The sequence below is a fragment of the Fundulus heteroclitus genome, chromosome 16 (genome assembly GCF_011125445.2).
Source record: "Fundulus heteroclitus isolate FHET01 chromosome 16, MU-UCD_Fhet_4.1, whole genome shotgun sequence".
NCBI lineage: Eukaryota > Metazoa > Chordata > Actinopteri > Cyprinodontiformes > Fundulidae > Fundulus > Fundulus heteroclitus.
In genome coordinates this window covers 18,286,893-18,431,071 of record NC_046376.1, presented here as the reverse complement: position 1 = coordinate 18,431,071, position 144,179 = coordinate 18,286,893, and the positions used below count along the sequence as shown (strand labels likewise).

The following is a 144,179-nucleotide window of genomic DNA, read 5'->3' as shown; positions in this document are numbered from 1 at the left end:
CTCCACATCCTGATTGGCTGAAATACTCAATCCTGAAAACAAAGGTGTATTTATTTTTTTTTACTTAGGAGAAGGATTACAAGCGCAGCATCATTCTGGATGCATTTTGTATCTCATCCTAATTTCCAGCAGATACTTTAGTAAAAATATAAGCCATATTTACTACAATATCCAAAACTGTCCTATTGCTACAGCTCATACAGATTTGTTATTTACACTTGTTAAATGTTTTGAGATGATGGGGCTCATATTTTTAATCTTCTTAAATAATTTAAACATGGTAAGCATTGTTTTCCATGAAGATTACTTTTAGTTTGCAGTGGCCTTTCAAGGTCCATGAGGTTGGTCCACATGCCCTATGATATATCTTCTGTCCAAGTAAATTATCCAGTCGAGTTTCAACTAAACGTTCGACAATGAATCAAAAAAGTGCATAAAGAATTTGTTTAAAATAGCACAGTTTAACTGTTGGAAGGAAAATATTAAGACAAGATTAAAGAATCTGGTGCAGAAGAATACCATTTTAGCAAATAAGATTTTATTGGGAATCAGTCTGTTTAAAAATATGTTGAAAAAGATAGGAAATGTTAAGAAATATGGCATGTGAAGGTCCTGAAGTAGCCCGAAGAGATATTTCAAAATCATGATTCTGGCATCATGCCAGAGACCTATTTGGACCTCATCCTTCTGGAAGGCGCTATCAAGTAATTAAATGTGGGACATCACACCACAATAAAAGCTTCTTTCCTCAAGTTGTGATGATTTTAAACAATAAGACTATACGATGACTGTTAAAAGCACTTTTGGCTTTATGTTTTATTTTATTTATTTAGGTTTTAGTATAAGTTTTAATTTTTTCCTTTTATGTGCTCCTTCCACCATGTTAGATTGAATTTTCATCCCTTTGTCTGTGTAAATCTCAAATAGTGCACTTGAGCTACTTGCATCTGTTTTCCAATATGATTTTTATACTGGAAATGGCAAATAAACTGAATCTGAATGTGGTGGGGGGGTGGCGTCATGCTGTAGGGATACTTCTTTTTTTTTAGCAGGGACAGTAAAGCAGGTCAGAGCGGATGGGAAGATGTTTTGTTCTGGACCTTAATTTATATTCAGACCTTTCCTCCCCCAGTATGTCTCGCAATGCCCATGGCTGTATGCTAGCATTTAATTTAATTTATTACATAAGTACATAAACTGTGAAATAATTAACTTTATTGGAAAAAAAGATTATACATTAACCCCTCCCAGGTACACCCACTGGTTGAATCTTCTCATCTTTCTTCTCAACTTTTACCTCCATGTTTGTCCTTCAAAAACAGCTGGGAGATCCAAGCTTGTCCAGTTTATACAGAAAGTCTTCCTAAATTCCAGTAAAAAGTAAAACCTTTTTTTTTAGATCCCCCTCTTAATTTTTAGTGGTCTGTGATAGTATAAGCTTCTTCTATAGTCCTTTGTTAAAAAAAAATAAAAAAATCTCACAGGTCAATTATGTGCAGTTTGGTGACATCTAGTGGTTTAAATTGCTAGTTATGAGCTTCACCTTGAATATTTGGATATGAGAGACTCATGTCTAGAAGGAGGTAATTTCATAATTGTACACAGTCTAATGTTGTTTCCTATTAGTTTACATTTATGCAAAAATATAAGACGTTACACGCGATAAGTAGGGACTTTTATGCCTTCTTGATAGAAGAGTTCATAAGGAGAAATCTTATTTGTGTTAAAATAAAAAAGACGGACTAGGTTAATTTTGGAAAGCAGATTGTTTTGTTTCCCTTTGTGATCTTTGGGTGTTTTTGCCTCTTTTTTTTTCTTTTTTTGCAATCATAAAATTATATATTAAGACTACTTCCAATTTCAAATTGTAGACAGAATTATTGGGAAGTGGTTATTAACCAATTGCAAGCCATCCATTACCTTTGCCTTGTTTTCTGAAATATAGCTCTTCCACAAATTTCATGAAATCAATTTAGAATCTGTTTTGCATGCAAAAGCAATGGTGCACAAAAACGAAAACAAATTTGCACCCATCTTACCATTCACTTACTCAAATGCTCTACTTGCAACCAATTTATTGTTGCCTACCTAATCTACATGTAGATACTCTGGCTGCTGGGGTGTGTCAGGTTTTGTGAATGCAGACACATAGCCTGTAACTGAACTGTGTCTGCCTCTGGTATAAATTAGGTGCCACAGAAATATCCTTCAACCTTTCTCTTAATCCCGTTACAACGCTAATCCCCCTCAGTCTTCCCCTCCGCCCCTTCCTGTTCAGTCGCATGCTGTAATTCCCTGAGTGGCGAAATGCAAATCTGCACTGTAGGGCCTACTAAGCAGCTTTCAGTACCTTGTGCCTTACAAAACACGGAACTGCAACAAGGCCAGTTGAAAATTAAAGATTCTTGTCCTGTTTAATGAAGACTTAGTGGCAGTTTGCTGAACTGTTACCCTGTTAGTTCTGTTTTTTGTTTGTTTTTTGTTTGTTTTTTTGGCATAATTTTATTCAGAAGCATAATAATGCCGGTGCAAGACGAATTGTCTACAAATTCCCTTCGGTGCATTTGTATTATTGGGCAAGTTTGCAAATCCAAAAGTGAAACTGTTTCTTGTAACATCCATAAAGGTTGAAGTTTTAATTGAATCCCAAAGGCTTGAAAGCTGCAACAGAAAAAAATACAGTTGTTGCCTTTTCTTTTCACATTAGAAAAAGTAGACCACTTTGTGCAGGGTAGAAACCCAATCAGGTTCTATGCCCAGTAACACCTAGATCATATTGTAATCACTGTTTTTTGACACAACAGCAGTCTTTAAGTTATTAAGTTCAATAACTTTACATGGCGTGCCTTGAGACGACATGTGAATTGGCACTATGTACCGTAAATAAACTGAACTGAATTGGTTTTAAAGAAGCGTGTGACTTCAAGGCTCAGAGCCTATGGTAGTAAGTGACACCCCTGCTGCTCAGATCAGTCTTTGAGTCGTTTGCACACCGCTTAATCTTCAAGGGACACACAGTGAAAATGACAAAGCCCATTACCACAGTGACCTCTACAATATGGCTACCAACACTCTGGATCCAACACATACAAAATACTAAGTTAGCTTTGTGCTAGCAAACGAAGTTGCTTTGGCGTTTGACAGCTGCAATTACAAAGGATCTTTTAGCTAACTGAGCATAAAACTGTACTCAATAAGACACTTGAACTTGCTTAATATAGGGGTCAACAAATAGGCTACATTTGTGCAACAGCAGAAATAAACCAGAACATATTAACGCTTTGAAAACGGTTTACATAATTTCACAAAGTTTGAGCTAGCCAATCTTTCTTGATCATCTAAGAATTTCAAAACACTATTCTTGGATTATTTTTGTACAACAGGCAGTATTTTTTAACTGTGCCTGGACAATTACAGCAATAGCCATGTTGGAATTATCTTCCACATTATTATTATTATTATTATTACAAACAAACATTTAACTTTTAACTTATTATCATTTTCACTGTCGACTAATCGACTCATTCCTTGTCAAACTTAATTTTTCTAACTTTTCTAAATTTGCCACCATTGAGTTGAGTTTAATTTCTGGTTCTGCATGATTTATTACTGAGACATCTAGCATTACATAAAATTTAGTCATGGCTCAATGAAAGCAACAGGTTTTTCTTGACTTCGTTCAGTAGTTGATTACCTTGCTTGACGGAAACAAATCTTTTATTAGCAGCCTGAAAGACGACTTGTGGATGACTCTCCTCCAAATCAAAGAGCTCATCTTTTCCGGGCTTCGAGCATCGGCCAGAGCGCAGGGTTCCTGTGGGGCCCACCGGCGCAAGATATTTCCCATCGCAGTCCTTAAAGGCCAGCTTCCCGGACTTCAGTTCTAGCGTGAAGCTGGTTGTGTTAGAGTTCTCCTTCACAAGTTTGCCGTCATTGCTGAGAAAGCGGCTATCGCAGGTCTTCAGACTGTATTTTCCATCCAAGTATACCAAAGTAACCAGGGAGTCCACCCCCCAGGGGATATTGCTATCTACTGAGATCTCTCCATCAGAGGCAGACAGATGGGCATAACGCTTCCGTGCCACACTGAGCAGGCTCGCCTGTGGGTGTAAAGCCAGATGAACAGCCCATAGCTCTTGTTCCCCAATGGCTTGGGCAAAGCACGATAGATAGTCCGCTGACCCTCCAAAGTAACGTTGGTAAGGTTCTGATTGCAGTGCCCAGCGACCATCAGACTGGGGCACAACAAGGAAACGACACTCGGGGTCAGGCTTCTCTGCCCCGCATATGATCTTTCCAGCTTTGTCCGAAGCAAGGTAGCGTCCTAAGTGGCTTCGGAGGAACACAACCTGACCATCTTGCTCATCCTGTTCTAAAGTCCAAATTTGTTTCTTCTTCAGGCTGATGCCAGAGGCGTTCACCTTGAAGCCAAATGCTTCAGCGGTCAGGTAGCGGTTCTCATGGTTAATTAGACCAAACTGCAGCTTTAGAGCCTTGTTAATCCCGTTGGTGGGCATGCTTCGACAGGCCACACGTTAACAGCGCAAGCAGAGAGCTTTACGACAAACACGAGAAATGTCGACGAATGAACGTAGTCATGAGACTGAAAATCAAAGTGCTTGATTTCTTCCTTCTTCTGTTTCTCGGGCTGTGCAGTAACTCCACTTTTCTCCCTCTGAAGACTTAATCAGAAGTCCTTCCTTTTCAAGTCACTTTCTCCGTTTTCCCCTGAGAGCTTGCTCGGGTACTTGCTCTCAGTTCCTTAATGAGTTAGGATTAAAATCAGCAGGACACAGAACCTCAATCCAACAAGCTGCTGACGTCACATTCCAGTGCACCAACCAACGACCTCCCGTCTCACTCTCCTTCACTATGCAAACGGTACAGCTTCCTTCTGTCCCTACTTTTACATCTTTCCCTGTTTGTCACCTCTTTGGTTTTTCCTTCCACTCCTCCCCCTCTTTTAGCTGTCTGACACACTCATTGTTCAACTGGTATTCAGTGGAGTCTTGCCAATAGTGAGGTCGACATCCTAGCGGCCAGGCTATCCAGAGCAAGGATAATCCTCGCTTTGATCTGCTGGTGCACCGCAGTTTTAATGGAAAATGTCTCCTGAGCAAAGGTGCTTGTTCTTGCACCCTACATGATTTTCATTTTTCAACATACTCTTCTGTTTACATCGGGGGAAAAGCTGCCAGTTTGAACACATTTAGAGACACATTCTACATGTATATTCTTTCATCTGTGTCTAAGAGCTTGTGTAGAGATTAAAACTGTATCCCTAATATACATCTTTGAAAGAGAACAGAATCTGAATAAGTTTGTGAAAGTTGTTACACAATATTTTTTCTAGTTTACTGGTCCACAGGAGCTCTGGGGCTGGAGTGTGACATTTGCCTCAAGTTCATGGACATATTTGAATGAAATGAGAAAGGCTGTGAGCATATCCAAGAATCATTTGAATAGTACAGATTTGAATGTGCATTCATTTGCATTTTCTTCACTTTTGCCTTGTCTGATTCTCACGTTTGTTCTTTCTACGCTTTCTAAACCCTCAACTTTTATTCTGGTAGTTGGGTAATAAAGGAAGATACGACTCTAATGCCCTACTATGACCTTTGTCACACCGCACGCCATGATCAAGCCTCGTAAGAGCATTACTGTCTGCTTTTACAGCTTCCTAAAGATGGTGAAGCTAAAGCCCAGGAGATCTGTACACTGTAAATACAAGTTGGATAATTGGGGGTAAGATTCCTCTGCAGGATGTCAGGACTTTTTAATATTGGGGGATTATAACAAGACCTTCAATCTAAAGTATAGTTGCAGTAGTCTCTGGGCGAGAGGTAAGGTACACCCTGAACAGGTCACCAGTCCATAAAAGGGCAACATAGACACACACACACACACACACACACACACACACATATCCTCGAGGCCAATTGAGAGAGTCCAATTGATCTAAAAGTCAAGATTTTGGAATGTGGGAAGAAGCCAGAGTACCTGGCCAGAACCAAGGACCTTCTTCCAACAAGTCATTAAAAACTGTGCCCCTGTGTAGCCTCTGTAATAGATTGTAGAAAAGTACAATAGTGTTCCCTCATTTAGAAAAACAATAAATTTAGCAGCTCTGTGGGGAAACATGGCTTTTGCTTTCCTCAATAATATGCAACTTAACATGAATGTGTCCCAAAACCCATTAAACTTTATTCATGGCTAAATTAATTTACAGTTGAAACCATATCTTTACATACACTCTGTAAAATACACATTTCTAATCCTCACTGTCTAACATTAAATGACAATTATAAAAGTACTTCCCTTATTAGATCAGTTAGGATAACAAGAAGTATTTCTATTTGCTAAATGAATTAACAATGAGAATATTATTTTTAGAACATTTTTATAACTTTAAGAGTCAGAGGTTTACATACTTCTTTAATATTTGCTAGTTTTGCCTTTTAAACCACATGACTTTAGTCAAACATTTTGCATACTGTCCACAAGCTTCTCATGAAAAAAACAACAAAAAAATATATATCACCTTCATTAATAACAAAGTGAAACTACATTCAAATTTCTTGTTTCTGTGCACAAACTTGGCAAATAAAGCTGATTTGAATTTCAAAATTTTGCTTGAAAGTCCTTCTTTCTGGACTGGTGCAACTAAGACAGATTTGTAGTCCAACCTGCATGCTCTTACCTTTTCAAATCTGCCCGTAGATTTGCAATGGAATTGAGATTAGGGCTTTTTGAAGGCCACCAAGATAAATGTTGTTGTCCTTCAGTCACCTCGTAAATAATTTGTTTTTTAATCCATTTTTGCCTAAGCTCTACGATCAGCTTAACCATTTTTGACTGATCTTAAGATGTTGGTTCAGTGATTTCACATAATGTTTCTTCGTGATGTTATCTCTATCTAGGGCTGCACCAGTCCCTTCTGCATGGAAATACCCCTACAACATGATGTACTTCCACCCCTGTACTTCACAATTGGGAAGGTGTTCTCAGGCTTGAAAGTTTCCTTCTTTTTATTTTCAGACAGTTTTATTCTTAGTCTTCATTCTGGCTTTTTATGTTGCTTTTGGATTGACGAAGTAATGGCCCCTTCCTCTGAGACAACTTCAGCCAGCATCTTCACAAACACTTTCATTTTTGTTCTGGTTAACCTCTGGGAGACCAGCATTATTTATCCTTGTTTAACTTTAGTAATCCCAAGTGATGTAAAATAGGAAGACATTTGTCTGATTTTTGTGAAAAATCAGGATATAATTAGAAAATACGAAATAAAGCCATTACTGTAGATAAAAACAAAAAGCACAAAAAATAAATGATTAAGTCAGGATAATGTAATGTACACAATCACAATACCAGTTCATAATTTTCACAACTTGAGTTATTGTGCGCCCATGTCAAGTCACTTAATTCAATTCAATTCAGTTTATTTATATTGCACAAATTCATTAAACATGTCATATCAAGGCACTTTACAAAGTCAGATTCAATCATATTATACAGATTGGTAAAAAAAAAAATCCTATATAAGGGAACCAGTTGATTGCATCAAAGTCCCGACAAGCAGCATTCACTTTTGGAGAAGCGTAGAGCTACAGGAAATGTTGTCTGCATTGTCCATGGCTTTGCAGCAATCCCTCATACTGAGCAAGCATGAAGTGACAGCGGAAAGAAAAACTCCCCATTAACGGGAAGGAAAAACCTCCAGCAGAACCAGGCTCAGTATGAACAGTCATCTGCCTCAACCGACTGGGGGTTACAGAAGAGAGAGCAGAGACACAAGACAGACATAAAAGCACAGAAGCACACATTGATCCAGTAATCTGTTCTACATTAGATGGTAATAGCGGGTGATCTGTCTTCCCTGGATGATGTCACAGTTAACAGAACGTTAGACCAGGTGTACCTACTATGAAGAAAAAAGAGAGAGAACAAAAGTTAAAAGCTGAAATGACAACAGTCATTTCAATGTAATGCAATGCAAAACTGGAGAACAGTAGACTGGACAACAGTAGAAATCAGTAGATTGTGAAAAATAGGCCCTGATGTCCTCCAGTAGCCTAAGCCTATAGCAGCATAACTATAAAGGTAGCTCAGGGTAACATGAGCCACTCTAACTATAAGATTTGTCAAAAAGGAAAGTTTTAAGATTAGTCTTAAAAGTAGACAGGGTGTCTGCCTGACAGACCAAAACTGGGAGTTGGTTCCACAGGAGAGGAGCCTGATAGCTAAAGGATCTGCCTCCCATTCTACTTTTAGAGACTCTAGGAACCACCAGCAGACCTGCAGTCTGAGAGTGAAGTGCTCTGTTAGGAACATACGGGGTAATCAGAGCTCTGATATATGATGGACCTTGATTATTAAGGGCTTTATACGTTAGAAGAAGGATTTTAAATTATATTCTTGATTTAACAGGAATCCAATTAGGGGAAGCTAAAATTGGAGAAATATGATCCCTGTTGTTGATTTTCATCAGAACTCTTGCAGCAGCATTTTGGATCAGCTGAAGACTTTGAACTGCATTTTGTGGACTTCCTGATAGTAAAGAATTACAACAGTCCAGCCTTCAAGTAACAAATGCATGGACTGGTTTTTTAGCGTCAATCCTTGACAAAATATATCTAATTTTGGCAATATTCTTGAGGTGAAAAAAGGAAACTCTGGAAATATGTTTAATATGGGATTTAAATGACATGCCTTGGTCGAAAATAACACCAAGACTTTTTACATTATTACCAGAGGCCAAGTTAATGCCATCCATATTAAGTGATTGATTAAGAAGTTTATTTTTTTGAGGACTCTGGTCCAAAGATTACAACTTCTGTCTTGTTAGAATTTAAGTGCAGGAAATTTAAAATCATCCAGCTTTTGATGTCATCAAGACATGACTGCAGTCGAAGTAATTGATTGGATTCATCAGGATTTATGGATAAATATAGCTGAGTGTCATCCGCATAACAGTGGAAATTAATCCCATGCTGTCTGATAATTTTGCCAATTGGAAGCATATATATACAGTAAAGAGAATTGGTCCAAGGACTGAACCCTGTGGTACTCCACAGTGCTACGATGAGCCCTGAAGCCTGACTGAAACTCTTCAAGTAGGTCATTACCTTGTAAATGTTCACAAAGTTGATTAGCAACTACTTTCTCAAGAATTTTAGATAAGAAAAGAAGATTAGATGTAGGTCTGTAATTTACTAACTCGTCTTGATCAAGAGATGGTTTTCCAAATAAAGGTTTAATAACAGCTACTTACCACCTTCTTTTAGTTCACAATTAGTAAAACCTTGTTGTGTCTGCACCAGTCAAAGGTGTTTGACTTCACTGTTGTACCCTTTTTCATCTCTCCCCTTAATGAGCCCCACTACTTTGCAAATTTAATTATCAGGATTTCCTTTGTGTGCGTATGCACAGCTGTAGGTTAATAGTGTGACTTTGAGGTGACCCAATGCTTAGCATGTGAAAGTTGTAGATTCAGGCTCGTTGTGTTCTCCATGTCAGGAGGTTCCACAGACAAGTGGCAGTGTTCAGACCAGGCGGGAAAGCAATTAGTCTGGAGGGAGCTATGGTATTTAAAACCGAGCTAAACATCAATTTATGAGATGGTGGTATAGGTTTATGTATTTTCCAAATATGGATAGTAGTGCAATCCTGGATATAACATCATCCATGGATTGGATGGGTAAATTGTTATATTATTTAAATGGAGGGGGCATTTCCACCCACCATGGTGAGCTAGCCCCTGAGAGACGAAGAGGGAGGGATGACCACCAAAGCCCAGCCTAGTTTAAATGGCCCATGTCGGGTCCAACACATCCCCAGGAACCACAGGCCACCAGACAGGAATCAAACACCCCAGGGCATGGCCTTAACACTCACACAAACAACACTCCACCAAGGGGGGGAGGGGAAGGGGGGGCAATGAATGCAGATGTGTAAAGTTGATTGAAATGTAGGTTGTGGACTGAGGTGTGTGACATCCCACTTCTACCTAAGAGAAGAGTCTCAATCACCCCAACTCCAAAGCCCTAGGTGTCTCTAGTATATTAAAATTTATGTTAAAGATGGGTAAAAATAAGACTAGAAGGGACCAGCTCCCCAACTGGCCCCATCTTGTTCCGCTGGCGCCCACACCAATACAGCACGACCAAGACCTGGGATCCCCCAGAGATTATATTTTATGTTCTAACATTTGATCAATACAATACCAGAGCGCTGTGAGAGCATTAGACATTTTGGAGTAACAATGTTGTTAAAAGAGCAATAAGCGATTTTACACCACTAGGTGAAGCTTGAGCACTGTCTGTAGACCAAAACGTGATGTGTATCAAGCCATGCCTCTCTCTACCTCGCTGCAGTACTCGGCACCCATGGCATTTACCCTTCTCACGCACCGGCTCCTATTAACCTATTTGCACCTACTTTTCGCTAGAGATGTAATCAAAATGCATATAACTGCAGATCTTTTGCTTAAATGTTGTTTTTATATGTACCAGAATCTCGGTGATACTCAGTGACGTAGGTAGGAAACGTCGATTCCTCACGTCTTTCTGAGAAAATCTTCTCTAATAAAGAAACTAATAAAGGAAAGGTTATCAACCTTCCCTGAATGAAAATTCTGAAAATAATATCTATACTTGATCAAAATACATATAAACACAGTTGTTTTGCTTAAATGTTTTCTTTTCCATGGGCAACAGCAGCCATGATGTTTTTTTCACTGGGGAAAACTTGATAGTCACATTACCTGGTTGTTAACATAAATGAATAGGCCAAATAAAATGTAAACCTGACGTGTATCAAAGAGCTAAATTGTGACAATACTACGTTTCCCCCTGTGGACCAACATGGATAGTACACGATTTTCAGTTAGACTGGGTTGGAGTGGCAGCTGTTCACGTGCATGTACGTGCGTGTACGTGCACGTACGGCCAGCCTGGCTATGTAAACAAGAGATTGGAGAACAACACAGGGAGATGGTGTGTGACTTATAACCATAGTTCATCTAAAAAGATACCTTAAGTTCTTCACACAACAGTTTTTAGTTCTATCTAAAAGAATGACATTTTGCTTATTGCTCCTTTAAAGTCTTCATTGTAAAGGACTTTAATCTTAATGTGACAAGTTTTTTTCTACAATGTGCAGTTCATTAGTAGAATTATTTGAAATAAGATATCCTGTTGTCTACAGTCAGCTACCTCTCAAAGTATGTATACAAATCAATGCATGATCATTGCATTTTATGATTAAAGTCTTCTCTGAGGGGTAATTCTAGGGTTTTACTAGTTCAAAATTTCCAAAAAATATTTATCATCATCTTGACACACAGCATTCTTTCAGGAATCTTACATTTAGTTTCAATTGCATTATCTGAATTTCTGATCTTGCAGTTAACAAGCAATAGTACAAACAAAATTATGATGGCTGTGAATTTCCTCTGAAATAAATCTATTCTCTTAACTTGTTGGTGCTTAACTAAAGCAAAGTTTTCATATTTTGTGTGTCTACAGCCCTTTGCTGAATTCACAGTTGCATCACACATTGCAGTGTTTGTCAAGTGTTTTCACCATGTGCTCACTGGGTGGCAGCATTGTTTTGCACTCTACATAACAGTGATTTAAGCAGATAAAAGAATAACAATGAAGATATAAATTTTAAGAAATGATCACTGTTGTGTAAATGATTTTCTTCAATATGAAGGTCAATTTATCTCTTTCTGTCTAGCAAAAGATTATTGATGTAGTCATAGACAGCAAAATCTATATGTAAAATATGCTTAATCAAAAATGTGAAAATTAATCCCACAAAATTACGCATTACATTAACCTTGGGTAAATTAATAGATACTAGTTAGCAGTAAAATAGCATTTTTCAGAATAAACAGATTAATGTTTGTTCCAAATTATGTACATAATCCAAATTATGTACTAAATAAAACACAAGTTATTTATTACCTGCAAATATTGAAGTAAATAAAAATATTGAAATATTTCCTGAAAGAAAAGAACATTTAAGACCCCAAAGAGCACATTTTTTGTTCAAAGATTGTCTCCAATTCGGGAGCAATACTGTGTTTCATTTGAAGGAGAAAATCCATGAGATGTGTTTCAATAACAATAAAAAAAGGTTTGGTGGCTGAAGGAGGTATGAACAGCTTTTAAAGCACTTTCCTAAATGAATGCAAGTTTGTATGAGGATGTAGAAGATAAGGTGTGTAGATAAGATAAAACAAAAACCAAATCTGAAATGCTGACTGATTTGTAACTATCTGGTTTAGATGTTCTTGTGCTCATTTTCTAAAATTGGAGAAAAAAATTGGCTTATTTGAAATTGTTAATTTTTTTCCTCAGGGGTTTCATTTGAAAGATGGGTAAGTGTTTAAAACCAGAAATATTTAGCCTTGACAATTTTTGGACTATGCTATTATATAGCATTATGAGATTTAATTTTGCTGTCTTTATGTACCACTACAAATATTACTGTTGAACTTTTTTATTTGTCTTCTATTCAATGTGTTTTCCAACTAACAAAGTAACTAAGTAACTACATAACTAACTTAATATATAAATCAATAATTGTTTGCTGCCATGACCTCTTGTAATAACAGAGGAAATATAAGTTTTTTTTGTTTTGTTTTTTTAAAGGTCCGCTTTTACAAACATCCTAACATTTCACACATAAGACAAAAAAGATGGCAATGACCTTAATCATCAATTTTAGTCATTTAAATAATCTGGAATAAACTGTATCAGTGTAAGAATTTTAAAATGCTATGAAAAACTGCCTCAAAAAGAGGAATTTTAGATTTTAAATGTAATAAATGTGAGACAAACTTGAATATGTTTTTTTTTTTTTTTTAAACTTGAATATCACCAGTTAAAACATGTTAGTTTGACACATTAAAGGTATTTGTTGTTGCAATGTATGGCCAGCCAGTAGAGTGCAGCATTGTCTGTAAATTGGAACTTCGTAGCGCTTGTTTAAAGATACATGTTTGATTTTGTGGTACTTTGTGATAAAAGCTGCTTGGAAAACGTAGCAAACAGAAGATTAACAAAGAGGAAACAGTTAAATTCTATTCGGTTTTTTTACTTTGACAAATTCCAATAGATGTTCCTGGGCACTTTAAAACGCGCCTTATTCATGTGCAAATATATGAAATCTAATACAGAGTGAAGTGAAGTAAAGTGAACCCTGTTGACCATTGATTGCCTCTTGGATATAAAGAAATAAAGAATTTAAATAACTATACACACACACATATATATATATATATATATATATATATATATATATATATATATATATATATATATATATATATATATATATATAGCTAAAGGTGTAATCTTTCTCAGATGTGGATCTTTATTTCCTATTGCGAAGATATCAAATCAGAGAAGCCCAATGTTGTGAGTGAAATAGCTCAAGCATCTCTTGATGGAAACAACAATTTACCTGTCCTCCACATCACCTTATTTTCATTTGTGTCTGTACTGTCTGGCTTTGCAGGAATCTCATGAGTAAAAGCTGCATGAAATGTTGGTGGTCCAGTCTTTATACCACATTTTGGATGTAGATTTATCCTTCAACTTGTTGCATTTCCAGGTAAACGATGATCAAGGCAGAATCCACAAACACATGTAAAGAGGGCTTTGCACACGTGTACTCACAAGCTCTAGACAGAGATTGAACCGTGAGCTCAGATCCACTCTTAAAGGAAATAAACGTCTATGAATGTTTCTAGCACCATTATTTAATACATTACTGTCCCAGACCTTTTTAGATAAGAACACTTTTTAGGTTGCCATCCATTAGCACCTTTAGACTGCATTTCCCTGCTTGCGCTTCATGTTAAGGGCCGGCACTAGCGCTGTTTAGGCTTCATCATAAAGCACTTTCATTGAGTAGTTAGGGTTGTGTTGTGGCACATTGAGAAGAGCCATCTTCACAAAGTCTGAGTTGATTTTCTTCAAATTGTCAATGAAATTCTGTACATTTTCCTCTCAAGCTGTAGAACAAACAACTGAAGAGTGAAGTGCACACACCTTTTGTGTTTCACATTTTGCTCATTTCTTTTCTCAGAATATATTCAGCATAAACCAGTCATTTCTGTCCAGTTTTGTCCTTGAAGCAGATATGTGTTCATAAAACCAGAATAGCACAACCAACAGTCAATACAAGCATGTCCCACATAAGGGATCCAAAAATGTCCTTTATTTGCTCTTTTGTGCTCCCATTGGACCCTCCAGCGGCCCGCTCTAAAACCGGCAGAGGAAAACGAACAAACCAAAAGACAACCAGTTAAAATGAAATGCTAAATGACTTGGTTGGCTGGGATTCTCCTTTCTCAGCATTCTGGTGCTCACTGACCCCATCAAACCATCTGTTCGTTCAACTACAGTGCGAACACCCCCAAAGGCAGCAAATGACAAACCCTACTGTGTTTCCTCAGCGACAATCCAGTCTACCCACCGATTCCTGGTTTTACAGTATCTTTTGTTCATTTTTTTTATTTTGACACGTTACAAACCACATTACAGAAACAAAGAAGAAGCCCTCAAAACAAGTCATAAAACTGTGGACAAGTTTTTTGGGGGATTTAATTATTATCTGTCCATATCTGGAACGAGTGTGACAAAATGGCTAAGCTCCAAATCAATGATCATCTACCTAATTTTACAGCCTGGGGAAGGAGATCATTACCGGAAGGGGCAGTCAGAAGGCGCAGGGTAACTCAAGAGGGGCTTCAGAGATCGACTATTAGGGTGTCAGAATTTTTTAGACAGGAAAAGTAGAAAAAGTGTATTCTACAAATCTGGTCTTAATGGAAGAAAGCCATTGCTAAAATAAAATGAAAAGTTTGCATTTTACCCCAAACCATGTAGAGCTACATTGCAAACATGTGGAAGAAGATGTCATGGTAAGAGGCCCTAATATGGAAACATGTGGGGGGGAAAGGGTGTGAACACTTTTGTAAGTCACCGTATAGCATAAAGTTGAGTTTGAGAAGATATTTATTAACCTAGCCCCAGTAAAGTTCAGCCTTTTTCAGGGTGGGTTGTGTTTCTGTGTTTGTTTTTAGAGCGACCCAAACTTGTCTCAGAGGAGCAGACACAGAAGGCTGCTCATGCGACAAGAGACAGCGGTGCAACTCAACTCGAGGTTATTGCTGTCGGTGCAATACATTATCGAAAAAGACACGTCATCTTTCAGGCGGAGCATGATGCAAATAGGTAAGCGCAATAAAAACGGTTGAGTTTCTTATTGATGAAGCTGCAGAGTAGCGGATGGAGCTCAGCTGCTCAGGCCGGGCTCTCGCTCCGGCGCAGACAGGGTAAGCTTTGAGGGACAGGATTTCTCACATCAGTGTCATTCTTGGTTCACTGACTCTGACATCAGGTCTAATATGTGGCCTCAGCTGCTGCCACTCTGAAAATTCAATGTGTCTTTCCTATAGAGAGAGCGGTCAAGGGATTTAAAATGGCGCGCTTGCTCTGTGAGACGAGCTGTGTTCGAAACCCTGTGTTTTTTGTTTATTCCGGGGAGCGCATGTACATGCATACATGGTAATTTTTGTGTTTTAGATCACCCACATATAGGTCTGTTTAGTCAGAGGTTTATATACAAGCACGGCCTTTCAAACGAGAAAAACGTGCACCAAACTCCCAATGTGCCCTGCATTCCCACACGCAGAGAGAGAGAGCAAAATATGGCATTCGGAAAACAAGAGAAGAAACACTTTGAGCTGGGAAAAAAGCATCTATGGTACACAGTGCTGACTCAAACGCTTTAGATAGCCCAAGGTTCTTTGGAGGGTCAAATGAGCATGTTTGTTTAGTGTCCCAGCCTTTTCTCTAAAGAGGATTATTTGTGTGCCGTGGCCATAAAAGAAGACAGAACCAAAACAGTCCGAGTGCAGAACTATAGAGATTCTCACTGCTTTTTCCCACTTTCTAGCCCGATATACATGAATATTGCAGGGAGAAAAAAATATGGCGATGAACACAAACAGCTGTTAAACAGGACATCGTTGGATATTAGAATGCTAGAGAGCAGGGAAATTGTAACATATTAACTCTTTTAATACAGCATGACGTTTTATTAAATTTTGTTATATTCCAACCACAAACCTGACAGTATTTGATTTATGCGTTATGTGGGCGATAGTCTCCCTTTTTTAAACGTTTTTTTTTTCTTTCCAATTTTTCAACCTAGATTATCTCCCTCCTCTGACCAACTCACTTTTCCCTGCTGATGAAAATGATCCCAGCAGCTTGATGCTGCCACCACTATGATCTGAGTCTTAGGCCAAAAACCTCAGTTTTGGTCTTGTTCTAACCAGAGTGCCTCCTTCCACTTTGTATGTGGTGTCTCTGTATGACTTGTGGCAAACTGTGAACAGGATTTATTTGTAGCTTTTTATTTAACTTTCTCCCTGCCACCGTTCCATTAAGGCAGCTCAGATGAAATAAGGATATTGAACTCTTTGTTCCAAATGCTAAAAGCTACTCTGTGTGTGTGTGTGTGTGTGTGTGTGTGTGTGTGTGTGTGTGTGTGTGTGTGTGTGTGTGTGTGTGTGTGAATGCGTGCGTGAATACGCGTGCGCGTGTGTGACTGAAAACTAATAATATTGATCATCCTGCCCATGTCATCCCCACATTGAAACCATGTGGTGGTAGCATCACGATGTGGGGTTTCTCTTATTCATTTCTTTCAGATTTTTATCTGTTAAAAAAAGATTAAAACCATGTTATTCTAACCTTGCCTGCAAGCTGATTTGCTGTGGTATTTTTGCGTGCACAAACACACAACAATTCATCTTGTACCGCTCCGGCTTCAGCCGTTTGTGTCAGAATCAAAAAAAGTTTTGGACCAATCACGTTGCAGTATTGTGGCTTAAAGCGGGACATACCTCTGTGACAAAAGCAAGAGCTGCTGAGCCCACAGCTGAACCAACACCAACATGGAAGCACGGTGAGGACGCACGCGTAGCTGCTGCGATCACATCTGTTTTCTAAGAATCTTTGAAAGAACAGTAAGAAGTGCCTCGCCTAGCTTACCTTCTTGTGTTTTCTTGTGACCTCTGCAGCTTACATTTTACTTTGATACCCTATTTGGCTAAAGCTAGACACTAGGTGTCGCTTTGCCCAATCAGCTCGGAGAGTTCTGCTGAATGTCCCTCCTTTCCCCAAACGGATTTGATGGGAGCAGACCCAGATTGACAATGAACAGCAGAACTGAGAATGCTACAGTTTATCAATCTGGCTGCCAGGGTAATGTAATTCATAATTATGCACAATTTTGTGTTGGTCTGTCAGACACTGTTCAAAAGAAACACAATTATATTTGTGGCTGTAGTGTGGGAAAAAAAAACGAGAAGAAGGTTAAAGAGGGTAAAGACTTTTTCAAGGCACTGTATATTCAGATCTCGTTTCTTTATGCTCTAAGCGCTGGCTTTGAGTTCATCTTCAGTAACCAGAGGAATGCCATTTGTCGCGACACACACACTCGCACGCAAACAGTTTACTCAAACAGACTTTTGTAGCTTGTCTGACAAATTGAGCACATTTGTTCACGAGAGAAATTTTCATTGAGCAACTGGGTCTTTTCTGTGTCTCCGGTTGTTTCTCATTGAGAGGTTCCCTCCCCTCCTTCTCGGTCTGTGGGTAGATTGTTTACAGCAGGAAGTGTCTGGCATCCTCTCACTTGGCATTTGGAGACACTGACTTGGCTGGCGCTGGCGCTGGTAGCCCAACATCATTCACAGTTCCCAGCTCCCGCTTCAGTGTAATTCATGTGCTTTTGGGAGACATCCTTACCGGAACAGAAAGCGCTTCTGCTGATTATTCCGTCTGTTTTTGATTACGTCCTGGACGGCCTCTGAGACCTAGTGGACAATTTAGCCATCATTCCTAGATGGGTTAATGGGGCCCGGGCTGTAAGGTTTATGCTGGGGGTTCAAAACAGCTGATTGGCACAGATTTTCAGTTGTTGCAGCAATGATTTCTGCTCATGAGCATTTGTTGCTTTTCTCTCTTGTGTGTGTTAACAATGATACTTTGGTGACAGTGCTATTTTAAGGCTTGGTAGTGATTCAGCTTTAGGTTGGGAAATCTCACCCGTTTTGATCTAAACAGCAATACAAATATCTAATACATCCTCTGAATTCACCTTCTTATGGTGGTAAAAAAAAATGTGGTATTAAAACAATTGGCTACAATAAAAATCTATAATTTCCTTATAGGAAATCATCTTGACCTGCAATAGACTGGCGACCTGTCCAGGGTGTACCCCGCCTCTCTCGCCCACTGACAGCTGGAGATAGGCACCAGCACCCCTCGCAACCCCCCAAGGGATAGACGTGTTAGAGGATGGATCAACATCAACATCAGTCACGAAAATCTCATGATTGCATTTATATGATAGATTTGCACAACATTTTGCACAGATGTTCAGGATATCCCACCATCATACAAGCCTGAACTCCAGACTTTTCTTTAAGCGTCACCATGTTGTTGCTGTGTTTGTGGTTTATTACTTAACACAATCAAAAGTTGAGCTTATCCGTTTTTGTTTCAATGAGACCTCTAAATGTAGAACCATTATTAGACCTGTGTTTTAACACAGTGAGTTGTTTCATTTAAAAGGCGTCTTTGTTAATTCATGTGGAGCTTCAGATGGCATCTGGCTTACTCCAGTAATGGGTTTATTTGTGACTAGTTTGGGAATTGAAAACATAATACCAGAATACCTTGGTCTCCATCTTTTAAGTACACAAAATGGTATTAGCTTTATTTAAAACTATAACTGTACAATTTCCACAACTTCTTGTTTAGATTATCCTCCTTACATTCCCTCACTTTGTTCTTAATCAATTAAAGGGGACATATCATCCTTTTCAATTCTTCCTTTTCACATCAAAATCATTCAGTTGTGGTCTATATAAAGTGAAACAGCAATGCTTTGATCTGAATTTTTAAATAATTTACCCCCATGTTCTCCCTTTTTATCCCTGCTCTGAGGTGCATCTGAAAGCATTGTTGAATGGGGTGCCCATTCCAAGTCAGATGCAAATCAATGACCCACCTGTCAATGCCCTGGGTCGTTAGAAGCTATTGCTTAGTGTGAGTGGAGTACTTGGTCACCTGAATCCTGGTGAGACTACTGAGAAAATCTCTTTGGAATGTGTTGGAGGACCGAGCTGTAAACACTGGGGAGTTGGAAGTGCAATCCTCTCCCTCTGTTTAGTGATGGCTTTTCTCTTTTGACCAATATGGTGTCTTTCACCCCTCTTTCAAACAATCTGTTCTCCCTGTCCAAAATCTGAACATCATTGTCACAAAAAGTGTGTCCTTTGTTGTTGAGGTGCAAGTGGACTGCTGAATCTTTCCCGAGCTGCTGGCCCTCCTGTGCGGTGCCATGCGTTTATGTAGTTGTTGTTTGGTTTCTCTAACGCCGCTCAGCTATAGTTTGGGTGTTCTGTCTTTGGGAAGAACCAATGTTTGTCTGAGAGCGTTCGTATGTTTTTTGTGAAGATTCTCACGAGTTTCACAGAAACTCCTGACACATGGAATGACAATGTTTTTGCATCTCTCTGTCTTCTCCTCTGTTAGACGTGTTGTTGTTTTTTCTGCAATTATTTTCTGCCCAGTTCGGATAACCACAAGCTTGCAAGGATTGCCTGAAGTGCTGGTGTCCAACTGACAGTGTTCACTGCCTCTGATTGCAGGAGAAAAGAGAGGTAATATCAAAAGAAAAAAATGGTTTCCCCTGGTGTTTCCAGTGTTTCCAACCAGCGGAGACCAAATTTTTGCAAGATGTTTTGCAATGTTGTATGTGACAGAGTTAATACTGCTGACAATGGGTCTGAGTGGCACCCCTTCTTTGCATATTTTTGGAAGTCCATACCTGCGGCCTTTCCTGGATACAGTTGATAGTAGAGAGAGTGATTGATCGCTTTCTCTCTTTCCAGTTTTTGTGAAGTCAGTTATTTTCTTTTTGTAGCTATTGATGTCCCTTTTCAGGGTCTTGTAGGTGTGTAAATATCAATAGTGACAGGTAACCTAGATAGTTATCTATGAAATTTTTACTGTATAAAATTACAACATTGTTTGCTTACTTGGAGCTCTATTTAGAGCAGCCAGCACCAGGTCTGATCAAGTTAAAACACTTTTAATAGAGAAAGCAAGGTTGTCTTAAGGCGTGTTCAACAGAGCCAGCTCCCAAAGCTTTATGGTGTTATTTTCTGACATGATAATAGAAATGATGCTTGGGTTACACCATCAAATTCCACTTAATTTAAAGCAGTTTTAGGCACAGCGATAAAATGCATTTTTGAATGCGTCAATGATTTTATTGTTCACATTTTACTGAATTTGTTCTCTGATTTTTGTTCAGAATAAATAATGTCTTCTGTTCAGTTGTGTCATTGAATCAGGTAAGCATTCGTAGAATAATATCAGAGGCTTGTTCTCCACATATACAAGGGGATACATTTCCAACTTTAGCAAGAGATCAAATGAGTATTTCCCCCTACTGTAGTTAAAGAACAATTCTCATTTATGGAGGAATGCAATTTGGTAGTTGCAAATCATTTTGAGGTGTTCATGTATTTTGTTTTTCCCATGCAAAAGGAGGAAGGAGCTATTAGATGACACAGAAAGATACATTCCATCTAGCCTCGTGAGACCATCCTGATCTCGCGAGCTTTCAAGGTTTCACTCGCAGATCAGTCTGGATACTCTCCGTTGAAGAAAATTTGGAGCCGTTCACCAAACGAACGTCCAATCAGCGTTGGCTTTGAGGCGGGTTGAGGTGTGACGCAACGGGAAGCGCGACAGTTCAGTCTAAACAACATGGCGGCTTCAGCCGATGAAACTAGCGTTAGCGTGGCTATCGAGCAAGTTTTATCGGAATTACAGAGTATTTCTTTGCTGAGCTAACGAGCCTTTACCTGCAGCAGCAAGAGTAGCTTGGCTTGTGGTTGTGTTTTCGTCGTCGCTCGTAACAGAGCGACGACGAATCTGATTGGTTTATTTGGCCCGTCTATCACCAACATAGGCCAATCAGCTAACCAGTATTTTCGCCCCTTCCCAAAATTACTTCAACGGAAGGTTTCCAGATGGATATGCGGAGCAAATCTATCTGGCGGAGTCAGGTAACATTCCATCAGCATTCATGTTGATTTTGTATAGAAGATTCTTATATTGAAAATTACTGCATTAGCTTTAACAGCATTCACATTTTCATCAAAGTATTAGTACTAGGCATAATTTGACTCTCTGTGGGCTGCTTGCGTAACTTTGTAATCATGGTCTCATTTTTGCAGATTCAGATTCAACAGAAGTTTGATTCATCTCATGAGTCTTTGACCGGGACAGTGCCCATTGTTCGTCCACCTGCAATGTCAAACACACTCTAGAAAAGAGGATATCATCGTCTTCAAGGCGCAGACAGAATTTGTACCGTTTGACCCTTGAGATGGATGCGGTATTGTTTCTATAGTGCAAGCTTGCGCATAAATACATCAACTTCTCCCTGCTAAAGTGCTAAGTCTGCTGGGGCTGTCTGTTTTAGGCAATCTTGTATTTCCTTGATCATGCACCACCTGTCAGCAAGCAGCAGGGCTGCATGTGGATGTTTTATATGTGTGAGTTTCTATTTAGCGTGTAGAAGGTGGAGAAGTTACATCATGTCTAGGGACACAAGTATCCCCTTGTCTTTTTTGAAGTCTACAAAAGAAATAGGCTTGCATTATCTTATCAACAATCTCTTAGATGTAGTTATACTCCAAAAGAATGATATATTCTTATATTAATACATTAGTGTGCATGTAACCTTCCCAGAGGGCAGTCACCTGATCCAGTTACATCATCTACCACACATCAATGGGTTAAAAGCTGTCTGGCTTTGTAGTCATTAGGGTTTCTCTTTGCCACGGTAAATCACAATGTGTCGACAACAGCTGCCCTGATCATCTATTAAAACTTCTGTAATATTCTGAGTGGAGAGAATGGGGCCTGTAAGCTGACACTGTCTTAAAGACCCTGAGTTAAAACCAGCGAGCCTCTGATCTAGTTCATATGGAATTGCAGCAAAAGTAGAGTTGATGAAGGAAAGAGAAGAAGAAATAGCTTGTAATGAAAGACAACTCACTAAAAACTAATGATAAGGGGAATGAGACTGATATGGCCCATACCATCAAAGCATTTTTTTCTTAAGATGGCATATTATGTAAAGCTCTTAAGGCTAAAACAAATTTGGTTGAAGACTTTAAACTTTAATAAATTCAAAGTAAGAGATTTTGGCCGGTAGATCATTATTATTCAGGAAACTCAGGGAAGAGAATATTATCAAAGAATTACTTGGATTATATTGGAATGGGGCGAAACTGAGTGCCCTACTAATTATTACCGGTAGTTGTACTTTTCTGTGATGTCATCATCTTAGGTTATGTACTTTTTTCATATTTATGCTATTGATTTGAAGGAAATTTCAATGCTTTATTAGTGCCAGTAGAAGCCAATATGTGTAAAGTCTATATAAGACGGGAAATGATGTGTGTATGGGTGTGTGTTTCACCGGAAAAGCCAAATCGGTTTTGACCGCTTAGCTGGGAAACGCTGTCACCACACAGCTGGCCGTTTGTATTATCTTTCCCTTTATAAGAAAGCTAAAGTGGGAATAAATCAGCTTTTAACTGCAAGAACAGCGTCTGGACATTTCCTATTTATCATCTCACCCCGGCAAATACGTGTCAACCATAAGATTCTGGTTTAAAAACACTCCAGTGGCTTTAAGCATCGGCTTAGCCCCTACAGTTCCATTGCAAAGTTCCTTTCAAGCCTAGCTTGGCTGTAGGTTCAGTTATGTATGTTAAAGTGTTAAATTTGAAGGACGGTGATGGGGGAGGACCTATTACCGCTCACATGTTTTTTTTTTTCAAATGCTACACAAACAAAAGGGAGATAGGGAAGACGGCTGTACGAGTGGGATTAACAAAATGCAGGTAAAATATTTAAATCCTAATAATATTTTTGACTAAACCTCACTTCTTAAATACTAACATATCTCTTTAAATGTCTAAGTTCTAAAGAGAAAATACATACATTTCGTGAAATAATCCTGTGCAGTTCATGTTTTTCAGCAGAGGGCTTCACCACTCTTGCACCGATCTCGACTTTAAAACTGTGGAAATCGATAGCAGTACTGGCTCAATGGACTACTGTCAGTCTGTACACTCAGGGGCCCTTTCTCCAAGGAGACACAAACCGGACACAAGACTACCTTCAGGTGAGTTCTCTGTGGGACTCCACCAGCTGAATTGGTCCTTTTAGATTTTCATTTTCTCTCCCGTCTACATCCTTCTTTTCTGTCTACTTCTTTCACTTTCTCTCCCACTGTTCAGCTGCTGAACGCTGGGCTCGACTCTTTCTATCTCTTTCTTTGGTCTGCTCACACCCTGCGTCTCCCCCACCGACAGGTTCCATAGTGAACATTCAACGGAATATATAAGGTAAAATTGGGTCTCTATAACATCTGTCACAGGCAATTCAGGGGACAGACAGTGATTTGCCCCCGCGAAGGCTGCAGACATGTTTGTCAGCTGATCTCATAGTGGGATCCGTACACGCTGTTCTCCTTCTTTTCCTTTCTCTGACAGGATTAGGTTTTCCTTTCTTCCAAATTTAAAAATGCGGATTGTTCTTCAGTATTTCACCCCTGTAACAACACAGCGACTATACATGGCGTTCTCTCTGTTTCTCTCGTCACAAGGTACGTTTTGTGCTTTTGAGTTTGTCTCAAAATTAGCACAGCAACCCCCACTGGATTTGTCTAAAGAAAAAAATGAGAGATGTCTCCAAAACATCTGATCAAAGCCTTGTTTAGTTGCCCAGGGCCTTCAACTCATGCTGATAAGATGCCCACGTGCCAGTCACGGAACGTATGACTGCCTAGTATCTAAGCAAACTGCATATTTTTAAAGTGCAACATATAACTGAGGAGGAGAGCAAAGCAGAGCCATTTGCTCAGAGACTCTGATGTGTTTAAGGACTGTAGCAACCGGCGCTGGAGGCCCGGCAGCTGAGCGAAATTCTTCTATACCCTGCTATTACTAGCATTTTCAAACATATGGAGGTTCATGCTCTGTTTCTCCTCTATATCTGGGATAAACCCTGCTTACATACATGCAAAATACCTTTCCTTTTTGTCTCAGGCAGTTGCGCTTATATGTAAGTTAGATGTTCTCTGTATGTGCTTGCAGAAGTCTAAAGTGCTGCACGACTGGATTCTTTTGGTGCAGAATGTGTATAGTGCATCATTTGCTTGGATCATGTTCATCCCAGGACTAAGACAGATTTCTTCTGTCTTCTTTTATGTCCAATTTTATTTTCAGCAACAGGAAAATAATATTTTTTTTTCTTGGTTGCTATCACCTTCTTCCAATGTGTTGGCCTTATTTTTTTCAATTTCAGTCTGTCTGCTCGTCTGCCCCTGTCTTTTTTGAGTACAATATGTCTGAGTGGTCTGATTGTTGATCACATATATTTGCTTAAATCAGCTGAGATTAGAACCACAAACAGGGGAAATAGGGTGTCTTATAAAATCTTTAGAAAATAATACGGCACAGGGGTATCACAGCAAAACCAATGTTCAGAGGCCTCAGTCTTCAACTCAGCCGTTCCAGATTCGAGTCCCAGCCTGTGGACCTTTGTTGTATATCTTCTCTCAGCCTTATTTACTGTGAAATAAAGGCCTCTAGTGTCACAGTAATAATAATAAATATTGGTGAGTTTTTATGCACTTTTATGTTTTACCCTATGATCCTACCTACATAAAAGGGAAATAATCTGATCGGCTGTTTGAATAAATAAGAGTGAAATGGTTTATTTGCTGGTGCAAAATGGAAGTAAGAACCAATCAAATAATCTTACATTGGCTCAAACACATCTAAATCATTTTCAGCTGTTACTACTGTTGATTTTAACACATACAGATACATCTCAAATTTTTTTATGTAGTGTAAAAGTGTGATATTTGTTTGCCAGTCATCTCAGAAAGTGAAAGTCATATATCAATAGACATAGAGTGATATGTTCCAAGCTTTTTTCTTATTTTGATGATTATAGCTTACCGATAATGAAAACTCAAAAATTCAGTGGCTCACACAATTATAATACTGTGTACTGTGTAAGTATTGGGAACTCGTGATGTCACACCCTAATCACCTAATTAACTCAAAACCGCTGCAAAGGTTTCCTACGCCTTTAAACAGTCATGGGGAAGACTATTGACTTGATAGATGCCTAGAAGACAGTCATCAACACCCTTCACAAGGAAGGTAAGACACAAAAGGTCATTGCTGAAGAAGCTGGTTGTTCACAGAGTTCTGTATCCAAGCATATTTAATAACAGAAAATTGAGTGAAAGGAAGAAGTCTCCAGAAACATTGGGAAACACAGCACTGAGAGGACTGTCAAGCAAAATCCAGTCAAGAATTTGGGGGAGTTTCACGTGGAGTGGACTGAGGCTGGAGTCAGCGCATCAAGAGGTACTACACACAGACGGATCCCACACATGGGCTACAGGTGTCTCTGGGCGAAGAAGCAAAAGAAGTAGATTGTTGCTCAGTAGTCTAAAGTCTTCTTTTTGAATCAAAGAAAATTCTGCATTTCATTTGGAAATCAAGGTTCCAGAGTCTGGAGGAAGAGTGGAGAGGCACAGAATACATGTTGCTTGAGAAGTTTCCAGAGTCAGTGATGGTTTGGGGTGCCATGTGATCTGCTGGTGTTGGTCCACACTGTGTTTTCTGAAATCCGCAGTCAGTACAGATATCCATAAGGAAAATTCTAGAGCTCTTCATACCCTTCATTCCTCTGCTGACAAGCTGTTTCGAGATGCTGATTTTATTTTTCAAGAGGGCACCTGCACACACTGGCAAAAGCATCAAAAAGCTGGTTTAATGACCACAGCGTTCCTGTTCTTGATTGGCCAGAAAACTCCCCTAACCTGAACCCTGTAGAAAATCTGTGGGCCATTGTCAAGAGGAAGATGAGACACGAGACCCAACGAGGTAGATGACCTGAAAGCAGCTATCAAAGCAATCTGAGCTTACATGGTACCTACGCATTGCCAAAGGCTGATCGCCTCCGTGCCACGCCGCATTGATGGAGTAATTCATGCAAGAGGAGGCCCAACCAAGTACTGAGTGTATAGAAATGCACATAATTTTCAGAAGCCCCACCTTTGTGCCTAAAATATCCTTTTTGATATAATATTCTAATTTTCTAAAACAATGCTTTTTTATACATAAGCCATAATCATCAAAAATCATTAGAAATAAAAGCTTGAAATGTTTTTTATTCTATGTGTAAATAATCTCTATAAGATAACAATTTCACTTTCTGAAATGGGCCTAAACTATTGCACTTTTATGCGCTGTTACATTTTTTTTTTTTTTAGATTCACCCATGTTGTTGCACAGCATTGTAACAACCAATGAAGTTTGTTGGGGTGGTAACTAGGAAGGGGCAATTATTGAATTATAATTTATTGTGTTTATGAAAAACAAATGCTGATAGTTATGGTTATTGGATTTACCAGAGAACCATAAACCCTAACTGATTATGTTTTCTAGCCTCAGAAAAAAAACAAACAAAAAAAACAACAGTGTAATATAGGAATAATGTTAAACGTGAGCATCATTAAATTTCAGTATAATCAAAATTCAGAACCCTAAACAATTTGGGGTTCTGAATGAGTCAATTGATAATGGTTAAGTTTTTGTTGTTGTTTTTTTAAGCGACATTACTGTTTGTGGTGCTTTGACTGCTTGTAGTGACAGATTAATTGCCAGAAAAACCAGGATGCATTTTAAGATACTTGGTCAAGTTAATCTTCATGACAATAGCAACATAAAACTTTAAGTCCATATCATCATGTCAGATAAAATCGTACATGTTCTTTTTATGCTGGAAAATTTCTAAATAATCTAAACAGGATTTCTGTTAATGAAAGAATAAATACTAAAAATGTTATTGTATTGTACATCCAGTAAAACCTGTACAGCATTTCTGTATATTGCATCACAGTAACTTGAATATTTATGGGTTTATTTTTAAAAAGTTGCTCAAAAGTGAACAAAGTTAATTTATCTTGAATATTTATTAAAACATCTTACACTTTTTTTCTGATAGTGTTAGTATTTTTGCTATTCGGAAAACCTTTAATTTGACTTTTTAGGACGTTCCAAGACAAACACAGAAGCGCGCGCACGCAAACACACACACACACACACACACACACACACACACACACACACACACACACACACACACACACACACACCTACTCCTGCTCACATTTTACCATTCGTACACATGTGCAAAAACATTGCTGTATTGACCGAGGCAGGTTTGTATTTCACATGCTGGAGGCAGCAGCTATTGTGTTGTGATAAATGGACTGTCTCCTGTCCCAGCAGCCAGAGGGCTCCACGGCACTCCGAAGGGAGCCTGCAGATGCTTGGTGGCCTCTGTCCTAGGCTTCCTGTCTCCTGATTCAGCACCAGCTGTGCAAACCAGCAGGGGAAAAAAAAGAAATTGTGAAAGGTAATATATATATATATATATATATATATATATATATATATATATATATATATATACTAGAGACCTATGGACATATGGAAGAATGACCTCATATAGACATTAGTGTACATTTCACGTCACAGCAATCTAGGAGAAGTATTGAAAGGGAAGGAAAACCACAGATTATATAATTCTGGAGCAGGACAGCATTTCCTTGATTATCTGGATATGATTGTTGCTTATTTAAACTTGAATGAGCCCCATACAGAGCCAGTTGATCAGAGGCTGAACTTGGCAAATTTGCCCTGTGGTTCGAGGACAATCCCTGACAGTTTCCATGGTTGACTCTACCCAGAAGCCACTCTGGCACTGACAGAGGCTGGGCTTTATGGCAACAATGGCAGGCGTGCCAGGGGAGCCACGGCAGCGACCGTGGTGGGCTGTCAGAGAGCTGTGTGGCAACGCTGCTCGGCTGAAGCGCCTGCTCGCTCCATAATGGAACAGCTGTTTGGAGCATGGTGCGCCAGGGCACTGGAGCACAGAGTAAACAGAGGAGAAGAGCAGTGTAAACAGAACGAGATGGGGGGGGCTGGATCTGCTGCCGGTAGCGGGGATAAACACCCCAGAGAACTAAATGGAGGGGTTGTCAACACAGGAATGCACAAACACCACTACATAGGCAGCTTTGGGAAGAAACGAGGAGGGCCCATTGTGAAAGCACCATTACAATAATTCACAACAGTTCACATACAAATGTTGCTTTTTCTGACTGGATACCCAATTACAAGCTTAGATCTCACTTTCACATTGTTTTATTTTGCATACAAATGATTACTTAAGCTTGCACATTCTATAATGATTTAGAAGGCAAAAATAAGTTATAATTTAATCACTAATATCTAATGTTGTTTATGACACGTAGAGTTTTCCAGCTGCCTTGTGATTACAAGTAGATACTATAAGAAGGAACCTTTTATAATGGGCATACATTTTCTCACTGTTGTCATCTCTAAGTTCTGCAGACTGCAGCTGTTACAACCGCATCGCCCTGTAATGTGACAAAAGAAGCATTTGGTGTGGAGGCACAAAATTTGGGAGTGACAGCCAGTGCACTATAAATTAGGAAAATATCAGTTTTTCTGCAGGCTGCTTACAATAAAAAAGTCCTACATTTAGCAGTTCTAATTATAGGCTTTAAAAGGTAGTAAAAAGTAGCAAAAAATTTTTATTTTCAATACTTGGATTGTGATTTAGTCTTGTGTATACAGTCCTATTCAACAAAGCAGAATATGCATTTTATAAGAGGTGTGGTTGTCAGATTAAAAAAAATATCATCAAGCAGGTATTAAAAATACTTTTTATTAAGCCTCGACTTCTGCGTGACATTTTCTATTATTTTTTTTTGGTCTGATGCATATTCTCGTAACTGACAGAAATTTAGGCTTTAAAAGTTTAACGATGTGTGTTAATCTATATAATGTGTTTCCCTTAGTGAACTGAGTTACTGAAATAAATGAACTTTTCAATAATATTCAAATTTATTGAATACGACTGTATGTTAATTTATTGCTTGTTCCATCATTCTGGGTTTCCCTATCTGTGGTTCTGTCTGGCGGAGAAATCCAGGCATTATTATGCTGTGAAAAGCGCAAACTACAAACAGCATGATACAGGCAAGAAATAACCCCTGAAAAAAAGCTTTTAAAACAGCAGAAATGTTTCTGTCATACCGTTGTTACTGTGTAAATTCTTATTACTGAACGGCTAGAGAGGGTACAGTTTTCATTAAAGGGACAGTGTGTAACTAATTTGGCTTTTAATTAGCAAAAATCAAGTATTGCTTTTATAAATAAATTTTCTGGCAAAGTCCAGTAACATCAGATCAAAAATTAATTCATTTTCATAACTTCATTAGTAGTTTATAAATACTGGGAGGTGCCATGTTGCGCCTCTATTTCTGATATCAGAATACTAAAGGAGCCAAACTTGTCAGCTATACGCGTTTCCCCCCCACCTGTCTTCTTTATGAAGAAATGCTGTCGGTGGAGGGGTATAAAACAAGCAAAGATGACAGTAGATCATTCTACTCGCCATTTGCTGTTGAAATGGAGGACCATCCATACTCTTTGCCCAGTGAGAGGGAAGAGAAAGTAATTAAAAAAAGCAAAAGAAGTAATAACCAGGAGAAAATTAGTCTATATCGGCGTAGCTATTATTACCAAGTGGAGACGATTCATGAGGGAGTGCCCACTCAAAACTGATACGGAGGTTGCAGGCCTTCATCTGGATAGCAGGTAAGTTAATTGAATTTAACAGTAAAGTTTATTTTTGGCATTATGTTAGAAACAGGGTAATGTAGTCCAGCAACTATTCTGTCCTCCTGGCAGAGTCAGCTTGTTTGTTCTTCTCCCTCTCCCTCTCCCTCTCCCTCTCCCTCTAGTATGTGTGAACGAGGAGGGGCAGAAGAATATCAACCGGCCTGTTCACTGACTGTTCACTGACGGGGTCTCCTTACTCGTGTTTATAGTCACTTATTTTAGAGCCCAAATAAGTGACTGCATGTTCAGAAACGAGCCCAAAAATGACTCACGTAATTTACAAGCGACTTCAGAAAAAGCAAGCGGACTTGGCAACAGTGCAAATAAACATTTAATGCCATGATCGTAGCTATTAGCTATTAGCAGTAGCTAATACATGGAGGACCTGTTTACATTGTCACATTTATCATACATTCTTAGTAGTTATTACATGCTTAAAGGCAAGGTCCTTTATAATTAATTTATTATACCACTAGATGGTGCACCAGTGTGAAAATTTTACACACTGTGGCTTTAAATAAGCAATTGGACTGGTGGGAGCTAACACCTAATCAGACATTCTCCTTCTTTAAATACTTTAAAATACTTCTGTTAGTCTATAAATCCCTAAATGGCTTAGCACCTAAATACATCACAGACCTGTTATCAGTGTATAAACCATCCAGACCATTAAGGTCTTCTGGCTCCAGCCTTCTCTGCATACCTAGAACCAGAACTAAACAAGGAAAAGCAGCATTTAGTTCCTATGCTCCGCTTATCTGGAACAAACTTCCAGAAAATTGTAAAGGTGCGGAAAGCCTGAGTTCCTTTAAATCAAGATTAAAAACGCATTTGTTTAGGATTGCCTTCAACTGTTCTAGTTAACTGAATCACAACTTTTTTATTCTTTTTTTCTATCTACATTTTATTCCTACTTGCTTTTATTCTGTTTTATTTTGCTATATTTTAATCATGTAAAGCACTTTGCATTGTCTTTGTACTGAATTGTGCTATATAAATGAATTTGCCTTGCCTTGCCTTGCCTTGTCTATATTAGCTGACTTTAGCAGTTTAAACCATTTTAAAATTCACCTGTTCATATTAGTGGGATACAGCACTATTATCTATCTATGTATCTTCAATTGAATAAAAACAACATTGAAGTAATAACTTTTGAACTAATAGACAAGTGATCAAAATTTAGCACACAGCTTCAGTTGCATCAGCTAGTAATAGCTGATGAACCCTCAAATCTGGGTGTAGTAATGGATTCAGACCTGAACCTCCAAAAGCATCTAAATACAATTACAGACAGTTACAACTTTTATTCTGTTTCTATTTTCCTATGTTTTAATCATATAAAGCACTTTGTGCTGTCCTTGTACTTAAATGTGCTATACAAATAAACTGCCCTTGCCTACTACATTGTGGCTATTACGAGACTTACATTATTATTATAAATAATGTAAGTCTTAAAAAGGTCTTAAAAAGTTACAACTTTTACTTGCTTTTGAAGGAAACTGGTTGCACCAGAACATTTTAGGGGCTTCATAGCAAAGAGAGTAGATGCATATGCACATCCCAATTTTCATAAGGCACTGGAAATGCTGGATACTCTTTTCATTTTACAGAACTTTGTAATGAAAGTAAACTAAGAATGGCAAACTTTAAAACATTAAAATTTTAAAGATCTTATTTAAAACTGCAATCATATCAAAGTTTAACCTTAAATTTTTTACACTTAGTTCATTTTCAACTTATTTTTTTACCACACAAATTGGCTGAATCATTTTATTTGGATGTAGCTTTGTTAATTTAAACATGGAAATACCACTTTTATGTCCTGGCAGAAGGAAAAACGAAAAGACACAAACTCCAACCCCGAAAAAAAAAAAATTGACACTAGCATGAGAACAAGTCATGCTGTTAATTGTATTGTTTTTGCCATTTCAACAAGCTTGCAACATTACTCGACATGTGTAGTGAGGAATAACTTTAATCCCGTGTAACACAGAGAAAAGCTCTGTTAGCATAGCTAATAAAGAATCTGCACAAGCCAGTTACAACAGGAAACAGGATCAGTTGTGGCATGTCTAAACAGCGGCCAGTACAACAACTGTTACTTCACTTATTTTCAAGAAGCAAGATAATATCATACAGATATTTAAAGTGGTTCTGCTTATTCGTTCTTCAAGGTTTTCTCCAGGTCATTTGGAGTTTTTCTTTTAACAAATATCCAGTCATTGTACTTGACCGCAGCAGCATGCAGTGTATGCTTCAAACATGTGGAAAAGGAAAAGGTTCCTGATTAAAAAACAGAGGTTCAGAAACCTAAACGGTCTGTCTCCAGGAAATATGCAGTAATTGGAAGTAAGGTCTGAGATAATTAAAAACATGTATTATGCATTTGGATTCAGTCCCCCCGTGTCAATGCTTTGAAAAACTCTACTTTTGCTCCAAATAGAACTGTGAATACTTTTCGTGGTGGTGTTTTTACTGGCTTTGCATATGTAGACACTAAAACTGTTGCTCGTTTTTCTTTGCAAAGTAGGGCAAGCTCAGTAAGATTGATCGTAGCACATCTATTCTGTGAACATAAACCTTCGGGCGTCTCAATTAGGTTTAGGTCTCGACTTTGACTGGACCATTCTAACATATGAATCTCCTTTAATCTAACCCATTCCATCTTCTTACAGTTGTTATCCTGCTGGAGGTTGGACCTCCACCACAATCTTGGGTTGTTAGCATCTATTAGCACGTTTTCTTAAAGAATTACCCTGTTTTAAGTCTCAACCATCTTTATACCAAGTCTTACCTGTCCCCACCATCCCTACTGAAGAGAAGCATTCCCAAAGCTTAGTGCTGCTGCCACCATTTCCCAGAAAATATAATATATTGTTTATATGTTGAAATGTTTATATATATATATATATATATATATATATATATATATATATATATATATATATATATATATATATATAAACATTTCAGGTTATTGTGCAGTGTGATTTTTTTTTCTATTTTCTTTTCATTTTCTAATCACAGACTCTTTTACAATTAGGGTGAAAATTTCATTGTTGGCGCCCTCTGACCAGATCACCTTAATCCACTTGATTGAATTGAATTGATTGCCTTTGTCCCTTAAAAGGGATGATTTTCTTTCACATGGTTTTCTTCTTGTCACTCTTTAATAAGGGCCAGATTTGCAGAATGCACGAGTAATGGCAGTCCTGTCAACAGATTCCCCCAACTGAGCCGACAGGCTCTGCAGCTCCTCCAGATTTACCATGGAAAATGCTAAGGAGTATGAATATTTTTGCACGACACAGTATTACAAATTCCCTAAAGACCTGACATGTTGCTGGTGAAGAACACCACCTAAAAAGATTAAAGAAAGGTTTTACATAAAGTGAAGGCTTTTTGCACTGTGCTATATATATATATATATATATATATATATATATATATATATATATATATATATATATATATATATACACTTCCCTTCTTTACAGGTTCACAGAGGGGACCTTTGTCTGTGCGTCTAACCCATCCGTTAGGGAGCAGTATGCTGCCGACACGAAGTGATGCAGGGGGAGCAATCTGTTGGGGCCTCTCCAAGATCCAAATACCAGGCTCTCTAACCACTAGGTCACCACTCCCATCACATTAGTGGTGCAAAGAAGCAGCGTTCCATCATTCATTTCCCCTTAAATATTTGTGCATTCCCTCATTTAATCTCTCATTGTCCATCTAAACATGCATATCAAAGACACATTCCAAAATAAGACTGCACTTTACATAACGCAAGAACAACATGACATACCTGACTCGTTTAAATATACATTTTGAGTTAACCTTTTTCTAAAGCCACAGGCACGATTAAAATTAATGATAAAACCATGAATTGTCTTTAAAAAGAGGCAGCGTGTGTCTTAGCAATCTGCTTTTTTTCTGCTCTCTTTCTCCCAGCACCTTGTTAAGACCCAAGACCTCACCTCAACCCTTCTGCTTCTCACACAGACACACAAAGCCACACACACACACACACACACACACACACACACACACACACACACACACACACACACACACACACACAGGGCTGTTGGTCTCCTCCTCAACCCACTCACATTCAGAGGCCAGACAGGGTCAAGCAAAGGGTGAGACATTTATGAGGTGCAGATATTTGTGCAGGAAAGCATACCTCCTGTTGACACCGAGGAACACAATCTGGATGCTGACCAAGGGCAGTGAAACGTGAGGCAGGCAGACATGTCTGTCAAGTGATACATAACGGATCCCGCATTAGATATTTTTAAAAAGGTGCACCGAATGAGTAAAGTCTAAACGCGATCACTTGGTGACCTTATCCTCCTCAGTGTTGGTACCATGGGCCAGAATGTACCTGATCAGATTCCTGATAATTTTTTTTTTTTTTTTTCAGTGTTAAAGGTAACGAACCAGAACTATTTCAAAACACATTAACCCTAAGACTCAGACACTTTAACCTTTCCCTCAACTCAAACACTGCGGAGAGTGCCTCTTGCCCCCATGCTGCTGATGCAGGAAGGGCCGCGGCTCAGACGCAGGGCAGCGGCCACGATCCATGCAAAAGGTTGTGGTGGTAAACAGAACTGTTTGTGTTCGCTGGACCGCTGCCGGAGATGACTGATGTGCCCATTAGCCCTGCTTGGGCATGTGGGGGATGAGTGGTCGTGGTGGTGCTCTGGCTGCATGTGGGACAAAAACGACCCCTGGGTCTGGAGAGAAAGGTCAGCGACCCGTATTGTCTCCTCGCCTCCAGGCATAGCCGGTGGTTATTTTGCTGATTCAGGTTAGAGAAATTGGCTTTGTCAAAGCTGATGAGCATGTATGCAAACGGACAGATGCTGTAGGCTATGTCCAGTGTGGGTGGATAGAGGAATATACCTGCAGCTCCAGGCCGGGAAGGGAGAAGGGCACATGTTGCTCATAGCGTTTTGTGCTCTAATAAAAAAAAAAAAAAAAAAAACATGCAAGTAGGCTAAAAAAAAAATTATTTTAATTCGAGGAAGAAAAGGTATTTTACATAATGTAGTTTACATGAAGCCTGCTTTATTTTCCACTAGAGAGCACCCTGCTTTGCTTTTAGCAATTTGCATTTAGTTAAAAATTCCGCATTTAAATTCCATCATCTGATTGAAAAAATATTTGATCTGATAAAAAATAAGCGTGTTGCTGTAGTAATTTAGATGTGATCAGACGAAAAAAACCTAATCTTTTATTTTTGTGCATTTTTTTCTAAAAATGCTTCACATATTCATGATTTAGACATTTCCAAGTCTATAAACACTGAATCTATTTAATGTAATCTCATTTATATGGCAAAAGAACACTTGTATTTCTTTAGGCCTATCGGTACTCTTTCACCTCCAATGAAACATCAGTGAAGAAATAAGTCATTTTATTTGCGAAAATAAGCAGATATATTTACTGTGAGTCACTCATCCATCTTCGCATCAATCACCTCCATATTTATGGAGTGCAGCACAAAAACCCAGGAGGCTTTATGTGACGCTTGCAACAAATCTGTCTCTATTTACAGCGGAGTATGAAGCTCAAATAGAGTGGTTTGCTTAGATGTTGATACCCCTTACACCTTTTTACAATTTGTCACATTACAAAGACAAATTTCAGTGTATTTTACTGGTATTTTATGTGATATGGTAACACTAAGTGTTGAATAAGGTTGAAGTAGAAGGGATACATGGCTTTCAAAATTTTTTCCACACAATCTTAAAAAAAACCAATAGTAACCAGTTGCCTTTGAGAGCCACAGAATTAGTAAATTGAGCCCACTTGTATTAAATAAAATAAAAAGACTTGTAGTCCAAAAGCCAAAAAACAAAAAAGACAGCGGTCATAACTGCAGAAAAAAGATGCTTTGATTGACTTACAAAAATCTGCAACACTTTTCAGACATTTATTAGTAATAAAAAGAGAAAAAAATTGTCTTCCGATTCAAAACTATCAGGTACTTTGTGTTGTTCCATCAAATCAAATCCATTTAATATTAATGTGAACTTCAATTTTTTTTTGTCTGTAACTTGACAAAATGTTAAAAAGGTTCCAGGAGTGTGAGCACCTTTGATAGGCAATGAAAATTGTATTGATTTGCAGACACTTAAAAAAAATCTGAATCAACAAGTGAAACAATTTGGCATAAAGTAGTAGGCTTTGTGTGAAATGAAGAGTGTACCATTTAGAAATAGAGCCATTTCTACAATGGTCTTCACTTGGACCAGTATTAACTTAATCACGTACTCTCTATGTTGTTTTAGTGAAGCTAAGGGACCATTTGAAAAAAAAAAAAAACTAATAAATAATAATAATAATAATAATAAGTCCTTCTTTTAAATTCTATTATTAACATTATTATTATTATTTCTATAATTATAATAATTATTCTTATTATTATTGTTATTATTATTATCTGATCTGATTAGACTGTTAGGTTAATTGGTCTCTCTAAAATTCTCCTTAGGTGTGAGTGTGTGTGTGAATGGTTGTTTGTCCTGTCTGTCTATGTTTTGCCCTGTGACAGACTGGCGACCTGTCCAGGGTGTACCCCGCCTCTCGCCCAGTGAACGCTGGAGATAGGCACCAGCACCTCTCGTGACCCCATAAGGGATAAAGTGAGTAAGAAAATGGATGGATGGATAATATCTGATGCCTTATTTTAGACTGAAAGTACAGCTACAGTATAACAGCAACATATTTACCATGTCGGGACCTTTGGCATAAAAATTGGTGTTTAAATTGTTAGATTCTTTTTTTAAAAATAATCACGATTGCAACGCTTTGCCCACATTACTGTTAGCATCCCAATAATATTCCATTCTCCTTTAATCACAACTATAAGACATTGGTTTCTGCTCACTTACTAAACAAAAAAAAACAACAAAAAAAAAACAGCAAAGACAAATTTATGGAAACAGAACTCGGTGTAACCACAATGTGGTGATATAAAATGACAGTAGCAATGGTCAGATGAGAGATTTACTAACAAATAAAGCGAAAGAAAAAGAAAGGAAAGAAAGCATATACAGTTTGATACAGACTGTTTTTGTGGATTAGAAGAATCCAGTGTTGCTTTATTTCTTTTCACTAGATAGCCTCTATAGGACCAGAATGCAAATGCGACAGCACACCAAAAAGAAATACAAAATAAAAATAAAAACAACAAAAGAAAACATTACATTCTTATAAAGCTCTCTTGGCATGAACAAACAGCAAAATTGACAATAAATAAAATGTTGGCAAACAAAATAAAACTTTCAACAACAAAAAATACTCAAGCTTGCATATCAAGACAAAAACAAAGACACAAACAGAAAAAAAAAAAAAAACGATACTTGGCACAAATTAAATAAACTTTTCAGATTGAGTAAATCTACTTCGTCCATTGCTTTGTGAATCTGATTGTCCTTCACAGTTAGCGCTGAGTTTGTGTATGGACTGTACAAAATAGACACAGATGGCGAATGAAAATAAAATAATTAATTTCAAACCAACTTTCAACATCCACCTTTGCCAGCACGTTGACCTTCATTGTCAAATCCCTGGAGGTGACATCTTTGTGCATATTCTTGCACTTAACAAATCTGCAAACCATTGTCGCAATGCAGAGTCAATACACTGCTCAAAAAAATTAAAGGAACACTTTTTAACAAGAACATAATGTCAAGCCAGTTAAACATGGGGGGGAAATGATCTGGTCAGTTCAGTAGGAGAGGAAGTCTTTAATCGGTGACAGCTGTTTTGGTGTTTATGAAATTAACAACAAGGGCACTAAAGGGACGACGATGAAATGACCCCAAAAAAACAGGAATGGTCTTGCAGGTGGAGGCCAGATAATTCTTTCCCCTCCTCATTTTTTTCAAGGCTTTTCCGTGGTTTTGCACCTGACCGGGGTCAGTGTCACTACTGGTAGTATGAGGTGATACAGGGACCCTCGGAGGTTTCACGGGCAGTTCAACTCCACCAAGATGGCACATCAATGCTTGCCAGAAGGTTTGCTTTGCCTCCCAGAATAGTCTCAAGAGTATGGAGGAGATTCAAGGAGACATGTAGTTACTCTAGGAGACTTGGACAGGGCGGTCAGAGGTCCTCAACCCATCAGCAGGAGGGAAAAGGACGAGCACTGCCAGAGCCCTACAAAGTGACCTCCAGCAGGCTGCTGGCATGAACGTCGCTGACCATTAGAAACTGACTTCATGAAGGTGGCCCGAGCGCCCGGCGTCCTCTGTGACAAACATGACAAATGTGAAACGGTCCGGAAAAGCTGCAGTGAACATTATGATGCCTGCAACATTGCTCAGCATGATCGGTTTGGTGGTGGGTCAGTGTTGGTCTGGGGAGGTGTATCCATGGAGGGACAAGATAATCAATGGCACGCTGACTGCCATTAGTTACCAAGATAAAGTCCTTGGACCTATTGTTAGCCCCTTCACTGGTGCAGTGAGTTCTAGGTTTCTCCTGGTGCACGATAATGCCCAGACTCATGTGGCATAAATATGCAGGCAGGTCCAGAAAGATGAAGGAATTGACACTATTGACTGACCTCCATGCTCCTCTGACCTAAATCCAATAGAACATCTCTAGTCCATCCAAAACCACCAGTTTCCACCTCAGACCGTCTAGAAGCTCGGTGATGTCCTGATCACGATCTGGGAGGAGATACACCTGGAAACCATCCGTTAAATTGTCAGGCTTGCCTACAAGTATGTGAGGCCCATACAAACTACTAAGCCCCATTTAGAATCGCTGCAGTGACATTTGAGCAAATTTGACTTGCCTGCCGCATTGTTCTTTCAGTTTAATTTTCTCTCTGACTTTTGGACTAGGCCCTCTGTGGATTGATAGTTTTCATTTTCATCAAAAGTTGTGATGTGATTTTCCAGTTGGGATCTCAAGTGTTTTCAAAGTGTTCCTTAACTTTTTTTTTTTTTGAGCAGCATATTTGCACACAGTGGAGGACAAGCATTTTTAAAAGTTACCAGTGATCTCTGATCTTAATTTTGCACAGGTGCTTCAGTAGAAATTTAAATAAAGGAAATAAAATTTCTAAAGACACTTTGGTATTTCGTAGGCCATAACGTGCTAAACTACGCACTGATGTGTACAACACCCAATAAACACATTTTCATTGAAAGACCCAGTTATTATTATTATTTTTTATTTATTTGTGTGGACATGATTATAGTGATGCCAGGACACTTATCGCACACAAATATAGTCAGGGTACGCAATGGTACACTCATTTTTGACCCGCGGCGGCAATCTGACGGGATCTGCCTTGTGATGGTTGATACATGATATATAAATAAAAAAAAAAGATTTTTGTAAAAACAAAATAACACTTGAAAGGAAAACACTTTTTTTTAACAGGACGATTACTTTCTTTGAGAAAGCGAGTCTTCTCCTGTTACAGATTAAATCCTTCTGTCTCCACCTGTGCTCTCTCTTTCTCGCTCTGTCTCAGCAGGGTATATGCAGTGCAACACTAATCTCTCCAATCTCGGTTCCCCAAAGCAAAGGGAGAAAAAAAATAATAACACAATACAATGTAGTCTACACCCATATAAAAATAAATCAATTGCAAACATGGAAAGATACATCTCATATATACAATAAACTCCTATATAAAATAGCTTTTATGTACATATAGACAGGAGACAACAATACAATAACTGAACTGTACAATGTACACCTGAACAGTTAGGACAGGTGAGAGGTACTGAAGTGTATGGCTTGATTGGGGAAGATTTCAAAAATATTTACAGACATTTTCAACTTTACACTCTAATTACCTTTACATGTTTTCAGCTTCCCTGGAATGAAAAGGCATGAAGACTCCCCCACACATGCCTTAAGGTTTCCTTCCCATCACTCAGACAAGGCCAGCCTTTTTGAAACTCAGCCAACAGTGACAATTTGGGCCTTGTGTTAATTTGCACAATCCAGTGCAATCATAGCTCTCTTTCCGTAACAACGGATAAGAGCCAAAAGTAGAAGTCTTAAAACCTATTTTCAGTCACGAAAGATCTTTTTTTTTCTTTCTTTAAATAGATTCATTGTGGAATTGAAACACCACTTGTTCAAGTTTGTGATCCCCAGGAAGACCTGGACTTTCATAGATGCCAGCATACTCCAGTGTGTAATCGCAGACGGCCCTGCTTTGACGACTGACATTCAGTTAGTGGACCCTTTAGGCTCACCCGTGGTATTGTTTTCTATTCACAAGTCTTCCTCCTAAGAAGTCCTTCAGTAGTGTCCTTATGGCAGCTCAGCACATGATAGAAACCCCTTCTACGGTGACCAGCTGACCGGTGGTGGGGTCGTACGTCCCAGCCAGGTAGTAGAGGTCAGGATAAGTACTGTTCGGCTTCTGATTGCGAGTCAGACACTCGTACTCCTCCCTGCTCACAACCCGGCACTTATGAGAGATTGTCTGAACATCATTCTCGTCCTCGTGACACGACTGGTAAAGGGCGTACTATGTAGGAAACACACAAAAAGCATTGTAATATTGACCAATTATGCCAATAATATCAAGTGTATCATCCTATAGATGTCTTTTTTTTTTTAGAAACTAAGAAACAAGCATAGCAACATACCTTGCCATCCCGATGCCTCTTGCCTAGTTTGGTCTCCTCAGGGTGGTAAAACCATTTGACTTTGACAACCATTCTTGAGGTCCAGGATTCCCAGAAATTCTCGATTTGACCCACATATGGGAGGTTAGGACGTCCAGCCGAGAGGAATACGGCACAATCACCAACTCTCACAATATCTCTTCCTCGCACAATTGCCTTGTAGAAAAGCTTTCGGGCCTTGCCCTTTAATCCTCGTCTCTGGAAAGTTAGAAAAAACATTATTGATGGCATATTCTTCTTTACCTCACATATTTGCTATAAAGCAAGCACGGTGAATGCAGTAAAAATGTTGATAACTGTTCTTACCTGTGTGGGGTTTCCGGACCACCTCCACATCTGCCGGCCAGCCAGGAATGCAGATACCTTGGGCCTGGGAATAAATGACGTGTCATCTGGAAGCATTCGCGGTTTCTTCATGCATTCCTTTGTTGGTTTAGAGACTGCTGTCATGCATTCTTTCCTCTTTAATGACTTGCTGTTGGACAACTGTTCAGAGGGGCCTCCTTTGGCACTGGGAACAGCCACAGCTTTGGCGACAAAGGAGTGCTGTCGGGGCCTTGTAGAAGTAGAGGGTTCCGATGATGGCAGCAGCCCCTGGTGAGACGACAGGCAACTCTGCAGCATCAGCGCTGAACTGTCCTCGTCGTCTGAGCTGTAGGATGAATCATTGTCAGATGAACACAAGCTGGAACTGGAGAGGGAGCCTGAAGAGGAAGAACTTGAGGAACCAGAAGAGGAGGAGGAGACAGAGAGGCGAGAAAGAAAACGGCCTGGCATCCCGAGTCTTCCTGTGGCTGCAGCCAGTGCAGCCCGGCTCCTGTCCTCCTCTTCCTCATCATCGTCCAGATCAGAGTAGGAAGGGTGACACTCTCTGTGAGAACTGAAGCCCTGATTGCCATATTTCTCTTGACGCAGCGAAGGAGAGGGCTTTCTTTGAGGATTGGCTCCTTTCAGGAGGAGTTCCACTCTGGAGGCACCACCTTTCTTGTTGTCTTTAACCAACAGAACTGGGTGAGAGTACGCCTCGGTTTTAGGCATACCACTCCCGCTTGAATATTCGCTTCGCAACAGCAGTGCCTTGCTGTTCTTCGTCTTGGGAGACGTCACTCCTTCATGGTCCAGTTTGATGAGGAACTCCTGTCCGGACTTTCTGTTTCTCGGTGCAACAATTTCATCTTGCCTACGCTTCTCGCTGTACATGCCAGTCCTGGGGACCAGCGATAAACCCGGGCCTGTCCCTGCAGACTGAGTACAGAAGGAGGAATAGCCGTTTGCAATGCTTCTGAAAGAATCCACCTCAAAGGAGCTGCTACTAAAAAGGCCTTTGGCTGGTTGGGAGACCAGGGGCTGAGTCTGCGCTGAAGAAAACAAAGCATCCTCCTTCCCTCTTAAGGCCTTCCTGGATGTCCCGTTGAACTGAAACAGGCTGTCAGCAGGTCTCTTCCGAGTGTTAGCCACCATACCCCAGCCCAGGAAAGCTGAAGCATTTTTGTTGCCGTTTTCTGCCTGTTGCTGCTTTTGTTTCTTCCCTGAGCCCTTTGGTCGTCCTAGAATACATAATGAAATGTTACAAACATTACGTTTAAACAATATTTTACGAATCACGACACTACTGCATTCACTAAGGGATAATAACCTAATTAATTAAAAACCTTACACAGTCAGCAGGTAACTGTTTATTCTGTCTTAGTGCTGCAGCGGAGCTAGATACTACAGGAAGTTGGAAAAGTTGCAGTTTTAAAACAAGCAACTGCTTCAATAGTAAATTATTTTCAATGAATACTATTGCTGTTTTTTTTTTTTTACCAAGTGGCATCCACTTAGGCAGGTAATTCTGCTAGTACATACATGCCATAGTGTATGATATGCTTTAACTCTGCCGAGTAGTTAGCCAACATTGCAACAACTGCAATATTAATGCTGTCAGTCTTTGTGTAAGGGTTGGTGTGTGATAAGCCAAAGCAACACCACACTAATACTTCCTGACAGTATTTAATTCTAAGCAAAATATACAGAATTTGCCAGGAGTTCCACCATGGAAAAGCTGTGTTCCTGCTAGGCTCCTCAGTTTGTGTTGATACTGTGTCATCTGTCGTTAATCATATCTAAAGTAGTTGTATTCCCAGGTATGTTGCTAAAACTGCATAAAAGACCCATGCAACAAGATTTTTGAGCCCATCATCAATAAAAATGATTTCAACTTTGCTTTACAGCAGTTGAGAATTATATAATCAAATCTCACCAGGTCTTCTTTTGATAACAACTGGGCTCTGGGTGTTTGGCATAGAACTGGTGGAGCTGAGTCTGTCAGAAGGCCTGTCACTGATTGGAGCCTGCTCCAGACTGGAACTTCTCTTTGTTGATGAACCACTTGGCACCAGCAGGGCAGGAGACGACTCCCCACCTTGACAAGGGAATGTAAAGAGCTATTAGCTTTCATTAAAAAAATGCATTGCAGGTATAATTATGGTAAAGCAAAATACATCACTTTTAAATTATATATATATATATATATATATATATATATATATATATATATATATATATATATATATATATATTAAGGAGAACTGGAAATACAAAATATCCCTTTTTGACACTATGTTTTCTGTGGTTTTGTATGCTTGAGGTTTGAAATCAATAAAAACACTTGCGGCCTCATATAGAAAGGGTGCATGTGCATAGAATAAAAACACAAAATGCATCATGTGTAAAATAATCATAAATTGTTTTACCAATATAAATTAACTCTCAACCAATTGCTAAAAATACCATCAGAACAGAAATTTGTTTATTAACAAAATCCATTATTATTATTATAGCAATGTGCAGATTGTATGTGATGGGGAAAGACAATTAGGCAATATGTTTTAGAGGTGGCCATTCATGATTATTTATTCTAATGAACAGTTTGGTTGGAACAGACTGTAAACTTAAACAATTTGGAATAGGAGTGTTCTTGGTGGGCAAATTCATGTTATTGTCCCAGTTTTAATGACCCTGATGTACGTCAAGCCTGTACGCCCCTAAACGTCATTGCTAGTTACAGTTTTCAATGAGAGACTTGTGCTTTTTTGCTGATTAAAATACAATTTCAGAGGATTCTACCCAGCCTCTGAATTACTGTGTTTATGATAATTATATGGATAAAAACAAGTGTAAAGTCTGACATGCCCCTGCCTTTTTGTTGGCATACTTCTACCTTTATTTACAATAACAGCGTGTAAAGAAGTAATAGATGGCGCTCAGATTTTGCATATAAATATAACTACTTGTCGAGTCTATTTCTATGCACCTCTAATTCATTTAGGGACATCTTGGGCTCACATTCTATAAAGACTCTCTTATTTCTACACGTGACAGTTTTTGATCATGGCAGAGAGAAGAATCCCACGTTCCGGGCACCTTTGTGTTTCAAAACAGATGTCTTTTCCCTGCCTTTTTTCCAGGTTGATTTGGATTTTGCAGAGGAAATGGCTTTTGATTCATATGCATGCTCCATTTCATACTACTGAATATATTTTGGTTTATGCCCTTTTCTCTATTTAAGCCTACGCCATGTTTCAGTAGGAAATCCACACAAGTCTTTGAGCAAGAAGCACCAGGATTATTTCTGTTAAATATACTAGAATTGTCAAAGGGTGTACTTTCTTTTTAGAACGACTGTACGAGCTTTAATTACACAAAAAAGGCCACCCACATTGAATCTGATATCCTGGAGGAAGAAGTCGGATGTTGGGGAGAGAAATCTTCCCCCGATCTCCATCATCAAACTCAACCATCACTCCTGGTTTCCCCTCATCAACTGAACCACCTGCAAGAGACAAAGCTGCCATTTTACTGCCAAATAATAACTACGTGAATGCAGTGAAATGTGTATTTGATGTCTCACCTCTGCGAACGTAGCCGGGGTACAGACAGCGTGAGCGTTCGCTCCAATAAGCACACACCCTGGTCCCGTCACCGAGCACAGCCTCGGACTCTGGACGTATATCCAAGACCTGGGAAGCAGACCAAAAGCATGATTAAGATTCATTACAGATTGCAGACAATGTGCTCTAACAAAGATGAGAACACATACACACACTCACGCATACAAACAGTGTGAGAGCAAATGAGTATTGTGAATGGACAGCCACTGTGCCACGTTTCCAAGCGGTCCTTATCTCATGCCAACGTGCCAGTCAGAGCTGAAAAGGAGCGGAAGCCATGATGCAGTAAATCCTGACTTGCTGAGTAATACTAAAGAGGGTCTGAATAGAGGGCTTGTGATTGCAGGTTGCCAGATCCTCCCTCCAACAATGCAGCCAGTCTCAGCATCCGCCGCTCACTGGGGGCCCTTTCAGGTTGCTTTCATTTACTGTTGCCATGGCGAGGGACCTTTTGACTGATGAGGTGTGGATGTTAGAATGTGTATAGGAGGGAGAGGGGCGGCGGGGGATCAGTGAAAATTGCGGTATTGGTGTCAGAGTCAAATAAATGGCTTTTGGACACATTTAAAGTGGAAGTATGGCGTAATTAGAAGCAGCTGCTGTGTGTTGAGTGTTTAGATAAGAGAACGGTTGCAAGAGAAGCTTGGTGCTAAAATGTCAGGAGAGTTAAAAGTGAAAGGGAGAGAAAAAAATACTTTGACCATTCATACAAGTTGAGGTTGGTAAGGAAACTGAAAGAGAATTATTGTCCATGTGGGAGGTGGGATTGTCTATTACATTTGGAAATTCTGATCTTGCACCCATTAAAAGCAGTGGATAAAAAGAAACTGAATGCCAAAAGGTTAACATGTATACTATAACTGGTACGTTACGATAGATAGATAGATAGATAGATAGATAGATAGATAGATAGATAGATAGATAGATAGATAGATAGATAGATAGATAGATAGATAGATAGATAGATAGATAGATAGATAGATAGATAGATAGATAGATAGATAGATAGATAGATAGACCCTAATTGTCAAAAATACTATGAAAAAATAGATACAATAATAAAACCAAGCAACAGTTTTTCTTTTATTAATTACAAGAAGATGGGTATATGTTGTTTTAATTAAAAGCCATTTTTAAATGGCTACTGCTGCGGCCATAGGCACAACTCTTTGAGATGCTATGAGCAAATATCGCAGAATCAAAAAATCCCATTGCAGAATTGAAGAATCTGATAAACTATTTATCTAAGCGTTTCAGTGAAATACTATAGCAACAGAGGACAAGAGTAAAGCTATTTGTAAATGGCTGCTTTCAAATTACATGTTAGAATAAAAGCAAGCACAAGTGCACTTCTAATGAAATCATCTATGCATCCAAAAATGTGATTAAATATCTGTAATGTAAAGAATATCAAAGATCAAATAATAATATCAAAAAAACATTTTATGTCTAAGTTGAGGGGGGATCCTGTTCCCTGGTGTGATTGATCAAAATTCAAAGTCATTCTTGAATTGTCTTATTACTGAAAAGTGCTTTATAAATAAACTTGAGAAAAATGTGAAAAAGGTAGAGGACCCATCTGGTTGTCTTAGTAGAAACCAACATTAATGGTTGTTGGTGTACATGCTTGGACAACCTAAACGTACACCACCATTCCGACTATGAAAACGTTGTTTTATAGTCATTTTAAAATAAGCAGGAAGTTTAAACAAAGTACATTTACAACTTTATAAAAACTAAGATGCTTTGTTTCAGTAAAGTAACCACCTATTAACCAGAGAAGTTGGCACATGATTGATCCTGATAATGAACTCCTAAAAAGTGGGATTTGTTATTTCTTAACATTGAAATACATATTTAAAAAAAATAGGGAAAAAAACAATTTCCCTAAGTAATATATAATCTGTAAATTTACGACGGAAATTTATTTTTTATTACAGAAGTTTTTTTTTTACAAACTTCTACTTTTTAACACTGAGTATAAAATCTTAGAAGACATCAAATAAACTTTATTTTTAAAGCATTTTTCATGTTTAACGAGTGCCACACAAAGTGCTTTACATAAGGAAAACAAAGAAACTAAAGGCAAAGTTAAACATCAAGACGAACAGAAACGTAAAGCAATGTGTACTTCACAGCGATGATGATGGTTTGAACAGAGGAGAGAATGCAACCGCTTTAATGATTGAAGGGGCACTAAAGATAAACATAAACTGTTAAAGAAAGAGTATTAAACTAAGATCATAAAGACATTAAAGGTAAAATATATATAGAATAAATAAACGTAAAATATTAGTCATTCAAACAACAGTTCAGCATTCACAGCCAAGTATTCATATAAAAAACTATAGTAAATCAATTATTATTATTATTATTATTATTATTATTAATAATAATAATAATAATAATAATAATAATCATAATAATCATAATAATAACATAAATTGCATACATTTAATTTAATAGGACTTTCAGTTAGTATGCTGATAAAATATGTAATATAAAATAAGCTAAATAATCTTGATCGCTAAAAGTCAGCTGAAAGCCTTGTTTTAAAAACAAACAAAAACAGAGTGAGCTTCACCTTTTAAAGCTCAATAACCGTACAAAAAGTTGTACATTTCGCAACCTTAATTAAAAAATAACATGAATACAACAGATAAAACAATGAAACCTAGGAAAAGCTTTTCGTTTCAAGAATTTATAGCAGTGAACATCTCTTAGATAATTATATCGCTGGATGCAACTTTAAAAAAAAAAAATGGCATGAGCAGCCCTGCAGAGCTAGAATAACCTTTAAGCAGTTTCCTCTACTACAGCAAAAACAAGTGACTAAAGCGACAGCATGCAGTTTAAACTCTACCCTACCTCCTGTTTGGATACTCTATTGTAGAACAAACCTAACGCCCCTTGTCCTGTTTGGCAACGCTGAAAATGTATCACCAGTAGGAGATATTGCCACTGCGTTTGTTGGCCAAGCGCAAACCGTCCACCATTGTCTCATTAAACATTAGCTGCAAACTGCATTTGAAATAAAACAGTTCAAAAAGGCAAGCTCATTTATTTAAAGAGATGTGATGTTAACATCATCTCTCATTTCAGCTTGAAAACAGGGATAAACCCAGGTGTCGGGGGGGGGGGGGGTATTATCCCACCCACAGCCCGGTTTAACGGACACTCGCAGTCTCACTCGCACGCATAAATCCTGGCCATCTGTCCGCGTCCGTTTATACGTTTATACGGCTTCAGTGACTCACAGAGACAGAACGGGGGGAAGCGACGAGAGTAGTAGTAGAGCAAAGAAAGAAAAAAAAAAGCCAGAATTTGTTAAGCGAAATTAATCTGAAATGACCAAACAGGAGATGACTTTGTGTTGTGTTTTTGTGCAGTGAGGTAAACTTACGGCTTCCTTCAGCAGCTGCTCCAGTGAATAGATTCTTGGTCGGTTTCCCCTTTCGCCGTCGATAACAATGCTAAAGCTAAATGAAAAACAGCACAGCACAAGAGAGAAAAATGGATATGGTTATTTTCAGAGGCTTGTATTATGTTTGCCCGGCTCCCATGTCATATGTTACTCCCACTCCGCTGTTGTTATAGCATCTATTTGCTGCCTGAGCCAAAGGAGGGATATTGATATTTAGAGCTTGGTGGGAGATTATGTTTTCTTTAAGAAGGAAAAAAAAAAAAGACACAGATGGGGATAAAAAAAAAAAACTACCACTTGTCCTCTAATGCAAAATTACTGTCTTGTGCAACTGGCCTTAAGAAAGTTTGTTTGCATGATTGATATTTGAGAGGGTGCACAAGCCTAGTCAGCATAGCTGGATTTTTCTTTTTCATCTACTTAAACACCTTCAGTTACTGGAAAAACTGGTAGAGTGTTTGGTAGAGTGACGTTATGGCTTTCTGCTTACATATCTGGGATCTCCAGAGTGTGGACCCGGGCGGCATATAGGAGCTCATCCTCCTTGGAGATCAGCACCTTCAGTCCATCACACAGGTGTTCTTTGGTCAGGATGCAGTTAGGGACTGTACAGGTGAGAGCAAATTTCAAAATTAAATCCTAAACATCGACAAAAGCGCTGCTTCAAAATTAAACTGAAACCAGATATTTACCTGTGCTGTAGTCACATAACATATATTCTCTCAATACCTGAAATTAATTCAGATGACCATAACCAAATGCACTTCTATTTAATAAATGCCAGAATATTTATGGAGTGTTTTTTGTTATTTTTGTTTAATCACTTTCTTAAAATTCAAAGCCTTACATATAGTAAGATTACTACACCTTTAAAGCAATTTAGAAAAGCCAAAATTATGATATCAGGGCTTTTTTTCCAATACACCACAAGTAAAATGCAAACACACCTGTGGATGTACTATATTTTAAGGCAACACCTCAAACACCATCTTCATGTGAAATCATGGAAAATTAAAAAAAGAAATGAGACCATATGTCGGGAAGAGCATCTTGGAACGCTCCATATCTGCTTCATCCTCGGGTACAATTACATCCAAACAGACCCAAGACCGGAAATGTTTAGCCCGGTTTACAGTCAGAGAGGGAGAGAAAAAGATATGCGTCTTTATCTACAGCGTATGCAAATATCTGGTTTCAGCTATATGCCGTTTTGTCATTAAATCTTCTTACTTTTCAGGCTTCTCTTGTTTGAAAGACTGCGGTCCTCCTCCTCCTCTGAGAAGCTGCTGCCATCTATCTGAAAGCCCTCGTCGGCAACAAAGCTCTCCAGAAGACGACTCACAGCTCGTCCCTTTGACTGGGGAAAAAAAAGGGAGGGAATTTAAGTTTGATCACAAATAAGATGCAAGAAGAATTGAGACACCTTTTATGTGCTAAAAAAAGCTTCTTAAGGGTAACACTTCCTAACCGTTAAGACTTAAAACGCACTATATCCAAACTTTAAATAGGAACGTTACCTGTTGTTCAATGCTTTTTTGCCCTCTGCTTCCATCATCGTTCTGCATCGACGATGCTCCGACTGACCAGCAGCTTCTCCTCTGATAAAATCGATACAAGAACAGACATGTTTTGTTTTTTTCCTTGTATAATTTTCCTGAACTAAAGACTATCTTGCCTGATTTATTTCTGAGGGAAAGCTTACTAACACTCTTTGCTATGAGGGTAGCTACTTTAAGGTTGGCTAAACATATGTGCGTGGTGCAAATGTTTCCCATATTCCACCTGCTAATCGCTATTGAATCCTCATTTGATGTCCTCAAAGTCCAACTTGTATCAAAGGTAAAATAATAACAGCAGCTGTAATACCTTACTGATTGCTCCTCTCAGCATTGTGCTCTTTCGTGTTGCCCTCTTCAGCCTCTCGCTGGTTGTCGGGAAGGTGGCCATTCCGAAGGTCTTCCTGTAGCGGTTGCCTCTCGTCCCGAGGCTTCCCCACCTGGATTCCTTCGACCTGGGTCCACACGATCTCCTACCCCCCTCAGGCCGCTGGTGTTGGTGGTTTTTCACAGCAGGGAGGATTCCTAGCCTATTATTAGGCTTCTTCTTTACTTTGACTTCACCCTCAGCTACTGACAGAATTTGGGAGCCTATGTGGTACAATTAGAAACGCCCATTAAGACCAAACTTGCCAGAAATAAAAAAGAAACGCTGAATGGATGCTACAAATAAAGATCTGGGACAACTTTGTCGACTCAGTGTCTTGCAAAAAAATACTCATACCCCTTGAACTTTTTGTATATTTTTAAAGTTACAAACACAAACTTCGATTTATTTTACTGGAAGTCATATAACAGACTAATGTTGTTTGCCAGAAGGACAATCACTCTGAACAGCTACCTCTGCTAAATAAACAGAATTCCCACGTTTCACAGTGGGGTAACATGTTCAGGTTGATGGACAACATTTGCATGGCATTTTGCATGCAAGTCTAAATGTTTTATTTTGGCCCTGGTGTGATGAAAGTCTTTGTCTTCTATAAGATTGGTGGCAAACTGCAAGTCTGACTTTCTCTCGGTTTTCTTTCTATGGCTTTCTTCAGTTCCCTCCTACCATAAATGCCAGAAGTACGGTGTGCCCAACTAATAGCTGTCCTTTCCACAGAGCCTCGCATCTGAGGTGTTGATTTCCACAGCTCCTCCAGGGATATCAAGGGTCTTCTTTGCTGCTTCTCTGATTTAAGTTCTAATCCAGCGAAGTTTGACGTTGACTTAATGTGAAAAAGATCAAGGGGTGTAAATACTTTTTGCGAGGTGCAGCGGCGTTCACAAAGCAGACTCACCATACAGCTCCTGCCTCTGTTTTTTGTTCCTGGCTTTCTGGTTGGCTTCGAGCTTCACGATGGACGAAGGACTGGGGCCCATCATGGAGGAGCTCGAGGTGATGTCTCTTGGAGGTTGGCTTCTGAAGTCTTGACCTTCATCTGTTTCATAACTGCCCTCCTCTTCTTCATCTTCTAGGAGGTCAAAGCACAGAATGTGTCAGTTTTTTTATTTTTAAACCTGCGTCTTAAATTTTTTTTTATCATGCTCAATTATACCAAAAAAATAAGTCTCCTTTTATTTAGTGTACGGTCAGTCATTTCACAGACACTCCATTAGTACTTTGGTACAGAGTTTAACAGGTTATAGAAATGATGTATGAAGTGCTTTGCTTCAGTGGCATTTCCTGCTGCGGACCAACACACTGGGCTTGTGTGTGTGTGTGTGTGTGTGTGTGGGTTTTTGTCATGACAGCTCTGCAAGTCTCCGGGGCTGTCAGAGTCTCTCAGAGCCAAGTGTCCACAGCTGTGGCGGCACGTCTAACCCAGAGCAGCGAACAAAGCCAATCACAGAGGCGTTGGGTATCCATGAACAGTCCGGCCTGTTGCGACATTCATCGACACTTTTCATACACTCACCCGCCACTGTTGGTTTTAAAGCGATTAACTAACAGAGAAAATGAGTTCTGGGTTTTGAGATCCACTGTGCAGAGTTGATACTTGATACTCCACATTACTCCAGACTTTTTGAATTAAAAAAGCTTCCTGGAGAGGAAGCGAAGCGTCTTCAACTTCGGATAACAAGTCCAGTTGTTTTGTTTTTTTACTTTTTTTGGTATGACCATGACCTGGATGACTGAGAATCTTCACCAGCACTGTGCAGAGTACACCAAAACACGCTCCCTGTCATATGCAAAAGTTTTTAGGTTTTTTTCTTGGGTAATTCACTGGAAAGTTGCATAATGCGCTCCACACACTGCCGTACCCTTTAACGATCTGGCACATTTTTTGATAAAATTATCAACAACAAAAGAGTTCTCAGCAGAGGTGTGCTCTACCATAGAGGTTATACCTTACTGGTATTTTATCTCTAAATTACATTTGCCAAACAGTGAATGAGGATCCAGGTATGGAGAAACACAAAACTGTAGTCCGGGCTTTTTGTTTACATCCTTGGCATGAAAAGCTGAAATAAAAGTAAAAACATTTACGGAGACGATTAACCATAACAATCAAAATGTGTCCAGTTTAATTATCTGCCATCTTAAGAAGGGCTGTTCTGTCATGATCCAAGATACTGGCTCAAATCTCTAAATAAGGCATATTTAAGTCATAATGAAACTCAATTGATCCAATCTTACTGGTTTACTTCATGTCGGCCGCATCACCGGTCTGCCACTGTTTTGTGTGGCCAATTTTTTTTTTTTTAAATCACAGCATATTTTCATGAGTTTTGCAAAACTGTATTTTAGGCAGTGGGCTTCAACTTGTTAATCTAATAAAGCTTGATTTTCCTTTATACAAGTCATTTTCATAATGTCAGGACACATAACTGGTACCACACTGAAATATGTCACAAGCTGTACTATAAACAAGTTGAACCAAAACGGAAAGTAAATATACCACAGCACACCGACTTTAGTTATAAAATGCTTTAAAAAAACCACAAGTAAAAACAAAGTGTGGAATATAGCTGCAAACTATAAACAGAAATTAAAAGAACAAGAATATTTAAATAAGCAAAGAGACAGTAAAAGATTGAACACGATAAAACCAATTAAAACAAACAAGGTCAAACTAAGTCTCACTAATTTTTGAAAGCCAAAGAATGAAAAAGGGGTTTTAAGCCGAGTTTTAAGAGTAAACGGTGAAGGATCCTCTGTAATATGCAGTGGTGTGTTATTCTATAAGTGATGAGTAACAGCAGAGAAAGCCCTTTCCCCTCTGAGGTTCCTCTTAGGCCTAGGTACCTGCAGGAGCTGCCGTTCAGCTGGCCAGAGGGGCCGAGAAAGTAAGGAAGGAAGAAACCTTACTGGTATTTTATCAGGGCAAGGTCATTAAAAGCACCTATAAACAAAAATGAGAATTTTAAAATGAACTCTAAAATGCACAGGCAACCAGTGAAGTGAGGCTAGACCTGGGGTGATGTGCTCTGTTGTGGGACTCCCAGTAAAAGACCGCAGAGGGCAAGTCGGCTGAGCATCTTCGCAAATCGCATGCAAACGTTGTCAGCAGAAGGTGTGGCGGTTAGGAAAACTGAACGCTTCAGCTGCTAACTTTTCAATCACGCACTTAACCAAATGGCAATTCATAAATGACCTAATTATTGGGGACAACCAATCCTGACTAGGACAATCGTCCTTCTGAGTGTTCTCACCTTGGTCAGAGGAGTCACTCTCTGCTGAGGAGCTTTCTTCCTCCTTTGCGGCTTCCTTCCTCTGACCACGTGGGATCTTTGATTGGTTCTGGTTGAAATAGGAGGAACCTCGCGCCTGCGTGGACCCTTTCTTACTTCCATGTCGGGCCTGTCCCGACCAGCTTTCTTGGGTAGTACTGTCCCCGCTGGCTGCTGTGCAACATTTCACAAAAAAAGAAATGTTGGCATTTTTGACAAACCAACAATGTACCAGCAGGAAAAAAAAAAGGGGCTATATAAAATAAACTGAAGCAGGTACCTGTATCACTTTGTCCTCCTGACTCTCGCCTGGATTCACATTTGATTCCACCCTGACTCCTTTGTGCATGCTTGAGGTTCGAGCTGCAGGGTGAAACTTCCTTGTCCCTGGAGCCTGTTCCTGAGAGATTTCTTTTAGCCTGGGCCTTCTGTTTGAGCTGAGCCACATCACCGGCCAGCTTGGAGCTGAGCACGCTGTGCACACCGCTTTTTCTGCTGCCCTGTGCTTTTATCTGCTACAACAGAGAGACGCGAGATAGAGAGAAAGAGAGAGAGAGAAAGCCAGTTACACTCGTGGTTACAGCAGCCACAAACGCTTCTGAATGTCCGGGCCTCTCATTTGCACATACGCCGAGAAGAAAACAGAACAGCAAAAGCCTCCGTGAAACAGACATTAATATGGAGAGCAGCCGATTTGACTCTTGAGGGTAGTTCCTAATTAGAAATAGTGCGCAACAAAGGGATATATCAAACGCAAAGTAACAAAGAAAGCGGGCCCTTTTCATTTCTGGTTGCACACAGGACAAAAGGGAACGGGACAAGAGGACCCTGACCTGTGCACTGCTGAGTCGCTCGAAGCCTTGACCGGACAGCCTCTTCTTCCGTCTCTGGGTCTCCCCGCCCCCTCCTAGGTCCTCGGGCGACGAGCTGAGCCCCACCCCCGCTGACCTGCCAGTCATAACATGAGAGAGACATTTATCGGAGGAAAATGGTGTTGGCTTGAAAGGAAAAAAAATAGGACGGTAGGACATTACAGATAAAAACACAGTCTGAGTCACCCCTCTGTGGGATGTAATAACAGTCCTTTCTGTGTCTGGTTTACCGAGTGACAAAAAAAAAAAAGAAAAAAAAAAGCAAAGGACAAGGAGGGCTCAGTGTCTGAGGCACACTTAAAAAAACTGAGGCTCCGGCAAGGATTGTTGGAGGGCAGCGTGGTATAGGAGGCATTAATGATTATCAGCTGGAAAGCCTTTTTGGACTTCCAGACACTGCATCGCTTTGAATGATGCTGGGAATATTTTTAAACTAACATGTATTCAGCTGCTGGGTTTTCTTTCTAAGGAGACGTTTCATGGCCCGCAGCCACGCCGAGCAGCTCCACAGGCACACCTTTACAAACCAGGAATGCATGGGCTGGTCACCAGCATCGAGGCGTTGTAGTATTTTTCAAAAGTAATCGCTTCAAAAGCACTAAAATGTTCTCAAATCTGCAAAGGTTTTTTTTTTTGTTTTGTTTTTTTGTGGCCCATTTTGCCTAAAGTGCTTCTAAGGACGCAGCGGAAAGATGAGTTTTCCTTAGATGCAACAAAGTACACTGCAAAAACAGAACTAGGAATAAGTAAAATGTTCTTAAAATTTGTATATTTGTCCTTGATTCGAGCAGGTAAATGAGACTATTTGCCAATGGAATAAGACTTTTGCACTTAAAATAGGAAAAATTCATCTCCATCATCTTATTTCAAGTGCAGGATGTCTAATTATCTTATTTTAGGGGTCAAATTACTCATTCAATTGGCAGATAATCCATTTTACCTACTCAAATCAAGGATAAATACACTAACTTTAAGAACATTTTACTTATTTTCAGATCCATTTCTGCAGTGTAAATGCGCCATTGTTCCTTCCACCTTATTGACGTGCACTTCTTAATGTCAACAACCATTTGGCTGTGTTTGCAAGGCCAATTTTTGACAATTACAGGCTCTTTTGTTGTGTGCACAGCTTGCAAAACTGTGTTATAAGTTGTGAACATTGTTGTGTTGAGTAGCAAGTCTGAATTCCCCCTATCGGTCCAGGTGTTACCCTGTACAATGGTGTCGGTAGTGAAAGGGAGACTGTATTGGCTACTGCAGCTCCTAGTGTACCTGCGTCACGTCACCCACCCTACACTGTGCCCATATTTCCTGAGACAGCTGTTGCTGTGGGAGAGGGATGCCCTGAGAGAAGCCGATAAAAAAAGATTTTAAGACATTCAAAAGCACATTTAATGGATTAGGAGAAAAACATTTTCTGTGTACACGCAATTTCCTCGATTTGCATTAGTATTTGATGAGCTGAATTCACAAAGGGTCAAATCAAAACAGAGAGGAAACATGCCAATGTCAGCCTAATACCTCGGCGAACTGCACGAAAACATCCGCCAGCGGGCTGGAGGGAGGCTGCTAAACGTTTTCCTCGCTTGCAAGATATTTGTCTGCGTGCAAGTACTTTCAGTTGTGAAGAAGACAATTGTGGCGTTTAAACTAAAAGCGGGTCACCTATCAATCGTATTAAGGTAGCACTAAAGCAGGGCAACAGCTGGGGGGGAGGCTATGAGTTGCATTTCTGTTAAACCTGCTGACTGTTATATTAGCTTGGTGTTTACACTGAATTTTTGATTAAACCTTTCAAAATCAAAATAACAATAACTACATCTCATAGAGAGAGAACAGATTTCCTTCTGGATGCTCGACACCCTCATCATCATGAATAAGAGCATATGCAACCTATGATTAGCTGCAGTTAGGTCTGCGAAATATACCAGATTCAGGGAATTTGAATTGACCTTACATTTGCATACTGTTCTACATAAGTTACACACTAAAGTGTCTTGACGAGGATTATTAGCAAATAGGAACATGCACCTGTAACCCACTAAAAGAAAAAAAAAAGAGATAATTATATGCGTGATTGCCCGTGTGTGTTTTGGGGAAGTCGTTAGTCTGGCAGTTGGACTGTCTTCTCTTCTCACTGACAGACTGAGTGACAGAGGTACCAGTGATGTGCGAGCTGTCCCTACGAGGCAGATCCCGCCACCCCTCGCTTTCCCCCCGCTGACAAACACAATGTGACACAGTGACTCCCATCTGTGGGGGGGCTTCAGGGGCTGAGCATGCAGTGGCTAATTAACAGAATTGATTAGAGGGGTTTGCCAGCAAGCGGTAACGCAACCCTCAACCACCCCCCTAAAAAAAACAAAAAAACTAATAAATGAAGCAAAAAATATCAAAGCTTCACTACAAAGCACCCCAGTGCTCACAGGAATAGAGAATGCATGAATAAAAACAAACAGTGCTTGCATAAATCCCCACACAGCTGCATCTATATATAATTGCCCAGATTCGTATTCAGTGGAAGGAGAGATGCCTGAATGGAGCAAATAAAAGTGAACACAGCCTTCAGGGTTGCCTTGGAGAGAATAAAAAAAAAAAAAAAAAAAAAAAAAAGGTTTGTACATGCGAGGGACGTTGTGAGGTTTACTATTTTCTGACCTGTACAAATAAGACTCCTGTCCTCTGTACTTGCCTGCAGGGACCTGGCCCGTTACCTTTTCATCTTGGTGTCATTGTCACCCATCATCAGTGTCCCCTATCTGATTACTGCTCGCATGGCGAGGGGGCAAAGGTGCACAGGTGGACGCAAAATGGAAGTGACATTGCATAGGGTCAGCTGGGAACATGGTGGACTGTTGCCCAGAAACCACAGAGAGAAAAGAAGGGGGGGGTAGAAGATGGCGAGACGGAAATACCATAAGGTGGCATGTTGTGTCTTAATTCTATGCAAACCCTAATGACAAGGCTCATTAAAGCCTGTTTGGAAACCTTTAGTCCCTTCAGCGTCCTGGTTTTTCAGTCCCCTGGTAACCACTACCGCTCACTTATCTTGTATAGCCCTAAAAACGCTTAAAGAAGAGAGTGCATCTATGAATCTTTTTTTCTACATTAAACCGACCCAGTATTAACTTTGCTTTTGGGTCCTCTGTGACCATTTGGGGCCATGATTAAAATGCTGTGTCACAATCCTACTGCCACCTTCAAGTTCATAGTGATGGAAGTTAGGAGAAGCTCACAAAAACTAGTTAAATGGTACTACTAGATCCATTGTGATGAGCCATTTAATCATTACACCAAAAATCTCCCACAGTGTCTGTTCAGCGCATAATTTCAGCTAAGTTCCCAGCAGTGTTTAGCAAACTCAACATTTCTTCTGCTTGTGACCGAAGGACAAAACTAGTTTTTGGCATCGCAGCGAGAGAACTGGTTGGGAAGTTGTGGGCGTGTAATGGTTGTTATGCACTTCTACTCTTTGCTATACAGCTTCAAAAGTTCAACCAGGGTTCCCACACCTTGGTGAACATCCAATTCAAGGACCTTTCAAGGACTTTCCAGGACCAATTTCCTCAAATTCAAGGACCACACGTGGCGGCATTTACCTACTGTGACTGCTGAATAGGTTATCATATTTTAATACAATGCAAATTCAATAAAAGACTAAACGGCATAGAGGTTGTTGGGTCAGAAGCAATGCAAGAAAGTGGACTTAATTTATAGCCTACATTGATATTGATCATATTCATAGCCTACATTTATATCCACAGTACATGGCTATGCCATACTACATTACATATAAGATGTACATTAGCCTACCGTTTCATGGAATTTTATGGAAAACAGTGAAGCATTGAGATGTTCAGAATTATATCAATTTGTTTCACTTACTTTCATCTTTGAGCTAGTTTTTGACTTCTGTTTAAAGTGCCACGGTTGCCAGAAAGCTGCTCAGAGATATATTTAAATCATTCTCAGGCTTTTGTTACCTTTGTTAAAGACACAATTTCAGTGCATTTTACTAACCCTCCTCCTTTACTCGGGTTTGAGACCGGCAAAATGAACCATAAAGAGACACTATGGCGGAGTTACAATTTTTTTTAACATTTTATTTTTTCTCTTGTGGTTTTCAAGAACTTTCAAGGGCCTTGAATTTATTTTTTCAGATTCACAAACTTTCAAGGATTTCAAGGACCCGTGGGAACCCTGTTCAACTTATGAGCAATGGCTGTAATTTTATATTTGTATGTCTGGGAAGAAGAAAGCCAATGACAACAGCTTAGTAGGTTTATGAAACTCCTATCAGCTTAAAACAGTAACATGGAGACTTAAAAATGCTTCAGTTATATCAATCGTTACGGATACCAGTAACTTTGGCACCAGCCATTATGTTTCTCAACCCTGGAAACATGTAGACAACTGAAAAGCTGGATTTTATTTTAGCAGCAAAACTATTTTAAGACACATCTAAGCCGAGGATGGGGATAAATATAACTGGTCTTGCATAAAACTAATTTAAAGCGCCAGTGTTTATTAGATTAAAATGAGTTCAAGTAAGAAAGTAAGGACTGCTAAAGTCTCCCATATCTTGTTTATGCCAATGAGAGCAATCCCGATGCTGGTGAATTAATTAAAGCTTTGATTACAGTCGGCCAGTGGAAATGGACTGATTTACACTTACTTGACTCTCCTTTGGCCCTCATTTGAGGACACAGGACCCGTGGTTAGGGTGGGTTTCCTCTTCCTTGGACGTCCAGGCCCTCGCCTTGCAGGGCTACGAGGTGTTTCCTCCTTCCTGCAAACACAAGAAGATGTAAACACACAAGAAGAACTCACATGCATCCGAACCGCGTGGTGTTAGCTGTGAAAGATTAAAGGGAAGCCTCGCCAAAAACTGGACGCATGTTGGTTTAAGTTGAACTAATTTGGATGTTTGTGCTTGAATAGCTGTGAAGCTTTAGGGAAAGAACTCACTGATGGTCGTGCTTCCTCTGAAGTTTGGCCAGCTCCTTTTGTTTCTCTTTGTAGCGGCGCTGTATCTCAGCCAATTTTACACGCATCGCAAGCTCAGGGCCATCCATTGTTTCCATGCTAACTTTAGCTGGGCATACCTTAAGTACATAGAGTGAAAAAGCAAATGTTATTGGTAAAGCTTAGTACTGAATTCACAGCTTATTTATTAATGGGATAAAAAGTAAATGAAGACATTCAGGATAGAGACGATTGGGACTCTATGCAAACTTCTGGGTTTTTTTTTCCACCAATTTGAATAATAAACTTAACTTAACTGGATTGTTTGAAAACTAGGAGCAATTTAGAATGTATTTAAATCAGTCTCTACAATTGGATTAAGTGGGGTTTTTTCTGTTAATTACTCTGAGACAAACAATTTTGTAAATTGGCGCTATACAAATAACCTGAACTGAATTGAAATTAATGATGTCCCCCACATCAGCTTAAGCCCTACCGGCTCATTGCGAGGCGTCCAGCTGAACTTTCTTCGTAAATTGAAGCTCCTGCGAGCTGGGAAGTTTTGCTCCGGGCCTGTTTTGCCGCTCTCCTGGGTTCCCACCTCCAAGGCACGAGCTGTGGCCAGGGTGGCGAGGCTTTTCAGATCGAACATGAGCAGATCTTCCTCTGCAGGGAAGCAAAAGAAGAATCATGAGAGAGGAAGCCAAAATAGCATAGGCAGAACCCAAGCATGCATGAGGAGAACATGCACACTCAATGCGGCCATACCCAAGGCTGGAATACAAACCCGGGGCCTTCTTGCTACAAGATTAAAGTCCTAACAACTCCACCGCTGTGCAGCCTGCCTTAGATCCCAAATAAAAAAAAAACTGATTCTTTTTGCTTTTTTATATCTTTTTCTTTTTGTAAAGACTGCTTTTGTGTCTCTAAACTGACTTGAGCTGTCAACGGTGTTGCATCATGATGATGACGTTCCTTGTTGTAGAATCATATGATGTTTTTTTTAGAGCCCTCATGAGGGAGTAGTTAAATGCATTAGGTTGCTGTGGTAAATACAAAACATTCTTTTGCATGAATAAAGAAACACATGGCGCTTTGAACAGTAAGAACGCTTTTAAAGGCACTTTAAACAATAGGGTCTAATTAGCAAGTCAATGCTCAGGGGCTTAAAAACATGTACTGCTTTTGTGATTGCTAAACCGGCTCTCGATAACATGTTGTGTCTGGGAGGAAGGGAAACAAACTGATGTGCCTCCTTTTTGATTTAACTGCGTGCGCACGTGTGGATCAAAAAGCTGCCGGATGGAAAGACAGTGAGATGGCTTCCTAGACTGGACATGAGAGAGAAGCAGCAAGAAAGGGAGGCACACACCCTTTTCCTGAGGGTTCGGCGCTGCACTACATCTCCTCCTTCCTCTCTTGAGGCTTCTGCATCTTTAAAACTAGCTTTTTTGGAACTCAAAAAGTGCCTTTAACATGCAATAGAGGAGCAACACCAGGCAAGCATGAAACGAGCCTCTCTGGGGACATGTTAAAGTCCACCAAATGCTCCTGAGACCATCATGAAGAGATGAGTGTCTGGGAGGGAACGTGCAGGATGGGGAGTCTCAGTGGGAAGAGGAACGCGGGGAACGGTGAGGAGTGTGTTCATCTATACCTGTCAATACAGCACCTTGAACTTTTTCACGCTCTCTCTCATGTCACAACCACAAACGGACATATAGTCTACTGGAGTTTTACGTGGCAGGCCGACAAACAGTAGCGTGCAATTGTGAGGCAGGAGGAAAATTACGGCCTAAACATTTTTGGAGGTTTTTAAAATGAACATTTTTTTTTAGGGTTTCTATTCAATTTCCCCCCCTGGGTCAATACTGTGTAGAACCAACAGTAGTTTCAGTTTCAACTATTCTCCATTGTGTTTCTACAAAAATTGCACATTTAAAAAGGCTATTCTTTGCCCAAACAGCTCAATCTCAGTCAGACTGGATGGAGAGCAGTTTTTTCACTTTAGTTTTCAAGTCTTTCCACATATTTACAATTGGACTTAGGTCTGGCCTTTGACTGAGTCGTTTTAACACATGAATGCTTTGACCTAAGCCATTCAGCTGTAGCTTTTGTTGTATGTTTCGGACTGCGGTCCGACTGGAAACATCCAGATGATCTGCCAATGGAATAAGATTTTTGCACTTATAATAGGAGCAACTCATCTAAATCATCTTATTTTAAGTGCAGTTTATCTAATTATCTTATTTTAGGTGTAAAAATACTCATTCCATTGGCATATCATCCTATTTATCTGCTCAAATTAAGGACAAATATGCTAATTAATTTTTTTTTATTTTTTTTTACTTATTTTCAATTCAGTTTTTGCAGTGAATTAAATGTTAAATTTTGGTCACCTTCTCTGATACCTTTGCGGTATCAGAGATTAGAGAGCTACTAAGGGCTTGCTGGCTGCTTCTCTGAATGTTGCCCTGCAGTTTAGATGGTTGACCATCACTTGGCAGGACATAACTGCAAAATTAAATGACACAAAGGTGGACTACTAATGGGTAACTTTTAAGGCCAGTTAATTGCACTTTATTTCACGGTATCATAGCAGGGGGAGCTGGATGCAATGCATGCCGCACTATTCTGGCTTTTATTTGTTACAAAACTTGTACCCATGTATCATTTTCCTTCCACTTTGACATTATGGTCAACCTTTAACTTTAAATCCTAATAAAAAACATTAAGGTTTGTGGTTCTAATATATTATCAACAGAAGGAGTAGAGGTGTGAGTTGTGCGATGCCCACTGGCGCTCACCTGGGGTTTTCCCGCAGACGTGCTTCATCTGCTGCAGCTCCAGATCTGCCAGCTCACTCAGAAGCTCCATACCCTGGTTGGGGGTGCACTGTGAGGGCACAGTTGAGGCCGTGCTATGGGAGAACAGGGGAAATGGGGGTACATCTGTGCAAAAAGCGGCAGCAATCAGCAGCTCCAGACTCCAGTAGCAGGGCACATAAGGTTTGTGGGGCACAGCAACAGTTTCTTCGCTGGGGCTGCAGGCGGAGGCTGGGGCAGGTGAAGGACAGAGAAATTCAGTGGAGGTCTCTTCTGGGGTCATCTTGTTCTCGTGATCGCTCTCCTTTGCTACCGGGGGCTGTGGGCACGGCGACTCACAAGCAGTAGGGGAAGCAGGGTCAAGCTCTATGATGGCAGGCAACTCTGCCTCCTGCTCTGCATGCAGGTTGACCTTTTGATCAAGTAGCACCTGGCTCTCCTCACCCACTGCCTCCTCCTCCTCCTCCTCCTCCTCCTCCTCTAAAGTAATGACAGCCTCTGGTCCACTAGGCTGCTCCGCTGTAAGGGGAATTGGACAGGAAGCCTTCTCACATACTGAACTCACAGCAGGGGGGCAAGCAAGCACATCTGCCTCAGCTGAACCTTGCCCGTCTGCCCCCACCTCTTCGGGCACATAGTTGGCTGCCGCCACCAATGTGACCTCCACCTCCTCCCTCAGTTCTAGAGCTCTCTCGTTCACACCTTTCTCCTCGCCTGGCTCCACTTCCTTGAGTGGGAGGGGTTCTGCGAGGGGCACGCCCGGGACTTGGCAGTCTAACTCCTCCCCTAGAGCAGCAAGAGACTGGGGAGCGTGCTCAGCAGCTTCTGCTTGGACCGCTTCCAGGTCGGCTGGCTCAGCCAGGCGTACGTTCTGCGGGGATGCTCCATTCCTGTAGCCCAGGGCAACAGCTGGGTACGTATATCCAGGAGGTAAATCTGAAAGCAGAAGGAATTATGAATAAAAGGTGCGAAAGAGAATTATCGCAAGCTTTACTTTCTTTTGTACTGGGTTTTTAGAGGCAAACAACAACTTAATGAGGACGCTCTTGGCTCTATCTGCCACCAGCAGAAGGGGGCAGAGGGCTCAAAGAGCGACGTATGTGTTTCATTTATAGCCCGACAGACCTTTGGTTTATCGGCTACACTAACAACTCCTCTGGCACGCAGGAAACGTGAGCCAGACATAATTATAAAAAAAAAAAAGAGAGAAGCGGCCAAGTTAGGTGGGGGACATGGCTGAGGTGTTTCTTGGTGATCACCAAGGGAACGGTGCTCCAAAGCAGCCGGCACAGCCAGCAGCCATTTTCCTCAGCTTTGAGTTGTTTAGTCAGTTGGGGGCTTTCCAGGAGAGCCACCCACACGTTTTAGCACAACAGCAGCTGAAATAGGAGATCGCTCAAGAATGTTGATTACCATTCAGTGTTTTAAAGCAGTGCGGTATCCGCAAGATCCCTTCATTTGTTAGCAAATTGTTTGACTTATTTTACTTAAGATGTATAAATGCAACTAAATTAGAATGTTGTCTGAGAGTTAAATCATTTCAGTCATTGTAATGGTACTTTTGGCAGTGCGGGCAAGCGTCCAACCAGCACTGGCAACTTCTTAATGGAGCTCAGGCAACTTGGATTCTGTGCTTCTGTTCTCTTACTACAGATTCTCTAGACATTGATTTCCAAACGAACTGCAAAATGTGCTTGTCTCTGAAAATAAGACTTTGGATCAGTGCGCAGTCCACTCCTTTCTCTCCTTGGCTCAAGTAAAACTCTTCTGATAATGTATCTGGTTCAGGGATGGCTTAACATAAGCAATGTGACAGTTGTAACTCATGTCCTGGATAAGTGCACATATGCATAGTAGCACTGATTCCAGCTTTAGTTCAAACTTTGTGCATCTCCTCCAACCTCAATTGGCTTTGTTCACAATCCTCTCAAGGTGTGTTTATTACCTTTCTTGTGCACCTCTTTCTACTTTATTTTTCCTTCCACTCAACTTTTCATTAATAAGTGTGGACATGGCAATTCTTTAGCAATGACCTAACTTTCTTGTAGATGGTGTAAGTTACAAGCTGTTTGACAACAGTCAAATCTCCAGTCTTCCCTGTGATTTTGTAGTCTTGAAAAATATATTTCGGAAGAAACAAAACCCTTTATTGGTCTTTTGCAATATTCTAATATTGTGAGAAATAAAATGTTGGGCTATCATTCGCCATGGTCATCAGTATTACCAGAAGTGGATAAAATATGTCTCTGTGTGTAATGACCTGCTCAAGATTTGAATTAATTTCCTGAAATAAACCGATGAATAAACATGAATTTAAATGCAACGATATCCAAAACGTTGGAGACTAAAAATATATTTATTTTTTCCTGTTGCTTACCAGGCTCCAGAGTCTCTGGGTAATCTTGAGGGGCCTGTCCCTCGACTCTCTTATCTTGGGATTCAGGATCCTTGAGCATCTGAGGTGGTGCAGGACTGATTGCAGGGGAGTGAGGGGTCGCTGCCATCGGGCTGGGTGCGGGGCAGGGTGTAGAAGGAGTGCTTCTGGGATGTTGGCGCAGTGAGGGGGATTGGTAACAAGGGGACAAGTGAGTGGCACAGGCCCCAGGGGGTGAGGTGCTTCTCTGTGGGGGGTTATAAGAGTAGTTCTTAGCAGGTTTGGACGATCTTGGCTCGGTAATCAGTTCTTCTAGTTCATTTGACGGCTCGTCTGGTCTCTTGTGTATCTGACATATTAAAGATTCAATTTTATACACATATCACATGTCTTTTTTTTTTTTTTAAAGATAATCAGAGATTGAGACTTAATACCCACTTGTTCATTGTGCATGGCTTGATGCTGCATGTTGTGTGCAGCTCTGTGCTGCTGCTGCTGCTGAGGCTGAGACGGTAGCTGCAGCTGCTGCGTCTGGTGACTCTGCTGCTGATGATGGAGCTGTTGGTGCTGCTGGAAGGCGTACAACTCCTGTTGCCGTAGAAACTGAGATCGGGAGTACACAGCGGGATGTTGCATGTGGGAGGGTGGTCCCCGTGCACCATACACAGGGGGCCACAGCCCTGGCTGCTCGATCACATCTAATGAGAAAAAAGGAAGGAGGAATGCGATGAGGGGAGGCTATGCTACAACAAAAGCCTGTGCACGCATACCCATGCACACGTTTTTGTTTTTCTTTTCATGTCACGATGTATAACGCTCTGCGATACGTTGCCGTGCGGATAAAAATTATTTTCTCCTTATCATTATGTACCTGTCAGACGACAATTGTAAAACAGCAAAAAATCATTAGGGATCATTTAAAAACCATTGTATTCACGTTTTATAGCAACATCCATCTTTAAAAAAAAAATCTTTTGACTTCATTGAACAGCATCTCCCCAGGCAGCAGAAATTCCACACCCTCCCTCCTCTGTTTCAAAAAAAAAAAAAAAAAAAAAGAAAGCACTTTCTGACAATCTGCTCTGAGAATTTTGGAATGCAGGAGGAAAGTTTTGACAATGGTGAAATGAGACCAGAGGATTATTGTTGTAGGTTGATTAGAGGTCAAACTCCAAGCTGAAACCAGAAATATGCCCCTTTAGAGCATTCAGAGACATCCCAGCTGCTCAGCCAAACTTCTATAAAAAGGAGGATTTCAGACATTCTCGTTCCCATTTTTTTTAGGATGTACATTCTCTCTTAAAGCAGATGTTACAGCTCCACAACAAGCGTATTGTCCCTTTTTTCTCTTTGTTTGACTAAATCATGTGTTTCCAATTAACAGGTTCAAATACTTTTTTTTTCTTAATCTCCTATTTTGTCATACCCCAACAATTAGAGACAAACTTGAATATGCAAATGTTTCCCTGTAGTGTAATTTCGGCTGATCAATTTCCTTCTCAGTTGTTATTCCCGCTGAGCAAAGACTGAAATGTGTTTTTTAAGATTACGAGCAGGCAGATTAAAAAGTGCTGCCTGTTGACTGAATGTATGCATACAGTGACTTATGAGAAGCAATGATTCTGTAATGTTAGTTATTTTCCTCCTCTGTGCAAAACTATTCATACTACTGTATATTTTTGTCCTGATACAGACACACGTCAATGTATACCTACTTAGGATTTTATGCTATAGGCCAACACTCAGTGTTGCATCATTGTGAAGTGGGAAAAAAAATTAAGGCAACAGATTTAGTTTTTACTAAATTAACAAAAACCTGAAAAGTGGCGAAAGCATTTGTATACAGCCACACGGAGTCAGTATTTTGTTGAATGTCTTTTGGAGTTTGATTACCATTCTTCTTCACAAGTTTGATCTTGGGGCCTTGATGGGTCCATTCTAACACAAACATTCACCTTAAGATTTTGGTTGTAATTTGACAAAATGTTGAAAAGAACTAAAAAAAAAAATCAAGGGGTGTACAAACACATGCAAGGTACTATATAGAAGATGGAATGGCGACCTGTCAAGGGTCTACACTGCTACTTGTCCAATGACAGCTGGGGATAGGTACAAGTCCCCCCACCCTTCAAGGATAAGTAGGTATAGACAGGGGATGGATGGATGCATGTATAATAGCTTTGTACATGAGGTGTTACAACTTAATAGATACTGAATTGTGGGGGGTGTATCTGTGAGTAAATACACAAAAGGAACATTTGTCAGCAACCTTTACCAATTCATTTTGATCACTACTAATTCTTTTCCATGATCAAAAAAAGCCTTGAGATACACGGTAGTTAATTTTGAAATATGATGTTTGAAGGTTCACTTCAAAATCATGTTTACTTGCAAGGCTGCTATATTTAGAGTATCTTAAAAACTTTATTTACACTGAATAGAGTACAGTTATGTCATACCCAGGTGATGTGGGGCGGGATGGGCTGAAGGCTCAGAGGGCAGGACCACTAACTGTGCTGAGGGGTCCTGTGGCAACGGAAGGACTGGCTGCAGAGGGCCTGGCATGGCTGAAGAAAAACCTGGAGGCAGGTTCTGATGCAAAGGTGTGTGACCTATACCTGCTGTACAGAAATGATTGCGACGGAGATTACAAACCCATTAAAAAATACATGTGTGCAATTTACAATTTGAAAGCAAACCAGAAGTAGGAGAGGATTGAAACAAAACCGAAAAAGGTAAAACGCTGTGGAGGAAATCAAGGAGAATAAAGAATCTTTATTGTCATTATGTGTTACCATAATGACATTTTTGATGAGGTAGACACCGGCTCAGAATGCATATAATCACACATAACACGCAGACACGATAAGACATACTCTTTCTGAGCTTTTTTTTTTATTGCACTCGTCAACAACACTCCCTGAGGGGCTTAAGCGTGCAAATAGTCCTTAGCAGCTAATGGACTCATTTACGAGTCAAAAAGACAGACAGCAGTCTACAATACTGGGCAATAAATTTTGTTGCTGAGTTGTGTAGAAAGACAAGAAGAAGGAGATTAAACATCTTTTACATTTTTACTTGGTAAATGAAATGAACAAACAAGATATGTGTAAATGTAGGTTGTTGTTTTTCTTTTCTTTTTTACCATAAGAGTGTCCTGTCATCCAGAGGGATGGACTTCCAGTTCTTGGCATCCAGTGGTGGTGAGCAGAATGTGCAGCGGGGTCTCCTAACTGACCAGACTGGAGCGGCGTCCCACCAGGGACCATCAGATGAGAGGTTAGGTCGCCATGGCAGTTGGTGGACGGGTGGATCCTCGCAAACTCCACACGTTCTTTATTATCCCTGTCATTATAAAACAGAGGAGATGTACAGCTGAGCAAAGGAATACTTTTTTTTTTTAATAAAGCAAATTTGAGTGGGGTTTTGAGATTTACATTTACATACCTGATGTATGCATCCCTCTCTCTATCCAGGCAGGTGAGACCCATTTGTTCTTCACCAATCCTCTTCCTTTCCTCCTCATTGGGGTTCAAGGGATACATAGAGCGTGGTAATCCTGTGAGATAAACGTCCCATGTAAGAGAGTGTTGTCGCTACTCTATGCACCAAACATATGATTTTGTATTAACGCAAGTAATGAGTTTTTAGAAGTTCTAAGATATATAATTATCTTTGAATCAAGTCATATCATACACCGTTGCAGGTCATTTTATATGTTTTGTGTTAAAAGATTTTAGAAATAATGCAATGTTACTTTCTTCCAAATTCATAGTATGTGGTCAGAATTCCAGGTTATTTTTCCCACTTTTCTATGCATATTTATCACCATGGACGAGATACTCGCGTGAATAAACATACAGATATTTATCTTTTCCACCAGCAGCACTTTTGCCATTCAAAACTTTTTTTCATTTTGAACATAAGATTTGCCACGGCTTGTGGAACCCCGCTTCCTTCACGGCTGCTTCAAGATCTTGGTAAATGTTCGCATTTCTTTGCTGTTTTGAATGTATTATGTTGGTAATATCCCCGTCACAAATCCAAACATGCCTCGCCATCATCATGCTACTAACTCCTGTTGTCTTCTTTGTCTATTTCTCCAGTAGTAACATCCGGTTGTTGACCACGTGAGTCGTGTGATGTGAAGAAAACTGTATCCATTGCAGTTTTGTGAAATATGCAAATTTCTATACGGATGAAAAACCACCTCATCCTAGCGCAAAAAGCCTTTACCGAAAAATAGGAGTTTTTTTCGAAAATGCTGTGTTTCCATTAAACAAATTTATTTTTGTAATTACCATTTGCGCAATTTGTTGGTCAGTGGAAACACAGCTAGTCAAGCTCTAAGGATGGACATAGAGGTGATTCCTTATTTTTCAAGGTTCTTTTAAGCTGTTGTCTTGGCTTTAAATAGTTGAAAAGTAGGCTTTTCAGAATTGTACATCTAAAAACCTTTTTAGCACCCCTACCATGCCTTAAAACGCATCCCACCACTATATCTCCAATGGAAAGACTCAGGCTGCTGACTATAAAAAGTTTGTCTGGTATAAAAATTTAACATATGATTCCTTACTGTTTTATCAACAGTGAACATTCACATTAAAATTCAACAATAAATGTTGGGTTCCATTTGTGTTTAAAACTAATTTTCTACAATTTTTCTTATCATTTAGTTTGTTGTGCATTATTCTGGCTTACCTTTCACTGAGTTATGTACTCGCCCCTGCCTGCTGTTTGGGTGACTCTCTCCTGATCGACATGGCGGCTCCCTCTGCCGAGCCACCGCCACTGCAATCCCCACGGGCGGCTGCCGCACCTCGTTTTCCCCGTGACCCGCCTCCCCCATTTCTCGGCTCCGTCCACTGTAATCGGGGCGCTCGCCATCAGCCGGGCCCTTCCTGGAAGGGAGAGTTTGTTTGTTGCCCTGGAGGGCACAGCTGCCCCCTGCTGGACCCGACTTGAGACTTCCCAGGCCCCCGAATGGGCTCTTCTGAGAGAGAAGCAATGGCTGTTGCTGGTTGCTGTACTTCAGCAGGCTCTTCATGGCGCTGCTCTCACCCTGAGTCGGACCTTGGGGGTCCGGTTGCTGCTGTTGCTGACCGAGAGTGGGTGCAGTTGGGGGCTGTGGAGGAGGGAGGCCTATTCCTTGCTGTTGTTGTTGCTGCTGCTGTCGCTGTTGGTGTTGCCCACCAGAACCTCCCAGCTCCATGTATGACCTCCTCTGCTCCTCCTCAGGTTGTGACATGTGATGGGGAGGCCTCATGCCCCAGGGAGGTACTGGAGGTTGCTGGTGGTGGTGTTGCCCACTGCTGTTGTTATAACCATAAGGAGACATGTTTCTTTTAAGCTCCTGACTGTTACTCTGGTTCAGCTCAGCTGGAGAAGGAGCATCTGGGCCAGGTCTGCCATGCTGCTGGTGACGAATCCGAGCTACCTTTTGGCCTTCTCTCTGTAAGGAGCAGCTGCCTCCAGACGCATGGGCTGCTCCAGCCACTGCATGTTGCCCCATGTTTTTGTTTCCAAGTGGGGAAGAATTAGGTGGAGGTCCCTGATGAGAACAGTCTCTGTAAGGAGAAGAGTTGACAGAATGAGGGACAGAATGTCCCGCCTTTGGTCCCTGGGAAAGCGAAGGTCTGAACACATCCATGTCCACCGAACTGTTGATACACTCTGCACTCCGTGATCGTACAACTTGGTGCTGTTGTTGAGAATGAGGCGTTTTTTGTTGTTGCTGCTGTTGGGGTTGTGGAGGAAGCTGTGAGGGCTGAACATGTTGATGGTGAGACTGCATCCAGTCCAGAGACTTCTCTGTCTTTCTGTATGGATTTTGCTGTTGCTGTTTTCTCTGCCAGTTACTATGGTGCCCACTGCCACTCTTTTCTATTGCTTTGTCCTTGGAACTGCTACCTCCTCCGTTTCCCACGCCCTGGCAATCAGGGTTACCAAGCTGGAATGGTCCATTCGATTTGTCCCCTAGCTCTGCCACAGACGGTACAAATGTTGGCCCTGTAACTTTAGGCTCCCGTCCTACATTGATTGTCCCCCTTTCTTGTGAGACAGGGTTGGTCAAAGGAGCAGGTGGCGGTGGACAGAAAAAATCTGGATGGTGGTGCGTATGGTGGGAATGATGCGGGTGGTGTGGATGGCTAGGGTGGAGCTGAAGGCAATGGAACCCCCCTGGATGAGGATGTGAATGGGGGTGAGCATTAGGATGGGGATGACTATGTGCCCCTCTGGCAGCAGAGCCCATGTGTAAGGGTGGGGGTACGGAGTATGGCAGAGAGTGGTGAAGTGGCGCCTGACCCCTTTCCAGACAATCAGAAGGCTGTTCACTAATCCTCATCTCACCACTTATCCCTTCTTTGGTGCAGCGACCATTGCCATTGGACCCTATATTTCTGCCCTGGCTGCTACCCCCGTCCCCCATAGATCGAAGGGCTGTGCCCTCTCCTCCACAACTTGGCAAGGAGACTTTCGACCCTGTTGCCGTTCCTGCATCTCTATTTGACATCTTGCCATTATGTAAGCAAGCACTAAGGGGCTTGCTCATGCTCTGATGGTGATCTTTAGTGTACTCCATTGTGAGCGATGCTTTGTGTCTCTCCAGGGCTCGACTATTGACCTCCTCTAAAGGCAATGGGTGCTGTGTATAGTGAGGCTGCTGCTGATGGGTGTGAGAATGGTGGGGGTGTGTGGTCTGGGGTGTCTGATGGTTCTGGTGCTGCTGTTGTTGTTGTCGCTCCTTAGCATCTTGTTTGCCACTGGATCTTTCCTTGTCCTTGACAGGTACCACACCTCTCTCTACTGATCCCTCTTTCAGACCCTTGTGTAAGCCCGTCCCTATGCCTTGTTCTCTGTCCCTGTTGCAGGACCCCTGAGAGTGTCCCGAAACTGTCCTAGACATCGATGGCAGGCTGTGATTGGCTGAGATGAGCGATGGCTGGGATGGGAGGCCCCGCAGATAAAAGTTTTCTAGAAGAGAATAGAAGGCAGATCAGCAAAGAACATTGAATAATATGAATAAATGTTTTCTTACCTACTTTTATACTCTACTTTTTGGCTTACCTTTTTGTGTGTCATAAAAACGGTGCTGGCCATAGAGAACACCACTATTGGCATGGTGATCTAAATGGCTCATTGGAAGGAACGTGTGGGCCAGGCTCCCTGAAAATCGAGGATATCCTGGACCTGAGAGAGAGAGAGAGAGAGAGAGAGAGAGAGAGAGAGAGAGAGACAGAGAGAGAGAGACAGAGAGAGAGACGGTTGATAACACATGACAACAGCTACTGTGATGGAGTTATGTGCAGTAATCCTTCAGACCCGGTGCAGCTGCTGGTGTTCATACGCAAATAAGTACTGGCTATGCTTCTAATGTTTGCTTTTCCTGCCCGAGTTTAGCATTTAGATAATGAAAGAAAAGCTCTGGGATTGGTGTAATATGACATTTTTCTTTGAGACATATGGCTTATTCTTTATCACACCGTGAGAACCAGCAGCGGCACCTATACACATCTGAGTGTAGCGATGAGGATGGATTTTTGGCTTCTGTGAACAGAGAGCTGGTTCTCTGTAACTCTTAGTAACCTAGTTTAGAGGTAAAATGGTGTTTGAATTTTGGGTCTATAAGCCTGTACACCTGCATTCTTTAAATCATGGCCATCTGGGGGACGTCTACACCAGAAGAAAAAAAAAAAAACACAATCATTTTGAAACAGGACACCGGAGGGCACAAAGGATGGAGAGGAGAGAGAATAAAGACTTAGATGAAAGCCCAATTGCAATATTAAGACAGACGTCACTATGACAACACCACTGCAACTGGGTAACTATGGCATCTAAACACATCAATGCAAATTAAATTCACCTATTTATACAACTGTATAAAAAAGGATTTAAAAAATGGTTTAAAAATAAATCAAAGAACTGCTAGAATGAGGATGTAGAAACGGTGAGTATTTTTATCATTTGATTTTAGATTCAAAGAAATTAAATAAAAAAACATGAATTGACAGGTTCATGCATCCAGCTTTTTTGGATGACTGTTAGTGTAACATACACTACATACAAGTCATAGAATTTGGGGGCTTTTAATAATGCCTTTAACCACTCTGCAATGCAGACAACTTCAATGAATTTATGAATCAAGAACTGTTTTCACAAGTTTGGAATTATTGTGGATTTTTTCTCTAACCCAAGCAAGGCCAAAACTGTAAATACAGACTCAAATGTACGCATAAGCCCCACTAACATTTGGTTAAATTAATACAGGAAGATGCAGCTCAACCAGAAAATCTCTCAAGTCCCTCAAGCATGTTTAGTATCATGGTGAAGGTCAGCTGAGCTGCCAGTGGCACTGGTTTATTGCACTAGGGCGATGGAATAATGAAGGACTGCCTTCAAATACTTCAACTTCCCCTCAACTCAAAAGGTAGATGGTTGAAACTTTGACAAAATTAGGTTTTCCAACAGGACAATGTTGCCAAACTCACATCAGAACTGGCCAAAACAAGGTAACACTAAGCTTCTGGAATGGATCCAACTTCCACCCTATCAAAAGTGCATGGACTGTGCATTAAAGGTGAATCTAGAGTAGGAAACCAGCAAACTTCAACAAACTTGAAAAGTTCTGTTAAAAAAAAAGTGGACAGATATATAGCCAGAAGTATCCCAGAAGCTTGTTAGTGGCTATTTCTGACCAGTATTTAGTTTCAAATGAAATCTATCTGATTCATAGGTAAACTAGAGACCACTGTAATCTGAAGAGGCCCATTAAAAGGCAAATCAATCCTTCCAGCCTCATTTTCCAACAGACGTGAAAGAACAATGAGAATAAGGAACAGAATACAATCTTTGTAAGTTAAATCAAGGACAGAATTTTCTTTCTTGGCAAGCATGAAACCTTATTCAGGAAAGCAGTAATGTAGTTCATGTGGCCTTGTACCTATCTGGGGGAGTGGGGGGGGGGGCTTTTTGCTTTCTAAATTCAGCTCTGAGTGTTGAATCTCTTCGTTTTTGACGTAGGGACAATGCAGCTGGAGCTGAGAGCTGGCTCAGGAGAGGGACGAGTGTTGTGGCGGGCTTAATGACCTTGCCTCATTTCAGCCCCTGCTTTCTCCAATCTTAATTAATGAAATGCACAGAGAGCGCAAACAGCACGGCAATAATACAGGAGGTGCGGCTTTCTGCTCAGGGTAACAGGACGATAATTGCACACTGTTGTTTTTTTTTCTTTAATTCTTCCTCTCTGACTGCTTTTCTCTACCTCATATGCGCTCTTTTCCCATCCCCCCTCTGTCTCTCTATTTTTTTTGCTGTCATGATTAATAAGCATCCACATTTATGCCAATTCATCAACTGCAGTGAGGGAAGAGGCATCCTTTGTTTAAGCAAGGCATTTTTTTACAATTTTGAAGGGGGAGAGCGCTGTTCGTCAGTCTTTTTCCAAGCTAGGAGAGCGCCCTTTTTTTTCTCCAGCAGCATGTTGTTTGTGAGCGTGACGATTGACAGCGTAATCCCTTTTCACAGTGTGGTCTGGCTGTGCCCGATAATGCCAGCCTGCTCAGTTTCAATGTACCCTCCAATGGGACAGCAAGGGGGAGACTGCTGGGCATGGCGGAGCCCATTCAGCCATTAATCTCCTCAGGACAAGAGAAGCTGCTGCTGCTGCGGCTGCTGCTGCTGCTGCTGCAGGTGACTTGAGGAGGGTCTTAGCGCAGTCTGCTGACTGCACAGCAGCCGGGCTCTCTCCCATGTACACATGCACACAGAAACATGTCAGCATCAGCAAGTAAATGACAGAGGGGTGTTAACAGTGTATGTCTTTCAATCTATGGGAGGAGCAGAGGCAAGAGACAGAGAAAACAGAGTGGAATCTTTTTTCTTAACATCTAAAAAGGTAATTGTTAAACCGTGTTGGATTACAGCAGAAAGTTAAAAGACAGAAAAGGTCTATATTGACTATATGGTTCAGTCAATTACTTACAGTTTATCCTAACAAAAATGAAAAAAATTTTTTTTTGTTCATTGATTTGATTTGTTCATTATGAATTTTTCCTGTCAAGTAATTGCCTTTTTAACTAACTGGAGCAATCTTTTTGGCTCACTTGAAACCTATTTAAAATGCATTTTGGATTTCTATTTTTATTTTTTATTATTTATTGGTGTTGAAATCCCTTCAAAATGTCAAGTTTTATTGTTGGTAAAGATTTTTTTTTTCAGAAAATAAACATATTTACACAAGAATGGGAATTGAAATTAAGTGTTTGAGTTTTTCTAAAAACAAAACAAAAAACACAGAAAAACCAGAAACAAACAATGGAAAGACACTAATTCTATAAAACCTGGAATTTACTTAAATTTTTTTAAATAAATTGGAAAGAAATACATTAATACGTAATGTAGCTTTAGTTACCTTTAAAAATATATTTTTTATCCAGGCCTGAAGTACTTATACCTTTAAACTGTTTATCAAATTTGAAAAACCTGTCTTCTGTGTACCTGTAATCAGCACCTGCTGACAAATACATTAAATACTCTTAATACATTAAAGTTGATTTATGAAGACAAAGAAAAAAAAGAAAACCCTGTCTTTAATTTTGATTTCAAAATCCTACTTTTCCCATGTTTATTTTTTTTATTCTGTTTTATAACATAAACACATTCTGTCAACTAAAAACCATGCAGTCATATGTGTGTGAACAAAAAAATCAACAGTCCAATAGTAAACTCCTTTCGGAATGACTCTCTTCTGTAAAAAACTACTTTTATTCATAAATTATATATAAATAAACACAATTTACATGTGAAACATTCCTGAATTACACTAAATAAAAACTCTTAAAGGAACAATAAGTAATGATGTCAAGACAAAATACCAAGTGCTGTGCTCTGTTTTGGGAACCCTGGGAACTCTCATATGATTGGTTCAGGAACGAGGAAGTAAACATGGGCTACACTCTGAACTGAAGTACTTCCGGGCCGTACCTCTAGGTTTGAAAGGAGAAAAGCCTGACTAAGACATTATTGATCGAGAGGACTGGTTGTTTATAGCAAATGTTACTTCCATCCTGGGTGACAAATGAGAATGATTTAAGTTAATTTTACAGTAAATATATTACTTATAGCTCCTTTAATTGAAATGTTACCCTGTATCAACACCACCTAAAACAACTCTCTTAGAGTTCATTGGCAAACAAGATGAAAACTTAGCATTTATTTCTAAAAGACACACAAAACCTCTACTATAAATGCACATGTTGCTTCTGAGGATCTTTGTGTGGAGAGAAGTTGGCTGTGATAGCAGGCAAATGTTAGGTTGCTTCCTCTGATTTCATGTGACTTGTTGATTATATGGCTTTTAAAACTTTCTTGCAGTCCCAGTCCATCAATTGCATTGCAAAAAGGGAACTAAGAATCTTGAAATGAGTGTATTGTCCGTGAATTGAGAGGCAAGTTTAAACGATCTGCCAATGGAACAAGATTTTAAGCACAGTATATCTAATTATCTTATTTTAAAAGGTCAAAATACTCATTCCCGTGGCAGATAATCTTACTTACCTGCTCAAATCAAGGGTGTATACATGAATTTCAAGAAAACTTTATATACATTTTGCAGTGTGTGAGCAAAATTTAAGAAAGAGTTGTTCTCCTGTTTCACTATCTCGATGCTTTGCATTGATGCTACAATTGTCAATGGGTAGTGTTAAGCAGCATGCAGCGCTGTACTCTGGTCAATGTGTGTGGAGGGGAGATTAGCCACCGCTAACCAAAAAGCCAACAGAAACCTGGTGCAACAAGTGGACGTAAAATGCAGAAATTATAAAATTGCCCAATCTTAAAATCTCTCAGATCCACAGCATGTTTCAAACTGTCAATATTTAATATCATGACCCCCCCCCCCCCCCTTAAAAAAAAGCTAATTGCTGCAAGAGCTCACAGCTAGGGAATTTGACGGACAGAGCAGGGCGAATGAAGACCAAGAGAAGAGGAGGAGCAGCCCGAGCTGCCTGTCAGGGCTGCTAATTGAGAAAAAATGACAGAACCATCAAGGCACAGAACGGGAGGAGAAGGGAAGAGGAGGCGAGAGACACTTGGCGGAGGAGGGGCACTACTGTGATGTATCTCTTCAGTTTTGACTAATTGAAAGGAAGGGATGCAGGCTGGCAAAAGAGAGAGAATGAAAGAAGCAGACGTGTGGTGGAGAGTGTTGGGTGGTGGGTGCGTGTTGGGGTGGTGGGAGGGTGGTTAGCGCAGCCTAAATCCTTCAAAAGGAAAACCAACAGGAAGTGCTCACAGAAGGAAAAGATGGACAACTGAAGATAGGCTTGGAGAGGCGTATCAAACAGGAGTGGATTAGACAGCCAGCGTGCAGGCAATCGATGCATTCATGTATGTCTATATGTGTTGACTGAGTTATGCGAGGGATTCTTTTTGGCACAAGGTAAGTCATTTGAACCACATCCAGCTGGCATTAGGCCTGCAGCAGTTTTTGTTCAAACACTTTTTTTATTTCTTCAATCAACTATCTCAAAGGCTGAGTGGGAAAAAAGTTATGTGCATTAACGCTGATTCTCACACAAAGGCCTGATCTACAAAAAATAAATAACATAATCATTAAAATAGTCTCCATAGGCGCTATACAACGCACCAACTACTAAATAGGTTAAAAAAAAAAACTCAATTAACCAAGCGATTAAAAAAGAAGATAGGACCTTTTAAAAACTACAATAAAATATATTTACACTTTGTTACTGATGGAGTTTAAATTATTACTATATTTAAAATAGGAAAAAAAAATCACACAGGCATATCACATCAGGTGCATTGTTTAGCATTTTTTGAAGAAGTTTACCCAATTTGAACCTCCGACATTTAGTTTGTTGCACTCTTGACTGTTGAAGTAAGAGTATACACCAAGATGAGATCCAAAGAGCTGCCTGAGCCTTCAGAAAGAAGATTGTAGCAGCTTATGAGCTGGGTAAGGGATTTAAAGAGGACTCAAAAGAATTTTAAATCAGCCATTTCGCTTTCCGGAAAATAGCCTATATTTGTAGAACATTCAAAGCAACCCCCAAACATGCCCAGCTCCAGTCGTCCAAGCAAGTTTATCCAGAAAAAACACCCTAAGATGCTAAAAAAAAAAGTCTAAAAAATACCACATGTCAACAAGGGATCTACTGCACGGTATGTCTATTGTTGATGTGAAAATGCATGCCTGTGCAATCAGAAAGAGACTGCACACGTTTGTTCTCCTAAAAAGCATTGAGGCCAATCTAAAGTTTGACATGAGAGAACATGGTCAACAACAATGATGACAGCAATAATGTTTTTTGGAGTTTAAATTTCACACATTTGGATTTCATATCTGGTGCAAACCAAATGCAAAATTCCAGAGAGCTCTCCATCCAACATGAATTCTGTCGTTATGAGAGGACAACAATCTGTCAAAAACAAATAAAGCTAGAGCAGAGCCGGACCCTGCAACGCGATGCAAAACACACCAGTAAGTCCACCAAAGACTTGCTCAGAATCTGGGAATGAAAAGTCATAGGCAGCGTCAAAGCACAGACGTTGCTCATTCAGAGATGCTGGGATGATTTGTACCTGAAAGAAATTGCTCAAACATCTCCAAGGTGTGAACAGGGGGCAAACTTTCCAATGACAGACATCAGAGACTAAATGGCTAAAAGAAGTGTTGCACTGAAGCTCTGTCAGCTAATGGGGTTTACATTGGCTATTAGTGGATATGGCACTCTAGCTCATCTCCTTTTTAATTGATATACTTTTTTTGATGATCCTATATTTACATCAGCTTACATTTAATATTAAATGGAAACAGAAAACCAACTCCATTATCGTTGTTGTTTTTGGCACAGAAATAGTAGGCATGTGGGAACTGGGCCTCTACAGTTTCGGAAATCTCCAATTCGTCACCACAAAGGCATGTCGGAAGTGGATTGGAGGATCAGTATAAAATCTTAATTTTACAAAATATGCATTTCAGTTTAGACAGGCCTTTATGTTTTTGGTTGCTGCTACTCGCTGCATTGTAATTGTAGCATTTAGAGCACTGATATCAAGGTGATGTCCTAAACCAGGCTTAAGCCAGCTAAAGTGAAGCGGGTGCAGGTAAACAACAGTATGCATGTGCAGTACTTCGTGTACGCCTTTGAGTGACATTTATGTCACCCAGGCTGTACCCAAAACCATAATTTTTCTAGCCTAAACTAAACTTGTGTTCATAGCTAATCCAGACCAAACAGAGGGAGATGTTTAAACTGATTCCAGACATGCAAAATGTAAACTTAGTGAGATAAAGCATCATTTCTGCGCCCAAAGCCAGCCTTCAGAAATAGGAATGCACTCCTGGTGTCAAACATTGTTACATCACAGAACTAACAGTTAAGGACCCTGATTGCGCATTTCAGAGACGCCGTCAGGTTTGACAAAACAGCCACATCTGACGTCTTGGGAGTGAGAACACAAAACAGGGTGTCCTTTGATTGCTGTGGGCTTTGAATATCTAGATAGATTTGTTAGCTACATAAAATTAGTAGAAATGTTTCTGCAGATCCTCATGCATTGACATATCCCATATTGCTACATGATTAGTCTTCTTTATTTACATCACTTTCAAATACATCAGACGCCTATTAGAAAAGAACTATTCACTTGAAAAAAAATCTCATCAATCATTTATTGTAACTTTAGATAAAAAAAGTGTTAGGTTAATACAAGAACATAAAAGCATTCTGCCCAAATACAGTCACAGTTAAAACCTGTTGTTTACATACACTGTATAAAAAGACACACAATCCATTCCCCCCTCACTGTCTGACATTACCATATTTTCCAGACTATTAAGCGCACTTAAAATCCTTAACTTTTCTCAGAAATTGATATTTCACCTTATATATGATTACCGTCGTGCTTACTGACCGATTTAATGTGGTACAGTGCGCTCAAAAATCTGTTAAAAATGTATACGTACGACTTTGGTAAGCAATGGAGCCGCTCCACTCAATGGATATTAGGAGCATTACGGCACACTGTGTCACTACCTGAGCAACCCCTGAGCTGTCTACAAGACTGCCTGACTGTAATGTCAAAACTAGAAGTGCCTTCATGTAACGGCCCCCCCACATACTCGGGTATACTTCACTCTGCGGAGGTTCGCGCGTACTCAAGGCGGACCCTCCGCATAAAGGTACGTGCAGAACTCAATTTTTTCAACCTCGTCAACGATGTCACACTACAAACTTCTCGGCAGTAAGAAGTCTTTGCATCCAACTGTTTTATATGTGACACCGAGCTTCATACACTGAGCTGCTCCAAGAAGGCGGTACCAAGGACAGTCCCCCTCTGTTCTCACTGACAGGTGTGCGGTGGGAGCCTGCTGGAAAAGAAACAGCTCTACGTGCTCATCTCGCTAATCGCACACATTACCGTCCGTTCCGCCGCTTCGTCCCACTGGAAGAAAGTGTGGGAAATGTAGGAGTTTGCCAGAAGAAATGTAGGCTTGACTATGAAGGGCAAAATGTCAATGGAGAGTCAGCGAGAAGTCCACCAAGCTCACAGTATGCACACAGAACGCCCAAGTATGTGGGAGCCTTTAGGCAGCCTGTGTCCGGAGTGCTCGCTGGTAACAATAAACTTAGTAAGTTAATTCAATATAAAAGTTACATTTAGTTTGGCCTTATGTTAGAAACAGGGCAGTGCAGTCCAACTACTCTGTCCTCCCGACAGAGACAGATAGCTCTCCCTGATAACACACACCTGGGAGGAATATTTGGCGCGCCTTATAATCCAGTGCACCTTATGGTCCGAAAAATACGTTAAATCGGGAGGATAGTTTTTATACTGGGTTGGTCAGTATTATTAAAATTATTTGCATTTGCTAAATGTCCGAATATTTAGAGAAGCTTTCAGTGATGTCTCTTTGTTTACCTTCTTCAAATTCAGAAGTTTACACATACAGAGTGTACGCCTGTAAACTATTAGGAAAATGATAATGATGTCTGTGCTTTATAAGCTTCTGAGGTAATTAAGGCAACACCTCAAACAAACAGCTTCCTTGTTTGAGATCATGGAAAATCTCCAAAAGTCTTGTTCATTCTTGGATATAATTACAGGATTCCTGTCATATGGTCATGTCCAGCCTCAGACCATTTGAAAAGAAGATGGGTTCTGTGTCCCAATGATGATCATATTTTCGTGCAAAATACGCATATAAACCCCAGAGGACAATCAAAAGACCTTGTGCTGGCTGAAGTTGGTATGAGTGTGTAAATATCCACAAACAAATTAGTCTTGCATGGACATGAAAGGCCAATCAGGAAATATGGACCAAAAAGATATCCCGTTCGGATAAAAAAGGGGAAACCTTACAACCCTGAGAAAACATAGCCTCGTGAGACCATCCTGATCTCGCGAGCTTTCGAGGTTTCACTCGCAGATCAGTCTGGCTACCCTCCGTTGAAGAAAATTTGGAGCCGTTCACCAAACGAACGTCCAATCAGCGTTGGCTTTGAGGCGGGTTGAGGTGTGACGCAACGGGAAGTGCGACAGTTCAGTCTAAAGAACATGGCGGCTTCAACCGATGAAACTAGCGTTAGCGTGGCTATCGAGCAAGTTTTATCGGAATTACAGAATATTTCTTTGTTGAGCTAACGAGCCTTTACCTGCAGCAGCAAGAGTAGCTTGGCTTGTGGTTGTGTTTTCGTCGTCGCTCGTAACAGAGCGACGAGGAATCTGATTGGTTTATTTGGCCCGTCTATCACCAACATAGGCCAATCAGCTAACCAGTATTTTCGCCCCTTCCCAAAATTACTTCAACGGAAGGTTTCCAGATGGATATGCGGAGCAAATCTATCTGGCGGAGTCAGGTAAGAGAAAACAATCCCAACTGTGAAATATGGAGCTCTTTTGCCGCAGGAGGGACTGGTGAACTTCACAAAATACATGGCATCAGGTAGAAACGACGGTATGTGGAAATATCAACGCAACATCTCAAGACATCAGCCAGGAACTTAAAGATTTAAGCACAAAAAGGTCATCCCCTATAGAAAACCGCCAAAGCAATTACGAAGTGGCTTAAAAACAGCCAAGTCAATGTTTTTGAGTGGTCATCATACAGCCTTGACCTCACTCCCATTGTGAATTACAGGGGAGAGCGAGGCAGCCTACAACCTATACCATAGGCTCAGGAGGAATGGGCTCAACGTCCAGCAAACTATTGAAAGAAGCTTGTGAAAAGACACCAATTTTTTTTTTTTACCCAATTCATAGTGTCAAAGGCAATTACACCAAATACTGAGATAATGGGGAAATTCTGAAAAATTGAAAACGGTAAAATAAAATAAAATCAATGAAATGCTCTTTTTTCTGGGATTTAGCATATAGAAATTACATTTCATTATCCCAATATGACCTCAAGGAAAAAGAAAGCACGCGTATTTAATGTCAGACACTGAGGGGGAAAATGCTATGTTTTTTTTTTTACAATGTAAATATCTGGTTTCAGTGCTGTCTGTGCCTAAAACACGGCAATCTTAAACTAGGTGCTGACTTTAGACATTAACTGCTACATTTAAATTGGCATGTAAGCAACCTGTTTAAAAAGACACTCTGAGACAGGAAAAAAAACATCCGCGGCATATCTCCGAGAATACGAGTGAGACACTAATGCGGCGACGCATGCAGGAGTCAGAGCTTGCGCTGCTGCCGGCGGGGGGCTGCTGACACCCAGAGAGAGGAGGCGAGAGTCTGGGTAATTTTGCCGCTCATTTTGATGACTTGCTTTTTATGCAAAACAGGAAAAAGACAATGTGCAATTATGTCGAGGAGGGAACAGCTGAATGTGGTTGATGAACAGTCTGGATTCAATCATGCTCTTAGTGCGTTATATGCAATTAAACTGCAATAGAGATAATGGCCTCCATTGCCAACTGAGTAATAATCCCAGTCATAATCACCTCCATTACTTTTATTAGCCTTGGCATTGCCATCATCACTCCTAATATTATTTTTCTTTTCCACAAAAGAAAGTGCTTGACGATGAAACCTTAAGAGCGCAAGGTAAGACAAACAGTGATGCTTCAGAAAATGAGCCTGGAGGGAGAATGTTTCTGAGTGAGCTCATGTTGAAGTTGATATCTCAGTTGAGATTCTCTCTGTGAATTGCAGGAACTGTTAACTGACTCAGTCAATGATGTCTTGGATGGGAGAAGCATTTGATAGTTCAACAAACCCCTAAGAGCTTGGGAACACGATGCCACACAGCGTTGGTGGGTGTAAGGCGCCTCAGTCTGAGACTCTGAAGGCACCGGAGCCGTTTGTAGATGTAACTTAAGACTTTTATTGATGGCAGTGCGCAAGTTAAAATGGTCCTTTTAGTTGTTTCTGTTGTTACTCTACTTTAAACTACTTTTATGTCGTTGAAGACTTGTTGCGTTGATGTGTATAAGATCTGCTCATAAAGCAGTTTGTTCATCAGCAGGATTCAATTTGAATTCAATTCAATTCCATTTTATTTATATAGCGGCAATTCATGAACGTGTAATCTCAAGGTACTTTCCAAAGTCAAACTCAATCAGATTATACAGAATGGTCAAAAAACATTTCCTATCTAAGGGAACCCAGTTGATTGCATCAAAGTCCCGACAAGCAGCATTCACTCCTCCTGAAGAAGCGTAGAGCCACAGGGAGAGTTGTCTGCATTGTCCATGGCTTTGCAGCAATCCCTCATACTGAGCAAGCGTGAAGCGACACTCCGAACATTTTTATGACTGAAACCTTTTTTTTTTTTGTAGAAAGCCAAAAATAATATCCATCTCCTCACCAGATGTACAAAGCCAGGTACTCAGATATTCTCTCAAAACATTCATTACCCTGATTCTTGTTTTCCAACCTTCAACGTGATTAATAATCTGCATATAACCACCACTGTTTGCACAGCAGCTAAACAGAGAGATAAAAAAAGGAAAATGAAATTGTGGCAGTTACTGGTAAAGAAGAAACAAGGAAATTGGTTTTGCTTTGTACTGATTTCTGGGATCCTAAACAGAAAAAAAGACTGTTCTGACTAATCTGTTGTTACATTTGAAGCAGGAATATATATGTATTCCAACTTTCTTACAGGAAAGATAAAACAGAGCAAAGTAAGCGAACATCAGAAGCCTAGAAATTATTTTTCTCTGCATCTTAAATAGCCCCACTTCAATTTAGATTAATCTTAAATTATTCTGATACCACAAAAAAACTGTCCTCAAAATATTTATAATTAGAAAATAGGGTCAGCCTGTTTATGATGATGACCAAAACTGAACTTAAATTTAAGTCCAAATCTAAATCCAATCAAGATGTGGCAAGACTTAAATATTGGCGTTCACAGACACTTTCCCTCCAATACGACAGATTGAGCAATTTTGTAAAAACGAAGAACTGAACATGTCTACTGTGTACAAAGCTGGTTAGGAGATACTCCTTAAGACATGTAGCTGTAGCTACATTGGAAAGAAGTTATAATAAGTAAGTATTGACTAAGTGCACCTGAATAAAAAAGTTTGCCACACTTTTCAGTATTTTATTTGGATAGGTCATTTTTTTGGGTCCTCTCTGGTTCCAGGCATAGATGTTCGAAAACACACACAAAAAAAAAAAAATCTCCATTTTCATCTCTAACTTTCTGATAAAACTAAGTTTGGGGGACTAGATCTAGAATTTGTGTTTTTATCGGGAATCCTAGTGGATGTTTGTGTAGCTAGGATGTTGTAATGCTGAGTGTTAGGCGGGAAACCCCCTCCATATAGCTGGGATGGAGGCACTGGCTGAAAGCTTCGCGATCACCGCAACTTTTTTTGGCCTACGCATACATGAGCCGTTTCGTGCAGTCTGGGGCGACATTCCTGTTGACAAGAATTGAATACCGTAAGAGTCCTTGGCTGAACTACTGACTCTGTGTCCTTATTCAGACAACTGAAGCAAAGCACTCTCACTCTTTTATTCTATTTAGGGTGCAAAACTTCCGCTAGACTATTACAAGTTGTACTTTAGCAGAAACCTTTTACAAACTCTCAAAATAAGCAACATGAGGGTAAAAATACACCAGCCAAAGCTGTGTCTCCAGTACTGCGAAAACGTAAGTATCACCTTTTACTGACAATGTGATGAAGTGATGGGATAACTTTAAGAGTGTGTGTGTGCGCTAGTGTTTTGCGAGTTACCTTCATGGGAATGGGGAAACCAGATCTGCGAGGCGCTGGAGTGGGGTCCGCCTCGGAAGGAGGGCGACGAGGGGGAGGAGGGCGGCTGGGAAGGGTGAGGCGGATGAGACGGTGGGGAACCCAAACTACTGGCCAGGAAGGTCCCCATGAAAGAGGCCGATGAGTTGCCCATCAATCCACTGCCTGCATCACCGACGCAACAAAGGGGAAGAAAGCAGGTAAGGGTTAGATTAAGGAGGACACAGTCGGCGTGATTTTGACCAAACTTTTTTAAGAGGCGTCATATGCGGATGTAAACTTGCCATTTACGTTTAATCGTTAAGCCGTAGCGAGGATGAGTGACGGAGAGATTGTGTGTGTGTGTGTGTGTGTGTGTGAGAAAGAGTGTGAGACTCTCCTCCCCTTCGCTGTCAGCGGAGTCCTCTCCCCTCGTCTCCCATCACAGCACCTCTCCCCATGGGCAGACAGAGGTCTCATCTCACAGCTGAGTACACACTTTCTCAGGCTCTCTCCCTCTCACTCTCACACACTTTTGCTCCTGCTCCCCAGTGTCCCTTTCTCAATTTCTCTCCCTCTCTCCATTATCTTGCTCTCTCTATCTCTCACTTTCATGCCCTCAATCTCTTTTATTGCTTTGCTCCATTTCACCTCCACTCTCTCTCTCTCTCTTTTCTCTCTTTCACTCTTGCATTTCTCAGCATGACTAGAACCGTCCTGTTTTTTCCCCCCTTTCTTCTCCTTTTTTTTTTTTCGGTTCCATTTTTGGCTTTTCCTTTTTCCTTCCTCTGCTTTGTCACCGCAGCCGTTTCCGCTCCTCTCTTTCCTATTTTGATGAGCAGAATCGCACTATGTCCGTGCCTCTTCGAATTCCTATTGTCTGTTTATTCCCTTCCTCTGTCACGGTTTCTTTCTAACTCCTAGCGTTGCTTCGCTTTGTTCTTCCCCATAATAATAAAGGCACCAGCGGAGCAATCTGTCCCTGGCTGGCTGAACCTTGTGTTTAACAAGACTATGATGAGTAATTGACCATTTGTAGCAACGCCCATGTGACTGGGGGCTGATTGTCTATTATGCATTGCTGGGCAAGCTGGTGAAAACACACTGATTAACCACTGCTTAAATTGCATTCCCATTACGCGCCCGCCAGTGCACTTGAGTGAGGGGCCCCGGTGCCAAGCTCTTTGCACATTCATTTCCCCCAAGTGACACAACCATGAGGTCTCATGCATATGTATGAAGTTGCCAGTATGAGAGCTCACTTGCACACATGCTTATAAGCGTATCATACATGCAAAGCTTTACATATACATGGTTGAGAAACGCTGTGAACAATAACTTTCTTTGTCTTGGGAGGGTTGGTGTTACAAGGTATGCGGAGAGATGTGATCATTAATTGATCCAAACCCGAGCCCGTCCCTTCCAGTTACCGTAAGAACAAATGTCTGGACGTTTTAATCTGATAAGCACCTCCTCAAGGCTAGCAGAACGCTTGAAACCACCATTCTGCTTTCACACACCTACAGCAAAGAGGTCATCATGGCTTAAAGGTCAAATCAGAATGCCCAACAGAGGAGGTCACACACACACACACCCCTACTAATCCAGATACACACTTCAATAAGCCTATGTCATATTTCTCATCGAAGCAGATGACAGGTGAAAATTTACCGGGGTATCCAAATACCTTGAGTTCGACTTTCAAAATAAATATCCATAAAACGTAATCTTGCATAGTTGGTTAGGAGATACAGATGAAAGTGTTGTGCAAAGTACTCTTATCCTCTAAACTTCTGCTACAGATTGTCAGGTTACAACTAAAAACCCAACACAATGAAGTGTGTAATGTCGAAGGGGAAAGATTCATGGTTTTCAAACTTTTCACAACTTTGGTACTGAGCCCCCATTATTCTGATGCCACAAAATAAATCCCACTGAAGCCAGTTCAAAATTCTCCATTGACAGAGTCCAACTGTGTGTAATTTAATATTAATGCTGTGATGACCTCTTACCGACATTTGTTGGAGAACATTAGTGAATAAACATCATCATGAAGACCAAGAAACAAAGCAAACAGGCCAGGGCAGAAATTGTAGAAAGCTTTGAAGAAGGGTTAGGTTATAAAACATCCCGTTTTGAGTATCTAATGGAAAACTATTTTGTCTATTATTTTAAAATAGTAAGATGATGGTAAAACTCCAAACATACGAACATAAAGGCTGCCCAGTGCCCATGTAGACTAAAAAGCTAAGAAGGAGAGCATCAGTCAAAGAAGCAGCCAAGAGGCCTATGGTAACTCTGGAGCAGCTGCAGAAATTCACAGAAGTCTTGCTGGAAGTCACCAGCAATGTAGAGCAGGGGTTCCCAAAGAGGGGGACAGGACCTCCCTGGGGGCCACGAGACACCTCTTTGGGAGTCGTGAGATGATTTGATGCTGACGTGCTAAAAAGATTTAGTATTTTCTTATTTGCACAAACCAACACCAAAGTATAACTTTACAAGATACTCCACATTCCTCATTTTAACACAGGGGAATTAACTGCTTCATTCTCGAAATTTTACTATTTTATTCTTATAATATTATGATTTCATTCTCATAATCCCCCCCCCCCCCCCCAAAAAAAAAAAAAAAAAAAAAATCCGCCAGCTAAAAGGGGGTCACCAGTCTCTGGCAGTATTATGTTGGGGGTCTCAGACTGAAAGTTTGGAAGCCCTGATGTAGAGGACAGAGCAAACAAGTGCTCTGGTTGGACCGAAACTGGACTCTTTTGCTCACATTTGAAACTTTATTTGCTGGGGGATAACGAAGACTGCAAACCACCCTGAACTGAGAAAGAGGTTTACCTTCCAGCAGGACAACATCCCTGAACATACAGCCATAGCTACAATATTCAATTCAATTCAATTTATATAGCGCCAAATCATGAAACATGTCATCTCAAGGCACTTTACAAAGTCAAGTTCAATCATATTATACAGATTGGGTCAGATTATACAGATTGGTCAAAAATGTCCTATATAAGGAAACCAGTTGATTGCATCAAAGTCCCGACAAGCAGCATTCACTCCTGGGGAAGCGTAGAGCTACAGGAAGCAACGCCAATATAATGGTTCAGATCAAATCATATTCATGAGTTAGAATGGTCCAGCTAAAGCCCATACCTAACAAAAATTAAGGCCAAGGACTTGAAAAGACATGTTCACCACTGCTCTCCATTCAATCTGAGCGAGTTGAAGCTGAAGAATGGAAAAGAGCTTCTAATGTCCAGATGTGGAAAACTAATAAAGCAATAGCCGACAAGACTAAAACTCCAATAAGACACAATTCAAGCTTTTTTTGCCTACAACATTGCAAAATGGTTAAAATTAAAAAGTACAAAGTGTGTGAGTACCCTTACATGGCACTGCATATATGACAGTGCTATTATGTAGATCATTTAAGAAAAATGTAAAAGACGCTCAATTTAGCTGCCATAAAGTTAAACGCAATAAAACAATAGAACCGCGCCATTCCTCCAACTGTTTTATCTAAGATATAGAGATGAAGAAGAGAATTATCCAAATGTAAGGAGCATTGTGTGTGTGTGTTGACGGGAAGCATTGTAAGGCACCAAAAAAGTAATTTTTTTTTTTTTTTTTCTCTGGCTCTCTCCCTGCTGCCAGCTCCTATACCCTGTCCCCATGGACCACTCCTGGCACAGCGCTCTGAACTCCAGGGCAAAGAGGGTCATGGGCGGCCGCGGGGGTGGGCAATGGGACGGATTATGGCCAGCGTGCTCACCAGGCACACATCCAGCTTCCATCATCCAAGCACCTTGGACTCCTGTGTGCCACCGCCTTTCACACTACACACACTCGTCCCCCTCCGCCTGTTGCCCCCAGGAACCCCAGCTTTCCTTTGCCTACAGCTCACATAAATCAGCTAATCCTCCTGCATTATTAACAGCCTTCCCTCTGAGAGAGAGAGAGAGAGAGAGATAGAGAGAGAGAGAGCCCACGAAGCCTCTCTTAACAATCTAAGAGAGGAGAGTTTCTGCCAGAGAGACAAGTAAAGGAGAATGAAGAAACAAGAAAAGAGGATGTCTTGGTGTCACTTAAGGAGTTTTTTAAAGTGTAAGCTAGATTTAGGGCTAATTTAAAATTTTACAGTGGGGCTGGAAATATAATACTTCCCTTCCCACAACAATTAGATCAGACCTTCAGCGGTCCATTCCAGAGCGGATAATGTCTCCAATATCAGCTGCCGAAGAAAATGTGGCTTCATAATGTACTGATCTTTACCTCACGTTACTGGCTTGCTGACTCAGAAGTAAACGACCCTATTCATTAGTTTGCCATTTTATTTTATTTTATTTTATTAATGGAAACCATGTCTTCTCACACCATGTTCAACCCATTAAGCCCTGTTGAACTGGAGGTGCCGGTGAAAAAGCAAATCTGTTCCTGATGTGCTCGTTCTGGGGGAGTTCAATTTTGGATACCAGCCTAGGTGACGCAAAATGGACAAAGCAAAGTTAGTGCAAGCACTGAATTCACCCAGATTACAGAAAAATCTATCACTACTACTCACAGCACAAGTTATTTGTATAGGTTCTTAACAATAAAAAGGTGTGGTTCCTAATTGGCGCCGGTCTCTCACCACGACAGAGATTAATCCTAGTACGGCGTTAAAGCAAGGGGGAAACGCCAGGAACAGGGAATCCAAAGTTGACTTTATACCTAAAACACTTGCACTCACTGACATGTTCTGCAAAGGTCAAAATGCGCACGCTAAGAAACAATCAACCGATACCACGACCCCTCTTGAACTGCAGGTGCTAACCGGTTTTCATCGCAGGCGCGTAGGATGACGGAGGAGGAAAACTACACAAGAGTGCGCGTGAGGTAACGTGGGCCCAGGCAGAGGCCCTCGAGGATGGAAGGGAGCGAGCAGCAGGCTGGGAGGCGGAGCTGAGCGCACGGAGGCCCAGTTGTCATGGGAACCAACGAGAAACGGCGCTCAAGGCGTGTAGGCTTTACAACAAACGGTGGGCAGACGCACTTGGTCAGCGTGCTGCTCGGCAACAACAGCCATTACAGCCCACCTTGGAGCCCATGAGAAGCTGTGCTCGTATTCACACACACACACACACACACACACACACACACACACACACACACACACACACACACACACACACACATTAAGACACACCTCACCAAGAAATGTTATCTGGTTGCAATTGTTTCACTGCTGGGAAGGAGGCACCACCTCTTTGTACTCTTCAGGTAACTAATCTACTCTGTTAGCTGATTACTATAACTCAAGGGTGAGCTGTTGTTTGATGTCCTAAGAAGACGTTTTACAATAATAGGATGTGAACATGGGCCAAGAAGGGATCTGGGATATAAAACTAGCGTGGAAGACAACAAGCACCCGCCCATTGCATGTTGTCCTTTTGAATGCTTGGAGTCACACCAACAGTTTCCGCTTAGCAAATGCAGTCATTCACACTCCGCCCATGAATATTTCCCAGTGCATCATATTTCCTTCTCCAATCTTGATAAATGAGCCCCAGGAAGTCTTTGGCTCTCTGTCTTGTTTTCAGACAGCTGCCTAAAGGGACGGATGGAAGTGTCGTCTAGACAAGGACACTCGACAGACAATGAGAGGTGAGAGTGACGGCGACGAGAGCGGGGAGACAAAGAGAAAATTGCAGGTGTGACTGCATCAACCTGTTCTCCACAGCTCGGTGACCAGGGAGCGGCGAGAGAAAATGGGCCAGAAGAAGCCGAATTGCACGAGAACAGACACACACCTCATGAGACCACGCTTCTTTGAAACAGTCATGACACACAAGATGCTTGAGTTTGGGAAGTAGGCAGTCATTGTAGTAGGAAAGTTGAGTTCCTAACAATGGCAGCTAACATTCTCTACCTGTGTGATCATAAGGTCTCACAAGTGTAGCCTACTCAACCTTTTTGAAATGTCAGTAAAAAAAAAACACACCAATATAAATATTTTTAAATTTCACAATGAAAAGAATAAAATAACAATGGTGTGTATACCCTTAACCTAAGACTTTCTTGAAGCACTTCAATTTCAGCATAAATTTTTCTTCGGCAGATGTTAAGTATTGTTCTATATTTCCAAATCCGTGAAGGAACTCTTGTTCACAGCCTTCCTCGACTGACTAAGCAGATTTTCTGCTGAACGTTGTCCCCGGACTCTGCCAAAGCCAGTCTAAAACTTTGACTTGACGAAGTCATGGTTTCCCTGACTGATACTTTTGTATAATAAGATCCTCATGATCCTTTGTAACTAGAACTTTTGGCTTCAGGGGTGAGTACACGTTTGAAAGCTACTGTATGCGTGAAAAATAATTACATCGACAAAATATATAAAACCACTGGTGGGTCAGCTAACTGTGTCATGTATTCCTGGGACAACTCTTAGTACAAACTCACTCTGAAAGCAAATGAAATGAATACTGACTTACCAAGTAAAAACATACTGAGCAGGATGCCTGTTAGTACAAAGGTTTCACCTCCACTTCAGTTTTTTTCTCCCCCATCAGACTTTCATACTGGGCAAATTCCAAGCTCTGTCCAGGAATTTAGAAGTCCACGAAAAAGCAAGAAAGACTTTCCACACTAGCGCTAACTCCTAAAATACATCACAGGGTTCTTTAACCTAGAGAAACTAGACGGGACTGAGGGGCTGTACACAAGAGCAGTTCCAGACAGACTGCATATGCTATTCCAAAGGGCCGCTGACTAACCCTACTTCCTCACAATAAAACACAGTAGGAATTTGAAATGGCTACTAAAGTGGGGGGATTTCCTTCAAACAGCCAAAGCCATATTGAAAGCATTTGTCCAACTGGTAGCCAAATTCCTCCTTAGAAACAATTGTTGCGAAAGGTTGTTTTTTTTTCGCCCCCCTCTTTTTGTTCAAGAGGGGGTTGATGGTAACATCTATCTAGTGGGAGGCTGGCCTGATCAAGAAGTATACTGAAGAGAGAGTGAGAAGAAGAGAGCAATCAGGCAGTCCAGCACTGGAGCTGTGCCCAGTGCAGGGGTGGGGGAAAGTGCCAGCAGAGCACGCCTCCGAACACTCTCCGTACTGCGTGCCTGTGGAGTGAGCTTAGTGGATGTGGTCAGCGCGGGGGTGGGAGAATTGGAAAGCGAGAAGCCATCGGAAGGATGGGTGGATAGATGCATTTAGGAAGAGAGAGAGAAGGACACTTGTGATACAGGGCAACATCCAGTGGGGGCCTAGCGGGGCGGGTGTGTGTGTGTGTGTGTGTGGGGGGGGGGGGGTAAGAGTGGAGAGTTTAGAGCAGTTAAGTGTGAGAGCAACTGTGAGAAAGTTTCAGTGCGAACGAGCATGCGGAAGCTGCTGAGCATATGCGAGCATCCGTGTGCGCGATGGTGAGTCCATATGGCGTCCGTCATTCTGAAGCTGACAGCCTGTGTTTGCGAAGTGGGGCTGGTGGTCAGCCGCTCGTTCGCTATCAGAACGATGACAGGATGACGACAGCTGAGGTAGGCTGGAAACTGTTCTGCGGAGGTACGGCACGATTACAGTTTACCTGGAGGGGTCAAATGATTCAACTCAAAACTTCGACCAAGGGTTTTCGACAACATGCGAGATAACGTGACTGAAATTAGAAGTTCTTAAACTAAATAAGTGAACTGGCCCGCTCTAATTTGGCAGGAATTTTTCAATTGAGTGAGCTCAGACCCTAACCACAACACACAGTGACACACAAAGAAATGCTTCAGAGCTTGTATTTAGACTTATTGCAGAGGAATATCAAAGCATTTCTCCAAATTTTGCCCCATCAAATAATTTCTTATACTCTTTGACTGCGCAGAAGTCCAAAAAGGATCTCCTCAACTGTGTACACCTGCTTAAAGGTTATTTAAAAATAATAGGGATACCCATTTAACCTATTTCACATTCAGTGATGGTAAAATCGCAAACTTCAACACATTTGTTATTGGGATTTTATGTGATAGACCAACACAATGAAGCATATAATTGGGAAGTTGAGAGAAAAGTTAAATGGGATTGAAATATTTTTTACGAGTAAAAATCTGAAGAGTATGACCTCCATTTTTATTCACAACCTCTAAGCCAATACTTTACAGAACCCTATTTTGCTGCAAGCTAAATCTCCAATCTTTTTGGAGATTTAGCCTACCGGCATTTTGCGACAGCCTCTCAAATTTAAATCTGGACTTTGACTCAGCTATTCTAACATTTGATCCAAACCAGGGGTCTAAATGTCCTCAAGAGCTGTTGCCCTTCATCTTTTAGATGCATTCTTGGTGAAAGACACCTGAAGCAAATGATACCATGTAACCAAGCTCTAAAGAGTTCTGCTCAAGGACTGCAGTTTGAGACTCCTGATTTAAACCATTTCATCTTGGTTCTGACTGTACGCTGCATGTTTGTGTTATGCTAAGTTAATCCTCTGCCCTATTCTGAAGTGTTTTGCGGCGGATTTTCTGACAGGATTGCTTTGCATTTATCTCCAAACATCTTCCTATCAACTCTAAACAGCCGCCATGCCCACGCTGAAGAAAAGCATACCCACACCATGATGTAGCCCCTACCATTAGTGGAGTCTCCAGGATGGCTTGTGGCAAACGTCTTTTCAGATACAATGACTTTCATGTTCTATGAAAAGGCCTGATTCGGAACTAATAGTTGTCTTGTCATCAAGATTCTCCCACCTGAGCGATGGGTCATCCAGAGTTACCATAGTTCTCCTGTAAATGCTCCGTGGATGATGGAGTGAGCCGTGTCCCATGGGAACCTTCCATAACATTTGCCTCTCCCTGGAGAAGAGAAGCATCCCCACAGCATGATGCTAGCACCATGTGTCATGGTGGGTTTTGGCTTATTCGGGGTGATTTGCAGTATTAGATTATTTGCATTTCCAATGGATGGATGTAACAGCACTATATATTGCTTCATTTGTTTTAAAGAGGGGGGAACCAGAACGAGGATTTGGCGGTTGTAACATTACAAAATGTGGAAAAGTTCAAGAGGTAGGGACCCATGTGGAAGAAATTGTCACAACCCTTTTAAGTGTCTACTTGAGCTCAGTGTTCCAACAATTATCATTCATACAGCAATTTGTCAGAGGGTTTTATTGCCGTTCAAAAGGTTCACCGCCACTAATATTGATGGGGAGCGGGCAGGGAGTGGCCAACTATTCCAGCTGAAGAGACGTTTTATGGGGTACAGTAAATAAAGAAGGCATACAGCACATTTGTAGCGTCACAGAGGAGCAGGTCAGAAAGAGTCTTCTTTAAGATCCAAGGATTTTTCTGACTATCACGGTAAGAGCTGACCGAAGAGGGGGAGCTTGTATATAAGGCGCACAGATTAGAAATAAAGTTTAAGGACCACAGAGAAAATTAATGTAAAGTAGCGAGGGTTAATAGCACATATATAGTTTAACAGTGGGGCTAAGAAACACTTTTGATCTCACTTAGGTGTGCTGGCTGTAAGTCGCGTGTAATTGCACATAGTTGCTGAGTCACCGGCACAAATCTGAGAAGCAGTGAATTTCAGAACAGGACACCAACGGTTGGAGGACGGATTTGAAAGGGCGGCAAGTCAAGGCTTCGACAACCAAGGCTCCAAGATCATTCCCGTCCTGTAACATCACCAGGGCAGTCGTCTATGTTCCCTTTTCCCACAACACAGATTTAACAACACACACAATACAAATAATGTCACAACAACACAGTTGGTACGCCGCGCCTTCTTCATAGGGCTGGACGATAATTCAATAACAATATATATCGATTGATAGACGTATATCGATGATAGAAAAAAAAAAGGGTCAATAAAAAGTTTAATACAATAACAGTTTTCCTTCCTTTTGCATTCTAGCCATTTAGGTTATTATTACAGTCATTACATCCTCCCAGCCAATCACAACGCAGACCTTGGAACCAAGCTCCGCCCCCTTCAAAGAGTTCAGAGAGCCCGCGTTCTTTTTTTCTTTTTTAAAAACTTGCAGTTTTGGTAAAAAGCTGGTTGAATAAAGTGTGGGGTTTGAATTCAGTGTTCTTTATTTAAAAATAAGACATTAACCAACAGCAAAAAAAAAAAAATAGCCAGGGCTGCACTTAAAATACATGTTTTGAATTTGTTGATAATTATCGATATCGATCAATATGATTTCTATTTTATCAATATGCCTTTTTTCCTATATCGTCCAGCCCTACTTCTTCAGATGGCTTAAATGTTCAAGATGTAATATGAAGGGCATCAACCATTGTGGTTGATTTTTTTTCACTGCAAGGTGATTTTCCATTTATCCATTGGCATTCCACTAACACAATAGTTTTTCTCTCTTCGCGTTAAGCGTTTGTTGAAGAATAACAAGTTTGCTCGTTAACTGACCCTTTGTTATGCGTGCTTATTTATTTAAGGGCCAACGCTTTATTTCCACGGGATCAAAAGGTGATCGATTACAAATGTTTATCCACATGTGCATGTTTATCCCCCCCGCTATATTTAGCTTTCTCTCACTCACATCTCATCACTCGTTTTTTTTTTTTAAATCCTTCCTCTCTTGCAGCGTGCACGCGTAAACTTATGAGCAAACACAGACGTGTGCGCGCACACAGAAACAGAGCCGCCCACAGCTGTGTCAGGCCATCGCTCTAACAATCCAATCTGTTTTCTTTCCCATGATGTTTCCCATTGGCACGGGGAGTAGAAAATCAGATTTACTCCCCCACAGGGCCCATGCAGTTGCACTGATATGGAAAATGATTTCAGTGCTGCTTGAGCCCATAAACATTATTTTGGTCTCTCCCCCCCCTGTTAATGACACATTTCTTCCCAGCATTGTGGAGCTCACAGAGGAAGGGGTGAGTGTAAGAAGGGGGAGGAGGAGGAGAAGGAGGAGGAAGGGGAGATGAATCCTCCAGAGCCTCACATACAACAGGGGAGTCCTTCACCTCTCAGACTGCATCCTGACTGTTCTCACTCCCACCTCTTTCACACACATGAACGCAAACAGCTAATCAACCACTTTGGAGTTTAAGAGCTGGCTGTTTAGGCCGGTAGCTGAAAACTGTAGCGTTCACTTTCGTTCCTGTATTCGTGGAACTACTCTATTATTGTCTTAAATGATAGATCATATATTCAAATACCTAGAATAAAAAGTTCTCCACACAAAATCGCGCACAAGGCAAGTTACAGCCAGTTTAAGACGAGAAAATGTCGTAATATTTAGGTCGCGACCGGCCGCTGCTTAACCAATCAGGTGACCTAAGTAGGTCGTGACGTCATCAAACAACATGGCGGCGCTCATAGTAAACAAATGTGTTTATTCGGGATAGGAAGAAAATCCAGCGGAAACATTGTAAATATGGAATGTGAATGCCTTTTGCATGTTGCCGGGAATGACGGAGAACACACAGAACCATTTACTCAAACGAGGTGGGAAACGTTTCGTAGTTTTTGCCGTGTTTGGGCTGATTTAGCCGGCGATGAACGGACGATTGCCAATAACGCGCTTCCCCTCCTCTCCTTCGAATTTGATGATATACCAAGCCACATTGGCTACCACCCGACCTGTTATCGCCGATTTACCGACAGGAAGCGAATAAATGCTGCCCAGAAACGAAAGCACGAGCCCGGATCTGATGAACAGGACATTAATAAGTTGCTCTATATCCAATCACCAAAAACGACTGAGATCAAGAGAAGACATCGCCATCGGATTTGCCCCTCCTCAACAAGATAATCCAAAAGCTGGTCATAGCCAGCCAAGAAAACATGTGCTGCCAGCTGTCTGCATTATATGCAAAATAAGAGAGAAGTTTGAGACTGTCAGTAATTCTCGCCAGAGGGTGAAACTTGTCAAGGCAGAGACTGTTGATGGTGGTAAGTTAATACTTTCTCTGTAATCTATTGTTAAATTTTTCCTTAAATTAAGTGGATGTATGACTTGTCTATATCTTTAGCCATGCGGATAGAAACATATTTAGGCCTATAGGAAAAAGGTTTAATAATGTCATCATAATGTTTATGTTTGTTTGGCTCAGCTATGTTGATAAATGCAATTTTCTTGGAATGATGCCCCACGGTATAGATTTTTTGTAAATATGTACCATGATGCTGTTTATATTGACGTGTCGTATAATAAATATTTTATATTTCTAGGATTGTTGCGAAAAGCAGCAGAAGCAAAGAAGGATGAGAGTGTGTTTGTACACATAAGAGATAAGGACTGTGTAGCTCTTGAGGTCTCCTATCACAGAACCTGCTATGGATCATACACCAAATTCTTGACAAGATCTAAATCAGAAAGGTATATTATGAAATTTCTCTCATTGTTACTGACAAGTTTTGAAATTAGGATTTGTTACGTTTGATGTAGACCTACCCTGATGATAAATAACTGGCACATAACATAGCCAGCCGTATGTGAGTTTTTGTTGTGCCTCTCTATTTACTCATATTTCATTTCACTTTTTAATTCCAGTCAGACACCAGATGGAAGATTGTCTGAAGGTTACAAAGAGTTTTGCAGAACCGTTGTTAAACAGAGACTGATAAGTAACCAGGAAGTTCTACGAATGTCAACATTGGTAAACATGTCATAATCGATGGTATGGCACTCATCCAGAGTTTGCAAAATATCCCAGCAACCTTTGGGGAGCTTGGTGATCTGATACTAACCCAGGTCATCCAACAAGCACAGAAGTCGGGCTGCAGCAGAGTGGATTATGTTACAGACCGTTATCCGGCCATCAGTACAAAAAACACTGAGAGAATGAGAAGAGCATCTGATGGTTCTTAAAAGATTCAGATCCATAGTAAGCAGCAAAGGACTAGTGGGGAAGAATTTCTGTACTCATGTTAGGCAGAGGGAGACTTCAAAAGTGTGAAAAAAACAATAGATGTCTATTTGACACATGGATCAATGTGTCACCTCATAAGAGTAACAGCAGGTTCTTCACATATCAGTGTCAGTGATTATGTAGCGATATTTTTGCCTTCTGATTCGAACCAATCCGAGCGTGCAGTGAGACAACACATGCGCGCTCAAAACCGGTCTGGCGCGAGTTCAACTCTGAAAAACTCTTCTCAATCCACCGTCTTCACGCTCAGTTCCATCTGTGCTCGCGTGCTCGACCTGCTCATTCCACGCGCGAGCACAAATACTGCAATCAGATGGATTAAATCAAAATGCTGCAGCTTTTGGCAGAAACTACTAAACATAATGGTGGGATTGAAGGTAAAAAATAAAAATAAATAAACAGTTTAATATTTTTGCCTAAAATATTTAGACTAAAATATTTGAGTTACTAAGAGTTACTAAGTGAGGTGTGAAAAATTATTTTGTCTCTTTTCTTTCCAGCTTCGGGGAAGAGATGCAAAAATTTCTTCTGATCATAATCATCATCATTGTCATCATTATTTGAAAAGCACTTTAGATAAGAGATACATCAGATAAGAGATAACATCTAATAAAATGACTTGGCTAAACACTCAACAATAAAAAAAAAAAGATAAAAAAAAATTAAAAAAAAAAAAAATAATAATAATAATAATAATAACTATAAAACACAATATAACCAGCCGGAACTGCAGAAATATGAGTACCAAGAAAAATATTTAACAATTCATGATTTGCAAAGACAAATTGATTCGAGTTTTGATGGTTTCCTCGTCTTCACCTTTATCTCATCCTATAGATCTCTTTCTCATTCAGTTCAGGACTTTCCTTGGGTCTATATTAAAATCCTACAGTAGAGTAATGAAATGTTGATTCTGGATGTAGTGTAGGAATTTCTTTAACATAAACCAAAAGAATATTTTACATTACCCCCCAGAACCTGAAAAAAAATCTTTAAAAAAGAGACAACAATATTTCCACACCTCACTTAGTAGCTCAAGGAAATATTTTAGACTAAATATGTTAGGTAAAAATATTAAACTGTTTATTTTTCTTTTTTTCCTTCAATACCACCATCACGTTTAGTAATTTCTGCCAAAAGCTGCAGCATTTTGATTTAATCCATCTGAATGCAGTGTTTGAAGCCATACTCTGATCACTGCAAAAACGGAACTAAAAATAAGTAAAATGTTCTTAAAATTTGCGTATTTTTCCTTGATTTGAGCAAGTAAATAAAATCATCTGCCAATAGAATAAGATTTTTGCACTTAAAATAGGAACAATTCATCTCCATCATCTTATTTCAAGTGATGCATATCTAATTATCTTATTTTAGGGGTCAAAATACTCATTCCATTGGCAGATAATCTTATTTACCTGCTCAAATCTAGGACAAAAACACAAATTTTAAGAATATTTTACCTATTTTTAGATCCGTTTTTGCAGTGATTGGATGGAAAGAAACTTGTCTGTGATTGGCTGGTGAGGAGGACAGTTTTTGAAGTCGCGAGCGCAGAGACAGAGTTGAGCGAGCGGAGAAACAGTCGAGCGAGCGCACAGCTGGTGTTGAACGTGGAATGCGCAGGTTGAGCGCACGAGCAGAGATGGAACTGAGCGCGAGGACAGTGGGTTGAGAAGAGTTTTTCAGAGTTGAGCGCGCACCAGACCGGTTTTGAGCGCACGCGTGTTGTCTCACTGCGCTCTCTGATTGGTTCCTGCTCGCTCAATCAGAAGCCACAAATATCGCTCCATAAGTGATGAGCTCTGTTGTGAGCATGAGGAGGCAGACACTCGGCTCTTGCTTCATGCTCGACATGCATCAGCTGTATGAGACTATAGTGAATAAAAGTCCTGATACTGATGTAGCTGTTATGTCAGTAGGGTTACAGTCTCAGATTGGTGGACAATTGTACTTTGCCACTGGTGTTAAGAACAGGACTCGGATCTGAAGATAGCATCATCTCTTGGACCTGCTGATTGTGATGCACTCATTGGCTTCCCTGTTTTTACTGGATGTGACTCCACAAGCTCTTTTCATGGAAAAGGCAAAACAAAAGCATTCAAGACTGCTGTGGAAAGTGCAACATTCCTCACAGCATTTGCAAAGCTTGGTGAGAACTTTTACCCAAATTTTGACACTTTCAAATATCTTGAAGTGTATGTGTGTTCCATGTATGGACAGTAAATGAGTAGTGGAGTGGATGAAGCAAGGTACAGGATTTTCTGCACTAACCCAAGCAAAACAAGTATGCCACCAATCAGTGATGCATTGAAGTAACACTTCAGACGTGCCAATTACCAAGCGACTATACACAGACTTTCGTTGTCTGCTACAATTGGAGCCCCATCACCAACCGATCATGGCTGGGAGATGATAAATGCAGAACTCTGTATAAAGTGGATGACTAAACAGGCAACACCAGATTCCGTTCTTGAATTTGTGCATTGTGCTTGTAAGACTAACAAATGTCAGGCTGGGAGATGCTCCTGTCTAAAAGTTAAACTGGCATGTACTGAGTTGTGCAAATGTATTGATTGTGACAATGATAAAGAAGTCGGAGTTGACAATGATGCCTCTGATGATGACTCTGAAATAGAGTAAACTCAATTTGATACCCATCAGTTTCATCAATATTGCCATATTGTCTTTTTCATAATATAAATTGGTTACCTGTGCTCTGAAATTAAAATTTTATCATTAAAATCTAATGATAAATATGTATATCTAAGTGTATGTCATTGTTGTTGGGGCTGATATTTAATTTCCAATTTTAGTGAATATAAATATGTTACCTGTGCTCTGAAATTAAAATGCGATGATTAAACTCTAATGATAAATATGTACATCTAAGTGTCTGTCATTGTTGTTGGGGCTCATATTTAATCTCCTATTTTAGTTAATAATTGCTGGAATGGTAAATAAGTGCCTTATAAACAATTTTAATACTGGATTCGATGTAAAATATCAGTAGGCCTACTTTTAAATGTGAAATTGAAAAGCCATGGGTGCAGCTCAGCCTAAGGCCTTAATTTCTTGAAAACGTGCAGTTTTCATATCACTTTAACTCAGAAGTCATTTGAGTGAGCTATTCAAAGCCTGTAATATTTGCAGAAAGTATTTAGATACACCAGATAAAAGAAACTTGGTTTTCATTCTTCTCTTCTGAAAAAAATGGGAAGCACTTAAAATTAAGGGAAAACCCAGATTTGTCACGTTTTTCAAAAAGTTGTCTCTTTCAACACCTTGTAACTTATGAATGTGCAGGTTTCACGTGGAGAACTTTTAATTGTGAGTTTAGTCCCTAGTAATGATTGAAAAAATGCAGAAATAGTTTAGTTCCAGAGTCACAGGAACGAAACTCAATTTAGAGCAACCCTACAGATTACAGCTACCGGCCTAGTTGGGACACAGCTGAATCAAAGAGATAGTTCTCACCTCTCGATGTGCAGTACCTTTTTTCACGTGTTGCCATGTTGACACCACAAGGTGTTGTGTGCATATGTATTCAGCGCCCATGAGTCAATACTTTGTAAATCCCCCTTTTTGATGAAATCACAGCAGCTAGTCTTTTCGGATATGTTGCCAGCAGCTTTGCAAATATTGACACTTAACTTTTTGCCCCTTTCCCTTCAAAATAGCTCAAGCTCAATCGCCTCGGATTATGTCGCCTGTCAGTTTTGTATATCTTGTCAGAGATTGTCCATCGATCTAGGTCTGGACTTTGTCTGGGCCATTATAATACATGAATATTTTTTTTATTTAAACCTGTTCACTGCAGCTATGACTATGTTTAGTTTCTATAGAGCCTTCCGTAAAGAATACCTTTGTGAAGATGGTTCTTAAAGATGACGCCATAGATAGCCACCTTAGTACTATACCTGCTTGTACTTTCGTTTTTTATGTGTATTTCATTAGTACTTTGCTGCTATGTTTGAGTCACTAACCAGTGAGCAACTCCTGAGCATCAGGCAGCCCTCTCTGGGCACTTTTCCTCCGTTTTTCATCAATCCTCAGGTCCTGGTAGGAGGCGTGGCAGCTCTCTGTGGGATTTACCAGAGACGCAAAGGCATGTTTGTCAAGCTCCCAGAGGAGACTGTGTGCTCCACTCCACTCTATACACCTGGCGAATGTCCGTTCCATAATCAACAAAACGAACGAGCTGCTCCTTCTCTGCACAAGAAACTTGGACTTTGGTGGATCTGGTGGATCCTCACCTGGAGTTACTTTTTTTTTTTTTTTAACTGCAAACTCTTTGATTCACCAAGTGACTTCTGGACTGATGAGTCAAAGCAGAGGACACAGGCCTGTTTTGACTGTACAGACTTAAGTTCTGGACTTCACCTCGGTCAGAAGCTCACCCAGGCTCACAGTGCTGGCCTCGACTAGTCAGTGGATCACCAGCTTTGACTGGCCACCAGCAGATGAGATTGGGAAGGATCTTCTTCCATTCAAGAACCATCAGCACCGGTGGTCCCCTGGGGTGTGTTCTCTCCCCACACCTGTTCTCCTGAAGTCTGTCAAATGACACCACACTCTCATTGGTGTGATCCGGGATAATGACGAGTCTCCACACTAATAGGAGGTGGATCGGCTGGTTTACTGAGGCAGTCTGAAGCCTCAACTCAACACTGTAGAAATGATGGACCTTTAAGGAACTCCTTGCTCGCTGCCTCCCCTCAGCATCCTCAACAACAATAGGGCTCAATCCGAATACCCTTATAGAGTAAGGACTCTTCAGCCAAAACGGAAGTGCGTCGGCCATGATAAGTGCTGTCTGAATAGTGCAGTCAGTAAGGAAGGAGGTAGGAAAAGTAGCCTGTATAACCTACCACAGGCATCTACAATGCCATTGTTTGTCCATCATTGCTTGGTTTAGCTCATCTACATAACAGGACAGGTCCAAAAATTTGGTTTATCAGGGATGACCTTTCCCTCCAGGGTTAGGAAAAGGGCAGCTAACATCTCAGCAGACCCCACGCATCCTGGACACAAACTGTTTAGACTTTTACCTTGGGGTCAGCGCCACAGCACGGTATTTGCAAAAATATCACCGCCACAGAGACAGTGGCAGTGATATTTTTCCCCAGGCTGACTTTCTCTGATGAGCACAATAAACAGCTTACAGCCTTAGTAGTCAGCTACACCGCTGTGACACACAATACGCAACGCATATTTGCACTGCCACAAACTCCCTTTTTAAAATGTCCTTACATATAAAAATACATACATGCACATATGGCTCCTTTTATCCTTATTTTTATTTCCTTTAACATTTATATAATCACACTTAAAGTCTGTATGCTGCGAGTGCTTGAAAATGAAGTCAAATTCCTTGTTTGTCCACAAAGTCTTGGCCAATAAAGCTGATTCTGATAAAGATTTGTGAAGTCTATAACCAATAGATGTTCTGTAAACAGATCCTCTCTTTGTTTCCATTTACAGAGATGGTGAGAGGTTAGGATTTTGTTTTTGAAACAAACCCTGTGTTAAAGCCTGTCCAGAACTTTATCCGTGACCTGTCTGATTTGTTCCTTTGTCTTCATGATATGGAGTGTTTATTGATGTTTTCCAACAAACCCTAACGGTATTTAAACCAGGTTCCAACTACACAGGTAATTAGGTTGCTTTTGAAGGCAATTAGTTGCGCTGGAGTTAATTAAAGGGTATCAGAGTAATTGGGCAGAAAACACACAACACACTTTCCAGGCGTCTTAATTCATGAAACACATTGTCTTTTCCATCCTTCTCACAATTATATGCTACCTTGTGTTGGTCTGTAAGATAAATTGTAAGCAAAAACACATGTAACAGGGACAAGAAATATATATATATATATATATATATATATATATATATATATATATATATATATATATATATATATATATATATATATATATATATTTGGCTATATTATCATATTGGAGCTGTACTAATATAGCAAATGACTGTTTTGAATGTAGTAATTGTTTACTAACTTACTACAAATTTTCACACTGATTTATTATTCAGCCAGAAGGATTGCATGTTCCTGATGCTAATGCCTGACACCAATGATTTAGATTAATCAATAGTATTCCCATTAGCTGAATTTTCTAAAACCATACAGTTAATGACAAAATATGAAAAGGTTTATGAAGACCCTGGTGAGTCCCTGCATAGATATCACCCTATATTTAAACACATTTTATTCAAAGCAGGCTACCTACAACCCTGTCATACAGGCTTCATGTATCTCACAGTATAGCAGCGCCCTTTCTCCTCTTCACCGCAAATATGAAATTCACAAGTTCCAAACACTTTCTGCTGTAGGCCTATTGTCAGACATGAGAGCACGATCCAGCCTCGAGCTTCAAAAGCAAGTCGTTGTTCTGAATACGCTGAGATAAAACAGGGCAGCCAAAAGGCTCTAAACCTCTCATTTGACACCTAATAAAACCCATCTGCAGGGCTAAAAAACGAAAAGGCAAACAGAAAATAGCTGTAGTGCATATGACTAAAAGGTCCTTTTTTTTGATGATTCCCTCATCTCTATAATTGCAAACCTTAAAAACAGGATTTTCACAGTCAGCTAGTTCCACTGGAAACATTGAATGGAATGGGATGGATCTGGTTTGTTTCACAGACGATGACTGATCCGTCTAAAACCGTGAGGCTTATGTTGAAGATCACCGACGATAGATGGGTGACTAGCAGCAGGTTGCGTGCCAACAGGGTCACGGACAGACTTGCCTGGTGGACGGGGAAAAAAAGGCAGATCAAAAGAAGTACTCGGCATTATACTCTCTAATTAGTCTCCTGTTAACTTCTGAACTTAATTGCTTAATTGAGATGTGGTTAGACTGGGCAGGTTTCCCCTCCCTCGGGGTGACCATACGGCTCCGGTTTTTCAGCCCTGCACTGCCTTGGCACAGTAGGTGGCTGTTTCTCTCTCGTTCTGCGTCTTTGTCTTCCCGAGCATCCCACCGCTCCAGCAACGAGACGCGGCGAAGCGGCACAGGAGGCAGTAAAAATGTGTTTTGTGAGTGTGTTTTGGCTCTGATTGTACCACATATGCTGGTGCCACATCAAAGCAGAGTTTTGACTACCCAGTCCTGGGTGGTCTAAACCTCTCTTCTTTCGACTAGCACCAGCTAGGTAGGTAGGCTTCGGAAAAAAAAGTAGCGTTTGGATGTGGGTGGATGTTGCCTCACCACAGGCGAGCGCTTTCTGCAGAGCTCAGAAGTCAGTTTTCTTTGGAGGAGGCATGAACTGCATGTAGAGGGAGAATAAAAGTGTGCAGCGATACATACACAGATAAACACACACAAACATACACACACGTACACACACCCTCGCAGGCATCACATTAGTTGAGTCTCCACATCCACTTGGGTTGATGTATTATGATACGCAGAACAGCACATAAATCCGCAAGCAGCTCCAGTCATTGGAGCAGATTTTGCCTGCTGTCTTTCCCTTTTTCACTTTCATCCTCGCGTCTCCTTGTGCTCCTTTGAGCCCCATCACTCATTCCCCTTCTCAGTTTTCCCTTTCCGTCCTCACACCCTCTCCATCACTCTGCCTCCTTCTCCCGGTGCTCGGCTCCATATTTCTGTCCTCCCTCATCACCTCGCTGTCTTCTCTCTGTTAGTGTCGTTCAAATACTTGAAAATGAAAAAACAATACATATTTTTTGCGGCCTTTTTTAAAAAAAATAAATAAAAAAATCCACCCTCCCTTTCCTTCACTTGTCCCACTTGCACTCTGTTTCCTTACTCTTGTTTGTCTGGGAGTACAGTGAATGTCTCATTTTATGGGTAGTCATCGGTTCACTCTCCCTGCGTTAGATAAATCAACATCCCGGCATTCAAAAGGCAAACCATGACTTGTCAGAATGTCATGTTCCCCATTTGTCCTCCCATCCTCTGCTTCACTCTTTAATCTGCGGCCCGGCGCCTCCTTTAGGTCACGCAGAGCAGTGCCGGACATCAAGGCCTTGCCTCACCGCTGTCCTCTGAGTTCCCTAGGATCGGCTTGTAACATGATAAACTCCTGAAGTTGCGTGCTCGAGAAACAGAAGGCAGCTCCCCTGCTCTGGCTTCTCTCCGTCTGATGTAGCCTGTCAGAGCCACAGAGGCAAAAAAAAAAAAAAAAAAAAAAAGCACAGATAACAAGTCGGGAGCTGCCACGCCAGCAGGCCCGTCCAAGGTCTTTCTGCGGCCATGAGTGTAATTTGCTATAAAGTTCACAAGGGGAACAAAGGAGAAATGTTTGATTCTTGTAGCTCCGGCCAAGACGAATGTAAGGCGCTTTTGCTCTGATAACCTGTACAGACGAGGCACCTGGGAAGCCAAGGCCAAACATTACACAGCATTACCTTGTACAGAACACACAGTACAATGCCTGTTCCAACAACAAAAAAAACATCAATGTTTTTGATTGAGATTTTATTTTATTAACCAACACAAACCGGGGCCAAATTATGAACATGACGATTGTTTTCAAAACTATTTACAGAGAAAAATCTGAAAAATTGTGGCCTGAAATTGTTTTCATGCCCCTTTGCTCTGAGACCTTTAAATAAAATCCAGTGTATCAATGTCACCTAAACAGTGAATACTCTCCACCTGTGCGTAATGCAATCTTATTATAAACACAACTGTTCTGTGAAGGTCTCAGAGGTTTGTTAGACAGCACTAGAACACAAACATCATCATGAAGACCAAGAAAACAGAGCAGACAGGTTCAGGGATAAACTTGTGGACAAGTTTAAAGCAGCCCAAGTTCATAAAAGAATAATCAAAGTGTTGACTGTCTCACAGAAAACTGTTCAGTCCATCACACAAAGCAGGAAAATGAATGGCTCCACAGTAAACCTAATAAGACGCAACTGTCTATCGGCGTTGACAGGTTAGGGAATGAGCACATTTATTAGAGAAGCGGCCAAGATGTTCATGGCAACTCTGGAGGCGCTGCAGAGATCCACAGCTCGGGTGGGAGAAACTTTTAGTCATTCACTCCATAAACGTTGCCTTTATGGAAGAGTGGCTAGAAGAAAGCTAGAAGACGTCCAATCTGATAGTTTTACACTAGCTCTATAGGGACAAAGCAGGTTCGTGCATGAAGGCAGTCCAGCCAGATGAGACCAAATCAAAATTTTGGCTAATGTGCAAAACACTGTGTGCAGAAAAGTAACACTGGCCATCCTCCAGAACGCAGCAAATCCTCATCCTGGCAGCATCATGCTGTGGGGATGGTTTTCTTCAGCAGGGACAGGGAGGTTGGTCAGTGTTGATGGGCTATATAAAAGGTAATCCAGGAAGAAAGACTGTAGAGACTGTAGATGACTTTAGACGGAGGTGGAGGTTCACCTTCCACCATGAGAACTATCCTAAAACATACACTCAGAGCAACGATGGAATGGTTTAGATCAAAGTATGGGGCCAGTGGGACTGGATACTAACAGAAGCTACACTTTTCACATTTTTATTTGTAAAAACATGGAAAACAATTCACCCTTTTCTTTCCATTTCACAACTATACACTACTTGTGTGGGTCTGTTACATACAAATCCCAATAAATCACACTGAAGTTTGTAGATACGAGACAAAATGTGAAAAACACTTGAGTAGGTATGAATATTTTTCTGAAGTACTAGAAAAATATGACTGCTTCTTCTTGGCTTTTTTTTTTTTTTTTTTGGAACAAATCCTCCAAGTCTAAATGACTCTATTTCCAGGCTCAAACCGATAAGTATTTTCCTTCCGCCTCTGGTAACTTGTCTTCTCAAATGTATACAAGTCCTGCCCAATTGTGCATTAAATAGATTTATGAATCACTCCTGACAAAACAGGATTTAAAGCTGAGCAATGTCTTCCGAACGCTGACACTGGTCGCCTGTGGAATGCTGCCTTGACAACATCTGTAGCCATACATTTAGGCCGGTACTAGCAAATGGGAGGATTTCCTGCAATCTATACAGATGACGGTTGGTTATCTTTACCAAAACATTAAACACTTTTAAATAAAACAAAGAAGCCTGGGTTATCTTGAATGAGAGAAAGAGAGAGCATATCATCACCAGCTGCTCATTACACTTTGCTTGATAACCTGCTCTGCTAATACAGATTTGTGATAACTTTCTAGATTATCATTATAGGTCTCTTGGATATCCCCACTTCTCATTTTAAACTGTAAAGTGTTAAGTGAAGACTTAAGCCGAAACCTTAAAGACCGATTACACTGAGTAGTTACTATATCCTGGTTGTGTTTTGACAGCACAAAACCCTGATGCAGGTTGTGAGTGCATCCTGGTGAGTTTGCAGGTGTAAAAAAAGACAGAAGAACAATGGAGTTGTATTGTAACACTTTCTGCTGCTTCTAAATTAACTTTTTTTAGCCATTGTATAACTATTGAGAATGTAACAGCACGGATCTTGCCTTCATGTTGCTGCAACAATTTTGCTAGACGACAGGTTTGAACTGAACAGATGAGCAACACGAACCTGGCGTTCCTTAAATAGTGGCTGTAACTACAAATAATGCGTTATTGTTTTTATTTCAGATTTAGTTTTTATTTATTACAATTAAATAAAAAAATATGTAAATGAGAGCAAATATATTGAGGATTAATAAATTACAAATGTTTAAAACTTTAAACCATAGAATTGTTTTACATTAAAGAAGAAATAAATACATTGAAAAGTTATATTTAAAATATTAATGTCTGTTACAATAATAGAGCATCTAACGTCACAGCAAATCTTCTAAAAAATAAGCACAAGTTAAAAAACAAAATATTAAAAAATCTGTATTTAAATCAGAGCTGTACGGGATCATGAAAACTAGTCATTGTGAATGACCCACATTTTATATGCTCTTTTCTTTATACCATTATTACAATGGTTAAAAAAAAATCTAATTAATGTGAGAGCAGGAGAAACCTAAGCTGATATAAATAGGGTTGGCAGATCCCGCGACATGCCATGTCTTAACTGACCCCTTACCTCAGAAATTATCTTTTTTACTTGATTTCATGACAACATTTAATGAATGAACCAGAACGTGTTAGGAATGTTAGGAATGTAAAGTTAATTCACAATGTTTAAGAGCCTTTTGACACATTGTGAAGTTAGAACTAGTCCTTGTTAATGATGATCTTGCATATTGTACTGTATGCGTTAGCCCCCTCCTCTAACTCCCCATTTGACAGTAGATCGTATGCGGAAATGGAAGGCGGGGGGAGTTTGCGAGGGTTACATGAGGATTGCAACATCTGATCGAACTTAGCAGATGTGCTGCAGCTGCTCATTTGATCTGCCTTAGCATATTCTCAAAAAAAAAAAAAAAGAAAAAAAAAAGCACAGGCACACAAACTGAAAACACTCAAGAATACCACACACGTGAACACACAGTAAAATTAAAATGATATATTTTCCTAACGGCAATGAACAGTAGCACAGCTGAGGATCTAAGATAAAAACTCAAAATCCCAGAGTAACTATTTAGCTGCCTTTACGCTATATACTTGTTTTTTTTTGTTTTTTTGTTTTTTAGAGATGTAAGTTCGAACTTTGCTCAAAGTGGTAGCGCTACGCTATATGTCAGGTGGAGACAATATAGCAATATGATATGTTAAAAACGATTCAAGGAGTCTGTGCAATGAAACAGTTATTTAAATACAGAGAACGGCACGGAGAGGCAGGGCAGATAAACCTCGGTTGGGAGCCTGCATGTTCACGGGAGAGCAACAGCTTTCAACAGGTTATCACACGCCAGAGACAGAGCCAAGCTCAGTCTTAGAGCTGGCAGAGGCCATCGTGGAGCGAGAAGAAGGGGAGAAAGAGGAGGGTGGGGACAGGCGGGGAAGGAGACCAAAGAAGAGTTATTAAGGTGATGTGAGGAAATGAGGGGAAGAAGCTCCGCTGAAATGTTTTGACACAGATAAAAAAGCAAATGTGACACAGGTACTTAAACACGTGTTTAAAAGCAGACATCTCTCTCTCTCTCTCTTTCTCTCTCTCTCTCTCTCTCTCTCTCTCTCTCTCTCTCTCAAGTGGTAATTGATGCTCCAGCCTAAACTGCTCATCCATTACGGCTTTGATGGAATAACTTGCCTTCAGAGCATGTGGTTGGCCTTACGGTACTTTTTTTTTGTCCTTCTTCTCCTTCTTGATCGTCCCGCTGCGGCATGCATCTGCAACCATCATTTTAGCACTGTACGCTGCCACACTGCATTAGCAGCGGCGGCTTTAACTCGAGCTGCCAATGCGATGTCCCCCCCACCCACCCCCCCATCAGCCGCGGAGCACGAGAGTCGGTCTGTGCGTGTGATTTTGTGACTCTTACAGTATTTGCTCTGGCACAGCGTTCTATGGTGGCGCTCGGCTCAGATAAGAGAGCAGTTATGTCAACAGTGGACGCTGTGAAGGAGCCGCCTGGCCGTGTTGACATTCTCCAACACCGCTTATTTACTCGGACCACAGAGTTCGGCCATCATCGAGGCCTTAACGCGCCGATGACCAGAGGACTCTGAGAGGGGAGCCTCCTGCTGGATCAGGCCGGTGCTGGTGCTCTTATTGCCGGGCGAGAAAAGAAAAGAAGTGGCATTGGGGAAAAAAAATACAAAAACTGAGATTAGAGCTGACTGCTTTTTTTTCAAGGGGCACACACACACACACACACACTAACATACACCAGCGCACATACACACACAATTCCTTATTGAGTCAGGCAGCCTGAGTCTGCATATTGACTTGTGCTGAGCAGTGCTATCAGTACAGTAAAGAGCCAGTGGAGCAATCTATTTATAATTAGGGTAAGGGTGGGAGCTAATTGACTTCTTTGAGAAAGATCTTGATTCCTATCAGCCAATCCCATAATCATGGCATCCAGGGCTTTCATTAAGCCGCTTTATTTATTTCCAGTGCTTTGCAAAAGTATTCAACCCCCCTTTTCATACCTCATCATGTTACAACCACATGCATCAGTGTATTTTATGGGGATTTGATGTGATAGATCAACAGAAGGTAGTATACGCAATTTTGGATTTAGTCCATTTTATTATTTTACCCAATAACTAAAAGAGCAACCAGTTGCCTCCGGAAGTCACCTAATTGCACTGGACTTTATGCAGAGGTAAAAGAGTAGAGGGGGCTAAATACAAAAGACAGACCAATACAAAGTTGTGCATACTGTGTATTCAACCCCTATTATTGTGACTCCCTTAAAGGTATACTATGCAACCGGGGTTGATTTTCCAGCGAGGCTCCCCCCAGAGGGCGAAAGTAAAAGTGCACTGTCATAAAGATGCTCAGCTGTTCTGGTTCCTCCGTCAAGCCAGGCGCGGTGGTTTTGAGCTTAGCAGACAGGCGAACGCAATGAAAAGTGGAAAAAACGGCAGTACAAACAATGACTAACACAGTGAAGGTATGAACATCAAGCTTCCCGCAGCGCTATCTTGGCGAGGCGGCCGCGGCCGACGCCTCGTCAAGCCGCGACCGCGGCCGCCTCGCCAGTTTTATTATTATTATTATTATTATTATTTATTTATTTATTTATTTTTTTTTATGTTGGCGAGATGCTACCGCCACCGCCTCGCCAAGCCGCAGCCGCCGCCGCCGCCTCGCCGCGGTAGTGTCTCGCCAACATAAAAAAAAAGATAATAATAATAATAATAATAATAAAACTCGATATGCTTGCATGTTTATTAGACGTTAACACGCGGTTCTTTGTTGTTGCTTTCGCGTGTGCATATAGTGAATGGCAGGGCAAAAACACATGGAGTTCTCGCCGTAAAGCGAGACTTCTGTGTGTGCGGGCCGTGAGCTCTTGCAATTGCAAGTGCGGTATTTCCCCCACAGACCCCCAGGGCGGCCGAGAAAACCTTTGTTCGACCTCAAATGACTCATTTAATCATCCAAATCGGTATGGAACACATTAATTAACTGAAAAATGTTGCATAGTATGCCTTTAAATAAAAGCTCTTGCAGCCTATTAAAGTTACCTTGTTCCAACTGGTTGCACTAGATTTTATTTAGGCATAACTGGGGAAATGGGCTTGAACACGAACACATGCCACACCAGAGCTTCATGTAAAGTTGGGGGCACACTATATGACTTTGAAAGTCATCATAGATTCCAAAAAGACTGATTTTAAAAAGGTGTTCACTCTAACCAGCTGTTTTTTGTTAGTAAGACTGGGGATCACATACTTAACAACGTTGCCTGTTGCTCGATCACAGACTAGACTATAGGATTTACCAGAGCAACTAAAGCCAGTTTGTTAAAACTCTTGCGAGGATGAGAGTTCAAAGGAACAACGGTATCCTTAAGCTTTCAACTGTGTTTATTTGTCACACTCCCCCATAAAATGAAAGCGATACAACGTATGCAAAATGAATAGTTACAAACAGATACAAAAAATTCTTGGATTGCAGTATTCACCGTATTTCAGCCTCACTTTTTTATTGGCTGTCAGGGACACTAGTTTGCAGCTGGGTGAGGAATTATTTCAAACTACCTAATCGCGTCCAGGTCCGCCCCAAAATGTAAACATTTTTTTTTTGTCTACAACTGGTGTTGGATCGGGTCAGTTCCCCTCACACACCTGCAGAGTCCAGTACAACACCCCCGACACACACACACACCCAATGTCACACTAACAGATTATTGTTTCCGATTGGCCCTGCAGCAAAGGACCCAGCAGCAATTTGTTTAGTGTTGATTTGTCCCGCTTAGGTGTTCTCTGAGGTCTATCATAGATTGCATATTTACCGATAGAGGCAATATCTTAATATATTGTGCAGCCTTAGAGAACATTTTTCAAATTTTATTTGAAACATTTGTTCTTTTTTTTATTCCACTTTACAATGCTGACCTATTTTGTGGTGTATCAATAAAACACAGCGTAGTGTGTCAAGTGAAGTTTATTTGTATAGCACATTTTAGCAGCACGGCAGTTCAAAGTGCTTTACATCATGAAAACTTAAAAACATCATGAACACATTGAAACGCCCACTGGTTGTGAGACCAGTAACAAACATTAAAGCGAAAACATCAGTACACATAAAGCAACTATAAACAGGTAGGTTTTCAGTCTTGATTTAAAGGAATTTAAAAGGAAGTGTTTCGGCTGATTTGCAGTTTTCTGGAAATAAGCTTAGGAACTAAATGCTGCTTCTCCATGTTTTGTTCTGGTTCTGGGTATTAGAGGTCGCAGTACAACAAAATTTAGAATATTGCTAGGAACAGGAATATTTTTGCGAGGCACTGAATTTTCTCTTGTTCGTCTCTTTCAATCCAACCCATTCCTCTCCTCGTCGCTCTTCCTCCGTCCCCTGCTTTAACATAGGAGTGAAACTCCAAGCGCTCCAGCTTTATCCTCGGCAAACCAGAAAAAGGCAGATTTATGGCTTCCACCTGAGTGAGGAAGGAGCAACATGAAACCCAAACACTCGCCCGCTACAATTTCACATGCACACACACAGACACTTCAGACCGAATCCGAACTCAGGGTGACCTCAGCACCGAAATGCGATGGCCAGAAGGTATTTGCAGCAAACCTGGTTAACAGGTTTTCTTCTGGCCAGAAATGTTCTCCTAACAAAATCAGGCCATTCTGGACTCTCATAAGGCAACAATGTTAAAATAATGTAGTTAACTAGTGGCTTGAAACATTTATAGTTATTGGGTATACGCCACCTAATGGCACACATTCTTGCTTCAAACAAACCGATGTATGAATATGAACTAAAACATAACCACTAAGACAAATAGTGTGTTCGCCACAGCTGGGAACATTTGCACAGAAAAATGCATCTCTCCGCTCGCTTATATATTTCTTTCTCCCTTTCTGTTTAGAATCATCTTAACATTTGGTGTGAGAGCGAAAAGCAAGGAGGGAAAAAGAAATGAAGCATAAGTAAGGGAAAAAGAAATGAAAAGTGACAAATGGGAGATTTCCTACACAAGCCTGTAAATCAAGAGAAGCAGGCGGGGGGATGTCTGAGGCCTCACTTAAAAAGCCAGACTCCTGTTTTTCCTAACAGCCAAAGCTAACCACCTTCCTCCTATTACATGCACACAAATACCAACACAGACGAGTGTGTTCTGCCTTTCGTATTTACGGCACAGTCCCCCCCAGATGTTGTGTGTTGCAATGGCATCGCTAAAGCTCTTGCACTGGGGCTGGCTGCAGCACAGCCGCCTGGCTTAGTGGCACAGAGGCTGGTCTCATAAAAATCACTTACAGTTAGGATCGGCGCAGGCTTCAAAAGCAAGCACGGAACGAACAGGGAGGCACAAGTAAATCCTGTTCATTTGCCCGCATAAAAGCACACACCCCGTTGCAGAAGGCAGGGTGGTACAGCTGCAACTATAGGTAAGTGGTACTGGCAGATCTGGGGGAAAGTGGTCCATAAAGAATTGGCTATATGTCAATCAAACTATCAACAGCTAATGTTCTTAAAAAAGTTTGACTTAAATGCACAGGACTCAACCTCTGGTTCTGAGGAAGGGTTATTACCTATACTGTAGGGCTGTTGAGCTAAAAAGCCTCAGATACAGCTGGAGAAACATGAGACGCTGTGCACAACATCGCCATCTGCTTGGAGGGAAAGAGAGCCCATAGAGTAGTAGAAAGCTCTGTCAAGTGACAGATGAGACAGTGCAGAAGTGTGTGTTTTATGTGTGCACTGATGCATACAGTGTTTCAGTATTGATCCTCAAAGCAGCTCCACTTTCTGAAAGAAGAGGTGTCAAATGGGAATACGCACATTTACTCACATTTAAAATACAAAAAAAAGCCTAAATCATAATTATTTTCTTAATCTTGCCAGCGTCAGCAGTCCCCCAACTAGCTATCCCATGCAGCTGCATGGTTTACCGGTGTAAAAATTAAGATTTTCCAATCCGTTTCCCATAATTACATAGCTATCCCCAGCGCAATTTCCAGTAACCAAGGATGACCAATTCTCTCCCCGTACCTCACTGCTTTGTCACACATTAGCCAGAGAGCTTCAGACTTTCTACGTCACCAACATAACTCAAAGACATGTTGTTTGGTTTCCTAACAACCACAAATGAAACAAGGTGTCAGCAACTAATAGGAGCCAACTTCCACGTTAAGTCCAAAAAAAAACCTTTCATTTCCACCCTCACTTCGGTCCATTCTAAATTTAGGTAAAATAATACTAAATGATAAAATAAGATATGCTAAACAAATAAGGGTTTTAAAGTATCTTTATTATCAGACATTCTTTAAATTACATAAGTCAATGGATTAAGAAAAGAATGTCTTTTGAGTTCAAGCTTTTGAGAACTTCAGAGAAGCACCAAAAGCTAAAACGCCATATTCACCCAGCCCCACTCACTCACAAACACAGACACACACACACACACACACACACAAACACACGTTTAGGCACCAGTTCACAGATCAGTAGGCAACGTAAGCTTAAAAGTCTTGCCCAAGGTTCCATCACAACCTGGTAGGTGAAATCAAGCCTAAACAAATTACAATTTTAGGACACCCAAGTTTCCCATTGACCCCCAGTTGTGACCAAACCAACCTTGGCTGAATATTTAGGAGCGACTTCTATGTGCTATCAACATGCTGGCAATCAGAAATGGAAATATGACTCCGCTTTTTGAGCATTGCAAGCATTGCTTCGGATCTTCAGCTCAAACATTAAGAGCCTGTTGCATCCCTTGCTTACCGCTGATGAGAGCAATATGTCAGAGGGAAGATTTTTAACAAAAACAGCCTTTTTAGAGAATAACGTGACTAAGTATTGTTATAGCAACATTAAGGACATTTATGGGTGCTTATTTGTTTATATATTGCTTGTATCCCTTTGTGTTGAGATGGAGATGGTCAGTGATAAAACATCAGTTGTTACATCTTTGATCTAATAACCTTTCAAATCTCAAAATGCCTGACTAGGCTTTCTAGCAAAACACTAATAGAGCTAGGAAAAGATTACCGTGGGTGGCGTTGCACATGAAAATCACCTTAGGACTAGAAATGGATGATTTTAAGCGTGACCCGTCAAGCAGAAACTCAAAAATCTCATCTTTTTCTGATCATGAATCAATCATTATTGAGACCAAGCAGGTAGCTCTGAAAACAACCCTCTTCATTGCAATAGCTGTTACTCCAGGAAGAAGACTCGCTTAGCGACTGTCAGTATGAGACGCATAAAAGAGTAAGAAGCTCATAAAAGTCAATTATTTTCAACGGCATGTCCAGACATGTCGTTTGTGCGCGCTGCAAGTGAGAGCAACCCTAAACGAAGACGACATAAAAGTTTATTTTTCCTTTTGAGCTTTCAACATGTGTTAAGAAACATGCTTTATTTGAAAATGTTGAAATCGTTTTGGAAATCCCAGAGCTAGGGCAACAGGTCTACATTCTCTAGCGAATAAGCAAAGACTTATTTTAGTAATTTTAAATTAGCTAACTGCTAACATTAGATGTCGAAGAAAACCTAAAATGTCTTAATTGTTACATTGTTTTGAAATAGCAGTTTTAGGAGCAACTGCTCTGTCACACACATGTCGTGAGATCCCCTCTGCTGCTCCTAATATAAAAGATTAATGACAAATTACAGCATAGTGTCTAGAAAATAAAATGTTTTCAATTGTGTTTTATGTTCTTATACTGTCATAAAGTTCTTAAGGATAAATCTAAATAGGCGAAGATCAGTATTGGCAGCCCAAAGCTTGACAAAACATTAGGATTAGACATCTGCCGCCAAACTCTGATTGCTTTAAGTGTTTCTCCATAATGGTATTGGAAAAATGCAGTCGTCCAAGCTATGCTTTCTGTTCACGAGGCAGAAATAAAACTTTAAGAGGACAGGAGTTATCACGGTCATACAAATGGGAATGATGCTGGAAAATCATCAGCAAATCTATTCAGTTTTTTTTTGGTTTTTTTTGCACTTATGTTAACAAGAGCCAACAAGGCCACGTAAGCACAAATGAACTTATTTGGCAAGCTGAATCTCTTTTTTTTCTTCCACTCATGTCATTTCAATCAAACACTCCTGATGCATCACTGTAAAACCTGCATAGAAAAAAACCCAACTTGAATTAAAAAACAGGAACCGAGAAACCTCGGGGTGTTGGTGAACCTTGACTAACCCAGTAAGCAATCAGCATAAATAAACCAAATTCCAGTAAATTCTTGTCAATGATTTCTGTGACCTTCTGACCCCTGGTGAAAACACACAGATGTCTGTATGACAGCATAAGCCCAAATAGTGAATTTATCCGCATCACATTCCACACTTTGGCGTTTTGATAAGACATTGAAAAAACAATAATAATAATTTATACCTGAGTAATTTTAGAGGACATATTCTTGATACCAGAGAACAAACGCTCCTCCGTGTGATTACAGAGTCAAAGGCATACCAGCACTGTTGCGGCTGAAGCAGGTGGATCTACGATATCAACAGGGTTGTACAGCAGTGGAGACGAAAGGGATGGATGGAATGCAAAATGCCCAGGGATGAGGTAGAATTAGGCACCTGCATCGTCCCCCCCCCCCCCCCCCCCCATTCACCCCACCCCCATCCCGGCGTGCTGCCCTCTCAGCTGCCTGCCACTCTGTTTCCTCTCTCGATCCTTTCATACAATCTCCCCACCACACAGCTCCTTTGATTGCCATTTCCCGTGGGCATGCACGCTCACACACACACACACACACACACACACACACACACACACACACAAACAAATACAACACATACATGCATCAAATCTCAAACGCAGCCCTTCCCCACTGCTCAGAGACGGTTGTGCCAGCTGAGTTTTGATTTGGGAAGAAAAGTTGCCTCTACAACAAATAATGACAGGCACTCGAGGAACAGGCGGCGGGCGCACCATTATCACATGAAAACACACACACACACACACACACACGCACACACACACGGTGTAAGGAAAATGCAAAACTTTAAAAAGAAAACATGCAAAAAAAAAAAAAAGAACTCTTTAAAGCAAGTTTAATCACATATACACACACACAGGCAGCCACCCACACATAGCCAACACGAGCGCGCAAGTGTGTTCGCACACCCTCCCATTATGCTGTATAACCAAAAGGCATTCAGCCATTTCAGCAGCGTTCTGAGAGGCAGCCAAGTAAGAGGTCTGTCAGTGCATTAGCCAGCATGTAATCATAGCCCAACCTCACTGCAATTAGAACTGGTTCTAATTCTTCACTGGAAGCACTGCCTTGTCCCACTGCTAATAGTTTACTTTACTCCAACAGCTGACAGACCCAGCCCTGCCTCTCCTGGCATGGTTTTTTAAACTCTCACACGCGCACGCGGCCCCTAACGGACACGCCTGCTCGCAAACACAAACACATCCACAGCTGCGGCTCGTCTGTCACCGCGGCCGATCAAAATGGATCCCGGGGATAGTCCCCCCCCCCCCAGTCGTGTCCCACTTGTGCCACATCAACGCTGTAAGTCTTCTAGCTGGACCACAGTTCACCTCTCATAATACACTGGCTTGTAAAAAATACTCATACTCCATGAACCTTTCCGCATTTTGTCAAGTTACAACTGGCAACTTCTGTCAGTCAGCAACATTGTGCATGATTGCGTATTGGAAGGAAAATAATACACTGTTTTTAATTGTCTTTACATGTAAAAATCGGTGTTAGGTGCATTTGTTTTTAGTCGGACTGGGTAAGGAGCACCTGTAAATTTCAATTTTTATGTTTGCTAAGGATTTTTCATTGGGTATGGACTTTGACTAGGCTTATGAGACGGGAAAATACCTTGATCATCTGCCTTTACCTCCATGCGTCTTTTCAACTCTGACCAGCGTCGCTGCCCACACAACTTGATTTTAAAGCAGCCTTTTTTTTCTGCTTCACAGTATTTTCAGTATGGCCCAAAAAGTTTCATTATGATCTCATCTGAACAGAACCCCTGTTTCAACAGGTCTGCTGCATCCCCTACATGATCAAAGGCACAAAGCAGAAGGGACTTCCTATTGCTTTCTTTCAACTATGGCTTTATTTTTGCTACTCTGCCGTAAAAGGCCACAACTAGCAGACATTCAGTGAACAAATTCTCCCACCTGAGCTGTGTGTCTCTGCAGCTCCCCTAAGTTTCCAGGGACTCTGATTCTTGCTCTCATTGCCCAGCGCTTCAGGTTAGGGGCCCTGACATTTCTTGGTAGCTTTCCCAGACTCATTTTTCTTACAATTTTCTGAAGGTTGAATTGAACAACCCTCAAATTACAAACAAGACTATTTACTTACTCCGTGTTTTCTGAAGGCAACTGCAATGGGTTTTATTTATGTGTATAAGAGAGTTAAACGGGGCTCAGTGCCTACAAATGCAACACCTTGCTCATGTTTGCTGTTACAAAATATTGCAGATCGTATATCATTGTATTGACAATTAAACATGAGCAATACGTTGTGTTGGTCTATCACATAAAATCACCCAAAAACACTAAGAAGTCTGTTGCACCAAAGTGGTAAAATGGGAAAAACTATGAAAGCCTCCTTGTGGGGTTTTACATAAAATAAAAACCTCCAAAAAGTGACAAAGAGAAATAACAGAAAGCCGTGAAACAATTACATAATAAGTAAAAGCATGAAAGCTCCCAGACGTTCTCCACCGAAAGAGGCAGGTGTGTGTGGGAGCCAGGTGGTGAGACAGAGCTGCATTGGGAAATGGTCTAATGAAGACTGAGGAAGTTGGAGCACTACCTATACTGATGGTATTGCTTTTAGCCCGTGAGTGGGAGGACTTGGGTGTCACTTCAAAGCATTCCCTACTATTAATCAGAAGCTATCCAGCCCTCCAGAACAGGCCCTGCTGGCTCTGCCGCTAAACACCCCTCTCAACATCAACACAATGGAGCTATCATCGCGGCCATTACGCTACGCCTCGGCCAGACAGCGCACCTTTATCTCGGCATTAACGTTACGTCCTCGCGGCCAATTAATTTTACCTGCCACGTCTCAGACTAAAGCGCGTGGAGTTTGCGGTGGCAGCGGAGCGCGCGCGCGCAAGTGTGCATTTCCATTGTGCGGTGGCTTGTGTGCTACAAAAAGGGGTTGGGGTGGCGGGGGTGGGTGGGGATTTGTCCACCTGGCTCAGGTTCCACCCGGCAGGCTGCGGGTTTGGCCTTGGGGGATCTTTATGAAAGCACCTGCAAGAAGCTGCAACCACAACACCACCAGCCCAACCCCGTCCAGATCTGGCTCTCACCTGCCATCCCCAGGCAGTGGCTTAGCGCCTCCGCCTCCCTCCCCCTTACAGCTTCCCCCCTCTAGGCAGCCCTGGCAAACAACAGCCACTCAGCGACTCAGCTGGATATCAGCAACTAAGATTGAGGATTAACTTCCACACTGGCACTGTCTCTTTAGCGCTAGATGCATTAGATACAATGTTAATCCCTTGCTTCTACTCTTTTCTCTTTTTCCTATGGCTGTTGTGGGGGATAGTGCTTTCCCTGCGAGCGAAGCAAGAGCCCACAGGACAGAGGTGAAGCATTTCTTTTCTTTTAATCAGGGTAGGCAGTCTAATTGGTTGGATAATAAAGAAAGTGTCATCTCGTAAAACTGCACATTCATGTTATAGGAAGATGAGAGGGTTTACAACACAAGCCGCTCTCTCTCTCTCCCTCCCTCCACGTGTCCTCTCGTACTGTACTGAGGGACTAGAGACTTCTGCGGCGCTGATGGGATGAGATAACCGCTCACTGTTGTGAGAAAGGCCTGTCAAAGCTTTGTTTTTTTTTTTTCTCCTGTTCCTTTTTTTATTCTCTCTAAAGGATATAAAAAAAAAAAAAAAGCTGGAGCGGCAGTTTCAGAAATAGTACTGTTTCTATAATTAGATGTAAACAGATGAACCAGGCTCGCAAGCTTTCTCTGTCCCACTGGCCCCATGGCCTCCTGGGAAGCGAGATGTGTGAGTCTGTGTGACATGCTTGTGTGGAGCGCAAATGTGTGTGTATGTGTGCACGCGCGTGTGTGTGTGTGTGTGTGTGTGTGCCTTTTCTGTTTGAGATGCACAAGTAGGTTTATGACGTTATGTGACAGTGTGCATCTAGTCTTGATGTCGCTTTGCACTGTCTGTCTGTCGGTCTGTGTTTTTTCTCTCTGTCTTCACCACACACAAGTCTGTACCATCCCCCCCCCCCCCCCCCCCAACCCTTCTCATTCCTCCCATCCCCCACAGGTCACTGGATGGGCACAGCAAGAAGAGCTAATATGAGCTAATATGCATGAACCAACAGCAGACAAACACACATCTGTTGCAGCAGAGCCAGTCGTTTGCCCCACATCTCGGAGAAGCATGCTGTATTACAGAGAGGATGTAGTGTAGCCTAGTGGCCACAACAGGCAAAGGGGTCCAGATAAAAGAGAGATTCCAATTTCTGTCAAAAGTTGTTATCAAGGGACTTTTGGTGACATATGGTTATGATGAAAATAAAGCTTATTCTTTCTTGGGTTTCAGTATTCCATTGAGCTGATCTTTACCAAAATCGTTTAATGTCCTCTTTTAAAGCATGAGTACATTTCAAACAACATGCAAAAAGGGTAAAAGATAATGTGGAAAAAAACTGGTGCTCGGCCAGGTGGAAACTCACGAATTCAACCGGTGCTGCTGAGTACAGTGGAAATAAACAAAAGTGCTAAAAGGACACACAAATACTCTTCAGTGTGGAAGCTTTTACTGAGCAAAGAAGCCTCAAAGCTACATATTTTCTGTATCAGGGAGGTGTTTCAATATGACGCTGAGAGAAGCACAAAAGGCTCATACAACTGCAAGGTAGGCTTTAGCAGGCGCCGGTAGGACGGACAGATGGATAATAAAGAAAGACAGACAGACAGACAGACAGACAGACAGACAGACATAATTTTGTCCTCACAGGGGAAATTTGTCTTGGACTACACATGCTAGACAAAGCTACCACCATTAAACACCATAAATACACATAATTCACAACGACACAACAGTAAATGCAAAAAATACATACACTGTTCAATAAAACACATATTGTATCTGACCACATATATTTCAAACAACTAACAAACCAATAGATCTAACCAGAGCATCAACATGACAGTAGTGCATTCCCGTACCATAAATCTACCTTATTTATTAATCTGATGGAGGAAGAGACAGATGAATATTTAAATATATTAAGTTTGCAAATGGGGACACTCTATACCAATAGCAATTGGTATTGTAAATTAAGGATGTGAGTGAGATTTTTCCTACAACCCTTTGTACTCTTTTACTTTAGGTTGCTTTGTACACATATATTTTTTTCCAAATTCCACACAGAATAATAAATGTTCGTGGTAAATTACAAGTCTGAGCTTTTTAAACCATGATGCACACAAAATGTTGCCAGGAAGTTGAAAAATTCCACAATTTCTTTAGGTCAAAAAAATACTTGCATCATTAGAGCAGCATTTCTCGTCCCTACAAAAGCAGCATAAACAGGAACATCTAGACAAACTGCATTTTTCATCCTAAAGCATTTTTCAACTTCAGCTCCAGCAGGGACAAACTCAGCCATTGGAAGGTTAACAATGCACCTGTCCCCGCCTCACAGCCAACCACAGGGGGCCTCAGCTGTGGAAGAGGAGGCTGGACATCTGCAAAAACATAGGACACACACACACAGACGCATCCAATCCCACCCACCTACCGACCCAAACACCGCCATACACATATTCACCCACTTACACGCATACAGTATTGTCACTTACCGCTAATCCAATGACAACAATAAAGCCATTGCCCACTTCCCCCCCACCCCCCTTGTTTTTCTTTTCATTCAACATTCACATTAATAAAACTGGAATAAAAAAAAAGTAATCAGGATTTTCTGCTTGAGCCGTTAATGATGTCTAACAGCTGTCACATGCAATACGGCCACGCGCTGAGGTAGGCCTGGGGCAGCTCAATGAGCAGCCGCCTGATGTTGGGATAGGGTCAGAGGAGGAAGGGTAAAGGAACACAGGAAGAAAGGCAGAAAAAAAAAATGCAAAACTGCCATGGTTGATATGGAGTAAGTGAACCAGGTTTTATACAGTTTATGCTTTAGTCAGAGGAAGTTAACAAAAGCAACCGAATTCCTAATTTAACTTCTCACTTCCTTATGCCGAGTTCAAAATAGATGAGAGGGGTTTTGAAATCCAATGATCTGAAATCCAATACAGGAAGGTATTTCCCTGCCCGTTCCTCTCAACCCTGGGTCTCCTTTGTGTTGGGCCTGCGAGCACGCCCCACGCTCGAGGCGAGGGTTTGTGTGGCACCGTGCCACATGGTGTAAGTTTAGGGAGGAAGTCTGTTTGAAGAGCAAGTATCTGTTGCAACATGGCCGCTGAAATTCAAGCTAAAACACTGATCCCAAACAGCTGGAAAAGTTACCTGATGAGGCGAGGAAATTTCCAAAACACAATCTTCGACGCGATTTCAAACAAAAACAAACGATCTCCTGAAAATGTCAGCGGTTCATCTGTGTTTGAATTGCGCGGATACTTGAGTAGACTGGAATTATCTTCCTGTTGTAGGTGAGACTATTTGAAATGATGTCGGGGGGGGGGGGCTAACGTTCCAGGAGGGGAGCGTTATGGGGCAGGGGACAGATGGCAGTGGCAGCAGCGGCACCAGACAAGGTGCTATTCCAGCCAGGTATAGGATGCCAAGCAACGCCTTCACTATTCAGGCGAACTCCAGTGGGAGCCCTCTCTGAACCGTGTCATCTCACAAAGATCCACAAATGAGTCTAACAACAGGCCATGGAGGGGCCAAAATGAAACTTGTGACCTACATCCCATCACTGCACCTCCTCCTGTAGATGTTATCTTTTGATTACCTCCACAATTTTCTTACAGAGACAGGACCGGTATATTTATTAGCAGATTTAGGTGTTATGAAGCTAAATGAATATGGTGGACAAAAAGAAATAGTCAAAATATTTTGAAGTGAGGATCAGTGAAGTTATTCTCAGTAATTAAAGGATGTCACACCACTGCAAGTCTTGAGTCAAGTGAAGACATCCTCAGAAGGGTATAAGGCTAAAAGTCTGTGAGGCCGCCATTTTAAATAACAGGTAGCTGCAGACTCTCAACACTGCTCTAAGCCCTCAAATTCCAAAATCCTTCAGGTTCATGCATGACATTACGATTGACACGTGCACCGGGGAAAACATGCGCAAGTATTTCAAAACTCCCTGTAGGATAAAAAAAAAAAAGTGACTAATTGATGCAGTTTGTGTTTTAGGTTAGGGCTACTAAAAGGTGATACGGTTTGGTTTCAAGGTTAAGTTTATGCATTAAGGCCTGAGATTAAAGAATGTAGGAACCTGAAAAGGTCTAAGAGTAGTGGGTGCTGAGATTCACAGAGCTTACACACCATCCTTGCAAGTGGATACTTGCTGCTGTTTTGGCCAATTCTAGCAAATTAAAACAACTAACTATGACTATGTTTACACCCTCGAGATACAATGCAATATCAAACGTAATAGACGTCTGCACTTACAGATGCAGTAAGAAGTAAGAAGCCTTTGGTAAGTTTGTAGCTGTAGAGACTTTTTCAGAAATTTTTCAGACACAGTACACATAAACCAGCCTATTGTAAATTCTAAACGTTTACTTACATTTTTGTGGCATTAATGCAGAAGGCTGGGAAGTAGGCAGCTATGGCTTGGGAAAGTAGTCGCCTAGAAAAGTTTGGAAACGTTTCCTCGGACATGACACAGAGCCCAAAGTCACCTGCACCTACGACATATTTCTGCATGCATGTGTTGATGAACATGACTTCATTTTGTGTACTTGGTATTACAAGAAATGCACCGCATCTGTAAAGTCCGTTTAGCGAAAAGCTGAAGCCGATGAGGCATACTGCAGTATTGACCAGAGTAATTTTAAAATGCTAAAACAAATGCGGTTTGACAGATAAATAAGCAACTAACGTAACAATTGTGTCATATGACAAGTGAAGACATTTGGCACGCTTTCACACTAAATCTTTTTGTACCCAGACAGTCCACTTTGTTTAGCCAAAAAAAAAAAAAAAAACTCTGAAGTGGAGCAAACACACAAACTCCTGAACGTAGTGGTCTCAGTACATGTCAAAGTTAACCCCAGAGTGGACAGACAAGCAAATAGAGCAGCTGAAAGTGAACTAAAAGGGAGAAAGGGACACATGACTTGCTGGCATACATGTGATCTAAAAACTTGCAATTCCTCTCTCTGCGTCTGTGTAGCCACGCCATCATGTCTTCCTATCTTCCTCTTTGCTGTTTTTTTATCTGCATTGCTGCATTCTTTTCTTGTATACAGAAAAACAAGTCTGGATAAGTTGCTGCTTGACATGATGCTCATACTGGGCAGATTCTTGGGAGTGTGGCCTGAATGAGTAGCTGTTGTAAGCGAATGGCATTGACCAAGTAGTTTTTCATCCATTTTCCAATGAAATGGGGTGACTGTAAATCAAACTGAATGAAGGTGTGATGGTTTTAAACATTGCTCTCCTGTTTGAACCAAGTCCCTCAGACGGCCCTGGTGTGATAGCACCGTTAATATCCATATGTCATAGTAGTATTGAATCCCACTGATATGCAATTTCTCCGTTTGAGTTGCTAAAATCTGCTTAAATTAAAGTCCCTGTCTGACTAGCCGTTAGCCTTTCACTTCTCTGAGGATTTCTTCCCCTTATACAAACTCACGTCATGCGACATCTGACTATTACCGGTACATGTAAAGTAATTATTACTGGTACTTCCATCAAGAACCCTACTTTAAAAACCCTGAACTATCTCTTCAAACGAACCACAACCCGGGTTCCTAAAGGACAAGAGGCAAACAAAGCACTGATACAATCTTTTAAGTGCTCACAAAACGTGAGCGCCAAGGCCTTGAAGCAGAACCCTCTCTTCCACTGAACAACTGTTAACCACTCATTGACGTTTTAGGTTTTTTTTTGAGGACCCTGGTTGTAACTACCCCTTTGCTAACTCCACCAGAGACACCTGTGTTTGTCTTTGAAGGGTCTTCTTAACAATCACAGACCCATGGGATAGTCCTGCAATGAGACGTTCAATAAAACTCTCTGTAAAGTTATTTATCCTTCTTTGGGGGGGGAAAAAAAGGGTGAAGGCAGACAGAACCTAACCTTTGAAGGGGTGGGGGGGGGAGGCTCTTAGATATCCAGCGAGGACATAAAAACCAAGGGAATGACAGGGACATCCTACCAGTAAACAATAAAGGGGGTGGAAGGGACTGTTTTTTATCTTTAACAGCAGCTGTAAAACATGCACCAAGCTGGGGTCTGCAACAATGGCCCAGAGGCAGAGAAGGGTAGCTAAAACAGAAGTGGCAGGAAGACCACTGCTTCCCAGACACAAGGGTCTTCCTGCTGGAAAGAAAGGAGACAGAAAAATTGGAGGGGAAGAGACAGGGAGGACAGCTTATGGAAAGGGAGAAGGGCAGATGTAAAGGAAAGGGAGGCCAAGCGAGGAAGATGACACAAATATGACCTTTGATTATATGGGGTGTTTAGAGCAGAGCTCTGAACCCCCACGCTGCTTTCACACAGCCACACCTCAGACGGAGTGGCCTGATCAGAACAATATGGCTGAAAGATGAACCCACGGCCATAAATGCCAGCGGTGGAAGACAGCCCCACTGTGTCTCTGTGCACTGACACGGCCCAAAATCTGAATCCCGGCTTCACAGCCAAAGACAAGTCTGTCTCCAACTTTCCACTGGAGCCAGCAGAAGATAAAATTACTATTTCAAAGTCCTTGTAAAGGACCTGGCCGAATTAAACAGCATTAGATGCGTTTAAAGGTCTTACTGTTTCAGGGAGCGCACAAAGAGAGGAGCTGCTCCAATGTCACATTCCCAGAACACAGTGCAAGTGTACACTATAAATCGACCACCTGCCGTGCATTACAAATGACCGACTTGTAGTAGGTGAAGATGGACAGAGGCAAATGGGAACTGACAGAATCTCCACCGGCTCTGAGCAACATGGTTCGGCGAGCAAGAAGGTGGAACTGCGTGCTTGAGCATGGCGTAGCCTAATTACCGCCCAACTCACAAGTCTGTGCAATAGGGGGAAAAAAAGGGAATATTTTCTCCCATACTATGTTAAAAATCTGCAACCCTGCTGGGAACTGTGCCACGGGAGAGTGTTGCAAGTGCCGTCACTCTTTTCAACAGCAAAAGGTGTCAGAAGCGCTCGTGATAAATACCTCTGCAAAGTCAGACGAGGCCTTTCAAGGAGCCACATCAGAAACCTGCCTCTCAGTGCATTTTTACATTAACCCTGAAATATTCATGCTCTTTGTAAAGTATTCATGTGAACTAGTGTGCAAGTTAGTCCCCAGGGGGGTGCTGGGGGGGGGAACACACTCCGCAAACACCACGCACAGTTTGTGCGGCTATGTTGCTTATACACAGGTCACTCAAAGGATCGCTAATGACCTGGCCCATTAAGAGGAACAGCCCTCAACCAGTTTGACACCCTAAAAGTCCAGAGTTGCTAAATAAGGAGTAATAATTAAGGAGGAGGAATTATTAAAAAAACACTATTAAGTAGATGAGATCAGATATTAGGCAGACTCAAATAAATTACTAGAGGTGCACCGACTAATCAGCCAGAGATTGGAACGTGCCAGTTTTTTCTCGATCGACTCTGATCAGTAATCTGCGGGTCGAAAAAAATAAATATATATAATTTTTCTGTTAAGGAAATGCACCAAAAGTAAGAACTCCCATTATTTCCAGTGCATAAACATGTCACCCGTACACGTGCATTTATTAAAAAAATGTTTTATTGAAAATGGAAAAATGCTGAAGCATGTGCTTTGATGCAAAGATTTAGGTGATTCTTTTATCGTTCAACTCTCTATTGGATTATAATCATGAATCAGTCAGATACTAATAGGTCAGACTTTTTTCTTATCTATTCTTTACACGCACCCCAACTAGGAACACAAATTTTGGTCGTTAAACACGTGTACCAAAAGCATTTACTCTCCAAAATCTGTTATTTTCTACTGGCTTCAAAACTTCTACCTCCATCAAAGAATCTGCAGCAATTTGCTTTTATTTTTTTGCTCCCTTATTTGTTATCTTTCTAAGGAGAAAACTCTGAATGTGTTAAAATTGGAACCGGTAAGAGAGTCCTTAAGGGAAAATAGGAAATTGATATCGGCCAGGAAAAGCTTAAATGACATATCTTTAATTTCTCCTAAATAAATAAATAGCTTTGGAAACAACAACCATAAAAAAATCAAATATCCTTCTTTCAGTTCAAAACACTCATATAACAAAGAACCAGCTTCACATAAATCCATTTATTGTCCACTAAAATGTGAACTTGCTAAACAGTCTGTTTCAACCGAAGGCATCTATTGTTCCATTGCATCACGACCTTAAAAAATGAAAATCATGAATAATTTCAAATGAAGCTTCATCCCTCATCCGCCCATTTGCATTACGACATGCTTGACATTTTCAAATAATATTAAACCAATAAATCAAATAGTGCAAATCAGCTGAATGTAATGGCAATGTAATTTTCTTAGAACCTAGCACAGGTTTTGAAATCATGTGAAATTATGTCAAGTTGCTCTGTAAGTTCATCCAACCAAAAGGGGGGGGAAAAACGTCAAGAATTAAATCATATTTATCTGCAGGGTATTAGGGCTGCTTTTTCAGTCCCTCCCATGTGTTGCTGACGAAACCAGGAGAACAATAAAGCACCTCTGCTGCTCATTGAACAGTGATGACATTTGGAGGGTAGGTCTGTACGTTGACATTGTTCGAGGCACACAACGTCTGAGCGGCGCAAGCACCTGCACCGTGCAACCAGCACTAGCCTTCCTGTTCCCAACAAAGCATCTGCATGGATGGGGGGGGGGGGGGGGGGGGGGGGGGAGATGCACAAATGCAGAAGGCTCTCCATGCATACATGTATGAGCGATGCCAAAAGCAAAACGTATGTGGTGAGAGAGGAATGGTAAAGAGCACCTGTACAGTTTCCAGAATGACTTATTATGCTTCGTGTTTAGCTGGATTTATTTAATTCTTGGTTTGTTTCTTTATGTTTTTTTTTAGAATTTATTCACAACCTTCACGAACACATTCGATTTGAAAAATATATTTAGTTTGCTGTGTTAGAAACGCTGCTTAAAGGAGGTGCAGCATACAAAAAAAGGGTGTCAGAAAAGAAAGAAATAAACTGATGCATAAAATGTGGGGAAATATGAGACAAAATACACATAGGAGGTGCATCGCTTTCTTACTCAACCAAACCGTCTACACAAATATTTCATTCTGCTACAGTTACTGCAGGTAAAATTACTTTTAAGTGGCTAAATATATATGTGTTGCTTTTTTTTCTGGATCTGAGGACTCCTCAGATGCATCAAAAGCGTCCTTTTATAAGATTCATTACCATATCATCACAGAGCAGTGTTTTTAAAAACAATGTGTTTGATGCGCTGATTGTCATTGCTTCGACTTATTTAAACACTGCATCTGCAAAATAAAAGAATTTACAACATCTGTAATTTTTTTATTTTTTTTTATTTTATTTTTTTATAATTCTTGGTGCATTTTTCAGAGCACGATTCCAAGTTTAAAAAAAATCTAATGACTAAAATGTATATGTGGTCATAAAGAGATTAAAAAAAGAAATAAACCTGCACATGTAGGCATTTGATGATGTCTGTTTTGTTGGACCCCTACATATGGAGTAGCCTTTTTGTGTTTTTTTTCCACAATAATCAGCAGTGTGTCAGCTAAGAGGCACATTCTGACTCTTCTATGCATGCTCTCATGTTTGTAAACGTGCTCATATGGGTTTAAAATGATACCGAGGTCACTTGTTAAACCTGATGCATGCACTGTGAACACATTTGCACCCAGACACTTCAAAGCCCAATCCAGAATCGGATTTTCCCCCCAGCATTGCTTGTATTCCTTTAACATTCCCATTAGCTTGCATTGTAGGGCGTGCAGACCTTTCCATCCAAGCTCTATATCTTTAATGTTTGACCTATAGAGGTTTTGGTTAAGTGATGGCGCTGGTGTGACACCCTATGAGTTTTACACGAAGTGACAGATTCTCCTTATGCATGCATGCAAGATAAAGAAACCATTGCAAATGTGCTGTGTCTAAAAACTAGACCAGGCACCTAACGTTATTTTATTTTTATTTTTTTTTGGCATTTATTTATTGCATGACATTTAACGATTAATCAAATCACTATTTGTTTAACAAAGCTGCCTTTATTGCCTTTTGGAATAAGCTGATTGTGTAGATTCAGATTAAGCAGAAACGTCTAATCAGAGGCTTAATGCAAATTTCATTTAATTTATTTTTATTAGTCTATGTTTGAGGAGCAGATTTCTGTTGAATGTCACCCCTGAGCAGTAAAAGCTAATATATTATTTCTCCTTCGACACCGCACTTGCCTATCACTCACGCTGATGGCGCATTTGGAACAACAGAATCCCCCATCAAGCGCAGACAAACATGTCAAAACGTGGATTTTGCACTGACCTGAGTGGGGAGCCATCGGTATGTGTGACGGGTAGTACTTTCCTGGCGGGAAGTGTCCGGCGTGTTGCACGGAGCTGTGGCCCGAGGGAGCGATCCGCGAGGCGGCTCGGTGCACCAGGGCGCCCCGCTCCGAAAGGAGGTGCGCCGGAGCAGCAAAATCCCGTCCCTCCATTCCGCGGGAATGTTTAGTAATCCGAAATCCGGACGGGGTAGGTCAGGGAAATCGGATGCAAACCCATAAAATAATCCTTTCCCTTCGTTGTCTATGTGTTGCATTTAGTCGATCGCAGGCTTCTCCAGCCAAAAGCGCAGCTCCCGATCATCTTTTCTGTTAGAGCAGAGAAATTCAAAGCGGCTGTCACAATCAAGGAAAAATAAAAAAAAATGAACTAAAACCTCAAGCACGATGCAACACTCTTACACAGCAGCCTCCTTTTGTGTTTTAAAAAATGCTTCACCTGCGTGATAAAATAATACATTGTTTCATTGAAACGTTTCCACGCGCTTTTGCGTTAAGGCTTTTGCAAGAGAGAGTGGGGGGGGGGGGGAAAAAACTGCCTGTTCCGAGTGAATACTGCTTGGCAGAGTAGCCACAGTGCATGCAGGCGGCCAGCGAGGCGTCACTGCAGGCTCAGCTTCAGCTCTATTGATCAGCCTGGGATGCATAGGCCAGTATGGAGAAGCACACACGCACACACACACACACACGCACGCACGCATGCACAACAAGCAGACTCACAAATGTCAAAATTTCTATACCCTATATTCTGCACCATCGTTCCAGATAATTAATCCAAACGCAAATTCTGCAAATATCAGTCACACTCTCCCAAACAATTATCACATGAATGTACAATATGTAATTTAAAAAAAATAAAAAATTAAACCATGGTTTGCAGCAAATTATCACAGGGCATTGTGTTTTAAGAGGGGGGGGGGGGAGTTATTGTTTATCCATTGGGGTTAAAATGATGGTACTCAGTCTGCATCCTGAGGTAAACAACGCTGCCTTCCTTCTTCTGGTCCTTCCATTGTCTCGGCTTGATGCAGGCGATTTTTCCTGCTTCTGTAAGCCCCAAAGCCAAACTGGCTCCACATTTTACTGCAAGTTGCTTTTAGTTGTTGTGAACAGGGGAAACATTTTTTTTTCCCCTCAAATATTTTCAACTTAAAAGAATAAAACAGTTTGTAACACATCTAGGGGAAATGTGATATTTAAATAAATGCTATTTTCATAAATCGTCCTAGTGGATGGATATTGGCGCTTTAGATAAACATGAACAGAGTTCATTAGGCTCCAGGGCATGGCAATAAAATAAAAAATAAAATAAGAGAAATATTTGGAATTAAAAATAACACTGAAATAGCCCACATTTGACGAGAGATGCAGCAGCCCCTGGAAGGCTTGCTCTGCATGCGTGTGTGCATGTGTCCGTGCACACCCCCATGCATGTGTTTCTGTGTGTGTCTGTGTATGTGTGTGCCTGTGTGTGTGCGCTTGTGTGAGTGTGTGTGAATAACTGCACTCTCACTGTCTTTATCTGACTTGACCTATTTCAGGTCAGGTAATCAAATTGAGTAGTAAATACATTATAGTGACATCCTCTGACACAAAACAAAAAAAGGGGGCATTATTGGGTCTAAATTGGAAAACAGACCGTTATAAAATGACAATAAAATATATTTTGATGTTAATGGTAGGGGTCAGAGTTATCCTTCCCTCTGAGGAGGCAGCCAGTAATTAAACAAAAATAAAGCACACCAGCAGAAGGCACATTGGGGTTACATTACCAAATTATTAGGGATATAAACAAATAATGGATTTTTTTTTTGTCATTGACTCAGTCTGGGGTCCCAAAGGGTTACTTCTTCATACAAAAATATCACGTTGCAATAAATTGAATTACCAAAAATAAATATGTGACATTTGTAGCGTATAATAATGACCAAGCATATTGTTATCATATAGTCCATTTCATTTCAGCTCTATTATCACCCCACGTCCCCAGTTACAGCCCACAATTCAGAGCTACAGCAACAATAAAAACCGCTCCAAAAGCAAAGGGGAGGGGAAAAAAAATCCGTCTCAGCTGAGAGGTTCCCGTGTTAATTTGTGTGCATGCATGTGATTTCACAAGGTGAGAACAAAAAAAAAAAAAAAAAAAAAAGCCTCGCTACTGCATTTTAGGTCGTCGGTTTGTGGACTGGAAGGGGGATCCAAGGTGAATGGCCGCCCGTCAGGGAGGACTGCCTTTGTCTTCACACTGAGAAAGCGCTTTGCAGTCGGCCATTACCTCCCCCCCTTTCTCGCCATGCTGTTCCTTCCAGCCTGGATTCCCCAGCAAAGAGCGTCGAATAAAATAGGTGACGCATTTACGAGAATTATGCAGCTTTGTGAATGCTCAAAATGTACAATTTAAGCAGGCTTTGCTTGCGGCTGTTTTTTTAAATCGTTACGATGTGAGCGGCTTCGTTTAACAAATAAACACATGTTTCGTTTTTATTTTAGGTTTTTATTATTATTGCTATTTTAAATGTGGCATTTAAGCGACTATCGCTTGCATTTACAGAGAGGCAGTTTGAACAAATCAAGTTATGACGTATAGATCGGGTCGTGAGAAGACAGGCCGACCTCCACGGTTGAGCTGTCCGGCTGAGGTTCACTCCCAGCCGGCCGCGTTTAGACATGATTCCCGCTCTCACTCCCGGTAAAATATTTCCTCTTGGAATTTGTAAAAAAAAAAAAAAGCTGCCATAATTTACGATCAACGCAATTTATCAAATAAATAAATAAATACAATGAGGTTATTGGAATTTTAAAACCTCCTTACAAACGTATTTATATATTTTTCCCTAAAATATACAAACGTATATACAAACGATAAACAAAAAGAAATAAAATCTGGAAAGTAATTACAGAAACTGCAACACATAACAACAACAACTATTCTATTGTTATTATAATAATTACTATATATTTAATAAAAATATTCTAGAGAATTGCCACATCCTGCTTTGTTATTTGCAAAATTTGCAACAATGTGCTGTGTATAATGCACGACGTGTCACAAATAGCAATTTTGGACAAAATACTGCCTCAGTCATCTTAGCAACGAGGAGCCAGGCCCTAAAATGTTTTTATTACATTAAATGAAAAATATTTATATATATATATATCAAGTATATAAAATTACTACTTACTGGTGTGTTAAATCCTTGCATAACAATAAATTCTAAAATCACAAAACTCTGGGACAGGAGGTACAAGTGCGACGCCCATTTAAAATCAGAATCTGAGATTAGTGTGGCTAGAGTGGAATATCTCCATCTGAGGCTGTGCAGTAGTCTGCTGCTTCAGTCTGTGAAAGCAGAGGCCAGTGGGACTGGGGCTTCCGGCCTGGCTGGATTGCGGCTCGGCTCTCCGAGCAGCGGTTTCTCTCCCGATGCAACTGCGCACCTCGGCGTCTCTGGGGCAGGGTAAACACGCCCTCTCATTGGTCGGATAAGTGCATGTTAATGGATTCGTGCCGCCCGCCCGCAGATTCGGCAGCCTCTGATTGGGCCGCGTCGAAAGCCAATGGCGTGCCGACTGACGGTGCGAAACGGAGTGAAAAGCGCCAGATTTAAAGCGCTGTGACGGTGAGATTGTTCACAATGAAGATTAGTGCAGGAGAACGCAATTTAAAATGCGCTGTGAAGTTAAACAGAGGCCGGTGAGGGGGTTGTATGGAAGGGGTCAAAACACAAAATAGGCTATATTTTTTGGGGATGTATAAATAAGGTGTATATTTAAAAAAAAAAAAAAAGTCAATAAAATTTAATCTGAAGATGTCTCAGAGGATAAAGAAAAAATTCCATAAAGATATTTTAAAGGGGACATATGGAAAAATTTATTTGGCCCCTAAATACATTTTTTAGTCTGTCCAGGTGCTGCGTAGAGATCATTATATTCTGTTTGGGACATATTTTTCTCTAGTCCCTATTACGTTTTTATTTTTAACAATAACATCACCGTATTTGCTACAGAACTGCCACACAAGGTCAATGGCTTCGCATTAACCAATTGTCCTAATCCGCCATTTTCCTTTCTTACTTTGATTTTGTTGTCCAAGCTCAAGGATGCCAAAGCTACAGGTGGATAAGTCAAAATGTTTGGTAGTCGGGTGTATTATTAAGTCACACAATTCATGACACTATCCTCCAGCAAACTATGAAAATGGCTGAACGGGGTGGAGTGGAGCGGCGTGTGAAGTGCATCGTTTGCATTTAAAGAGACCACACCAAATGGAGGTGTTCTCAGACAAACCTCAGAACAGAAGCGTAAAGGCAGCCTGTGGAGCTACAATAACGAGGAATTCAGACCAAAGCATTGCAGTTCCATTTTATAGCCCACAACTGAATGATTCAAATGTGAAAAGGGCATATGTAAAAGCATATGTCCCCTTTAATGTAAATGTTGGGGCAAACCAATATTAATTCACTTGGCATATAATTCAAGCCCTTAGGTAGGAGAACGTGTATAGTTGTTTGTGCTGTGTTTGTTGCCCTATGAAGGACCGGCAACCTGTCTAGTGTGTACTCTGGCCCAATAACGGCTGGGGATGGGATTGCGTTGTAAAACCTAGGTGATTGGTGGCACCAATGGGGCACCCAGGGGGTGAGGGGGGGGTTGTGGGGTCATTGTGGTTGGGCAGTGCCTTCCCAGTCAGAAAGTTTTACATGCCTAATATGTTTAGTAAATGTAATTTAAGAAACAAAAACACAGAGTAGTAGTAACATTTCTTTATTGATTTATTTGTGCTGCACAGCCCTCCACTGTTTAGTCTCCGTCACGCACCGACGGCTCCTTCCACGATGCCCCCATCCCCCTACAAAAAAAAAAGAAAAGCCTGCCCTTGACATCAGCAAACTAAGCTAGTGCTTAGAAAACCCAAAACAGTAGGGGGACCCCAAGCATGCTTCTCATACAGAATATAGATCCCAGAAGTTCCTATTGATAGTTGCATTTCATGGACTTTTTGAAACGTCTTTTTAGGAACATCAAATTTAAAAGAATTCCAATTATTTCAGATTTAAAGATTGACTTTGAAAGATGATTTTAAAAGACTGATAAAGATAATTATTGCAATAACAGAGGAAAAATGTTAGTTAGTAAATTAATCTTAATAAATTACTGACAGTTGGCTAAGTACAGTAATAAATAAATAAATAAATAAATAAATAATAAATAACTTCAGGTCTTCTTCCTCATTCTTGTTTAAAAGTTGTAGCTGTATCCAGCCTGCAAGACCAAATTGGTAATTCAGCAAAATAAAATAGACCAATTTATTTACATTTATTTAATGAATAATGTGACCCATAGCTCAAGCTAAATTGATTCTGCAGATATGGTCAATATCAATATTGGTTTTCTTGTAAACAATGAAACTAAGGCTCTTGAATGCACAACCATATTGGTGTTGCGCTTTTGTGTGTTCAATTGAAAAAGGGTCCCCAAATCAACCTTTGTTTAGCGCCCCACACAATCTAGCACCGGCTCTGTCCCTACAACAAACCACGGTAGTATAATTAGGCAAGTTAGCAAAAACAGCTCTGTTTCATATCAAATAATTAAAAATTATGCATTATGGAGTAAATGTATGACCCGTCAGAGACAAAATTGTATTGAATTACTTGTGTTAAAGAACCTGTTGTGCAATGTAGAAAAGTTCATTAGGGGATTGAGCAGTCCATATTCTGTAATTGTAATGCTTCAATCAATCTAAAGGGGTGCTAATGCCAGAAGCCTCAAAAGCACCTTTTTTTTGGGTGTTCACAAATAGAATGAATGTTTCATGAATCCCAAATTGTGTTAGATGTATTTTGTGTTATGAATTGTGTTGAACCAGAGAAGGTTAAATGCAGACTAAAGTTACTTACAAATTATATTAGAACTCTTTAATTTATTATCACAGCAATCCTTAATTACAAACCAACTTTGGTGTTACTATCATATGTGAACCCTGGTTTACGGCCATATTTTTACAGAGTGCATACACCAGCACAACACTGGGGGAAACCACCCTATATTTAGCTGAATAGGTAATAAGCAATACAATACATTTTTAACAAAAACCTTATTTTCATTTCAAATGATTGGTCCATTCCCTCACTCAATGGCGCCCTAGGCAAAGAGCCATATCAACCATATTGAAAACTTCTTTTAGTTTTAGTTATCCAGCTGTATTTTGTTGTCAATTGATAGTAAATTTGATGGATGGATGGGTGAATGGATGATAGTAAATTCAAATGACAATTATAAAAAGAAAAGGAAAATGTTACCTGCTTCCTTCTGAAATTATGATCTAAACCACAGCCTTTATCTTATTCAGTACAGCATGAACTCTTAGTAAGACCCTTTAAAGTTGAAGTAGACCTTTTGGCAATCTTGTGGCTTCAACGTTCAGACTAATATTTACCATTTCATAAACATTCAGAACTTTTATAGTGTAATTATTTTATATAACCAGATACACAATGCAGTCTCATTTGCAAAAATAGGACTGTAAATAATCCCTTCGTCTTGACTTGTTTCTCTTTATTTTTCTTCCTAGTTGTCAGACTTTCTTGCAATCTATTTAAGTGGCTTTTTAGACATTTTACTGTTAAAGGTCACAACTTTTTGAGAAAGTTTGATCAGGAGATTACTGGGTTCATTAAAGATATCCTGGTGCATATGCCCCAATAATATAGAGCTGGCAACACTTGGGGCTATCTTATGGGTATAATTGGTCTTTATCTTGCCACCCCTGACTATGATAAATCAAGCTTTACATATATATATATATATATATATATATATATATATATATATATATATATATATATATATATATATATATATATATATATATATATATTGTTTCAGTAAAAAAATTGAGTTGAGCTGTTTTTGCAAATCAAGGGTTGGGGATGTTTCCATGTGTTATTTTTCCATATGTTCAGCCATCATGGGATTTTTGACAAATACTTTCTAAACTAATCTGTTTAAACTCTGTGATGAATCATTCAGACAAGACAGCAAACCCAATATCTCTCGATATGTTATTACCATGGACTTTGGTTATTGCTCCTAATGTTTACAAATGAATCCCCCCCGTTTGTATGTGATGATCTGATTGGCTGGCACGGCGCCAGCGCATTGTCAGTCATAGATTGTAAACAACACTGTGATTGGCTGTTAGCCAGTCCGCATTGGGCTGTCCGGGGAGGGGAAAAAAAGCAATAACTGGCCCCACCGTTTCAAGGCGTCCCCGGGTTAGATGATGAAAGGGGATAAAGTGGGGCGGTTTCAAGGCGCCCCATAGGCGGACCCACATTGGCCCTGAAGCCATTCGAGTCAAGCGTGAATCAAAGGGAATGCTACATTCAGGGGGAATTTTTAGATTGGATATTTTAAAATAATCGAGGCTATAGTTTAAGCTTAAAGGTGGACCAGCAACGCTTTCATCTCGGTTTATACCTATTTAAAACAAGAGAGAGAGAGAGAGAGAAAAAAAAGGAGTAAAGCGAAACAATTGAGGGCAAAAGGAGGCTTCACGTGAGGGCGATGGGAGAGAGAAAACAGCTCCGTCTGTGGATCGCCCTGCTTTAATGGAGAAAATCTGCATGGAGTCTTTTCACCGTGTTTAAAATGGGGCTGCATGAGGTTTGTCGTTGTTTGGTAGGTGCGGTGAAAAGAAAAAAAAAAACAGCCTAGCCTAATCTGTCTTTTTCTCACGTAGTTAATCGGCTGATGGCATGCCGTTTGTAATAATAGTCGCGGTTTAACTGTTGTCAGCAATTTTGGGGCGTACAGTATGCACTGAGATAGGCAATGCGTAGAAACACAAAGAATGTGTCACCTACATGGTATATGTATGCATTTTCCAATGTCGCCTTAGCTACATTTTTAACTTGATTGTTAAATCTTATTTTGAAAATTACTTTTTTTATGTTTCTCATATTTACTGTGTATAACTTCATTGTCACAATAACGCCATGTAATGAAATTATATTGATGTGCACTGTCCATTTTATCTGCAGAATTTTTCTTCTTCGTTGTACAACTGAGCACAGATGCAGCACAGAAAAATAAAGTTAAAAGGTCTTTAATGTCTTCGACAAAATAAATGCCGCTTTATTGTTTTTGTTTCGCCTTTCTGTGATGAATTACAAAATCCAAAAAAAAAAAATAATAAAACCTAATTTTATATTTTTATATAGTTTCAGTATATGGGGGAAATCAGGTTTAGCCTGATTTGATTATAAAGATCTCCAATGAGTACAATGCAGGACACTTAAAGTTGTGGTAGTTGCACACCAAGCAAAACACTATGATGTGTGACTAAACCAGTGGAGCATTATTTTTAAAAAGAACTACAAAAATACAAAAAGATGATAAATTACAATTTAGGCTTTGGTATAGTCCTGTGGAGGAAAGATGGGCTTGCATTAAAACAGAAAATGTCTGTTTATTGCTCCCTTATTTACAAATGCATCACAGCATATATATATATATATATATATATATATATATATATATATATATATATATATATATATATATATATAAAGCAAGCCCAGATTTTATTCCTGCCAAAGCCTGAATATTGATTAGCTGTCCTCTTTCTCCTGGACAACATGCAAAAGATCTGCTCGATCTTCTCGGATGTTGGTTGCATTTCTTGTATTTGGAAGGTGCTGGAATTTCATCTCTCCTTGAGCTCCTGTCAAGCGAGAGGATCCAGTGTGGAATAGTCAAAGGGGTGGATAGTTGCACGTTTAAGACCACAAAATGTTGCATGCGCTTGCATGCACGCCCACACGCAGCAGACTTGGTGATAATTAATACGGAGTGAGTGATTTCTTAAGAGAAAGACCAGTTTTATGACAAGGATTGTCCTTGATCAATGAAGCATTGATGACTGACAGACTCGGCCTCCCACCCACATCTACCCACGGATAAAGGGGGCTCTTGGATATTTAGGTATAGACTAATTCATTGTCCTTGATTTCCAAGCAACAAATAACCTATAGGCCACTGGAGCATAATAAAAGCTGTTGTTTATAGCTTTCGAACACAAAGGGAGCCTTTCTTCAAAATATAAATGACTGATCATTTAAATGTAAATCTTAACTGATTTTAGATAAATATGACAAGTAATTTAGCAATCTAAATGTAAAAAAAGATCAAATAATTTCTATATTGTTTGACCAAATAAATTGTCTTATATCAAGTTATGTCTTCCAACCACATGAAATCTGAAAAAGAAAGTGGATAACCTTTGACCTGTGTGTGTGTGTGTGTGTGTGTTTAAATAGATTAATTAAAATGGTGCAATTCACTGCAGAGATATAAATATGGAGATTACATAACAAGGAGAAATGTACATAAGATTCACTTACTCTTGATTTGTTGTTATGTTTATTATAGATTGGCATAATCTAAATCTGCACAATGGGAGGAGGTGAGTTCCTGGGCATGTGTGGATGGAGAGTGGGGTGGGGGTGGGGGGTCCTACACAGTAACTGCTTGAATTGCTAGCGGCATATGGTATAACCAGAAGCCTACTGAAGACTGGGAACACATTTAAAGCTACGCCCTGCTTGGATCTGCCTTTCCTTTGAGCAAAAAAAAAAAACATTTTTATTCTTATTTTAGAAATATGTCGATTTTATTTTTGGATCATTGTTACCGTAATGTAACCCTCATAAAAGGGCATCTGTAACACATTTCTGTGTAAGTACTGTGCCAGAAGACAATCTGTTTATTCATTTCATACATCCTGCGACTGGAAACAAAAGATCATTGGAAGCCTTGCCTGCACAGCCAATGTACACAATGGAAAGACGTATCAGAGTCTACGTACACACACATTCAACCAAACAGACACTATTATTTAGTAATAGAGTTTATACTAATTATTTGCCCAGCAGCTGTCGGATCACCTGTTCTGCATTTGATCTTCAATGTTAAAGTTAAGCATTTGTTTTTGCTTCAACCCCTACATTGCTGCAGTATTATATGGATTCTCCCCTCTGCAGTGTTAGCATGGGAATATTCATACAAAATCCTTTGCTTTTAACATGGAGTAAGCACTTGCATACATAAACTATGTTTTTATGATCAATTAAAGCCCTGTTAATACAAGAGAGGAGTTCTATCAATTTACCAGTGCTTATAGATCAGGTCAGCCTACGATCTTTGTGGCTTATAATACAGTCGTTCGGGTGCAATGTTACCCTAAAAGGTCTTGTTTTACAGAAGACAAGGTTTTTTTTGTGTGTGGAGTAACTGAGCTCCCACACAGCTGTAGGTTGGAGAAGCATTGCAAAGCATCAAATAGCTTAACCAAGCAGCGATGAAGATCAGTTTGGGACTCCCTGAAAGAGGCCTGGTAAGATCCCAAGTTTGTCTATGGAAAGCCAGATAAGTTGTTTGGGCGTCTTATTTTCCATTATCCGTGCTCCTGAATTTTTTACACAACAGCCTGGATGACTTTAAGGGGTGATTTATTTACGTATTGAAAACCTCTCGCATGATTTTTTTTTTTTTTTTTTTGTGGTTTAAAGGTGCAAAATATATACACACACTCATACATACACATAATACATACATATAATCTTAATTTTTGCTTTACTTGAAGAAAAATAAACCATCTCAAAGCAGGCCATGTTTACTGCCAGAAAATCAAAGATCTAAGTAGTGGAAACCTCACGGAAAACTGTTGCCGAATCGCAGCCTCTCAAAGAATGATCAATATGGATTCAGTTATTTACGCCTTCCTGCACGGCAAGCTGTTGCTCTGATAACATGTAGCTTGGTTGAGAAGTAATTAAAAGGCTTACCATGCGCCGAAGTCAGGACATGTTAACATGTCATTGACTCTGAAAACAAGCAGAATAATCTGTATAAAGCGAAGCATTCATGCAGTGCCATCCAATTTAGGAGGTTAATAGTTAAAATAATAAAAATTAACAACACATCTTCCCTTCTGTGTGTTTTTCCCTGTGTCTTTGTTGCAAGCTGCTGTAAATCTAAAGCCGCCATCAGAACAACAAATCAGTTTATGTGACACGTATATTATTTTGTGAATGACGCATCCAATTAAAAATGTCCTCTGCAAAGCCTAAACCAGTTTTCTTGGTCGCCATTGTGCTCCCCCTTTAGCAGATGGCCCCGCTGTCATATTAATTTCACATCCCAATGGCCAATTGCAGCTCCAAACATAAAAGTGATGAGCCGTATTTCAGTGCCCTGACTGATACCCATAAGTCCCACAGATATGGTGGTCTTTATTTTTGTTTTTATTATGGATTTTCAGCCATGCTCTCATCTTACCCATCGCCCAACTGACACGGTTACAATGTATGCCAAAGATAAAAGTTTAACCATTCCACATCCTTACGGCAAGCCCTATGCTGAGGGACAATTTTGACAACGGAACGGCAAATATTGTCAGTTCAGTGACATAAATATGCTCTAATAGCTCCAGTAGCTCTTTGGATGGAACAGATCGGGTAGGCGGCAAATTACAATGCCGCGTTCACATATATTGTTCTACAATAATTAAAATAAGCAGAACTTTGATTATGATCAGAACCAACAGAGCAACACAATGCAATACATAAAGAATAATAAACGTTACAAAGGACTTAACTAAATTTTAATGGGTGAATGTCAAGATATATTAGAGCTTTAAAATCTATAAATATTGACAGTTCAAAACATAAATAAATCATAATCCACCTTTCCGTTGTTTAATAAAAGGAGATAGCACTTCTTGACAACAATAGGCAGCCATGCCTATCTTAAAAGCAGGAAATTAATACCATATAGATTTGATGATGTGTAATCTGGATCCAGAGTCCAATAAACAATTTTTTTAGATATAACATGGACTTTTTTTTGGTGATAAACAGGGACCTTTTTTTTTTAATTCGATTAAAATGACCCGATGTATGGCTGTTTATTTCCAACACAGAAAATGGATCGAGGGAGCATTTTTTGCTCGTAATTCTTGTTATGAAGATTATCATCACCAGGGGAACATGGGTGAGTTAGAGCAGATAGCTTTAGCAGGGAATAAACAGCCACACCAGTGAGGCAAATGCAGCTGTTGTTTGTTAGCCTAAGGATTATCAGGTAAGAAAATGGTCTAGACAGTGTTATTTACTTTTTATGTGTCCTTTTGTTTCTACAAAACATCTGCAGATGCTCACAGATCATGTGAAGTCAATAATCATTCTTGCTTGTATTAACTGTTTAGCTTCAGTTGCATCTTCAAGTGGATTGATTCTTTCTGTGTTGGAGCCAAATGAAAGACACCGCGTTGATTTCAGACCCGGTCTGATTATTTGTAAGTATTTTAAATTCTCCTTCTTTTTTTGGGGGGAGAAACAACATGTTGTGAAGAAACTAATAGGAGGAGCAATTGTAGAGTTTGACCCAGATGACAGGCTGCTTCCCTTTAATAATGTTTGGAGAGCTACGTTACTGTTGAGTAGTTGATCCATCAAGAATGAAACGCAAACTGTTGTGGATTAAGGCAAGAACTGCACAACCCCTGCATGGCTAGTAATGGTGACATAGTTGATGGGAGGAATTTATGCAGACCCAAGCCTGTGCACATCAAAGTAACAATGCTGGTCAGAACTGGAGCAGATATCACACTTGTGCAAATTCTCAATTATGCGGGTCATGGCAAACAGGGCTAAATCAGTGGCAGCTGGATTTTCACTGTTTTTCTGAAATCGTTTCGACACCTATCCAGGAGTCTGTCAATTCTGGTGGCTCGCACTTGAGCAACCTGTAGTTGGAGCGCTGCTGTTGTTAAGAACATGGAGGCCCATCCTCCTAGGTGGATTCTGAGCCAGATGCAAATCAGTGACCGTCGCGTCACTTTTCTGGGTCTTAGGCTACGTTCACACTGCAGGCATTAATGCTCAATTACGATTATTTTGGTGAAATCGGATTTTTTGGCGTGGTCGTTCACATTTCCAAATACATGCGACTTGTATGTGATCTCCTGTGTAAAATGAATTCATACACCTTAAGTGTCCCACATGCGAAGTTGAGGACACAACGACATCGCACGCAGCAAGAGTGCTCAGTGTTTGCGGAAGTAAACATGGATTATAATGCTAGCACGCATTTTGCGGTCATTAATTTATTTTCTAACCGGAGCTTTCCGTCCATTGCTCCTCATTGTTGTCCGCCATTGGTGTCGTTTTTCTTCCCGCTTCTGTATAGCAGGATGCAGATTAGTGACGTTTGTCGAGTATCAATGACGTACCGGTCGGATAAATGCGAACTGGCCGTACAGACACAGGTCGCATTTGAAAAGATCAGATATGTATCGGAATTAGAACCACATATCCAAGTGGCCTGGGTCGCATTTGAAAAAATCCGAACTGTGTTGTTCAGACTGTCATGAAAAGATCAGATCCAGATCGCATATGGGCAAAAAAAAATCGGAATTTGGTCACTTCAGGCTGCAGTGTGAACGTAGCCTTTGATGCTATTGTTTGGTGTGACTTGAGTAATTGGTCACCTGAATCATGATGAGACTGTGTGACTGGGATGAGACTGTCTCATCATGATTCAGGTAATCAAGTACTCAACTAACACCCAGCAATAAGCGAAAGTCCGGTTGCTTCGGATTTAAGCCAGTTTCCAGCAGATATCATAATGTCTATCGGAATGCTGCCAACATGCTGGTGTTTCAATGTACTGTTTTGGTAAAGTTAATAAATTTGCCAACGTGGTGAATTACTGCTTGGCCTGGCATTTATAACAATTATGCAACAGTGATCACTCTTCAGCAACTTTCGGTTGTGTTCTCATCTGCCCTATCCTCACTTTTTCATTCCACATCTTTTTACATATTTCTCTACTTTGTTCGTGGAAATGAACAGAACTATCATGCGCTTGAACCATAAACAGAACTGAAACAGAAAAGTTGTAGAAATGAAGATGCTTTTAATGACACTCATAAATTGGAGATGAAAATTACAAATTATTTACTTGCATGAAAAGGGTTATTGTGGTTTAAAAAAAAAACAACACTTTTTACATTTCATTTGAACATGTATACTACAAAAGCTGTACAGAAAGACTATATGTTTTTGGGCTGAGGATGACCAGAATGCCAAGATCTCCTTCTAAAGGACATTATACATAGCCTAGGCGAGAGGGGATAAGATAATGTGTAGCGTTGAGTGAATGGCTGCACATG

At 40.6% G+C, this 144,179-nt stretch overlaps 2 protein-coding genes and 1 long non-coding RNA gene across 7 annotated transcripts in view; 1 reads left to right on the top strand and 2 right to left on the bottom strand.

The window, feature by feature from the left end:
• The window catches only part of fscn2a (fascin actin-bundling protein 2a, retinal), a 10,688-nt gene extending 5,777 nt beyond the window's left edge, over window positions 1-4,911 (bottom strand). Inside the window, exons 1-2 of the mRNA XM_012876911.3 lie at window positions 3,695-4,911; window positions 1-32 (exon numbers count right to left, since the gene is read on the bottom strand). The exon at window positions 1-32 is cut by the window's left edge and continues 125 nt beyond it. Of these exons, the coding sequence (XP_012732365.1) occupies window positions 1-32; window positions 3,695-4,517 (855 nt within the window). The 5' untranslated portion in view covers window positions 4,518-4,911. The remainder of the gene's footprint in view (window positions 33-3,694) is intronic.
• Window positions 4,912-37,011: 32,100 nt separating this feature from the next.
• On the bottom strand, window positions 37,012-133,390 carry LOC105936188 (BAH and coiled-coil domain-containing protein 1). Of its 5 annotated transcripts, none has more exons than XM_012876888.3 (29): window positions 133,123-133,390; window positions 129,922-130,249; window positions 84,439-84,621; window positions 71,282-71,404; window positions 68,915-71,188; window positions 67,661-67,772; window positions 67,359-67,558; window positions 66,673-66,834; window positions 64,652-64,911; window positions 64,217-64,562; window positions 61,822-62,775; window positions 59,511-59,680; window positions 59,018-59,154; window positions 58,725-58,838; window positions 54,011-54,125; window positions 53,458-53,692; window positions 53,160-53,348; window positions 50,804-50,977; window positions 49,831-50,111; window positions 49,482-49,562; window positions 49,195-49,321; window positions 48,455-48,569; window positions 47,944-48,019; window positions 44,501-44,609; window positions 44,309-44,422; window positions 42,851-43,012; window positions 40,915-42,155; window positions 40,570-40,806; window positions 37,012-40,448 (listed from the first exon to the last, which is right to left on the bottom strand). In XM_012876888.3, the coding sequence occupies exons 2-29, from the start codon at window positions 130,091-130,093 to the stop codon at window positions 40,239-40,241; spliced, it is 8,673 nt and encodes a 2,890-aa protein (XP_012732342.2). In that variant the 5' UTR covers window positions 130,094-130,249; window positions 133,123-133,390; the 3' UTR covers window positions 37,012-40,238. The 5 variants fall into 5 exon arrangements, with proteins under 5 accessions (XP_012732342.2, XP_012732339.2, XP_012732341.2 ...); XM_012876885.3 differs by having other exon boundaries at window positions 53,160-53,351; window positions 133,123-133,389; XM_012876887.3 differs by having other exon boundaries at window positions 53,160-53,351; window positions 53,458-53,689; window positions 133,123-133,389.
• On the top strand, window positions 95,588-97,980 carry LOC118566301. Its single transcript, XR_004932943.1, has 3 exons — window positions 95,588-96,340; window positions 96,620-96,767; window positions 96,942-97,980. It is a non-coding gene; the product is annotated as an uncharacterized LOC118566301 (long non-coding RNA).
• Window positions 133,391-144,179: the final 10,789 nt, after the last annotated feature.

Coding starts and splice junctions, on each gene's coding strand:
- LOC105936188 (XM_012876885.3), bottom strand. CDS start 130,093: ATGGAGGGACGGGATTTTGCTGCTCCGGCGCACCTCCTTTCGGAGCGG. Junction 66,835..67,358: donor GATGACAGGACACTCTTATG/GTAAAAAAGAAA, acceptor ATTTCTGTACAG/CAGGTATAGGTCACACACCT. Junction 50,112..50,803: donor ACAGAGGCAGGAGCTGTATG/GTGAGTCTGCTT, acceptor TGTACCACATAG/GCTCCCAAATTCTGTCAGTA.